The sequence below is a fragment of the Macrotis lagotis genome, chromosome X (assembly GCF_037893015.1).
Source record: "Macrotis lagotis isolate mMagLag1 chromosome X, bilby.v1.9.chrom.fasta, whole genome shotgun sequence".
Taxonomy (NCBI): Eukaryota; Metazoa; Chordata; class Mammalia; order Peramelemorphia; family Peramelidae; genus Macrotis; species Macrotis lagotis.
Window position 1 is genome coordinate 117,825,388 of NC_133666.1, and position 144,179 is coordinate 117,969,566.

Genomic DNA, 144,179 nt, shown 5'->3' on the forward strand with positions numbered 1-144,179 from the left:
CACCTCATCAATTCCCTCCTGGATGATTTTCTGGACCTCATGCTCTCTAGATGCTCATTATTCTGCAAGGTGAAATCCACTCTGCTTCCTCTCCTTGCATGACTTCCTAATCCCCTCACATAAAGTATCTTCTCCCCTTTTCAGCTTCTTTTTTTTAAGGTTTTTTTGATTTTTGTAAGGCAAACGGGGTTAAGTGGTTTGCCCAAACCCACATGACTAGGTAATTATTAAGTGTCTGAGACCGGATTTGAACCCAGGTACTCCTGACTCCAGGGCCGGTGCTTTATCCACTGTGCCACCTAGCCGCCCTTCAGCTTCTTTTTATGTGTTGTCTTCCCTCATTAGACTGTAGTCTCCTCAAGGACAGAGATTGTTTTTTGCCTCTGTTTATATTTCCAATGCTTATTCTAGCAAATTGGAGACGCTCAACAGATTTTTGTAGACTTCTATTTTTGGATTGCTAGATTAGGAGAAGTAATAGAGGAAGGAAGAAGAAAAAACAGGAGGAAGAAGAAAGAAGAGAAAAAGAAGAACAACAAGAAATTATGTAACTAAACATTGTAGGTGCAAAGTGGTTGCTACTGCCTTTGTTAGCAAGGAGAAAGGTTACTTTGTGGAGGGAACAGTTAGGGAGAAGACATCTAAATGAGTCAGCTCTTGCTATAGTTTACTTAAATTAGTAATGTAACCACTAGAATTGCTGTAAGAGGGAAAATAATATAAAATACTTGATCTGCCACAACTTCTGATGCTGTTTGGTACTAGCTAGAGAACTAGGATGAAAAGAGGGTTGATTCATTACTACCACAAGTTCCTCAAGGCCTGGGGTGGGAAAAAGAATCTGGGATAGGTAAAGTTGAGTCATTTTCAACTCTTCTTGATACCAAAGGCATTTTCATCATTTGGTCTCCTCTTTCTCTCCTCCATCATCCTGCCTTTGGAGTAGAAAAATTCAGACTTGATCGGTCAGTACTCAAGCAATAAATGTTTATTAAAGTATTTACTATGTGCTGGTAACTCTGCTAAACATTGGCAATACAAAAAAGAGGAAACAGATTCAAGAATTTAAGCCAGAGGGGCAGCTAGGTGGTACAGTGAATAGAGCACCTGCCCTGCATCAGGAGGACCTGAGTTCAAATGTTAATACTTAACTGTGTGACCTTGGACAAGTCACTTAACCCCATTGCCTTGTTAAAAAAAAGAATTTAAGCCAGTAAAAGTTAATGAGAAGGGTAGAGAGGGAAGAGGGATTGAAGGTTATGTACTACAGTGGGTCTGGAGTGAAGAAGACCTAATTTCAAATCTTTATTAGCTATGTGACTCTGGACAAGTCACTTAACCTCTCTCTGCCTCAATTCCTTCATCTATAAAATGAGAATAATAATAGCCAGTATCTCACTTTGTCGTAAGGATAAAATGAGACACTTACTAAATGCTTATGTCCTTCCTTCCTTCCTGCCTGCCTTCCTTCCTTCCTTCCTTCCTTCCTTCCTTCCTTCCTTCCTTCCTTCTTACAAGAGATTGGCATTAGCAGTCATTTATATAATGCTTCATGTTTTAAATAAACATAAAATCTTTACATATAATAGAACCTAGTTTAGGATAATGGAAAGAGTGATGGGTTTAGGATCAGAAAGATGAAAACTTTAGAGTCCAAGGGATGCTGAGTCTGAGTGCTGACACTGCTTCTTACTACATTTGGAACCCTGACAAGTCACTTGACCATTCTCTGAGTCATGTAGTATTCTCATTCTTATTATCTTTTTCCAGTGCCTAATCTGACTTTTTAGAGGCCAGAGCTCCTCAGCACTGAACCCAGTTCATTAAAAGTTAGGACTGAATATAGAATAGGGAGTGGAGCAGGATCACACTCTAGTCCTTGTACTTACAGCAATGATTCCTCTGTTGGAGTCCCTTTGTATATTCATTTTTTTGTAGCTACTTCAGGAAATTTATATTATAAACTCTTCTTTTAAAAATAAAAGGCAAACATATGATTAGTATCATATGTTTGCCTTTTCAATAGGTGGAGGAGAAAAGGAAGAAAGAATTTGGAATTCAAAATTATTTTCTAATATTAAAAATAAATAAATGTATATTTTTTACTGGGAGATGTTCACTTCTGTTCTTCTATGGATTCTGTGGATCCAAAATTTGTTAAGAGACTTGATTTATGTCAAGGAGAGAAAGTCAGGAGTGCTTAAAACTACCAGCTTCTCTCTACCATCTTGGAAGTAAATGTAAATTTTTTAAATTCCATTTTCTTTCTAATTGGATAAAACTACAAACCATATTAATACATCAATAGGAACTTGTCCACTCTCATTTTGAGTTAATTTTCTCAAATGATTCATTATAGTGGCCTGGAGGGTATAGCAGAAAGAGGTATAGTTAAATTTTACTGGCTTTTAATTATTTAGTCTAAATGTTTCATTAATTATGTACATATTAGTGAAGAGAGAAATCTTAATTCTTCCTGGTTGAAAAGTTACTAAATGTATTTTACCTTCCATTCTATTTTATAATTTTCATTTTCATTCTAGTTTCTTCTCTTCAGGAAAGTAGTAGAACTTCAGGAAATGGTAGAACTATCATTTTATAGCTTTTGCCAGAAGTGAAGCCCTCAACTCACAATTATTAATGTTATCAGCCTCCTCCTGTTTTATGTTGGTGTGGTATGTTAGGCAATCTTATGTTATTACTATGCCACATCATGGATGAAGGAAATAATAAGATAACCCCATGCCAGGGATTCTGTAGAGTAGACTCATGTTTTGGGTAAGTTTTGAACAAGATGATCCTTAAGAAGCCTTCTTACTTAAAGATTATACGATTTTTAAAAAAATACAATTTGCACACATTTTTGCAGGCAAAGTTCACTTTTTATCAACAATCAGCTTCCACTTGGATTATATCATGCTACAATAAATTCCCAATCTCATTAATGTGGGCATACTCTGCAAAGATGTAGATTATAATTCAGTTGAGTTTATCAATCCTTGGCTATCCTTCTTTATATTTTCCTGATTATTAAATTAGCATTTTTTCTTTCTCCATAAAAATTATCATTGAAAGCTTCTACATACACCAAAACACTTACAGTAGCTCTTTTTTTTTAGGTTTTTGCAAGGCAATGGGGTTAAGTGACTTGCCCAAGGCCACACAGCTAGGTAATTATTAAGTGTCTGAGGCCAGATTTGAACTCAAGTACTCCTGACTCCAGGGCCGGTGCTCCATCCATTGCACCAATTAGTCACCCCAGTAGCTCTTTTTAAGGTAGCAAAGAATTGAAAACAAGGCTAGTGCCCTTAGATGGGGCAATGGCTAAACAAATTATGGTACCTGGAGTTCAACAGACACTGCTGTTCTAAACTTATGTCCAGACACGTAAACCTGTGAGTGATTTCTTTGGAACATTGCAACAAGCATTTCATAAATATCTACTTTATGATGGGACTAAAAACACTGCCTACCTTAAAGTGGTTTCAGTTAAATTGAGGAAACAACACACATAGTGAGAACCAATTAAAAAGAAAGGCTTTGACTTGAGAACATTGAGCTGGAGTGGGAATTGATTGGGGAAGTTTGTTTTTTTTTTTTAAAAAAGGGGGGAGCAATAGTCACACCTCCTACAATTCACTTCCCTGTTTTAATGGGTCACTCTTTGCTGACTTATTAAATATGTATATTGGTATAATTTGGTTTCAAACTAGTTTTTTAAAGGCTAGGAGAAAAGAATAAGAAGAGAATAAGACCTTCCATAGCAAACAATTCCTCTCCTTAATAACATATATAGTAAGTAAAGAAGAGAAGGCTAGAATTTGATTTGAAAATGACAGTCACTAGAAAAAGAGCTTTAAAATTCTCAGATTCCTTCATGCAAAACTGAGGAAACCACTATGGTCAAGGGTCAATGTAGTTCTCACTTAATGTAAGTAGACTGCTCTGCAGATTTCTCCCTCTCCTTATGGTTCTGTGTGGTCCTGCCCTGGAGTTCAACAGACACTCCTGTCCTAAACTTATGTCCATACACTATACAAATAGTGTCCATAGTTCTTCAGCCCTTGAAACATCTTCATTGCCTGGGGCCCTGGAATAAAAGCAGCTTCTTATGGCTTCAGGGCCTGGAAAGGAGAAACCCTGACTGAGGGCTTCTAACAATCTTCCAGTATCTGGAAGGAATTTGAGCCTTCTTGGGGTTATGCTCCACCACCCCACCTCCCCTGGAGAACCAAATTTGTGGAATATTGGATTAACGTCAAATGAAAACAATCTGTACCTGATTCTAAGTTAAAAGACCAAGTGAATACTAGTCCCTTTGGAACTCATACTAAATACTATGTCCTCTCAAAGTAAGCTTTTTGGAGGAAGGGATTTGAGAATTTTAAAGCTCTTTTTCTAGTGGCTGTCATTTTCATATCAAATTCTTCACTTGTTATACATGCTATTGAGGGGAGGATATATTTGCTATGGAGGGCCAGAACTATCCTTCTCATTTAAAAATGTGTTCTACTGAGTACCTGCTCTTTTCCTGGTCTCCTTGTGTGGTGCCTTTATATAAAGATCTTTAGTGATGGGAAACTCATTCTATTGGACAATTAATTGTTGGAATGTGTTTTTAATATATTAGAATAAAATCTATCTCCTTTGCAACTATTTCCAATTGATCTGAGCTCTGCCCTTGGGGGATAACATATAGTATCAATATAATATTCTTTCCATGTGTATGAAAATCTCATTCTCCTTTTGTATGGATGTGATCATTTGTTTATTTTTATCCTGAATTTAAACACACAATGGTATTTATGAAACATGAATCTTCAATTAAAAAAACTTGCTTTCATAATATCATGTATATATCAGTATGTATGTATGTATGTATATACACATATGTTTATACTTGATAAATTCTTTGCTATCTTCAAAACAGACTGCCTTGTTTATGCCTCTTTTGAATTGCCTTTTATTCTCTCCTATGCATTTTTAAGAAAATGTTTCAATGATCCCTCTTTGGGAATGCATTGATATTACTAACTCTTCTTCCCCCAAACTTTCTCCCAATAAACTGAAGAAAGAAGGGAGAAGAGAATCCTTATAAAAAATAAAGTCAAACAAAATGAATTTATTCAATGACCATGTCCAAAAATATATATCTTTGTCTCTTGTATCTATCAATCACCTCTCAACTGGGAGAGGAAGGACTTTTGGAGAGATGTGTAAATTCTTATTGGGAAAGTGGGGGCAGTGAATAAGGGAACTCTTGAAGGGATGGGTGAAGAGGAAGTTAACATGGGGGAGAATAAAGGGGGTAAAAAGTGAGACTAAGAAAGAAAATAGTGAGTAAAAATAAGATGAGGAATATTCACAAAAAGTAATTAAAATTTTGAATGAGAATGGGATGTTTATAGCAACTCTCTTTGGGGAAAGAACTAGAAATTGCACAGCTTGCCATCAGCTATGGTGTATAGTGATGGAAAGCTACTATGCTATATATAAAAATGATGAACTCAAAGATCATAGAAATGCATGAAATGATGAAGAGTAAAATGAGCAGAACCAAGAGAATATTGCTCATTAACAGTAATATTATTTTAGAAATGGTTTTGAGCAACTAAGTAATTTTAACCACTATAAATACACAAATTAAAAAGAAAAAACTGATAAATAGAAGTATAAAGTTTGTATGTGAGGTTATGGTAAAAGTACAGAACAGGTAATAAGTAGTACTTAATTAAAAAGACTGAGCTTTCTGTGGTTGTAACTATTTTAAATATGAAAGAATGCTATGGTGAGAAATGAAATTTAAAAAAAAACCTGCATTTTAAAAAAATGATGATCCAACTGGAAAAACAGCTAAAATCAGTTTCCTTGTTGGATGATGTTATTTAACTTAGATAAGTTATATGTACATGATAAACATTTAATATTTGTTGAATGAATTAATGTATTTCATAATCCTAATGAGTCAAGTCTAGGGGTCAGTAATCCTTGAAAAGTGATATGCCAAAAATGATTCAGGTAGAGTTAGAGAAGAGGAAAATGAGGAAGGCATAGCTGAGTCACTGTCGAACAGGTGAAAGTTGGGTATGGGCAAAGTTGGTCTTCCTGACAGCAGAATGGGCAATTCACCTATTTGGTGAATTTATTTTACTTTTAATTTGAGGAATGCTTTTCCTCATACTGTCTTAAGTCCTTCATTTTTTCTTTGTCACATTATGTACATTTCACCAATTAGAGAGTCATTTCCATTAATAAATGACTTCTTTTAATATGGAAGAATTTCTGGGAAAACTATCACAGTAATTTAATTTTACTTTCTCAGCTATATATTAAAGAAAACTAATGTATACACTTTACACAAAGGGATTGAGAGTTTTGATTGGGGGGGAGGAATAAGTAATTATTATATTATATATGTGTTAGTTATCATTGCTACCATTATCACCATCTTTATCTTCACTGTCATGCAGTGAGAAGAAGAATGGTGGTATCCTTGACAAAGAGGAGTGGGCTTGGAAGGAAAGATGAGTTTAGTTTGTGACCAGTTAAATTGGAGATACCCACAGACTATGCAGGTTGAAAGAGAACAATTGGAGAGTTTGAACTGGAATAGAATATGAGGATTTAGAAATCATATGTTTAGAGATAATAAATTAAACCCATGATAAGGTAAAGAACACAGAACTTTGGAAAATATCCACATTCAGGAGACCTGATATAGATGGGGATGTAGTAAAGGAACAGTTGAAATACCATTTCACAATTTCACCACTATTCACTACTACATTTCACCAATCGCTATTTATTAGTGTATCCATTCTTCCAACATTGATCATCACCATTTTTTTGTCATTTTTGCCAAATTTCAGGGTGTGAAGTGAAACCCCAGGGTTGTTTGTGATTTGCACTTCTCTTTTTGCTGGTGAATAGAACATTCTTTCATATGGTTGTATTCATCAAAGTTGATCTATTTATCCTCTGTTACCTTCTTTTCTTGTCTGGATAAGAATGCATCTTCTATCTTTAGTTGTGAGAAGTATATGGGTTTTGTTTGTTTGTTTGTTTGTTTGTTTTTTAGTTTTTGCAAGGCAATGGCGTTAAGTGGCTTGCCCAAGGCCACACAGCTAGGTAATTATTAAGCGTCTGAGGCCAGATTTGAACTCGGACTCCTGACTCCTCCAGGGCCAATGCTCTATCTACTGCACCACCTAGCCACCCCTGAAGTATATGATTTTTGATATTAAAGTTCTGTATCCATTTAAAATATACTGAAGAATATGGGACAAAGTGATGATTTGTTCTATGCCACTTTCTTTTCTCTATATTTTCTCTATATTTTCCTTGCTGATTTCATCAGCAAGGTTTAATTTTCATTCTCTGTGAAGACTCCCTAATCTATATGTTGCATTCACACATCTCCAATTTATATTTCACACTTGGCTAGATGTTCTATTGGCTTCTCAAGTGCAAAACTCCAAAACTGAACTCTTTCTTTCTTCCCAAATCCAATCCTATTCCAAATTCTCCATTTCTATTAAGGATACTGACATTCTTTCATTTGATTACCACCTCAGTGTTATTCTAAATTCTTCACTCTCCTTCACCCCATATAACCTCAATTCCCAAATCTTATTTCTACCTCTATATTCTTTCACATCTGTCACCTCTCTTTTCACATTGCTACCATTTAATTCATCATGACTTCAGTATCTTCATCCTAGAGCTAGGTGTTGTAATTGGTCTCTGTTTTTCTCCCATCCTGTTGCAGGCCTACTTCAGGTCTACCTTGTGCTTTAGATTTGGGATTGGAACAAAATAGGACACTTGTAGGTCATCTAATTGCTACCATGTCCTAGCATGGAAAGCACATGCAGAGCTGCTTTTCTCATCTTATGTTGGGAGTTTGGTTTTTAGGTACTAGAGAGAGTGGACTTGTTTTGCTGCTAACACAGGACAAAGTGGAGGGAGAGGAAACCTGACTTCACTGATAGGGACAGAAACCACAGGTAACCCTTACTGCTGGGCCACCAAGGGAGGTAGTGGGGTCTGGAAGCAGTCAGTGGAGGAACCATTGCCACAACTGCAGTCATGAAAGGTGAGAGGTCCAAAACCTTTTATGTAGGCAAACTTTCCCAAAATGTGACAGAAGCTCTAATTCTTCAGATTTTCTGCCAGATTGGGCCTTGTAAAAACAGAAGGATATAGAATGGATACAGTTGAGAATGATCCTTATTATTTTATAAAATTTTTATAAGCACTAATCATACAGTTGCAGAACTAGCTGATGTGGATGGACAGGAGATAATGGGCAAGGAAGTCAAAGTGAATTGGGGGAAAAAAATGAATTGGGCAACAATCCCAAGCAATCATAAGAAAGATATAAACAGTAGTATTGTTGTCAGCATACTGTATTCACAAGTCTTAGTTCATTTCAACATGGATTCACATAAACTGAATGCTGTAATGATTAGACAATCAAAATTGCAAGGTGAGGTCTTTTCCATGTCTTTAATGGTGATTTCAGACTAGAAATTACAACTGAAAATATAAAAGTGGCTATCGCACCATTACAAAGAATAGTAGAATATTAAGTTGTTGAAAGACAAGGCAACAGGAAAGTCAAATGGGATATGGTTTTGTTTACTTCTTCAACAAATGGAATGCAGAAAATGTCTTATAGCAAATGGTTAGGGGCTTAGAGGAAGGCAAATCAAAACCACCTGGGTAACATGAAAATTTCTAGTTTCAAAGAGTATATACACACACACACACACACACACACACACACACACACATATATATATATATATATATACACATAAATATATGCAATTATCTTTTTGATGCTCTGAGAAAATCAATCCAGTTCAAGCAATTGCAATATATATGGAGGGTACTTCAGGACTAACAGAACAGGCACTTTGACAGATAATGGAAATTCAAGTCTTCCCTGTCAATTTAATCTCATTTGTATGGTTCAGTTTCCATGGGAGTGATGCATTGCATTGCTTCAGCCTTATGATTGCAGAACAAGTTGTGAAATGCTTTTGAGGCAATGAAACTCTTGATATGCTACATCTAGTTCAACACTTCCTGTGAGGGATTTCATGGATTGTAATGATGACATGGTGAATGTGACCTCTTCAGTGGAGCAGCTAGGTGGCACAGTGGATAGAGCATTGACCTTGGATTTAGGAGGACTGGTCTCACTTGCCACTTACTGTGTGACCTTGGGCAAGTCACTTAACCCAAATTGCCCTGAATTCAGGGCCATCTTCAATCATCCTGATTCATACCTGGTCACTGTACCCAGATGGCTCCAGAGGAGAAAGTGAGACTGGTGACTTAGAACAGCACCCTATCACTCAAATCTAATTCATGTGCTTGTCATGGCATCAACCCCCACCTCCAATGTTGTGGTCTTTGAAAATAAAGGACAAAACATTATTATAACCTCTTCAATTGACTCATGATCACACAGTGGATTTCAAAATGCTCTGGCAAACATAATCAGATACAAATTGAATATTCATAGATTTATGATCAGTGAAACCAGAGGTATGGAAAAACCCAACAAATTTGCTAGTATATACTTAGTGGTTGAGAAGTATCTTTATATAAAATGTATGGATAGCATGGAATCAATGGGGATTTAATCAGACTCCATTTCCTCCACTACCACCACAGACATCTGAATCAGGGATGAGTGCAACTTATACAGTTACCTCAAGGACAGAATGGAACACCTTTGTCCAAACAAACTGAATATCCAATAAAGATATCCAAGTGATCAGTGAAAATGAACTATGAAATCTGACACCTGTGTTTGAGGCAATAATGAATATAGTTTTGTTTACTTAAAGATTTGTCAAATCAGTTAGTGCAAATTGTCAGATAAAATATATTTAAAAGAAATTCATTTTTTAATCAAGAGATTATTTGTCACACATTGTTTTAATAAGAAATAAGATGGGGCAGCTAGGTGGCGCAGTGGATAGAGCAGCAGCCCTGGAGTCAGGAGTGCCTGAGTTCAAATCTGGCCTCAGACACTTAATAATTACCTAGCTGTGTGGTCTTGGGCAAGCCACTTAACCCCATTGCCTTGCAAAAAAATCTAAAAAAAAAAGAAATAAGATGATGAATGTTGGCCAATTTTTGCTTTTTTTCATTACTGTTTTTTATAAGGTTTCTCAGATATTTGAAATACAGTTCCTATCCAGCCATTGGGATAAATCCTCCCTCTTGGATAAAAACTGCTGGGATAATTGGAAGTTAGTATGGAAGAAACTTAGATTAGACCAACACCTAACACCCTTTACCAAGATAAGATCCAAATGGTTACAGGACTTAGACATAAAAAAACAATACTGTAAGCAAATTAGAAGATCAAGGACTAGTTTACCTGTCAGATCTATGGAAAGGGGAGCAGTTTATGGCTAAGGAAGAGTTGGAGAACATCACCAAAAACCAATTAGATGATTTCAATTACATTAAATTAAAAAGCTTTTGCACAGATAAAACCACTGTAACCAAGATCAAAAGAAAGGTAGTAAAATGGGAAACGATCTTTACAACTAATGATTCTGACAAAGGACTCATTTCTAAAATATATAGAGAATTGAGTCATATTTTTAAAAGAAAAATCCATTCCCCAATTGGCAAATGGTCAAAGGATATGCAAAGGAAATGTACAGATGAGGAGATCAAAGCAATCCATAGCCATATGAAAAAATGCTCTAAATCATGAATTATTAGAGAAATGCAAATTAAAGCTTCTCTGAGGTACCACCTCACACCTCTCAGATTGGCCAATATGACCAGGAAGGATAATGATCATTGTTGGAAGGGTTGTGGGAAATGTGGGACACTATTACATTGTTGGTGGAGCTGTGAACTCATCCAACCTTTCTGGAGAGCTATTTGGAACTATGCCCAAAGGGCAACAAAAATGTGCATACCCTTTGACCCAACAACACCACTACTGGGTCTATACCCTGAAGAGATGAGGGAAAAGGGTAAAAACATTACTTGTACAAAAATATTTATAGCAGCACTGTTTGTGGTGGCAAAGAATTGGAAATCCAGTAAATGTCCTTCAATTGGGGAATGGCTTAGCAACCTGTGGTATATGTATGTCATGGAACACTATTGTTCTATTAGAAACCAGGAGGGATGGGATTTCAGAGAAGCCTGGAGGGATTTGCATGAACTGATGCTGAGTGAGATGAGCAGAACCAGAAAAACACTGTATGCCCTAACAGCAACATAAGAGTGATGATCAACCTTGAAGGACTAGCTCATTCCATCAGTGCAACAATCGGTAACAATTTTGGGCTGTCTGCAAAGGAGAGTGCCATCTGTATCCAGATAAGGAGCTGTGGAGTTTGAACAAAGTTCAAGAGCTATTCCCTTTGATTTAGAAAAAATTAGATATCTTGTTGTCTGATCTTGTTACCTCTTAGACTTCTTGTCTTCTTTAAGGATGTGATTTCTCTCTCATCACATGCAATTTGGATCAAGGTACAACATGGAAACAAAGTAAAGACTGACAGATTGCTTTCTGTGGGGGGCGGAGGGAGGGAAGTAAGATTGGGGGGGAAATTGTAAATCTCAAATAACATCTTTAATAAAAATAAATTTAAAAAAAGAAATGCAATTCCTGCATTATTGCAACTTTTCAAAATTTAGAAGCAAAATTAAATACACATGTCAAATTTCTTTCCATTGAAGTAATGCACAGTTCTATCTTACATTCCTAATATGATTGAAAATGTGTAATAGAAAAAAAAAGTCAAAAAAGTCAAAATTACAGAATCTGAAAGTGCTTTTAAATCTTCAACTTGTGCACAATTCTTTTTTTTAGAAGAAAAGGCATTTTGTACTCATCTCCTTTTTTTATTATTTTTTATTAAAGATTTTATTTGAGTTTTACAATTTTCTCCCAACTTTACTTCCCTCCCCCCACCCCCCACAGAAAGCAATCTGTCAGTCTTTATTTTGTTTTTCATGTTGTACCTTGATCCAAATTGAGTGCGATGAGAGAGAAATCACATCCTTAAGGAAGAAACAAAAAGTATAAGAGATAACAAGATCCGACAATAAGGTATCTTTTTTCTAAATTAAAGGGAATATTCCTTGAACTTTGTTCAAACTCCACGGCTCTTTATCTGGATACAAATAGTATTCTCCATTGCAGACAGCCCCAAATTGTCCCTGGTTGTTGCACTGATGGAACGAGCAAGTCCGTCAAGGTTGAACATCACCCTCATGTTGCTGTTAGGGTGTACAGTGTTTTTCTGGTTCTGCTCATCTCACTCAGCATCAGTTCATGCAAATCCCTCCAGGCTTCTCTGAATTCCCATCCCTCCTGGTTTCTAATAGAGCAATAGTGTTCCACGACATACATATACCACAGTTTGCTAAGCTATTCCCCAACTGAAGGACATTTACTTGATTTCTAATTCTTTGCCACTACAAACAGGGCTGCTATGAATATTTTTGTACAAGTGATGTTTTTTTACCCTTTTTCATCATCTCTTCAGGGTATAGACCCAGTTCATCTCCTTTTTTTTGTCCTGTCAGTAAACTAATAATATAAATTATTAGTTTATGCCATCTTTTTAAAAAATGTTATTTTTAATATACAAAATAAAAAATATTGTCAAGTGTGCAACAAAACATATGAGAAGATTCATAATATAAAACAATAAATTCCCATTTCAAAAAATCTATATAATAAAAATACATATTGTGTTCAAAATTGTCCATCTTTGCTTCCTTGTAGGTTTTCTTCTGTGCACTGTTTATTTTTTTCCTCTCATCTCTGCCCAAAGCAGTTATAATTGAACATGGACATAGATATGTATATATGTATATACATACATATGTATATGTATGTATATAGAGATAAATATATGCATGTGTGTATAATATATATATATATATATACCCATTTACACACACTTGCATATACACATATTCATTTTTATATGTTTGGTTTGTATGTATCTCTCATTTTTATAACATTTCCTGAAACCCACACCTATCCTCATTTCTCAACAACTCTATTTCTACTTGTTACCTTGCTCTTGTATTCCTTAATCAACTGCCCTTCAAAGAAGCCCTCCTTTACACACTCTTCTGTGCCTTATCCCCAGTGAACTACACATCCTTCTATATACTCTTATCTTATTCCCTAACTCTCTAAGTCCCTCCTGAGTCTCTCATTTATTTCTGAATTAAGAAGGCTTTTATACATTGTATCCTCTTTAACCCATTCCCAATGAGACTAGGTTTCTAGAACTGCCATCTCTCCTTCGCCATCTAATTCCTCTATCAGTTCTTTTCATGCCTCATTTGTTTAAAATGGCAACTCTTTTTAAAAATATTTTCTAGATCATTTTAAAAATCCGATTTTACTCAGTTCTACCCCCATCTTTCCTTCTAACTACCCATTTATTAATAACAATCTTGGACATAGGGTTTACATTTCCACGTAAGGACAATTTATCCTTTTTGAATTCCATGAAATTAGTCTTTCATGTTTACCTTATATTTTGGGGGGTTCTTGTATGTCAAATTTTCCATTAAGTTCCAGTCTTTTTGCAACAGAATCCTATAAGTCTGGCAATTTTTTGAATATCCATTTTTTTCATTCATTCATTCATTCATTCATTCATTCACTTTGTTGGGTATCATATTTTTGGCCACAGTCCCAGTTCTTTTGTTCTTTAATAGGTTGTGTTCCAAGATCTGCAGTCTTTTAACATAGCTAATGCTAGGTTTTCTGTAACTCTAATTGTGGTTCTACCATATTTGAATTTTTTTCTTGTTGTTCTTCATATTTTCTCCTTATCTGGGGGTTTTGGAATTTAGTTGTGATATTCCTGTTAGTTTTCTTCCTAGGAAACCTTTTAAGTGGTGTTCAGTGAATTTTTTTCTATTTCCACTATATATACATACACACATGCATATATAAATGGCTATAGATACATATGGTGAACTAGTCAAGAGTAACTGAGTTCAAATCCAGCCTCAGATATTTACTATGTGACTCCTCACCTCCAGGACTATCTCCAGTCATCCTTCTTCATGTCAAATTCCTGGACCCAGATGGCTCTGGAGGAAAAAGTAAGATTTGTGACTTAGTACAATACCACCTCCTTCACTCAAATCCGTCACCTCCCTGATGTCACATTCATATATCTATATATGTGTCATATATATATGTATATAGATTTACATGACAGAAAAAAGGAAACTCAGAAAGTAGTATACATTATGGTTTAGAGAAACATCTCAGTTTAGAAGAGCTTATTGAGTTATAATGACCTCAATGGAAATGAAACATCTATCATGTTTGAAGAGCAAAGACTTCATGGGTTGGTCTTTTTGTTTTGAATGTCTAGGAAGTCATGTTAATAGCTTACACCTTCTGGGATAGTCAGTTGTATTAGTACAATATCTCTCCCTTTTGGAAGGGACATGAGAAGAGGGAATAACTCAACCTATACATAAGACACTTGGAGAAACTATCCAGGATATGTGGCAGAATTATAATAAATATTACTGCTATTTCATCTCAATTCATCCTCCATCAAGATGTCAGAGATTTTCCTAAAGTGTCAGTTTTATTCTTTAGTTCCAGTACCTGAAGACACCCTTTCCTTTGATATTCTACTCAAGAGGAAGATTTGATCTTCTTCTCCATATTTTATTTTATATGTAATTATATACATATATATGTTGCTTCCTAATAGAAGTGTGTTCCTTGAGGGTAGAAACTATTTTATTTTTTCTTTTTATTCCCACTGTCTAGCATTGCCAATTTTATAAAAGGCACTTTTAAGTGTAGATTGATCAATTAGCTAATGTCATTTACTAATAGAAGGCAGCCTAAGGAAGGCTTTAAGTTCTAGGCTAGGTTGACGTTTGACCTTCATTCTCAAAGAAGATCCTGACATCAGTGAAGTGATGTTATTACAAACATATGAATTGGATTTGAGTGAAGAGGGGGCTGCCAGGCTTTATAGTTTGCCTACAGAAACAAAAATAAGTCACTGAAGATTTTCAAGAAAGCCTGTGACAACTAGAAGAACACCTGTATCAGATAGAGGAATAACTCTGTTAACTAAAGGCTATAAAGAGGCTATAACTAGAAGTTATAAAGTGGATAGAGCATAGGACCTGGAATTGGGAAGACTTGAGTTCAAATCCTACTTTAGTCACAACTAACTCTGGGCAAGTCACAACCTCTATCTATCTCAGTTTCCTCAGTGGTAAAATGGTACTTTCTTTCCTTTCTGTGAATGAGACTACAGAGGTTAAAACTGAAAACAGGGAAAACACTCAGGGAGCAACAGTAAGCTGACTGGTGATTCATCCAAGGTCAAAATAGAGGGGGGAAATGAAGAGAGAGCTAAGGGAAGGAACACCACAGGGAAAAATAAATATAGGCTTTGAGGAGTAAAAAAGAAAGTTGGAAAAATATATCTGGAGGGTATAATGTGCTTAGAGGCCTATGTGAATAATTGGAAGATTGGTTGTTAGTTTATAAAAAGGAGGCTGGCAATATAAGAAAAAGAAAATGTAATGTTCTAGTGATAGAATTCTTAAATCATTTTAAAAATTATTCTATCAATTAACAAATCATCTCTCCTAACCCCAATCTCATCAATGAATAAAAATAAAAAAATTCTTGGAAAAATATTCATATAACTTTTCAATTATTATATATTATCTTTTAATTAAAAATTATATTTATTTTTGTTGTTGCATTTTAAGTTCTAAACTGTCTCTCTCTCTCTCTCTCTCTCTCTCTCTCTCTCTCTCTCTCTCTCCAACTCACACTAGAGAAGGCCACCATCTGATAAAGACTTATAAAAATTTGTAAAAATATATTATGTATACTTCTATTTATCGATTCTTTCCCTGAAGGAGGATAACATCTTCTTTCATAGATCCTTTATAGTTGATTTGATTATTTACAGTATTCAGAGTGGCTTGGCTGTTCACAATTTTTCTACAATGTTGCTGTAACTGTATATAACCATTTTCTTGGTTCTGCTCAGTCATTTTTCGTTATTTCATGCAAGTCTTTACATGTTTTTCTAAAATCAACTAACTCGTCATCTCTTATAACATTCCATCACAATCATCCACCACAATTTGTTTAGCCATTCCCCAATTGATGGACATTCATGAAATTTCCAGTCTTTGTCAACACAAAGAAAGATACTATAAATTTTAAAATATGAGTTCTTGGGAGGCTAGGTGATGCAGTGGATAGAGCACTGGCCCTGGAGTCAGGAGTACCTGAGTTCAAATCCAGCCTCATACACTTAATAATTACCTAACTGTGTGGCCTTGGGCAAGCCACTTAATCCCATTGCCTTGCAAAAACCTAAAATAAAAAATGAGTTCTTTTCTTTTTCCCTGATCACCTTGGGAAACAGACCTAATCTTGGTTTTGCTGAATGAATGGGTATAAACAGTTTAATAACACTAGATTTTATATTTAAGATATTTTTATATTTATATACTTTATATATATTGTCTTATAAAACAGTTTAAGATCTAAACATCCTTCCTTTACATTTGTTCATTAATTCCTTTGCCATTCTTGACCTTTTGTTCTTCCAAATGAATTTTATTATTTTTTCTAATTCAACAAAATGATTTTGGTAGTTTAATTGAGTTAAATGGATGAAATAAATAGATTAGGTAGAATTGTCATTTTTTTATTATATTGACTTTGCCCACCCACAAACAATTAAAATTTAAATTTCACTTCATTTGTATAAAAAGTATTTTGTAAGGATGTTCATGTAGTTCCCAGGTTTGTCTTAGCAGATATACTCCCAGATATTTTATACATCCTATAGTTATTTTAAATGGGGTATCTGGTGTATCTCTTACTATTTTATCTGGCACAGTTTTGTTGGTGATATATACATATATATATATATATATATATATATATATATATATATATATATATATATAAAGATTGCTGATTTGAGGGTTAACTTTATATTCTGTTATTATGCTACAATTATTGTTTCAGTTAACTTTTAACTGAACCTCTAGCATTCCATCTGTCTTCAAAGAGAAAGTTGTATTACCTCATTGCACATTCTAATTCTTTCAATTTCTTTCTCTTCTCTTTTTTGCTATTGCTAGCATTTTAAATAAAATATTGAACTAAAATTAATTATAATAGGCATTCTTGTTTCACTCCTGATCATGTTGAAAAGACTTCCAGGGGCACACTAGGTGGTGCAGTGGATAGAGCACTGGCCCTGGAGTCAAGAGGATCTGAATTGAAAACCAGACTCAGACACTTAATAATTGCCTAGCTGTGTGACCTTGGACAAGTCACTTAACCCCATTGCCCTAAAATAAAAAAAATACTTACAGATTATCCCCATTACAAATAAAGTTTGTTGATGGTTTTAGATAAATGTTTCTTATCATTCTAAAACAAAAACCAAAATATGTGCTTTTAAAAGGATTGAGTATTTTGCTTGGGTTTTCTTTTAGGTTTTTGCAAGGCAAATGGGGTTAAGTGGCTTGCCCAAGGCCACACAGCTAGATAATTATGAAGTGTTTGAGACCGGATTTGAACCCAGGTACTCCTGACTCCAGGGCCGGTGCTTTATCCACTGCGCCACCCAGCCGCCCCAGGATTGAGTATTTTGTCAAAAGCATTTATTGATAGAATCATATGACTGTTTCCATTTATATTGTTGATATAATCAGTTATGTTAATATTTTCCTTTCCTTAAATTCTTAATACAAATTCCACTTGTCACAATGGATTTTTGTGATATATTGTTGTAATCTTCTGGTTATTATTTTATTTAGAATTTTTGCATCTGTGTACAATAGTAAATTTGATATAAAATTTTCTGGTTTTGCTCTTCCTGATTTTTCAGTACCATATCTGTTTCATAAAAGAAGTTTAGTAGGATTCCTTCTCTATTTATTACTCCAAGTAATTTATTTAGGATTGTAATTAGTTGATATTTAAATGTTTGGTAGAATTCACTTATAAACTCATCTGACTCTGATATTTCTTTCTTATAAAGATCATTTATGGTCCATTCAATTTCTTTTTCTAAAATAGATCTATTTAGACATTCTATTTCTGCTTCCATCAGTCTGAGTAGCTTATATTTTGGTAAGTGCTCTTCCATTTCTTACAAATTGTTAAGATTATTAGCACATAATTGAGCAAATTAACTCCTGATAATTACTTTGATTTTATCTTCCTTAGTGATATTTTCACCCTTTTAATTTTTGAGACTAATAATTTGGTTTCCCTCTCCTCTTTATTTTATGAATGCAAACATTTATGTATGTATTTATGTATATATATATATATATATATATATATATATATAAATTTTACTCTGGTTACTGCTTTTGCTACAACCCATAGATTTTAATAAGTTGTTTCATTATCAACCTTCTTTTAAATAAATTTGTTTCTATGCCTTGTTATTTAACCTATTCATTCTTTAAGATTGTTACTTAGTTTCTGATTAATTTTTAATGTTTCCCATATTTTATTAAATATAATTTTATTATGTGAACTGAAAAGGATAAATTTAATATTTCTGCTTTTCCACATTTAACTATAAAGTTTTTATGCCCTAATATGTGGTTAATTTTTGTAAGAGTATCATGTATCAAGAAGAGAAAAGTTATATCTTTTTCATTCTCTTTTTTAATCCCCTTCCAGATATCTAACATATCTGACTTATCTAAGACTATTCATCTCCTTGACTTCATTCTTATTTATTTTTCATTTAGATTTGCCTAAATCTGAAAGATTGAAGTCCCCCATTATTATAGTATTGCTATCTATTTCTAACTGTAATTAATTTACTTTTTCATTAAAATTTTGGATGCTATATAGCATTTGGTATATATAGGCATAGTATTGATATTACTTCATTTTTCTATGGTACTTTTATCATAATGTAGCTTTCCTGTTTGTCCCTTTTAATTAAATCTATTTTAATTTTGGCTTAGCTCATGATTGCTCACCCTTTTTTTGTACCAACTAAAACATAATTATAGATTCTACTCTAGTTCTTATTTTTACTGTATGTGTATCTCTCATTTTAAATATGTTTCTTATAAACAAATAGTGTCAGATCTGTTTTTTAATATTATATGTATTTTTAAAAGGCAGACCAGCTTGATGTGGTCTTTTATTATTACATAATCATAAAAACTTGAAATTGGAAGGGATGCAAATGGTCATTTAGTCCAACTAGTATCTGATCAAGAATCTTTTCTAGGTTTCCAGGCTAGTTCACTTTTTTCTTTTTTTTTTTAGTTTTTTTTGCAAGGCAATGGGGTTAAGTGGCTTTCCCAAGGCCACACAACTAGGTAATTAAGTGACTGAGGCCGGATTTGAACTCAGGTACTCCTGACTCCAGGGCCGGTCTATCCACTGCACCACCTAGCCACCCCCTTAGTTCACTTTTAAACAACTTCTTTAAATTCTTTAATTTAATTTTGTTCTCCCATTTCCTCTTAGTTTCCAGGTTTTCTTAAAGACTTAGATTAAATTCTGCCTTTTATGGGTGACTGTTTCTAGTGTGGAGAAGGCTAGTTCTTTACCCTGTCAGATAACTCTTCATTTATTCTATGTATAGCTTGTGTTTAACTAACCATTTACATATTGACACCCCATTAAAAAGAAAGCTTTCTTAAGGACAGGGATAAATGTTTGATAAATACTTGTTTACCGTCTGACTAAACCACAATATTGACAGAGAACTCAGCCACTATTTTAAAAAAAATTTATTGGAGTTACATTTTTTCCACAAGTCATCATTAGGAAGTCACACCCTCCCCATATAGACACTGAGGCTTCCCTTTTCGCAAATAAAAACAACTAAGCAAAATTAACCAACACACTGGCTACTTCTGATAGCAAATTAAACATTTGGAAACCAGATTCCCTATTCTATTCTCTAATGTATGAAAGGTGATTTTCCTCCTCTCTTTCTGATAAGTCATTATAATTATACAACATTAAATTTCTTTTTAATATTTCTTTCATTTACATTATTTAATCATTGTATATACTTCTAATTACCATTTTAAAAATTGCTTTTCTGGAGAAATTCTATTTTTTAAGAATTTATTTTAAACAAATACAAAATAAGAAAGAAAAAAATGCCAGGTACACAGAATGAAAAAAAAATTCCCATGTTCACAGTAGAGCATAAGAGAGAATTTGATATTAATAAATATTCATCTTTAAAAAATCTATATAATACTATAGATTGTGTACAAAGCTTCATTTTTATCATAATGCAGTTTTCATCTTTTCTGTTTCTTGTATTTTCTTTTATTCTCTGCTGTGTACTTTTTACTTTATTTTTTCCTTCTTTATCCCTCCCCTCAGATATATGGTATGTAAATGTATATACACATATGTATATGTACATATCACATATATATGCATATACACATTCATACACCTGTAAGACTGTACTATGCTTATTTCCACTTGTCTTCTATTTCTCTAAAGGTGGATAGCATCTCTCTTCATAGGTTCAAGGCTTTTCATATTTTTCACAATCCACCAGCTCATTATTTCCCAAACCACACAATAATCCAACCTTATACTGTCTAGCTATTTTAAATTATCTAAAACAATTGTGATTAATATGACTAACATATAGTATAGTTTCCTGTTTTCTTTCTTTGATTAAATCTATTTTAGTTTTAACTTTATCTGAGATTTTTATATTTGTGTGTATCTCTCATATTTAATGCATTTCTTGAAAGAACATATTGCTAAATTCAAATTTTTAATCTTGTACTTGTTTCGATTTCATGGCTGAATTCATTCAATTTATCTTCTAAGCTATAATTACTTGTTTCTCTCTTCTTGTTTTGCTCGTTATTCTTCTTACCCTATTCCTATTCCCCCTCACTCTTCCACTTTACTTCTACCCACAACCTTGGCCTCCTGTTCTTGACCTACTCTTTCTCCAAGAATCCCTCCTTTATCTCCCTCCCATCTTCTTGCCCCTATTTTTTCTGTTCAAATTCAGAAACTTCAATATCCTTCCAAATGTGTAAACTTGTTCTTCCTTTATCCTGTTTATTAATATAAAGACCCCTTCTGTAGTCTCCCTTATCCTATTCCCTCATCCTCTCAGTACTCTCCCTATCCCTTTACCCTCTTATTTCTTTCTGAATTTAGAAGACTTTTATACCCTTCTAGAGATATATGCATTGATCCTTCCTTACCCCATTCCCAATGAGAGTAGAATTCCAGAACCACCAGCCCTCCTCCCCCATATAATTTCTCTGTATTAATTTTTCCTCTTGCATCTCAGTTATATGAAATTTTTTATCTCTTCCTACACAATTTTACTTTTTAAAACTCAAATTCAGATCAGTTAGTACAGAAGATAGAGTACCAGCCCTGGAGTCAGGAGGACCAGAGTTTAAATCTGACCTCAGATATTTGATGCTTAGTAGCTGTGTGACTTTGGGCAAAAAGAAAAAAAAATCATATTACATGAAGCTCTGTCCCACTCTTTCTTTTGAACTACCCAATCACTACTAACAATCTTAGACATATAGCTTACACTTCTATGTATAAAAGGTAAGCAATTTGTCATTATTGATTCCCTTGTAATTAATGTCTGATGTTTATCCTGTGTTTCTTTTGGATCTTGTATTCCCTAACATCCTGAAGGTATCAGCTTCTTGGCAAGGATACACCTTGATAAGGAAGGGTACCAGGGGCCCTTTATATGCATGCATAGGTCAAGACTCAAGTAGGAGAATGTATTTGAGAACAAGCAAAAAATATATGACTCCCATAAAATACATTACAGTACAACAGACACATATATAAGTTTATTTTTAGAAGGAGCTCTAAATGGAAAGAGGTATTTCAAATTTTTGACAATAAATGTTACTTAATTTTAAATTCCCATTGACTAGTTGTGGGGCCTTGGGTAATTCATTTCAGAGGAGATAAGATGAACTGATATTCCTAACACAAGCAATCAGATTTGATCTCATAGTTATTACAGAAACCTAGTGGGATAAAACTCTGACTGGAATATGACTTTGATTATCCCTTATTCATCCCTTCTTCAAAATAAGTAAAACATAGGATGTACTATTTGGAGGAAATCCAGAAAGCATAAGGAAGACTGGACAGAATTTGTGGAAGAACAATGTGGAAGAATAATGTAGTGGACATAATTTGGGTGGAGAGCAATGTAAAGAATGACAAAATTGATTCTGTTATCAGAGTAAGCGCCAAATCATCTAAAAGACAGACAAGGAGTTTAGAAAATAAATGACAAGCCTACTACACTTCAATCATCCAGATATTTTTTGTTAAAAGAAGAGATAATAATTTCTTTAGAGAATTTAATTTAAAAATTTCTTTAGAAGATAATTTCAATTTTTTAAGAAGATAATTTTAATCTCTAAAAGATGAAGGAACCAATAAATTGAAATTCTGGAGTGGATCTGATTCTCACTAACAGAGAATGATCCAAAAGAAACACAGGATAAACATCAGACAAGAGAGTGTCCATCATCTCCTAAGACTTTGTGATTAAAAAGAAAGGAAAGCTGTGCATAGTTTGACTTGCAACCTAGATTTTGGGAAAGGAAATTTCAATGGGTTCTATAGAAGGGTGTGCTGAATAGTTCATAGGCAAGAGATATCAAGCTCAGTGCTTGCAGGAAGCGTGCTGCAGGCAAAACTCTTGAACCAATATTATATAAATCATATTAAATGGAATTGGGAGGGCAGCTAGATGGTACAGTGGATAGAGCACCAGCCCTGCAGTGCCTGTTTGTGTGTGTGTGTGTGTGTGTGTGTGTGTGTGTGTGTGTGTGTGTGTGCTTGTGTGTGTGTGTGTAACTTGGCCAAGTCACTTAACCCATTTAAACTTTTGGTTTACAAAAACAAAAAAAAACAAAAAACAACTCCCAACTAATTGGGAAATGTTTAATCAAAGAAATAAAAATCCAATAGAATATATTGATTTGTGCTTTTCTAAGTCAACATGAAGCCAGGATTTATTACTATTTTGAGTTTCACACCATTGCCCTGAACTAAAAATTTTTGGTCCCGGTTCCCCAGGAGGGGTAGAAAAGTCTTAAGAAATGAAATTTCAAAGACACTAAGGAAAGCGATTTCAATGAAGTGGGGAAATGGGTATAATCTAAAGAGATCTATGTGTATACAGAATTAATTCACCAATTTATGGAAGGGTGGATGAAGGAACACAGAAATGATAGTCTATGGTTACGATTACATTGTAAAATGAAAAGTGTTCCCAATTAATCCCTGGTGATTAATTCTACTAGTGAATACCTGCAACTGTTTTGCAACCCTTAAAGTTACATGAAGCATTGAGTAGTGACCAACTCAGTATCATAGCCATTATTATCTGCCCTGTAGAGATGGGACTTGACCCCAGGTCTTCTAATTTTCTAGACTGGCTCTCTAGACATATCTCTCAAAATCTACCCCAACCTGCCACTTAGTAGTTGGAATTTAAATTAGTTCTTAGGGCTATTGCAACCATTGTTATTATAAGCCTAGGTTTAGCCCTTCAAGATTCTTGGTAACATTGATGGTTGTACTGATAAAAGGATTGTTCTGGGGGCAGATCTTATCTATATGGTCTGCAGCATGATTTTCACTAATTCCTGAATTTGGAAGGAGTTCTGTCTTATATCCCTAGCACAGAATTCATCTACAGCACTTCTCAAATCTTATATCCTTTGGACAGCACATGACATTTCCCTTGAATGATAAATTATTGGCTTAATGACAGTTCAATCATATCCAGTATCAAAACCCAGACAATATCAAATTATAGGTTTAAAGTTGTTTCAGGGTGGGGGTTGTTACCTCATATTGCAAATCTTACTAATCACAGTTTGTTAGATAGTTACTCCTTTTTTTTTCTCATGTTGCTATAATAACAAATAATTAACCAAAAGCTTACCAGGTTCTTTGAAAAACATTCATTCAACATTTTTTAGTAACTTTTCCTACACAGCATTATTCTTCTTTTTAAAATAAAATATACCTAATTAAAAACTTGATAGGTTTTTAACATTATGGCAACAGCCATTAAATAATTTAATAATTTCACAGCATCCTGATCAAAAGAGTACTTCATTCTCTAGTGAAATGATTTCATCACCTTTCTAGTCTCATTTCTTATACTAAAGTTTCTCAAAATTCACAATGTAAGAAAATTTAGGAATATAATATTAGACAAAATTATGAATTCAAAACATAAAATGTATTGCCAATATATGCAATATTCAATGACATCAATTCAGTTAACTGCATCTTCAAGTTACCTTTTTAAGAAAAAAAACCACTTCAACTCATGAGTTTAACAGCATTCAATATCAGTATAGAGCAATTTTGGTCCATTTATATTTTTAGCAAAACTTTTTATTTGTTTCTTACTTTTGACATTGATAATTTCTTTTGAAAAATTTTTATTGATAATTTCAAACTTCAGTTCTTCCTTTTAATTTTTTATTTTCTCAATTATCTGTAAAAACATTTTAAATATTCTTTTTTCAAATTTTGAGTTCCAAATTCTCTCCCTTCCTTTCTTCCCTCTCCCTTTCATTGAGAAGACAAGCAGGTTATGCATATGTAATTATGCAAAACATATTTCCATGTAAGTCATATTGGGAAAGAAAGACAAGAATCCAAGACAAGTAAGTAAAATAAAATTATCTTCGATTTGCATTCAGGCTCCACCACTTCTTTCCTCTAAAGGGGGATAATACTTTACAAGTCCTTCAGAATTATCTTAGATCATGCTGAGAATAGATCTTCCTGAGATGGTAGATCATACAATATTGCCATTACTGTGAACAATATTCTTCTGATTCTACTCTTTCAACTTTACATCAGTTTGAACAAGTCTTTCGAGGTTTTTCTGAGATCAACCTGCTCATCATTTCTTTATAGTACAATTGTATTCTATCACAATTATATACAAACTTGTTTAGCTATTCCTGAATTGATGGGCATCCTCTTAATTTCCACTTCTTTGCCACCACTAAAAGTTGCTATAATGTTTTGTGAACACATATGTGCTTTTTCTTTTGAAAAAAAATCTCCTTTGGATACAGACCTAGTAGTGGTATTGTTTTGACAAAAGGTATGCCTGTTTTTTTTACTTATTTATTTTTGAATTTTACAATTTTCCCCTTAATCCCACTTCCCTCTTCCCACCCCACACAGAAGTCCTTACATTGTTTCCATGCTATACACTGATCTAAATTTGTATGTGTTGAGAGAGAAATCATATCCTAAAGGGAAAAAAATATATATAAGAGATAGCAAAATTACATGCTAAGATAATGGTATTTTTTTTTTAATTAAAGGTAAATAGTCTCTGGTCTTTGTTCAAACTCCACAATTCTTTGTCTGGATAAAGATGGTATTCTCCACCGCAGATACCCCCAAATTGTCCCTGATTGTTGTACCAATGAAATGAGCAAGTCCATTAAGATAGATCTTCAACGCCATGTTGCTGTTCTTACAATGTTCTTCTGGTTCTGCTCATCTCACTCACCATCAGTTCATGCAAGTTCTTCTAGGTTTCTCTGAATTCCCATCCCTCCTGGTTTCTAATAGAACAGTAGTGTTTCATAATGTACAAATACCACAATTTTTCAGCCATTCCCCAATTGAAGGACATTCACTCAATTTCCATTTCTTTGCCACTACAAACAGAGCTGTTATGAATATTTTTGTACAAGTGATGTTTTTACCCTTTTTCATCATCACTTCAGGGTATAGACCCAGTAGTGGTATTGCTGGATCAAAGGGTATGCATATTTTTATTGCCCTTTGGGCATAATTCCAAATTGCTCTCCAGAAAGGTTGGATGAGTTCACATCTCCACCAACAATGTATTAGTGTCCCAGATTTCCCACACATCCCTTCCAACAATGACCATTGTCCTTTCTGGCCATTCTGAGAGGTGTGAGGTGGTACCTCAGAGATGCTTTAATTTGCATTTCTCTAATAAGTAACAACTTTGAGAAATTTTTCATATGACTAAGGATCGCTTGGATTTCCTCATCTGCAAATTACCTTCACATATCCTTTGACCATTTTGGGGGGGAATGGATTGGTGTTTTTTGTTTTTTTTATAAAATTGACTCAGTTCTCTATGTATTTTAGAAATGAGTCCTTTGTCAGAAATACTAGTTGTGAAAATTGTTTCCCAATTTACTACATTTCTGTATGTATGGTTTTATAGCTCTCTGAGCATAGTTCCATATTGCTTTTCAGAATGGCTGAACCTTTCACTGCCAGGGCATTAGTGTATTAATTGTCCATTTATGTCACATTAGACAATCTGCTAAGTGTGTGATGATAGCTCAAAGTTCTCTTAATTTCCATTTATCTAATCAATAATCATTTAGAGCATTTTTCATGACTATAAATAGCTTTACGACTTTAACTGAAAACCATCTCTTCCTCTCCTTTAACTATTTATCAAATAAAGAAGGGCTCTTAAATTTCTATAAATTCTGACTATTTTCTATGTATATATTTGAAAAATGAGGGCTTTATCAGTCATACTGTAATTTTTTCACAGTAATGAATATCCACAATATATTTCCCTCCAACCTCTTCCTCCCCCTTCACATTCTCAAGTATTTTGCTTCTGACTTTTATCTCCCCCCCCATTCTACCTTCCCTTCTATCAGCTATTGTAAGCATTTGAGGAGGGGGGGAATGTGAAGAACTTATCTTCTTCCCCTTTTCCTTTCCTGTATGGTAAAGTAAGATTTATATACCAGACTGATCATGTATGTTATTCTATCTTTGAGCCATTCTGGTTAGAGTAAGGTTCATGCTTTCCTCTTCTCTTTTCCTCCATCTTCCCCTCCGCTATAAATTTTTTTTCACTCTTCTTTTATGTCAGATAATTTAACCCCATTCTACCTCTCCCTTTCCCCTTCTCCCAGTGCATTTTTCTCTCATAACTTAATTTTCTTTAGATAACCATCCTATCATATTCAACTCACATCTTTGCTTTCTATCTAATATGTGTTTTTGCTCTAAGGTTGAGAAAGTTTTTATGAATTACAAGTATCTAGGAATAAAAATCAGTTTAAACTTATTAAGTCCCTTTTGATTTCCCTTAGGTGTTTCCACATTTTATACTGCTTTTGGTAATTTTTTATAAAGTTTTTGCAAGGCAATGGGGTTAAGTGGCTTGCCTATGGCCACACAACTAGGTAATTATTAAGTGTCTGAGGCCATATTTGAACTCAGGTACTCCTGACTCCAGGGCCAATGCTCTATCCACTGAGCTGCCTAGCAGCCCTTTTGATAATTTTTTGTTATTTTTTTGCAAGGCAATGGGGTTAAGTGACTTGCCCAAGGTCACACAGCTAGATAATTGTCTGAGGTCAAATTTGAACTCACCTTACACCAGGGCCGGTACTCTATCCACTGCACCACCAAACTGCCCTTATGCTTCTTTTGGGTCATATTTGAAAGTCAAATTTTCTTTTCAGTTATGGTCTTTTCATTAATAATGCTTGAGGAGTCCTATTTCTTTGAATAACCATTTTTCCCCCAGAAAAAATATTCTCAAGTTTTGTTGAGTAGGTGATTCTTGGTTGTAATGCTAGATCTATTACCCTCTGGAATATTATATCCATTTCAATTTTATCCTCTGGTTCTATAATTCCAGGGCATTTTTCCTGGACAGTTTCTTTTTTGAATTTATTTTTTTAAATTTATTTAAGGCAATGGGTCACTCAGGCAATTAAGTGTCTGAGGCTGGATTTGAACTCAGGACCTCCTGACTCCAGGGCCAGTGTCTATTCACTGTGCCACCTAGCTGTCTCCCCGGACAGTTTGTTGATGTGTAAGCTCTTTTTTTTTGGTCAAATCTTTCAGGTAATCCAATAATTCTTAATTTCTCCTGGATCTATTTTTCAGGTTACTTTTGGCCAATCCTACATTTTAAGGAATTCTTTTCCTCAGTGGCTTTTCCATTTGCTCTATTTTGTTTTTCAAAGTGTTGTCTTCAATATTTTTTGTGCCTTCTTTACCTAAACAGTTGACTTTTTTTAAAGATTTTCTTGTATTACTCTCTTCCAAATTTTTCCTTTACCTTTTACTTGATTTTAAAAATCCTTTTTTAGTTCTTACATAGCTTAGAGTCATGGTTTTGATATCAGAGTTTTCAAACTTTGTTGCCTTTTGATTTTTACTGCCCCCATAATAACATTCTAGGGTCAATATCTTTTTCTGTTGTTTATTTTTCCAGCCTATTTCTTGAATTTTAACTCATGCTAAAATGGGTAGACACTACCTCAAGATTCAGGATTATTTATGCTGCTGTTTTCAGAGGTAATTCAGAGGACCTTAAGTTTTTCATTTTTCCTAGGTGGTATGATTTAGGAAGAGGTGTGTCTACTACACTCCTGCATTTTTCTCAACCTGCAACTATCACTAAGACACTAGTGCTCATTTTTCCCCTGGGTCTGAGAGCCAGGACTACAACCAAAATCCAAGTTTGGTCAATGAATGCAAGCATTCCTATTTCTGGTGACACTGTGGAAGTCCTCTGACATAAGAGAGACTGTTCTGGCAGGACTGTGGTTATCCTCTTCACCCTTACTTTCTAGAACTGGGTAGAGTGCCCAAAGCCCCATCAGAAGTGGGGGCTATCAAAAGGGAAGTACCTTTCTGGGTACCCAATTCATATCTAAAAAAAGTCCTTGGGCCAAACATCTGGGTTTATTTTACCCCTTAGAGAGTTCTGATGCCATGAATGTCATGACAATGGGAGTCAGTTCAACACTCAAGTTTTATTAGCAAATGACACATAGAAAATTGGGGAGGATGAGAAAGGGACTCATACAAAGGGAATAAATCAGTCATTTCATATATATATATATCTCCATTCAAGTAGACTATTCAGGCTTGGTTCTGCAGAACTGGGGAAATGTACTCCAAAAAGACACTTCTGAGAATGGGATACTTATATCCTGATAATGTTGGCTGTCTGGAGCTGGTTGATTTGCATGTCAATATTCAAAGCTTCTCCCTCTGTCTCACCCCTATTATTTTTTTTCCTACTCAAGTACCCTCTGCCATGAGAATATATAGTAAAAGGGAACTTATGCTGCTAAAAAAATCATTGCATATTATTAGTTTGTAGTTAAGACTTGATGAATCACATTTTATATTATGCAGAGGATACATCTGCATACCAGTGAATATAGTGTTAAGGAGTTAATGAATAGGATGGAGAGAAACTTGTTATTGGACAATACTGGTTGTAGCTTTTCCATGACTACATAGGAACTGTTAGCAAGGTATTATTTTTGTACACACGGCTATATTAAACTTAAAAACATTATTATCAGTGTGTTTCCGTTGACTAATCTCATAGTAATGGTTTCCATGCATAGATTCTGTGAATTACAGCCTCTCTTAAGGGGAAACTCATCAGAAACACCACCAAGGCTTAGAATACAAGTGCCTAATGTACTTCAACAGGAAAAAATATGAACCTAATATATTTGGTCAAACTGCTTAGCCTTCAAAACTCTTAAACTTAAAAAAAAATTATCTGTACACTACAGAAACAAGAACTAAATAATGGAGGATTAAGTTTGGACTGTTAAAATGTCTTGGAACATTTAAACTCAAAAGGCTGGAGAAGGAAGCCAAAGTCTCCAAAAAAAAAAGGTTCTATTGCCTTCTCTGTTATTTCCTATTTATCCTATGTGTAGCTTAGTTTTGTTTACATATAGCCTAGTAGATTGTAGGCAAGGACTGTCTTTTGCCTCCTTTTGTATCTTCAGTGCCTAACACAGTGGCAACATGTTGTTCAGTTGTGTCCAACATGATCCCGAGGTCTTTTACCCCAGGTGTTTTCTTGGCAAAGATACAGTTGCGCTTTGCCATTTACATCTCCATTGTGTCCACATTTTAAAGATGAGGAACTGCCTGGTGTTCCACCCACCTAATAGGGGCCCAAGCTGGCACATAATGGTTGCTTAATGAATGTTTATCGATTAATTGAAAAAAGGTGTTTAAAAAAAGTCCCAAACTAGAGGCAAACTTTTTTGTATGGGTTGGAGTAGATTGCTTTAGAGGTTCCTTTCAGCTCTAGAATTCAGAATTTCTCCATTTCTTTCAATACTGTCACATGCTCTTATATAAGCTCAGGATTACTGCTATTTAGATATGGAACACTGACAATGTAGCTGTACAGAGCGCTCCTTTCTCAATCACTGCTCCAGCATTCTTACTTTGAAGAAAAACTCACAGTTCGACCATCACATCAGTGTGTAGACCTTTTAAAGGGTTGGTCCCCCTCCATATTTTCAGCAGGGTACTTAGGAATTTACCTTTAGTTTTGGTTTTAGATTTCTATTGGCTGTCTGAGTCTCCAACTTCACATATTAAATAGGCAGACAAGTATCATGAAACCTTCTTCTCTTCTACCTTCCAAAACTTTTTTCTAATAATGAGAATAAGGTAAGTGAGAACAGGAGTAAATGTGACTTATTTTTAGAGAAATATACTACTTCAAAGTAAGCCTACAGACACACACACACACACACACACACACACACACACACACACACACACACACACACAATCTGTATACAACATCACACAGAAACTGAAATATGATCAGAAATATTTCAAACAACAAAGGCTTGGAGCACTTTAAAGAATGTTTTATTGAAAACCACAGAGAAGCGAAAGCAAACATACCATTTCAAGATAAAGCTTTCCTGGAACATTCTTTGTATCTTTTGATACACATCAACCGTCAAGTCCAAATAGTCTTCCTCATAAATCCCATTCAATAGCAAACATAAGTTATTTTTTTTAAAAAAAGCTTAACTTTATGGTAGGCAAGAAAATGATTTTATTAAAAAAGCTTAAATTAATTAAACTATATATATATATATATATATATATATATATATATATATATAGGAATTCACAGGTCCACAAAAGTAGCAACAATTTTTAAAAAATAGATACAATATCAACAATAAAATGCCTACAATACTAAAATGCATATATAGATTTTCTTGAGTTGCATCTTCATTTCTAGATAAATATAATTCTTCTTGGAAAGATAGGCCATGAAAATGATTGCCAAGTACTTTTCTAACAGAAAAGACTCAACAAACTTCCTCCTTTTTAAATCTGCATTTAATGTTGGGAGAAATGATCTACTTTGGGATGGTATTTTCTTTCTTTAAACTTTAAACATCAGAGATAATGGGATGGCAGCCTGTTTCCAAGTCTCTTTAGAAGCATATTTACTGACTTCTGAAGCTACCAAGACCTAGCAGAAGTAAATACAATCTTTAACTACCACAACTATTTCACAAGTATTTCAGAGCATGTGATTCTCTATTATTTGTGGTAATTACACATCCTGGAGATTGTTGGAGAGGGAACCTCTTCTGCTCTTCTGAGTATCCATACCATTTCAGTGTCTTGGTAAAATAATGGAAAACTGGACTACATGCTGAAACAAAGATGTCAACAAATAAATGAATTCCAATAGGTCATCATAAACAAATAATAATAAGGATTGAAGGTATTTATTTGGTTTTCTTTACTAAAATAGCACAATTTCTGAGGGAAAGAATAAAATCACTGTATGACCCTTGAGAAAGTGGCTTCATCTTTCAAGGCCTGTTTCCTCCTCTCTAAAATAAAGGGAAGGGGGGAAGCTAGGTGGCAGTGGATAGAGCACCAGCCCTGGAGTCAGGAGGACCCGAGTTCAAATCTGACCTCAGACACTCAATAATTACCTAGCTGTGTGGCCTTGGGCAAGTCACTTAACCCCATTGCCTTGCAAAAAAACAAAAATAAAATAAAATAGAGGGAAGGACCCACATCAACAAGATTGTAACAGAAAAATTAAATACTGATGCACTGAAAATATATGATCTCCTTTACTCCTCACAATAACCCTTTGAGGTAGATACTATAGTTTATTATTAATATCTTTATTTTACAGATGAGGAAATAATCAGAGAGATTAAGTGATATCCCCAAGGTCCCACAATTATTAACAAGAACAGGACTTAAGGCTCTCTTAGATCCAAGCCTAGCATTCTTCCCATTATACATGCCATGAGGCCCAGATCAGCCATGTTTAGGAGCCAGTCATATTTTGACCCTATATCCAGTAATCTTTTTATTAATTATATCCTGATATCTCCTTGATGATCCTCAGGAAAGTATATTATAAACCCCAGTCAATTGTCTTTTTACAATTTTGCAAAATGCTATGTAGATGATTTAAACTCTGAAATTGAAATTCTAAGTTAATTTTTAAAAACCTGGCAACTAAAAGCAAGGCTTTCATTTGCACTTAAGCTGGTATTCTCCATTCTTGCAAATTATTTTCTAACTGTTAATGAGATAATTCCTTTGTTTAATATTTATGATGATTCATTTCATTTGGAGTTAAAAGCTTAAAAAACCTCTAGTTATATCAGAAACTAGTCCTAATTCCTTGTGGTGCTTCTCATCTCTAACCAGACTAAAATGTAATTGGGTATTATTTGATCAATAATAGAACATAAATATGGTTAATATATTGTCCACAGAGAGATTTAACTATGGGTTTAGGGGTCCACTGTCATTCGTCAGACTTAAGATGGTTTCCTGATACAAACAAATGAACATAAATAATAAACCCATAAGGCTATTGGATGCCTACTGTGAAGTCTGCAAGAGAGCATGCTCTGGGTTCCATTGTATTTGAAAAGAAACTTTCTAGCATAACATGTGTATGTTTCTGTGTATGTGTATGTGTGAACACAAAACAGTAGTACTCTTTTTAAACTGGGGTGGTGGGGGTATAAAAAAAGATAAGATAATTCAAAGAAATTTCATATGATCTTCTCATAATAGTTATCATCATCATCATCATCAGAATAATTCCCCAAAACAAAGAAACAGTATTCCCAATCAATTTTTTTGAGCAGGGAAGGAAACTTTTGCTTTAGCAGTGTTTTTTTTCTTTTTTTTTTCATTTTCCAGTGTACCAGACTAAATATAAATTCATTTAATACTTTCAGTTTCAAGCTTTATTTACATTAAATATCTCTCATAAGGAAGGTAGTCATCATGTTTAAAAAGTATCAGAGGTGTTCTAATATGAAACAGACTGCTCTGGAAGGTAATAAGTTTCCTATCTCTAAGCAGAGGCTGAATAATCTCTTGTTGGACATTTGGGAAATGGAGATTCTTAATCAGGGTCATGTTAGGCTAAGTGGCCTCTGAGATTCTTCCAACCCAGGTCTGTAAATTATATGAGGCACTACATTATGGCAAACTAGCAAGAATGAAAAATGTGGGGCAGGGGGGAGTGGGTTTGGTGTCTGAAGGGTGAGGACAGAAGTGAGGAAAGGAAAAACAAAGTTGAGGGAATAGAAAAAGCAGAATGTGATTAAGCAGCTTCTGCTGCAAGTTCATTTATAAAAGACTTACCTTCATGCTGCGCAGGGTTTCTGACCATTCCATAGACCCAATCTGTGGTATTGCAGTAAGAAGTAAACTGGTTGCTTTATTTGAATTTTCTTTCAGAGTCTTCATGACATTATCAACTGAAACCTAGATAAAACAGCAAGTGATATTAAAAGCCTTGAAGTTTTTCAATTCTCTTTTGCATTGTGACTACCAGAATGTTTAAACAAAAGACAACTTAGTTTAAGTAAAATAACTTAATGCTTTCACTACACATCTAATTTTTTAAAGCAGACAGTGGGCAATGGAAAGAATGCTGAATTGGAATTAGAGAACCTCTGGATTTAAATTTTTGATCTTCTATTTATTTCCTCTGTGACCAGAGTTGAAAAAAAAAGATACCCAGTAAAGTTCCTTCCAGCTCTAAATCTTTGACCTTTCATTTATCATAGACAGATCACTTCAATATACTTTTAAAATAATTTTCAATTTCAAAGAAAACTGTAGTGTCATAAGAATAAAAATTAGATGTTCTGAAAGAAGATTCACCTTTTACTCTGGATAGAAAGAAAAAAAAGGAAACGAAGAATCCCTGCCTTCCAACATGGCCTGAGAAATGACGTTTGAAATCATAGAAAATATAATTCAAAACAAAGCAAAACAAATTATTCTTGGGACATCTGTAATTCTGTTTGAGATTCTAGTTGAACTAATATTGGGATCCCTAAATGGTCAACTGGGAATTGGGACTTTTGAATTGTAAATCTCTTGCTGAGTTTTTACCCATGGGGTGAGTTGGAGCCACAAAAAAATTCTGGAAGATCTCACAGACCTGTATATTTTTCAACAGTACAAATTCCCTTTCAGTACTTTCTCTTCTTAAAAATAACAAGGTTTCAGTCGGGGCGGGGAGGCAGGAAAAAGGGTAGGATCTGCATTTTAAGGTGTTGTTTTTATCCTTCCCCTTCTCCTGGGTCCAAACATTTCTCTTCATTTGTATTCACCAGTACTCAAATAGACCTCTACCCTAGCATTACCTTCACCTTTCAGAAATGATTAATTTTAGGAAGCTGCATTCTCCAAGTTTAGTTCTGGCCCCTTTATATACTTGCTCAGAACTTCCATTGACAAGGAGAGAGGCAAAATGTGATGAAGAAAATGCTAGACATGAAATAAGAAGACCTGGAATTGAGTCCCATATTTAGTTGTTGCTGTTCAGTCATTTCAGTCATGTCTGACGCCCTGTCACCCCATTTGTGGTTTTCTTGGTAGATACTAGAGTTGTTTGCCATTTCCTTCTTCTTTTCATTTTGCAGATGAAGAACTGAGGCTGACAGGGTTAAATGACTTGTGAAGGATCAAACAGTGTCTAAGACCAGATGTGAACTCAGGAAGATGAGTCTTCCTGACTCCTGGCTCAGCACTCCAACCACTATGCTACATACTTATTAGTTATTTGACCATGAGCAAGTAACTTAACCTCTAACTTATAAAATGGGGGTAATAATACTATATACCCCATAGGGTTTTTGTGAATTGCAAAGTACTACACATGGCTGATTATTTCCCCAAAGCAAACATCTTTTTTTTAGTTTTTTTTTTTTTGCAAGGCAAATGGGGTTAAGTGGCTTGCCCAAGGCCACACAGCTAGGTAATTATTAAGTGTCTGAGGTCAGATTTGAACCCAGGTACTCCTGACTCCAAGGCCGGTGCTTTATCCACTACGCCACCTAGCCACCCCACAAAGCAAACATCAAATATCAGAAGCAGCAAAGAAAAGATTGGTTGTCCTATTCTACTATCACGTGACTTTAAAAAAATAAAAGGTACTTTAGAGATCATCTCAACCCCAGTATTTTACAGAGAAAGGTAAAATCAAATCAGCTCAGGGTCACAGAATGACAGAGCCAGTTCTAAAAACTAGGTTGTCTGATTTTTAGACCAGTATTCTTTCAGTTTCACCTTAATACTTTCCCACTTCTGAAATCAATGGTTTAATGGTTTATTAGTGAAGAACATTCAGATTTGAAATTTTCCATTAAAGGGTCAATGAAAACTATGAGGGAATTAAGCCAAGCACTGTGAATTATCTAGCCCACGAATGATATCTTCTTAAAAAGCAAATAGTATTTAAGCCCCCTCTTTGGAGTGGGGATTGAAAAGGAAAGAAGGAAAATGAATATAAAGCTAATTCAAGGAAATTTTACAATAAAATCAGAATTGTTCCCATTTCCAATAATAAAGTACATTGCCGAAATTGTTCTGAGATTCTGGAAATGTAAACAGCTTTGGGATATAACTGATCATTTAGAAATGCCAAATCTGCCAAAAGAAGTTTCCCCTAAAAGTTAAAAATAAATTTTTCCATAATATGTGCTTCTGCAAACACCAAAAAAACTAGCCTCATTTCATTTCCATTTTTCCAAATGATGACTTCAAGATATTGTGAGATACAAGGAACTGTGTAAACATAAAAACCAGTCCTAAGGAGCATACAAAAGTTTCTTTAAATGAATTTAGCTATATTGAAATTTTTCACCTAAGAAAGCACTTCTGTAAGGAAAGGGATTCTACTTACCGCCTCCTCATGTTCTTTCCAGCAGTCATAATCTGTTGCCATAGCAATGGCTGCATAGCAAATTCCAGCTTCTCTAGCTAGCACCACCTCTGGTACTGTGGTCATGTTGATAAGATCTCCTCCCCAAACACGGAACATCAAGCTTTCTGCCCGAGAACTAAAACGGGGTCCTTCCACAGTTACCATTGTTCCCTTTGAGTGACACTTGAGTCCAAGTTTCTTAGCAATCTCTATGAGAACCTATTAACAAACAACCCCCCCCAATAGATACTTTATATACATCAAAAATATCTCTAGGTTTCTTAAAGGTACAGCTAAAAGACAAAGTGTCAGTTTTCTAGGTCAGTGACTCTTAATCTTGTCTACTTTTGGTCAGTAGAGGTTGGAATTAATGGTCATAAGATCTTTCAAATCCACTTGTGCACCAAGTGTTATTGTTATTCTGTAATTTCTAGTGTTTGAAAATTTCATGTGTAGAAACTGAATTTTTTTTGATATTAAAAAAAGATTCTTATACTTAAAAACAGGAACTACAGATCTAGAAGAAAAAGAGAACGGGTGAAGGAGAGTAGGAGGGATAAGGGAGAGCTTGGCCACAGCATATTGAATTTCAGTATGACGAATTTGTAATTAAAGCATCATGTTGTAGCCAAAGGGGTAATGATTTGGAATCAAGAACAAATTCTGGTTTTGTCAGATCTTGAGCAATTTGCTTAACCTATGGATCAGACTTTCCTTTCCTTTAAAATGAAGCAACTGAGGGGTGACTAGTGGATACAGTACCAGCCCTGGAGTCAGGAGTACCTGAGTTCAAATCAGGGCTCAGACACTTAATAATTAGCTGTGTGGCCTTAGGCAAGCCACTTAACCTCACTGCCTTGCAAAAATCTTTAAAAAAAAATGAAGCAATTGAACCACTCCTAGATCTGTATCCCAAAGAAATCATAAGAATGGGGGGAGGGGGGAGAATCTACATATACAAGCATATAGTAGCTCTTTTTTTCATAGTGGCAAAGAATTAGAAATTGAAGAAATGCCCGTCAACTGCAGAATGACTAAACAAATTGTGATATAAGAATGTGATGGAGTGCTATTTTTCTGTCAGAAATCATGAATAGATGGACTACAGAAAATCCTGGAAAGACTTTCATGAACTGATGCTAAGTGAAGTGAGAAGAACCAGAAGAACATTGTACACATTAACAGCAGCACTGTGAGATGATCAACTATGATGGACTTGCTCTTCTCAACAGCACAATGATCAAAGATAATTCTTCAAGACTTGTGATGGAAAATAACATGCATATTCAGAAATGTCTCAATGTAAGCTAAAACATATTATTTTCCATTTCAAAAATTTGTTTTGTTTTATATTTTTCCCTCTTTCATGTTTTTTTTCCCTTTTGTTCTGATTCTTCTTTGACAAAATGATTACCCTGGAAATATGTTTAACAGTTATACATTATAACCTGTTAATTCGACTTGCTGTTGAGGGGAAAGGATAGGAAAGGAGAAAATGTGTAATTCAAAACCTTACAAAAAAATGAATGTTGAAAACTATCTTTGTAAGTAGTTGGAAAATTAAATAAGGATTGGACTAGATGACTTCTAAAGTCCCAGTTCTTTCTAGTTCAAGATCTATAATACTAAACTGTCAATGGATACATGACTGATTTACCCCAGTACATAATATCTGGATTAAATAGCCAGAATCAGAATTTGAAAACTACAACTATGTATCTGAATATTTGACGATTTCGCTTATGATTCTTACTTCACAAAAGGGCTTGTAAGTATTGAAACCAGCATTTATCAAGTGCCTATTATTATGTGCCAGGCACTGTCCTATCTCATTTGGTCTTCTCACGAATCTTGGAAGGTAGGTGCTCTTATTATTATCCCTATCATAGTTGAGAAAACAGAGTTTCCTCAAATACAAGCTTCAGACCCTTACTAGCTGATGAAAATTGCCAAGTGAAGTAGTATAGAGGAATAAAGAATAGAACCCAGGACAGAACCAATATGGACACTTATGGTTAGATAGTGTGATCTGGAAGAAAGAACAGCTGACTGATCAAAAGCTAAACCAAAGAGATTGAACAGTTGCCACTTTCATTTCTGTTCATAAAGCAGTACAATTGAATCTGTTTCCTCAGATTGCCCAGGGACACACTGCTAGTAAGTATCCTTTTCTATGTTAGCAAACTCAAATGGAAACATCCCTCTAGGCTACATACTTAGAAAACCACAAATTAACATTATGTACATTGAATTGTATGTTTATTTTGTTAAACATTTTCTAAATACATTTTAATCTACTTCCAGCTCCAATGGTGTGCCATTTGTAGTCAAAGTTTGACCACATTTTCATTTGGAAATAAAGGAGTGGAAAAGAAAGAGGAATCCTAAGGACTCAGTAAAGTATCTTTAAATCACATTAAAGAGTACCCTCTTTTAGAGGATACCTATTAATAAGAGGAGGGAAAGAAGGAAAAAACTATCATTACAGTAGTAGGAAAAATTTACACAACAGCCCTAGTAAGATGAGATCTTAAACAGCTCCTACCAAAATTCAAATGAAAAATCTGATCATGAAATACAAAAGATTCTTCAGTTCAAGAAAACTTAGGTCTGTGACAGTCATGAAGTCTAATATATTTTCAATTCTACTGTTTTGAAAATCTAAAATAAAAATCAATTATCACCAGTGGAGAAATGAAGTTTTATCCATTTCTCATACCTGCTGGTATAAAACCAAAAAGTAGAAGAGACACAGGTTATAAGTTTGAAGGATTAGGAAGAGTTAATTGGTCTCTATAGTAATAGGAAAGATGGGGGGGGGAGTGTTATGCATATTGTTTTATACATATTGAGTTTAAGTTATCCACCAGACATCCAGGTTGACATGTCTGAAAAGCAGTTGGAGATGCAAGATTAGAGGTCAACAGAAAGACTGGATAAAATAAGAAGATATGAGAATCATCAGTTGGGCATCCATAAACTCTAATACCTCACAATATACTAAAAGCTGATGTCCTTATACACCTGCCCTCCATATTCTTCCCTCTTCCTTCAGGATATTAGTTGTATTATACATGATATTAAGAAGGGTACCAATATCAATTGACTTCTAGGTGGTACAGGGAATCAAAGGGCTGGGTATGGAATTGGAAAGCTCAAGTTCAATTCCATCTTTAGACCCTTACTAGCTGATGAAAATTGACAAGTGAAGTAGGTTAGAGGGAGAAAGAACAGGACCCAAAACAGAACTATTATGGAAACTTATGGTTAGATAGTGTGATCTGAAAAAACAATAGCTGGACTGATCAAAAGCTAAACCAAAGAGATTGAACAGTTGCCATTTTCATTTCTGCTCATAAAGCAGTACAAATGACTCAGTCTACTGAGTTTCAAGCTTCATGTGCAGTCTTCTGTTGTCTCATGAGATCAGTCTGTAGACAAAGATAATCAAATTTTCATTCACACAGAAGCTTGCACATGTATGTATGTGAATATGTATACACATACCTGATATGTGCATAATACATGTGCACACATATGAATAAATGAATAAAACATTTATTAAAAATACTATGTGCAAGGAACTAGAGATACAAGTAAAAAAAGTCAGATAGACCCTGCTCTCAAGAAGCTTATATTCTAATGGAGGAAACAACAACACATAGAACATCTGATTTGGCTACAAATCAGATGGAAAGGTCCTGTTGTTCTTAAGATATAGCAGCAAAGAAGATGATAATAACCTATTTTAAATGTCATTTCCACCCAAAACTTTTTTTAAAATCAATTTGCAGTAGTTGGGTTTGGTAATTTTACTGACCATGGAGTTACTCTGGCTCTTTAAAAGCCAGTATTTAAGGCACCCTATGTATGCTCAGAATTGTACCCCACACTCTGACTTGTGCACCCTGCCCAGGCTGAATATTTTTCAGTTCCTATTCTACTCTTGCTTGGTAAAGCAAGATTCAATAAAGTCCTAAGATTAGAGCTGTGCTTGTGTGGACAAGACTGAAGGAAGCAATGAAGCCTCCAACTGATTCACAAAAAAACTGCAGTCAAGAAAACTCTATAACCTGAATCCTGGAAACTCAGCATCCTCCAAATCCATGATGCTGAAAGTCCTCCCAAATCTCTTCTTTTCACCTCACTCCATTTTCTGTGACACTGCTGTGGATCAAGTCTCAGTTTGACAGATTCCTTAGCCTCAATGAATCAAGAGAGTACTGCTTCCCCTTTATACCGGGCACAATAATCAGGCTGGGGTTATCTTAGACATTAGTTGGAACTAGGTCTGTGAGCCACATCTACTCATCCAAACTGGTTTAAGCCCTGGTAGAAAAGCAAGGGTCAAGGGATCAAAGTTGAACAATGTGAGTTCCGGACAGGGCTCTTGGGAAGGAATAGAACACAATTCTTGATGTTGAACCTTAATACTACTGACAATGCCAAGGTCTATGGTGGCAAAACTTTGTGTATACACACACACACACACACACACACACACACACACACACAGATATGTACATAGAAAGTAGGGCATATATTAATGTATGCATGCTACGATCACTAGTCCCCAATATGTTCCTTAAAGTAATTTAGAAACGTAGTGCTTTGTCTGTAACAGCTACACTAATACAGTAAAGACATAAATTTTGGAAAACCCTCTCCCCTTCTCCTAATTCTACTTTTCATACTCCAATTCTGAAAGGAAATTTATTATATTCAATATAGCCTAAGAAAACAAGGCAGGCAGACTGGAATTCCTGAATGTATGGATAGAACTGTGGGTGCAAGATCTTGAAATATTTATATACTTTAAAGCAGTGGTCTAAAAAACAATTCTAGAATGATCCCTTGAACTGCAGTGAAAAAATATCAGAAGTTCTTTTTTATATATGAATTAATAATAATAATAATACCTATTATTTGATTCTTCAGGAATTTTCCTAATGTTAAAGCCCCTCAATTGATTAGGAATGAATTAAAATAATAATGTTGAAAATGATAACAACAATAATGATAATATTAATAATAATGAGAACTAGCATTTATATAGCATCTACTAAATACCAGGATCTGTGCAAAATGTTTCATGACATTATTCCATTTGATACTTGCAAAAACTCTGGGAAGTAGGTGCTATTATTACTTTTATTTTATAATTGAGGAAACTAAAGCAAACAGAGAGTAAATGATTTGCCCAAGGTTATGTAGCTAGTAAGGGTCTGAAGCCAGATTTCAACTTCAGCTTTCCAATTCCATACCCAGCCCTTTGATTCCCTGTACCACCTAGAAGTCAATTGATATTGGTACCCTTCTTAATATCATGTATAATACAACTAGTATCCTGATGGAAGAGGAGTGCCAGAATGTGGAGGGGTATTGGCAGAGTACATAAGCACATCTGCATTCAACATATTGTGAGGTATTAGTTTGTAGATGCCCAGTGTAGTGGATTCACATATTTAGTTTTAATTAAACTAATCCTAGCAAAATGGACAAGAGGCTTTAAAGAGATTATAAACTGAATATATTATTAATGAGAGTAAATGAAACAATGTCAATTTAATCAGATCTGACAAGATGGTCAAAAATAAAAAATATATATCTGTATTATTTGAAATATAGATTTGTATTCATTGTCATTAACACTGACCATTATTCTAAGCCTCACCTTTGTCTTGAGATATTAACTAATGATAGTTTGAAGTTGGTATGATTAGTAAGGCATTTGCTTCCAAAGACCACTTTTAAAGATCACCTTTGAAACTCTCATATGTGTGCAAGCTTAAAAAAAAAATCAAAGGGACAGAATTTTTTTTAGGGACAGATTTTTTTAAGCCTGTTCAGAAATCTCCTAGTTTCCATAGGTTTTGAATCTATTTATTTAAAATATGAAAATGCAACACCCTCCAGTTAATATGAAGGAAAAAACTGTGTATCAATCAATCAATCAACAAATCACTTATCTGGCAATTGCAACTTGCCAGGCACTCTAATAAATATTGGAGATAAAAAGAAAAAAGCAAATAAAACCAATCTACTCCCATAAAGAACTTACATTCTATACAGAGTTCATGAAAATTAGCCTTAGAGGAAATGCAATAGCAGCTGCAAAAATAGAAGCAGAAAAGGCCTGCTGCAGGATGCGATTTTTATTGTTTAGGTTTTCAGTCATATCTGACTCTATGTGACCCTTTTTGACATTTTCTTGGCAAAGAGAATAGAATGGTTAGTTTTCTCCTTCTCTTGCTCATTTTACAGAGGAGAAAACTGAGGCAAACATGGTTAAATGCTTTTAAGTCACACAGCTAGTACCTAAGGTCAGATGTGGACTCAGGAAGATGAGTCTTCCTGTCTTCAGGCCTGGTGCTCAATCTATGCACTGAGCTCAATTTAACCAGGCTTTGTAAGAGTAGAAGTAAAAATAGGATATAATCAAGGCATAGAAGAGTAAATAGTCAGTGTAAAGGTATAGTGAGGATATGGACTTATTGGTCAGAGCCCACAATAGTACACTTGGACTATAGAGGATGAAGAAATGACTAAGAAAAATGAAAAGACAAGAAAAGAACATGTCTTGAACAGCACAAAGGATTTTGCATTTGATCCTAGCATTACCTAGTGGATCAATAGGGACACCTATTGACAGGAAAGGGGATGGGAAGGGACAGAACAATGTCAGGAAAATCACTTTGGCAAGTAAGAGGATGGACTGGAGAAGAGCCTTATCAAAGGAGACAAATCAGGAAGCAAATGATATAAAGTTCTATAATATGAAGAGAGGAAGCTCGTGAAAAATAGCAAAGGAGGGGACAGAGCTTCTTAAATTACTTTTAGGTTTGTTACTTTATTTTCTTCAGATCTAAGTCTGACTTCCTCTAGGATATGGAATTACATATGTAATGTCTTGGCTGCAAGCTCTTGGGTATTGCAGCTTTCCCTAAAGCAAGAATTTTTAAAGTTATCTTTAATCAAGTTATTTTTGTTAAGTGAGATTCAATTAAGGCAATTTTTCAAAGTTGTATGGCTACATTTACCTCCAACAATCCATGAAACCAGTAGAAAAAGTTGTCATTTTTTTTTGGCCTTATTAATTGCCCTTTTCAGTCCCTGGGAAGCTAGTAGAGGCAGAAGAGTTATTCTCAGAGTTAAGACAACCTATTATTTGATTCTTTAGGAATTTTCCCAATGTTAAAGTCCCTCACTATTAGGAATGAATTAAAATTAAATTTGTGAAGTCATTATCACAAAATCTTTAAAAACATGTCTACAGGGTCCTATTCTGCTAAAGAATATAAAGATGACACCATTACAGAAACATGTAGAAAAGATATAAATTTGGATGCATTCTGAGGTGTTAGTCAATCAGGGATCTGATGTCTTCACATGAAAAATACAGCTACTTTTATATCCATGATCAAAAAAAAATGTACTCCTTTGATATATCTTTGGGGAGATGCATTGTGGAAGAGTGAAGAGAACAAAAGCCTAGTCAACAGTTTCCAAATCAAATCTGAAAATCAGTGAAGTGACAGATATCTTCTTCCTCTATTACATCACTGAAGTCTGTACATCACAAATTTGAATTTGGTATTTTGGTACTCTACTAACCTCTCTGGTTTTAGAGCAAAATGGCTCAGCCATTGGAACGTGACACACTCCTCCAGAGCAAGCATGACTTCCATCATGGAAGGTTTGAGGTCTTTTGGTTGTCCTGTAAAAATAAATTGAAAAACAAAACATAGTCAAATCTCATTATTCAGTGACTGAGGTGTCAAAGTTTATAGATTACATAGGCCCTGTTTCTTCATTTCCTCTTACAGTCTGTCTTCCTGTTGGCCTTCTAAGACAGTTCATAAGATAGAACTGGTAGTTTTTTTTAAAAAAATGCAGTTTAATGCCAGTAGCTGTAAGATTTGTTTCATAATTTAAGTGGATTTCAGTTTGCTCTCCCCAAGCTCAATGGCACAGTGAATAAAGAGGAAGCTAAAACTATATTCTGATCTGGATCTAGAAGACTCGTTTTAGAGGAACATCTTTGATGTGTGATTTAACTGATTTTTTTGAATCACAAATCTCTTTCCTCTAGAGGTAATGAGAACTAAGTTCACTCATTATTTATGTTTTGGAGATCTAGGAATGTTTGTACTCATGACTGAGCCAGGACACTTCTACAACTATGTGATCTCTCCCTCGGGTTATGGAGAAATAGAGTTTAAAATAGTTCCTGCAAAGTAAAATATTTAATTTTCTGTACTGAAGGTGTGGGGCTCTAAAAGGAATAGTTTTTCCTGATCCAGAGTCAAAAGGAAGATTTGTCCACCAGAAATAATGCATTATTGCCATTTAGTCACATACCAAAGAGTGACAAGCTTAAACCAAGAGTGCAATTGAAATTTAAAAAATAAAAACTTTCTTTTGGCATGTCTATCCAAACCAGAAAATGTTCTAGGCCCTATGTTGTTTTAGGCTAATTTAAAAGGGAAAGTTACAACAATCTCAAAACAATCCCAGGTAGGGCTGAAAAATGAGGTCTGTACTTAATTTTAAGATATTAAAAAAATAATTTTTTTTCCCCTTTGTAAAACTTAATTTTGGGGGCAGCTAGGTGGCACAGTGGATAGAGCACCGGCCCTGAAGTCAGGAGGACCTGAGTTCAAAAACTGACCTCAGACACTTAATAATTACCTAGCTGTGTGACTTTGGGCAAGTCACTTAATCCCAATGCCTTGCAAAAAAAAAAAAAACAAACAAAAAATCCCATTAATTTTGCCTCTTGTTTCACAGATTCCACAGAACAAGTGTCTAAGGTTATATACTTACCTCTACCTGTAAAAATAAAAATATAGCTTTAAAAACCCTTTGTAAAAAAAAATTATTCCATGATAAATTTCTTTTATCTCTCTCTCTTCTTGTCTACATACCCTATTTAATTCACCTTTTCCTTTTTTGTTCCTACTTTTCTAACACTTTTTTCATCATAACATAAGGAGGAATACCAAACATGGAGTCAGAAGATAATGGTTGAAATTCTTTTTCATTATTTATTAACCATGTGAAAAGACTAAATCACTTTCTCTCTCTAAATCTTAATTACTTCATCTATCAAAGGAGTCCTATTACCTATGCAATGAACTTCAAGGTACTGTGATGAGGATTTAGTGAAGTAACTGATATAAAGCACTATATAAGCAATTAGTTCTCTACTAAAAGAAAATACTTCACACCTAAGCTCTTATTTGTTTTCCTTTTTTCTCTTGTGATGATTAAATTTTCTACCTTTTTCTTTAGATTAAACCCAGCCATTCTCTCCTAGGCTTAGTTACACTAGGATAAATGGATTATACTATTGAGAAAGTAACAGAATATATTCCTGTACAGGCACAGATTAGACTAGATAGTCTTCTATGATCCCTTCTAATTTTTAATTTCCTGTGGTTCTGTGAATCTCTTCAAATTTCCATTTTACCTTTTCTAAGTTGCCTTTAAGCACCAGTATTCCATTTTTTCAATGTTATATTGGAGCACAAAGTAATGATTAAAAGAGCTGGCCTCAGAGCTAGGGTTCAAATCCTAATACTGATTCCCCAGGTAACTATGGGTGAGTCACTTAATTTCTCAGTGCCCTGGGCAACTTGGGCTGGTCATATTGTTAGAATGTCAGAAGTACACTTACCAAAAAAAGACTGATCTATGGAGAACTCACACAGGGAAAGCACTCACAAGGACATCAGAAGAAGTGATATTGTAGCACTGTCTTTCTTAAAAACTTTGGAATTGATTGTGCAGTATGGGAGACACTGGCACAGGACAATGCAGAATGGGATGCCCTCATCAGTAAGGGTGCTACATTCTATGAGGAAGGTAGAATTGAAGCTGCTCAAAAAAAAAAAAAATTGGCATGCATAAGTCTAGAGTACCCACCCCAGGTGTACACATGGACTATTTGTGTTCGACAATGTGACAGAACATTCTGAGCTCTTATTGGATTGATTAGTCACAGTTGGAAACAATGAAATTTGTCTCAAACACCATGATATCATTTTGGTCTTTTTTCAATAACAAAGGACAAGAATCAACCAACCACCTTGATCAACTTAAGATTGTATGTTGGGCTATACTATTTTCCTGGAATTCCTTATTCCCAAGGAATCAAATAGGGATAGCCCATATCCCTATTTAATCATCACCACTAAAAGAGGACTACAGTGCTGAGACTAACTAATTTAACTTTATAACATGATGACTTTTGCAGCCAAGGAGCTCTGTGTGTGTGTGTGTGTGTGTGTGTGTGTGTGTGTGTGTGTGTGTGTGTGTGTGTATTACATTCTTATGCTAAATTTTATTAGAAATTTTAACTTTTTTAGAAATAAATACTGAAAAAGGAATAAAATAAGGTCAGGTACTTTTTGCAACTGTGGTTGAGGGAAAATTCTTAAAAAAACAGAGAAGAACATAAAATAAGGCAAAAGAGACAATTGGGAATATATAAAAAGATTTTGAAAGACTAAAATCACTATAGAACTAGCAAAGAAACAGTAGGATAAGGATAAACATGATATATAAAATTACATAAAGAACTAATGCAAATATATGAAATACCAAAAGCATGTCCTCTTAGTTATATGGTCAAAGTATTCAGTTTTCAGAAGAATTGCAGCTTTTTAGTGACTACATGAAAACATACTTCAAATCAATAATATTAAGAGAAGTATCATTTGCATTTCTACTCAATGTTTTATTTGCTTCAAGAAAGTTGCCTGGATTACTGGGTAAAATTACTCTTGAGGTTTTACTTCATATTATTCAAATAGGCAAAAATAATAAAATACTGTTAAGAGTCAGAAATGGAAGACAGTCATTAAGATACTATTTAATGTTTAGGAATTTTATGTTACAGTAGGCAAAGATAAATATAAAACAAAAAATCCACAAAGTTTGCACTATAAAATGCAAAATAAAATAAGCAGAAACAAGATAACAATTGTCTTCAATGACTAATTAAAATGAAATTAAAAGGAAATTGGATTCTTGAGTACTGAAAAACTAATGAAGGTTCCAGAGATTATGAACCTCACTGAGGAAAAGTGGAAGACAATTCATAACTGTTAGATACGATTATTTTATTGGAAATTTCTTAATGCCTTTCTCTTTACAAGGAAGAGTTAACTTTGGGAGTGGGAGGTTGAAATAAAAATTTATTTTAAAAAAATAGCATCAAGCATATAGACTATAAGTACATTAATTTTTTATGCATAATTTTTAGGCCTAATTCTTCAGCTTCTCCAAATATGCCAATTGGGATTTTCTGTCCATTTATTCTCCTTCATTTTCCCTCATGAAATCATTCATATTCAGCAATGTACCTTTTCTTCTGGTTCTGAGTTTCTTCTCATTTTTACATTTCATGAAGGTCTTTCCAAAATAGTTTTTATGAAGTTGTTTTGACTGAATTAATGATTTAATTAAAAAGAAACCTTCAAAATACAACTTGTTCATAATTTAGGAATTTAGAAGATGACAAAACCATAAGGAAAACCAAAATACCCTTAACAAATAATATGCCTCAAAACAGTAGACATGTCTAGAGTAAGATAAGACAAGAAAGAAAAATAATTCAAACTCACTGGCAAAGAAGGATAACTATCTATGTTAAGAAGATTAGTATGAAATAATTCTCAATCTCTACCATATATTTTTCCTTACACACACAAATTTAGCAAAACAAAAATTTATTTTAACAACCATATTTACCAGAAATATCAAGAAAACAGCAATATAAATGGAAAGAGCAGTGACCACTAAATAATCATAACTAAATGATGTGAAATTATAAATACCATGCATGTAGGGTCTCACAAGAGAAGGTTAAAAGATATTCTGGATGTGGAAAATGGCATATAATGTCAAACATTAGATAAACTGATTAGTTTTGCTGATCTCTCATACTGACATTCCTTTTTTTTTTTAATTTGGGATGGGATGATAGAAGAATATATTGTGAAATGTAGGCAATGTAAAAAAATATAAAAAAACTTTAAAAAGTTAACTAGAAATACTTCTTTACTAAAGAGAAAGAAATATTACTGCAAAAATATGTTCCTCATAAAACTATAAAATTATATATACACTATATATGATTTCAAATAAACCAGGAAATGTCAGAAATATTTTTATATGTGCCAACTCTTTAGTTTGAGTGCACTTTATGACGATACACAAACCAAACAAATTCAGATCTCAATCTACTAAAAGCTTAGCATCAGTCAACTGAAGAAAGGTATTTTCCAAAATTCTTGAGGGTCCATGCACTAAATTTCTTTGAGTAAATTTAATGGGCAAGTTCCAGTCAATGCTACTTTGGCCTTTTTATATGCCCCTTATTGTTTTCTCCTCTGTTCTGGTTTTCTTTCTTCTTTTTCCCATTTCCTAAAGATACTTCCTTAGATTAGGCTTTAGGTAGGGTAGGTTTTTAGGTGCTACTGTAAAGTCTATCCGTAAAATCAAAGGAGCAAAGTTAGGAAAAAATTACAACTGGGAAAAAGAGGAAAGAAAGGTTGAAGAGGGGAAGAAAGGTAGAATTGAGCTAGGGATCATTAAGGAAATGTTAGCAGAAAAATATGAAGAAATGTTTCAGAAAGGTTTTTCCACTCATTCTCCTACTTTCCTCTACAGCAATGCTCCCACTCATACTATACATGTTTCTCTCCTAATCTTTATCTAGAAAATCTCCTAAAGCCTCTTATGATTCAACTCTGGGGGGAGGGGAGAGTTGAGGGGGATAGGCAAGTCACTCAGAATCCATGTACAGCTCTGAAAAAGTAAGAATTAAGTTGCCAGAAGGAGAAAAAATAATCTCTCCATTACTTGGAAAGGAGACTGGGTCAGAGGAACTGAAAGTAAAAGAAATAATTCTTCTCATTCACGGTATTTCCCAGAAGCAAAATCCTCTTCTGTAACTAACTTAATCAAACTTTGAGAAAACACTACAGTACTGAACAAAGAATGCTGAAATGGAAAGGTACTGCTCCAAATAGGATCTTGGAAAAGCACTAACTGCAGAAGGTGCAACAAAAAGATCAGTCATAGGGCTTGGAGATATCTAAATGGAAGCAGAGAAGACTTAGGAAGAGGCCTTCAAGTGACTGTTCTGCCTGGCTCCAAAGGGATGGAAAATGTAGAGTGATAAATGCACAATTAATAAAGGGAAAACCTTGCTAAACAAATTTATCCCTTTGAAAACACTTTCAATTTACCCTATCTATATATATCTTATATAGCCATAGTTCTTTGTGTGTTGTTTAGACAATGAACTGTGATGATAGGCCCTTCTTTATATCCCTAATGTTTAATATATGCTTACTGGTTTCTGTCTGATAAAAATGGAATAGGCTGCCATAGAATGCAGCAGCTTTTCCCTCCTTCTGGATAAAAACAAATTTGATTTGATATTTCATTAAATGTCAACCTAAGGCATTTTGCAACATCTGGGAGAAGCTGAAGCTCTTTGGTGGAGAGTCTGAGACCTGACAGAATTTAAAGCAAGAATGAATTGCTGGGGGCAGCTAAGTGGTGCAGTGGATAGAGCACTGGCCCTGGAGTCAGGAGTACCTGAGTTCAAATCCAGCCTCAGACACTTAATAATTAGCTAACTGTGTGGCCTTCGGCAAGCCACTTAACCCCATCTGCCTTGCAACCCCCCCACAAAAAGAATGAATTGCTGTAGAGGAGATATCTGGCCAGGTATGAGTAGACTAAATGGTCTCAGAATCTCTATGTTGGAAGAGATCTTGGGGGCCATTCAGTTCACCTGCTACTTAATCTCTCCATATTGCTAAAAGTCTGTCAAATTAATAAGATAATAGATTCAGATTCACTTCCATGGGAAACAAAACAGAAAGTAAAAACAAGAGGCACAGCTTCATTCCAGGGGAGAATTATTCAGAGGAATAATTAATAAAATGAAAAACACATGCTAGTGTTCCAAACAATTGTACTGGATTTTGTTCTTGATTATTTGGTAATCCCCGACTGAAAATTAGCTTAGCTGCTGTTAAAACAAAAAAAGACTCAGAATTTTAAAAGTAGAATTTCAATTTTAAAATGATCTATCATTAATAATACCAGGACAAGAAAGACAACAAAATGTTCAACATCGATAATGAAAATAACAATAACAATAAGGTTAAACTGAATACTAAATAACCATAATGCCAAAAATGAAAAAAATGTGAAAATAATTATTACTTGTTCATTAGTACATAGTTTCCTGTTTATTGGTACATAGTTGTTTACATGAATGTTGTTTTCCTCAATTAGACTGGGAGCACCTTGAAAGCAGGTTGAATATTTTACTTTTCTCTATATTCCCCAGTGCTGAGAATAGTGCCTGGTATATAGGTGATTAATAATTGTTCGCTGACTATCTTGAATCTGAGATTCCCAATTCTTCATCTGTAAGGCTATCTTCTTCAGAAAGAACTTGAGGGTGAAGTGAGATTAGTGTGCTTTTGAAGTGAGATCAAAATACCTCTCCATTATTTTGCTGAGATGGGTAGGTATGGGTGCAGTCTATTGCATATATTATTGGATATCAAAAAATGAGTTGATTTTTGTTGAACAGCTCTTTTTAAAAAATTCTGTTATAGGGGCGGCTAGGTGGCTTAATGGATAAAGCACTGGCCTCGGAGTCAGGAGTACCTGGGTTCAAATCCAGTCTCAGACACTTAATAATTACCTAGCTATGTGGCCTGGGGCAAGTCACTTAACCCCATTTGCCTTGCAAAATCCTAAAAAACCAAAAATAAATAAATAAATAAAAATAAAAATTCTGTTATAAAGGATGGCTCCCTGGGTAGGAGAAGGGGGAAAAATAAAGACTGGAACTTGATTTCAATAGTACTGAGAGTTTCAAGTGCAAAAAAAAAAAAACTGCACAAATTGGCACCTTTTCTGCAACTTATAGTTTTATAAAATTGCCTAGACCACTGAAAATTTAAGTGACTTGTCAATCATCACACAATCAAAATCTGTCTGACACAGAATTTGAACCCAGGTTTTCCACGAAGACAATGGTGAAAACCAATGATCATATAATTTCCTGTAAATTAACTGCAAACACACACACACACACACACACACACACACACACACACACACACACACACACACACACACAGAAATACAGTGTCATATTCATGTTAGAATTTACAAGAAGCCTTCTTATAAATCTGTTCAGACTGTAAAGTTTAAGGTTACCCACTACACTCGCCCCTTAAAAATTTTTTAGCGACAAGGCATGGGAAAGTACAGTGGATAGAAAACTGGACCAAGAGTAGGCAAAGATTTTAAAATATGACAATATCCCCCTCTAGTGGTTACAACTAAAATTTAGAAATAAAAAAGGTAATAAATTGAATTCCTAGAGATTCAGAATCATTGTTGTTTTTGTGAGAATTTGATTTTAGATTTGCAAATAAGTCCAGAAGTACCCAAACCATATTCCCCCACTGCCACTAAGAATGGCTTATAATAATCTAGTCCAACACAGTTTTCCAAAATAGCACATATCCTCTCTTTTGCTATGTGTAGCCAACATCATTGCTAGCCCAAGGTCACAGCCAAGTACTAGAGTGAAGAACCCAAATCAAATATCATTTCCACTGTACCATCCTATTCTCTATTGAATTCTCTCCAATCGCTCTTTGTACCTTCTCCTGGCTTTCCAATGATTTTTACTATCTCAATATATTCAATCCCAGCTCTCTCATCAAAAAGTCGGCTTTTTCCTTCTCTTAATTTTTGAGTAAATTCCCAGTTTTTTACATCTAACTGGGGCCCTTCAGACAACTCCCCCTTTTGTGTCTTTTTCATTATTTCTGTCAAGAATTTTATTCTTTTCTGACAAAGGACTCATTTCTAAAATATACAGAGAACAGTCATATTTTTAAAACAAAAAGCCATTCCCCAATTGACAAATGGTCAAATGATACGCAAAGGAAATTTACAGATGAGGAGATCAAAGCAATCCATAGATAGCCATATGAAAAAGTGTTCTAAATCATTAATTATTAGAGAAATGCAAATTAAAGCTTCTCTGAGGTACCACCTCACACCTCTTAGACTGGCCAATATGACCAGGAAGGATAATAATCATTGTTGGAAGGGTTGTGGGAAATGTGGGACACTATTACACTGTTGGTGGAGCTGTGAACTCATCCAACCCTTCTGGAGAGCTATTTGGAACTATGCCCAAAGGGCAACAAAAATGTGCATACACTTTGACCCAGCAATACCACTACTGGGTCTATACCCTGCAGAGATGAGGAAAAAGGGTAAAAACATTACTTGTACAAAAATATTTATAGCAGCCCTGTTTGTGGTGGCAAAGAATTGGAAATCAAGTAAATGTCCTTCAATTGGGAAATGGCTTAGCAAACTGTGGCATATGCATGTCATGGAACACTATTGTTCTATTAGAAACCAGGAGGGACGGGATTTCAGGGAAGCCTGGAGGGATTTGCACGAACTGATGCTGAGTGAGATGAGCAGAACCAGAAAAACACTGTACACCCTAACAGAAACATGGGAGTGATGTTCAATCTTGAAGGACTTGCTCATTCCATCAGTGCAACAATCAGGAACAATTTAGGGCTGTCTGCAAAAGAGAGTACCACATGTATCCAGATAAGGAGCTGTGGAGTTTGAACAAAGTGCAAGGACTATTCCCTTTAATTTAGAAAAAAAAATATCTTATTATCTTATCTTGTTACCTCTTAGACTTCTCTTCTTTAAGGATATGATTTCTCTATCATCACACCCAATTTGGATCAAGGTACAACATGGAAACAAAGTAAAGACTGACAGAGTGCTTTCCCCGGGGGGGGGGGGGGGAGCAAGATTGGGAGTAAAATGGTAAAACTCAAATAATATCTTTAATAAAAATAAATTAAAAAAAAAAAGAATTTTATTCTTGAGAGCTTCCCATCCCTCATGGGAACACTTCCCTTTGGAAGGGCCCTATTTCCTCTCTCTGAACCCCTTGAGGTCTGTTCTCTTGTATCACCACCACCACCACCACCACCATCACCATCACCTTCACCACCGTCATCATCATTATCATCATCAATCACAGTTTTAAGGTTTGTAAGACATTTTATTCAATCATGAATCCTAAGAAGTAGATACTATTGTTCCCATTTTGCAGATGAAGAAACAGGCAAAGGTTGAATAACTTCCCTAGAATCACAAAACTAAGAAACATCAGAGATTAGATTTGAACCCAGGTCTTTCTGACTCTGGGTCCAGTTTTCTTTCCACTGCACTATCCAGATGCCTCTAGGCCTCTACCTTAGCTTTGCCTTACTTTATAAATTCTAAAATACAATTGTCATTTCACCCCATTTTCTTCATCATGCAGTTCCTCCTAGAATCGATTAGGGGCATAGTGGATAGAGTAGAAAGAGCCAAGTTCAGATTCTTACTACCTTTGTAAGCATGGGCAAGTCATTGAACTTCTATCTTCTTCGATTTTCTCAGCTGTAAAATGGGGATAATAAAAGCATCTCACTCTTAAGAGTTATGAGGATTAAATTAAATGAGATAATATTTATAATAGTACAAGTTCCTAATAGGCACTTTAATAAATGATTGTTTTCTTCCTTTCTTATTAATAAGAGTAGTTCCCCCTAACCTTTTCTTCCACAACTTTGAAGGCTGAAATTATCTTTACCATAATCCAACAATCTATTTAATATTCTACTTTTTTGTTTAAGCAAGTTCTAGCAGATAATACTATACTCCTGAATCATTCTATGGTCCTAGGTTTCCACTTACCTGTTTCTTCATTACCTTCAGTATACTATTGATAGTATAATCCCCATAATATCATTCCTGGTTTTTATCCTTTCTTTGGCCCTAGGCCATTCTGTCTTCCCCTGACTTCTTCTTCCCATTATATAATAGTAGTCCAACTACCACTATGCCCTCTACTTTTACTTTCCTGTATAATAAGGTATACAGTTCCAATCATATTTCACTCACAGATTCTACCTCACTGGGTCTCAGTGATTCCTGTGAGATCAAATTGGGCTTCCTCTATTAGGATCCCTATATTCTTTGTTATTAGATTTCAGGAAAAAGGAAGGTGAGGGATAGGTACCAAGATCCAGTAAAAGTTTTTAAGGCAGAGGGAGGAGGGGGAAGTACCTACTCTCAAACAATTCAATCTACTGGCAAAAAAGGACCAAGTTTCATTTTAACTCCTTCCATTAAAAGGCGGAACAGCGGCAGCTAGGTGGCGCAGTGGATAGAGCACCGGCCCTGGAATCAGAAGTACCTGGGTTCAAATCCAGTCTCAGACACTTAATAATTACCTAGCTGTGTGGCCTTGGAGCAAGCCACTTAACCCCATTTGCCTTGCAAAAACCTAAAAAAAAAGATAAAAAAATAAAAGGAGGAACAACTTACTCTACCTACCTTGATTAGACCAATCTTAAGTACCAAGTTCAAGTTTGGCTACTACATTTTATTTTTTTAGGTTTTTGCAAGGGCAAAGAGCTACAATTACAACCAAAAATCATCCATATGGCAAAAAAATATAATTCTACTGGAGGAAAATTTGACATTGAATGAAATAGAGGATTTTCAAGAATTCTTGATGAAAAGACCAGAGCTAAATAGAAAACGACTTTCCAATAAATGACTCAAGAGAAGCATTAAAAAGGTAAATAGGGGACTTCCGGCCAAGATGGCGGAGAGAAGGCTGGCACAGTTCTAAAGTCTCCTGATCTCTTCCCCATCTATCATCATGTGACAAACTCCTTAAAAGAAATCCGACCCACAAAACCCAGAAAGAAAAGCCAGGAGAAAGAACATCTACCTCAGGATTTTTCTCCTGCAGCACCTTTGGCTGAGTAAGGGCAGGTGAGTCTGGGCTCAGGGGCAGGATCAGCCCTGGATCAGCCAGATTGGCAGCTGAATTGGAGCCGTGAGTCTGAGGGCCGGAGAGCAGGATCTGCTGGATCAGTGGTGGGGCTGGACGAGGGGGGCTTGGGTCCGCGAGGAGGCAGGGGTGCTGGTGTTGGTGCTGTCCCCCTGGAGCTTGGTGAAGGGACTGCGGGGAGAGGTCTGGTGCAGGAGAGCTGCAGACACCATCCCTAGGCTCCTCTGGGCTGAGAAACCCTGAGTCCACGCCTCCATTGCACATAGGCCTCTTCCCAAACAAAAAAATGCAAACTACTTCTGCCTCAGGCCCAGGTGTGTGAACAGAAGAACCAGCCCAGATGAGGAACAACCTCAATCCAGGGTAAAGCCCACCATTGATTGAAGGCAAAAGAATTCAATAGCTCCAAAGGGAGCTATTGGCAAAGGGAGAAGGCCTCTCAAGCAAGGTCACAGACACTCCTGAGAGGGCAACCAGCACCTCCTACTGGCCAGTCAGAGAAACTGCACACAGTAAAGCCTTTAGCGATCCCAAGCCCAGGTGAACCAGCGCCCCCCCCCCCAACTCAAGGTCTTAGCATAATGAAGAAGGGTCAGCCAAAAGGTGGATCCATAGAAAAATTCCTGGAAAGGAAAGACCCCAACTCAGAGATACCTGGAACCTCTGAGGAGAATACAATCTGGTCTCCAGCACAGAAAGACTTCCTTGAAAAAATAAGGAAGGAGCTTAAAAATTTGGGAGAGACAATTAATTAATACCTTGCAACAAGAAAACAAAACCTTAGAAAGTACAATTGGACATACACAAAATGAGAATAATTCTCTCAGATCCTCAAATGAGCAAATGCAAAAAGAAATTAAATCTCTCAAAACCTCAATTGGTCAAATGGAAAGCTATTTCAAAAGTAGAATTGACCAATTGGAAAAGAAGTTGCAAAAGGTTAATGAAGAAAATTCCTCCCCCCCAAAAAAATGGAGTCTACAGAAACTAATGACTCCATGAGACAGCAAGAGTCAGTTAAACAAAATCAAAAAGTAGAAAAAATATGAGCAAATGTAAAATACCCTCATCAACAAAACCACTGACCTTGAGAATAGATCGAGGAGGGGCAACCTGAAAATTATAGGACTTCCTGAAAACATTGAAGAGAAAAAAAGCCTGGACTTAATATTACAGGATCTAGTGATGGAAAACTGCCCTGATATCATGGAATCAGAGGGCAAAGTAGTTATTGAAAGAGTACATCGATCCCCACCAGAAAAAGATCCTAAAATGAAAACACCAGGGAATGTTGTGGCCAAACTCCAGAACTATCAGATAAAAGAGAAAATCCTGCAAGCAGCCAGAAAGAAACAATTTAAATATCAAGGAGCCACAGTAAGGATCACCCAGGACCTGGCTGCATCAACTTTAAGGGATCGAAGGGCCTGGAACAAGATATTTCGAAGAGCACGGGAGCTTGGAATGCAGCCAAGAATCTACTTTCCTGCAAAGCTGAGCCTTCTCTTCCAGGGAAAAAGATGGACATTTATCGAAATGGAAGAATTCCAAAAGTTTCTGATGAAAAGACCAGAGCTAAACAGAAAAAATTTGGACATCAAACAGGAGGTTCAAGAGACACATGAAAAGGTTAAAAAGGGGGGGGGGCGATAAAAGGAAAAAAAATGCAATCCAGCAAGTCGAAACTGGCTATATCCCAGCATGGGGGGGGAAAAAAAGATTCTCATAAACCTTGAGAAATGTAACTCTTAACAGAGAGAATACACCTAGCCAGAAATGATGGACATTCATGACCTATCCATGAGATTACTATCTAATGGGATGTAACTAGCTTTAACCCCACTTGGGAGAAAGACTCTAATAACTCTCAGGAATTTTGACTCTATCCAATAAAATATACTGAACTAGAAGGGACAGACACTCAGAATTTTCTATGACTTAGATAGAATGATCTAAAAAAAATACACTACCTCCCTAAAAAGGGGGACAGGAAAGAGACGGGAGGAGGGAGGGGTAAATCACATTACACTAAGAGGTACAAAACACCTATGGTAATAGAGGGGAAGAAGGGAGCAGAGGAGAAACACCTGAATCTTCTTCTCATCAGACCTGGCTTAAAGTCAACCTACACATACTCAGTTAACTTATAAAACATCTATCTAACCTTTCAAGTATTAAAAGTGGAAAAGGGGAGGGGGGGATGGAGAAAGGGAAGGGGAGCGGGGGAAATAAGGGGAAATAACAAAAGGAAGGGAAGGGAAAAAGGAAAAAGGGAAAGGGCAAAGAAAGGTGAGGGTGTGATATAGGAGGGCAAACACACTGAAGGGGGTGGTTTTCAGAAACAAAAGACTGGGGAACACAGATAAAAGGGGGGAAAGGGGGAAAATACAAACAGAGGGAAGATAGCACGGAGGGCAATAAAGAATTAGTAATCATAACTTTCAATGTGAATGGGACGAACTCTCCCTTAAAATGTAAGCAAATAGCAGAGTGGATTAAAAACTAGAATCCTACAATATGCTGCTTACAAGAAACTCATTTGAAGCAGAGAGATACATATAGAGTAAAGGAAAAAGGTTGGAGCAAAATATATTTTGCTTCAGCTGAAGTAAAAAAAGCAGGGGTAGCAATCCTTATCTCAGACAAAGTAGCAGCAAAAATAGATAGCATTAAAAGAGATAAGGAAGGAAACTTTATCCTCCTAAAAGGTACCACAGATAATAAAGTCATTTCAATATTGAAAATATATATATGCACCCAGTGGAACAGCACCCAAATTCTTAGAGGAGAAGCTGAAAGAACTACAGGAAGACACAGACAGCAAAACTCTACTAGTGGGAGACCTCGACATCCCTTTATCAGATGCAGATAAATCGAATCATAAAACAAACAAGAAAGAAATTAGGGAGGTAAATAGATTGTTAAAAAAAATTAGATATGGTAGACTTATGGAGGAAACTGAATGGGGAGAGAAAGGAATATACCTTTTTCTCTGCAGTACATGGAACTCATACAAAAACTGACCATGTACTAGGACATAAAAACCTAATGATCAACTGCTGAAAGGCAGAAATAGTGAATACATCTTTCTCAGATCACAATGCAATAAAAGTCATGTGCAATATTGGGCCAAGGAGATATAGACCCAGAAGAAACTGGAAACTGAATAACCTCATTTTAAAAAAAGAGTGGACCAAAAAACAAATTATAGAAAGAATTAACCATTTTATCCTAGATAATGATAATAATGAAACAATATACCAAAACCTATGGGATTCATTCAAAGCAACTCTCAGGGGATATACTATAGTGCTAAATACTTACATGAATAAATTGGAGAAACAGGAAAACAATGAACTAAACATGAAAATAAAAAAATTAGAGAAAGAACAAATCAAAAATCCCCAATTAAATACCAAATTAGAAATTCTAAAAATTAAAGGAGAAATTAATAAAATTGAAAGCAAAAAAACTATTGAAATAATAAATAAAACCAAAAGTTGGTATTATGAAAAAAACAATAAAATTGATAAACCTCTGGTCAATTTGATTAAAAAAAAGAAGAAAACCAAATTGCTAGTATCATAAATGAAAAAGGTGAACTCACCACCAATGAGGAGGAAATTAAAGTAATAATTCAAAATTATTTTGCCCAACTCTATGCCAATAAATTTGATAATCTAAGTGAAATGGATGAATATTTACAAAAATATAAGTTGCCCAGGTTAAATGAAGAAGAGATTAAATACCTAAACAACCCTATCTCAGAAAAAGAAATTCAACAAGCCATTACTGAACTCCCTAAAATAAAATCACAAGTGAATTCACAAGTGAATTCTACCAAACATTTAAGGAACAATTGGTTCCAATCCCATATAAACTCTTTGGAAAAATAGGGAAAGATGGAACTCTGCCTAACTCTTTCTATGAAACCAATATGGTACTGTTACCTAAACCAGGAAGAGTTAAAACAGGGAAAGAAAATTATAGAACTATCTCCCTGATGAATATAGATGCAAAAATCCTAAATAAAATCTTAGCAAAACAATTACAACAAGTCATCACTAGGATAATACATTATGATTAAGTAGGATTTATTCCAGGAATGCAGGGTTGGTTCAATATTAGGAAAACTGTTAGTATACTCAATTATATCAACAACAAACCTATCAGAAATCATATGATCATATCAATAGATGCTGAAAAAGCTTTTGACAAAATACAGCATCCATTCCTATTAAAAACACTAGAGAGTGTAGGAATAAATGGACTGTTCCTTAAAATAATTAGCAGTATCTATGTGAAACCATCAACAAGCATTACATTCAATGGGGAGAGGCTAGAGGCATTCCCAATAAGATCAGGGGTGAAACAAGGGTGCCCATTATCACCACTACTATTCAATATTTTATTAGAAATGTTAGCATCAGCAATTAGAGAAGAAAAAGAAATTAAAGAAATTAGAACTGGGAAGAAAGAGACAAAACTCTCACTCTTTGCAGATGACATGATGGTCTACCTAGAGAATCCCAAGAAATCATCTAAAAAACTACTGGAAACAATTAGCAATTTTAGCAAAGTTGCAGGTTATAAAATAAACCCTCATAAATCCTCAACTTTTCTATATATGTCTAGCAAGAAACAGCAGGAAGAGCTAGAAAGAGAAATCCCATTCAAAGTAACCTCAGACAATGTAAAATATTTGGGAGTCTATTTGCCAAGACAGACTCAGAATCTTTTTGAAAACAATTATAAAACACTTCTCACACAAATTAAATTAGATTTAAATAACTGGGCAAATATCAACTGCTCATGGATAGGTAGAGCTAATATAATAAAAATGACAATTCCACCAAAACTAAACTATCTATTTAGTACCTTACCAATCAAAATTCCAAAAAATTACTTTAACTAGTTAGAAAAAATTGTAAGTAAATTCATATGGAGAAATAAAAAGTCAAGAATTGCCAGGGGCTTAATGAAAAAAAGTGCAAAAGAAGGTGGCTTAGCCCTACCCGATCTAAAAGTATATTATAAAGCATCAGTCATCAAAACTGTTTGGTATTGGCTAAGAAATAGAGTGGTGGACCAGTGGAATAGACTAGGTGTAAAAGCAGGAGATGATTATAGTAATCAGCTGTTTGATAAACCCAAAAAGTCCGGCTATTGGGATAAAAACTCCCTCTTTGATAAAAATTGCTGGGAAAATTGGAAGTTAGTATGGAAGAAACTTAGATTAGACCAACACCTCACACCCTTTACCAAGATAAGATCCAAATGGTTACAGGACATAGACATAAAAAACAATACCATAAGCAAATCAGAAGATCAAGGACTAGTCTACCTGTCAGATCTATGGAAAGGGGAACAGTTTATGACTAAGGAAGAGTTGGAGAACATCACCAAAAACCAATTAGATGGTTTTGATTACATTAAATTAAAAAGCTTTTGCACAGATAAAACCAATGTAAACAAGATCAAAAGAAAGGTAGTAAACTGGGAAACAATCTTTACAAGTAATGATTCTGACAAAGGACTCATTTCTAAAATATACAGAGGACTGAGTCATATATTTAAAAGAAAAAGCCATTCCCCAAGTGAAAAATGGTCAAAGGATATGCAAAGGCAATTTACAGCTGAGGAGATCAAAGCAATCCATATCTATATGAAAAAATGCTCTAAATCATATTAGAGAAATGCAAATTAAAGCTTCTCTGAGGTGTCACCTCACACCTCTCAGATTGGCCAGTATGACCAGGAAGGATAATGATCATTGTTGGAAGGGATGTGGGAAATCTGGGACATTATTACACTGTTGGTGGGGCTGTGAACTCATCCAACCCTTCTGGAGAGCTATTTGGAACTATGCCCAAAGGGCAACAAAAATGTGCGTACCCTTTGACCCAGCAATACCACTACTGGGTCTATACCCTGAAGAGATGATGAAAAAGGGTAAAAACATCACTTGTACAAAAATATTTATAGCAGCCCTGTTTGTGGTGGCAAAGAATTGGAAATGAAGTAAATGTCCTTCAATTGGGAAATGGCTTAGCAAACTGTGGCATATGCATGTCATGGAACACTATTGTTCTATTAGAAACCAGGAGGGATGGGATTTCAGGGAAGCCTGGAGGGATTTGCATGAACTGATGCTGAGTGAGATGAGCAGAACCAGAAAAACACTGTACACCCTAACAGAAACATGGGAGTGATGTTCAATCTTGAAGGACTTGCTCATTCCATCAGTGCAACAATCAGGAACAATTTAGGGCTGTCTGCAAAAGAGAGTACCACGTGTATCCAGATAAGGAGCTGTGGAGTTTGAACAAAGTGCAAGGACTATTCCCTTTAATTTAGAAAAACCAGATAGCTTATTGTCTGATCTTGTTACCTCTTAGATTTCTCTTCGCTTTAAGGATGTGATTTCTCTCTCATCACACCCAATTTGGATCAAGGTGTAACATGGAAACAAAGGAAAGACTGACAAAGTGCTTTCTGTGGGGGGGAAGCAAGATTGGGGGGAAATTGCAAAACTCAAATAATATCTTTAATAAAAATAAATTTAAAACCTTAAAAAAAAGGTAACTAGGAAAGGGGAATCATAAGGGACTTAAGGTTAAATTGTTTACATTCCCTGACTCATAGATTTTTCTCACTGTTAGGACAGCTGTAGACAGAGGGCACAGTTTTGAGTTGAATTTGAAGGGATGCTATTAGAAAAATAAAATAAAGGGGTGAGAAAGAGGAATGCACTGCAAGAAAGGAAAAGGGAAGGATAGAATGGTATAAATTATCTCACAAAAAAGAGACAAACAAGAAAAGCTTTTATAGTGAAGAGATAGAGGGAGAAGGGGGAAGGGGAATTTCAAGGAGGAAACTACATACATATAAATAATATATACCATAATTTTTATATGGTACATGCAAAGACTCTCTCTCTCTCTCTCTCTCTCTCTCTCTCTCTCTCCCCCTCCCTAAAGGAAACTAGTAGGGGAAGGGGATAAAAGAAAAGGATGGAGGTGATAGAAGGGCAGATTGGGAGGGGGGGGAATCAGAAGTAAAACACTTTGAGGAAGGACAGGGTAAAAGGAGAGAGAGAACAGAATAAACAGGGGGACAAATAGGAAGAAGAAAAATAGCAATAGTTACAGTGAAAAAAATTTTTGAAGCAAGTTTTTCTAATAAAGGTCTTATTTTTCAAATATATAGGGAACTTAGTCAGATTTAGAGGAATAAGAGTCATTCCCTAAATGATACATGATCAAAAGATTTGAGCAGTTTTCAAATGAATTAAAGCTATCTAAAAAAATATTCTGATGCACTACTGATTGGAGAAAAGCAAATTAAAACAACTGACTAGCCCATACCTATTAGCCTGGCTAACAGAATGGAAAAGAAAATGAAAAATGCTGGAGGGAATATGGGAAAATGAGAAAATGCACTAATGGCAGAGTTGTGAACTAATTCAAACATTCTGTAGATCAATTTGGAGCTATGCCTAAAGAGCTTATTATAAGCCATACGAACCCTTTGAATTACCAATATCACTACCAGGTCTGTATCTCAAAAGAAATAACAAAAACAAAAGGAAAAGGACTTCATACACACACACACACACACACACACACACACACATATATAAAAACAAAAAAATATTCATAGATGTTCTTCTCTGGTAGCAAAGGAACTGGAAATTGAAGTAATACCCATCAATTGGGGAATGGTTGAACAAACTACACAATGTGTTTGTGATGGAATACCATTAGCAGGATGTACCATAAAAACCTGGAAAAATTTACATGAACTGAAGCCAAGTATAGCTTGGCTAAGTATAGTAATATTGTTAGGTAATCAGCTGTGAATGACTGCTAATTCTTGGTAATGTAGTGATAGCAAAACAACTCCGAAGGAATTATGATGAAAAATGCTATCCCACCCCAGAGAAAGAAATGATGTCCGTCTTGAGGGTTTTTTTGGGGGTGGACCTTGGGTTTTTTTCACAACATGACTGGTATGGAAATATGTTTTTCATGACTTCAATATATTGAATTGCTTGCCTTTTCAATGGGAGGGGTACATAGAAAGGAAGAGAATTTAGAAAAAAATTTTTAAATGAATGTTAAAAATATTTTTAAACATAATTGGGGAAAAATAAAATACTAATATATTTTTAAATGGAATGCTGCAAAATTAAAAAGAACAAGCTTACTTCCACAGAAGTGATGTGAGAAGTCCCAATTTCTTTTTGGGGGTGAGATGTACCTCCAAACTACATAGATGTAGTTGCACATATTTTCAGATTTTTTAAAAAAATAGATTTTGCTGATTTTTTTCCTTAAAATATTATGTATTTTATAGTACAGGTATTCTGGAAGGGAGAGGAGGAAGAACATTGGAGAATTTTGGTGATGCAAAAAAAAAAGCAATAAAAAATTGAGAATAAAATCTACTTTGTGTATTGGGTTGATCATGAGAATTAGGCAATAAAAATATGAAAGAACTTGATAAATCTATGGAACTAAATGGAAGCTAAGGAATCTTCTAAGAATTACTCATTCTAAAGACTGATTTTACTCTTCATTCCCTGTCTCACTAATTCATAAAAGAACTAAAAGTGGAAAAATTTTAAACTTTTATCAGTTCTAAGAGATATTAAAAAGTATTTTTTTGAGAGGAAAAGATGGTAGAACAAGTAGTAAGTTGCTGTGATTCTCCCAAATTCACCTCCAAATAACCTTAAGGTAACAAATCCTGGAAGGGAAGAAGCAGCAAAAAAGATAGGGTGAAACAATCTTTTTGCTCAAGAAACTCACAAGAAACCCAAAGAAAGGTCTTTCTCACTCGAGTACAGAGGAAGCAAAGGAGGGCTTTCAGGATAGGAAACATCCCAGCAAGACAGAAACAAGGCCATCCTCAGTAAACCAGCAGAAGAATCTAAGTGCCACTGTGGTAGAGCAGGCAAATGCCAACTCTAGGATTCCCCATGTGCTGTAGCATAGCCAGGGGAACAAGCAGACTAACTCCCAATAACCATCATTTGCTTCAGTGTAAGCTCCAGGTAAAAAGGCATCCTCTAAGCAACCAGACCTTCTCATGCTTCATACAGAATTAACTACCCCACTGGCCTCAACACACTCTATACACCACCACTAGGACCCCAGTTCAGCACCAGGTAAACTACTAGATCCTTTTGGGTTCCAGAAGCACCAGACACTCTCTACCCCATGCCCTCAAGGCAAAACCAGACCCGAAGATCCCCCATTTCCCCCCCTAAATGGGTCTCAGGGCAACATCAGTGCAACAAAAGGTAAGCAACCAGGATCTGCAGCCACTAGCACAAGAAGCCTGAGACTTTGCCCCTTCCGCCCTGGAGGCAAAACCTAGATTTAAAAGACAGGAAAAGGGGCAGCTAGGTAGCGCAGTGGATAAAGCACTGGTCCTGGAGTCAGGAGTACCTGGGTTCAAATCCTGTCTCAGACACTAAAATAATTACCTAGCTGTGTGGCCTTGGGCAAGCCACTTAACCCCGTTTGCCTTGCAAAAACCTAAAAAAATAAAATAAAATAAAAAGACAGGAAAAAGACAACACCCCCCCCCAAAGAACATAAACATAGAAAGTTATTGTACTAACAGGGAAGACCAAGAACCAAACTCAAACTCAGTAGAGGACAAACTCAGAGGATGATATCAAAATACTTATAGACAAAAACCCCAAAGAAAAATGGGAAGTGGTCTCAAGCTCAGAAAGAGTTCATGGAAGAGCTCCAAAAAGGAACTTAAAAATCATTTAAGAGAAGTAGATGAAAAGTTGGAAAAAGAAATGAGAGTGATGCAAGAGAATGAAGTGATGCAAAAAAAAATAATTTTGAAAACGGCTTAAAAAGTAGAATTGATCAAATGAACAGATACAAACACCTACTGAGGAAAACTCCTTAAAGAATACAATTGGTCAAATGAAAAAGAAAAAACAAAAGATATTTGAGGAAAATAATACCTTAAAAGTTAGAATTGAGCAAGTGAAAGCTAATGACTCTATGAGATATCAAGAATCAAATCTTGAAAAAATGAAAGAAAATAAAAATTTCTCATGAGAAAAACACTTGACCTGGAAAACATAACCAGGAGAGGCAATATCTGGAAATCATAATCAAAAGATGGATTGCATTTTTCAAGAAATTATCAGGGAAAACTGTTTTGATGTCCTGGTACCAGAGGACAAAATAGGTTTTGAAAGAATCTATCACCTCAGGAAAGAGATTACCAAATAAAAACTTCAAGTCACAGAATTATCAGATCAAGGAAAAAATATTCCAAGGAGCCAGAAAGAAGCAATTCAAATATTAGGAAATCACAAATAAAATAGCATAGAACTTAGTTGCAACATTAAAAGACTGGGAGACAGGGAACATGATATTCTGGAAGACAAAGGAGCTAGGAGTCCAAGAAGTATATACCCAATAAATGATAAGTGTAATGTATCACGGGAAAAAACTGTCATTTAATGAAATAGAAGAATTTCAAGCTTTCATAAGGAGAAGGCGAGAACCAAACCAAAAATCCGACCTCCAATATCAAGACCTCAAGAGAAGTATAAACAGGTAAAAAGGGAAAAAAAACAAGGGATTAAATTAAAATGTTTCCAACTTTACACAGGAAGATATTTGTAATTCTTAAACTTTGTATCACTAATAATGAAAAGGGAATAAATATAGAAAGAGGGTGAGGGGCAAAGGACAATTTGAGGGAATAACAAAAAAATTAAGATATAAGAAAGAGGAGTACAATGGGTGCAAAAGGAAGAGGTAGAATGAGGTAAATAATTCATATGAATTAGATGGGTCCATATTCACAAAGTAAAAGTAAGGAACTAGAGCAGAATCTATAATGTTTCAGCAGAATAAAAAACAAACAGGGGTAACAATGCTGATCTCAGAAAAAGTAAAAGCAAAAACAGACCTAATTAAAAGAGATAAGGAACACTTAATACTTTATTTTTCTTCCTTAAGGATATGATTTTTCTCTCAATACATTCAACTGACATCAATGTATACCATGGAAACAATGTAAAGACTAAAAGACTGCCTTCTGTGGGGGGTGGCAAAGGGAAGCAAGAATAGAGGGAATATAGTAAAATTCAAAACAAATAAAATCTTTTTTTAAAAAAATAAATAAAATCTTTTTTAAAAAATAAAATTTAAAAATTAAAAAAGAAATAAGGAAAAAATACATCTTGCTAATAAAAGATGCTACAGATAATGAAGCAAAATCAATATTAAACATATATGTACCAAGTAGAATAGTATCCAAAATCTTGGGTTACAGGAAGAAATAGAAAAACTACTCTATCAGGGGAGATCAACTATCCCCTCTCAGAACTCAATAAATCCAACCAAAAAACAAACATGAAAGAAATTAAAGAGGAAAAAAAAAGTCAGAAAAGACCTCTGGAGAAAACAATTTCAAAAAGGAATATACATTTTTCTCATGTCACCTGCACAGCACATGACACCTTTACAAAAATCAACCTTGTATTAGGGTACTTAAAGCTCTCAAAATCAAATATTAAAAGGAAGACACGTTAAATGTATTCTTTTGGTTTTGGTTTTTTGCAAGCCAATGGGATTAAGTGACTCGCCCAAGGTCACATAGTTATATAATTATTAAGTGTCTGAGTCCAGATTTGAACTCATATCCTCCTAATTCCAGGGCTAGTATTCTAGGCACTGCACCACTTAGCTGCCCCTATATTAAATGTATTCTTTTCAAATCATAATGTAATAAAAGTCTCATTCAACAAAGGGCAGTGGAAAGAAAATAATTAATTGGAAACTAAATAATCTAATCCTAAAAAAATGCTTAGAACAAATCATAGAGGCAATTAATAATTTCTTTAAACAGAATGACAACAATAAGAAAACATGCTAAAACTTATGGGATGCAGTCAAAGAGTACTTAGGGAAAATTTATTTTTCCATAATTCATGGGTCTCTGATCAAGTCCTTATTTCTCAAATACATAGAGAACAGTCAAATTTATAAGAATATAAGCCATTCCCTAATTGAAAAATGGTCAAAGGAAATGAACATGCAATTTTCAGATGAAGAAATCAGAGTAATTTATAGGTATATAAAGAAGTGTTATAAATCACTTTTTATAAGAGAAATGCAAATTAAAACAACTTTGAGATACCACCTCATCAGATTGGTTAATCTGACAAAAAAGGAAAATGATAAATGTTAGAAAGGATGTGAGAAAATTTTGACACTAGTGTACTGCTAGCGAAGTTGTGAACTGATCCAAGCAATTTTGAACTCTGTCCAAAGGGTATAAAACTGCAAAACCCTTTGATCCAGAAAATGTCATTACTAGGTCTGTATGCCAAAAAGATCTTAAAAAGGGGCCTACTTGTGCAAAAATATTGATAGCAGCCCTTTTCATGGTGGCAAAATACTGAAAATTGGGGAAATTTCCCATCAATAGGGGACTGGCTGAACAGGCTGTGACATATGAATATAATGGAATACTATTGTGCAATAAGAAATGAACAGGTAAATCTCAGAAAAATCTGGAAAGGAACAGAATCAAGAGAACATTGTACACAGTATCAGCAACATTGTAGGATGTAGGATGATCAATGATCTAAAACAAGTACAAAAACTTAGGAAGGAAAATGTTACTTTATTACTCAAAAACTTTCAGTTCTTCCAATTTCCTCCATGACAAAATACAAATTCTGCAGCTTGGCATTTAAAATCTAGACTGAGTTCCGTACTCCAGTTCATCTACATGAAGGCAAGAACTGTCTCTTTTTAGTCTCTGTATCCCCAATACTGAGCACAGTGTTTTTCACATAGTAGCAATTTAATAAACGTTTGCTGATTATTTACTTGGAAAATCATAAATGGACAACTTATACCCCAAAAGGATATATATCACTCATTCAACTAACAAATACTTGACTGAATAAGGCAAATAGAGATACAAAGATAGATAGACACAAACATACATATAAGAAACACATGCGGGGTGGCTAGGTGGCACATTGGATAAAGCACTGGCCATGGAGTCAGGAGTTACCTGGCTTCAAATCCAGTCTCAGACACTTAATAATTACCTAGCTGTGTGGCCTTGGGCAAGCCACTTAACCCCATCTGCCTTGCAAAAACCTAAAAAAAAAAATGCACATAACAAATACATATCCATATACACAGAGAAAGATTATAAAACATAAGATATTATAGGTGAAAGAAATTCTTAGAAGAGGGAAGTTGCTTCTCCCTAGGATGACCAAGGAATGCTTCCTAGGGGATGAGTAGCTTTTTAGCTTGGCCTTAAGTGATTGTTTGCATTTAAAGAAAGAGGAATGGTGGGGAGGTAGTCTAAGCATAAAGTAGTGATACATTATTTTGGCAGCAGTGATGATTAAATGGGGGGTTGGAGGAAGGGAAAAGTGAGAAGGGAAGCTGTAACAATAATCCAGGTATTAGATAATAAGAGAGGAGTAAACCAAGGTGGTGTCTTTTCCATTCCCATTTGAGAATTATTATATAGGGAAAAATAACACGCTATGGGGAAAGAGAAGTAGGAATCAAAGATAATAATTATCTAGTTTTTTTTTTCAGGTTTTTTTTTTGCAAGGCAATGGAGTTAAGTGGCTTGCCCAAGGCCAGATAGCTAGGTAATTAAGTGTCTGAGGCTGGATTTGAACTCAGGTACTCCTGATTCCAGGGCCGGTGCTCTATCCACTGCGCCACCTAGCCGCTCCCATAATTATCTAGTCTTAAAACCTAAATTTGGGATTTTGATAATATAGCAGATAGAAAAGCAGTTTGGGGGTGTTGAAAAGAGTAGATATCTAGATACCAATATTCAGCAAGCATTTGGAAATTTGGAACTAAAACTCTGGAGAAAGCTGTTTTACTGGGGTGGGAGGAAGAAGAGTTCCAAAAACGTCAGAGAAAGGGAAGAATTTGGAATTAAAAGTACCAAAATAATAAGGGAACCGAGTGGCTGACGTGGCAATACTACAGAGATCAAGAAGAACAAGGTCTGCAGATTTAATGAATATGAGATTCCTCAGTAAAGGAAAGCTGTAACAAGTAAGTACAAGCATATGCACTATTACTAATGTTATCTCTCATACTCTATTCTATCTGTTCATAGACATCTGAGGTCTATTTTTTTTTGGTGGCAACTTCCCTAGGTTTTGAATTTCTATTGATATTCTTCCTCTAGTATACCTACTCTCTATAGGATCTACCTTAAAGGAGAAGGAAAGGGAGAGATGGTAATGACAATAATAGTATCTGACATTTATATAATGCTTTAAAATTTGCAAAACATTTTACACACACCATCTCATTTGACCTTCATAACTATGAGGCATTTATAACAGTTATTGTCAGGATTTTACAGATGAGGAAACTGAGGTTACAAGATGTGAGATGTTAAGTTATTTGCCAACAGTGACACAAGTGGTAAATACTGAAGGTCTTGCTGATACTAAGTTCAGTATATTACAATTGGATGAGATGACACTAGGTCTAAGATGATACAAAGATCTAAGCTTAGTACTTTAGTCTTTTCACTAAATGACAGCATCTGAATTTTAACTAAAGCTCAGCTTTTTGGCTAGTAATTACCTCATTTGTTCTTTCTTTAAATCACATCTGACTGTAGGAGAATAAATTCTGGATTAACTTTAACTACACTGATATAGGAGTTGACTCCTTTGGATTCCCTACATCATTGAAATTAAGAAAATCTAATATGACATTTTAGAAAAATTTCCAGTTGCAAGGTCAACACAAGAGATTTGTCCTGCAATTAAGATAACTCAGATGACTAAAAATCAATGACTCTCCCTCTCTTACATCCACAGCCCAGCTCCCACAAACATACAGAAGTTGCATCCCAAGAAACATGTGGCTAAATCAAGAAAAACTGAACTATGAATTAACAAAACAATTGTGTAGGGTGGGAGAAGGTATAGATAAGAGAACTGAAAATGAAAATAATACTGAGAAGGTGTTTTGATGCCCTTCTTTGCCCCCAGTTAAGGTCCAGATTATATGTAGCATATTTTTGTTTGTGACATTATTCAGAGGGTGTTAGTGGGAAATGTTTTACAAAGTTTATGACACAGTTGGGGAAAAGACAATGACATAATCCTCTGGTATTAAACATTCACAAAGAGGGACTTTAAAAAAAAAAACAATTTAAACAAAAAGAGATCATCCAAATCATTTCTTTAATAATTAATGCTTCTAAAAATACATTCTTTGAAGAGAAGATAAATTCAAAACAGCCAAATCTGTATGTATGAACAATCTTGCCCAAAACCCTTATTTCAAAGCCAAGGACACTAACTCCTGCAGATTAGGTGTACTTACCTGGATTACAGAGTCGATTATGGAAGAACTGGGTTTAAAAAAATAACCTAGTCCTTCTGAGTGTTTTTCCTCACTATTCCAAACCATCTTTTTCAACATTTGTCCTAAATTCTGTGGGGAAATTGGTACAATATGCACAGTAGGTAGAACTATGAGTTGGTCCAGACATTCTGAAAAGCAATTTGGAACTACGCCTCAAAAGTTAAAAACCTGTGCCAATGCTTCAACATAAGGATCTATGAACCAAAGAGAGCAAAGAGAAAAAAATGATACATATGTACAAAATATGTACAACAGTCCTTTTTCAGTGGCCAAGAAATGAAGGGAATAGTTGAATAAGCAACAGTATATAAAAGTGATAGAATATTATTGTGCCCTAAGAAATGATGATGAAGTTGGGGCTTGTTTTTGTTACAAAACAAGTTAAGTGACTTGTCCAAGGTCACACAACTAGGTAATTATCAAGTGTCTGAGGTCACATTTGAACTCAGGTCCTCCTGACTCCAGGACCAATGTTCTACTCACTGTGCCACCAAGATGCCCCTTGAAGAAGGTTTTATATAGGGTAAGCTAATTAATATTTAAAAACTGATTCTCATGGAAAAAATATATGCATGACACACTTTTAATTTTAATCTACATTCCAACATTTTTTCCCCACTGCTTTCTTAAGTTTAGACAATCAACAAAACAATAAATAAGACCTCAAGTTGTATCACTGGTTAATTTTCTGAGGTGCAAATATTCATAATAGAAATTTTACAATTAGCTTTTGAGTAAGTTTGAACCTGTTCTACCACATCTCTAACTTATATGAACTGATGTAGAAAGAACTAAGCAGAACCAGAACAATTTATACAATAACAACAATACTTGAAGACAAACAACTCTGAAAGACTTAAGAAATGAAATAAGTAACCACAATTCCAGAGGATGCATGAAAATGTGCCATCCACCTCCTATGGGAGACTCACATTGTAGATTCAGACAGACACACACACACACACACACACACACACAAACACAGAGCCACAGGACCGCCCACACACACACACACACATACACACTTTACTTCTCTGAAGGCTTGTTACAGGGGGATACAAGTGAGAAAAAGAAAATTCTCATTAACTGAAAAAAAAAATCCATGTCCAATTTTAAACAGGCTATATTTTGAATCTCAGCTTATTCATCTGTAAAATTAAAAGGTTGAGTAAGATGATCTCTAGGTTGCTGTTCAATTCAAAACCTATTATTCTAAGATTTTTTTAAGTATTAGGATGTATTCAACTAGTCTGTGGAAACAACGAAGAAATCGTAACTTATTAACTCTGATAATACAAATACAAGCAAATAAAGGAATTAGAATAGGCAAAGAGGAAAGAAAACTATTATTCTTTGCAGATGATATGATGGTTTACTTAGAGCATCCAAGAGAATCAATGAAAGCATTCTTTGAAACAATTAACAACTGTAAGCAAAGTTGCAGTATATAAAACCACATAAATCAACATTTCTGTTATTAACAAAGTCCAGCAACAAGAGATAGAAAGAGAAATGCCATTTAAAATAACTGTAGGACTTCCAGGGTGGAGCCAAGATAGCAGCATGAAGCTATAGATGCCCCCCCCCCCAAAAAAGTCTGAAACAATTTTTCAACTGTAGACATCATGAAGGCCAGTGCAGCCACAGTGCAGCCCAGGTCCCAGAAGCTAGATAGCAGGCTAGCAGTCAAAAAGAAACAATCTATATACAAAGGAAGCAATATCAGAATTACACAGAATTTATAAGCTTCAACATTAAAGGATTGGAGAATCTGGAATATAATATTTTGAAGGGCAAAGGACCTTGGATTACAACCAAGAAATTACTACCCTGCAAAAATTCAGCATATTCTGTCAGGGGGAAAGATGAATGTTCAATGAAACAAGAGGATTTCCAAAATTTCCTGATAAAAAGATGAGAAGAAGAACTGAACAGAGTATTCGATCTTCAAGTACAAGATTCAAGAAATACATAAAAAGGCAAATAGAAGGGGGGGGTAGGATAGTTAAAGGGTTTAATATAGTTGAAGGGATTGTACTTAGAGGATATGTGTATGTTTGGTTCTTGTCCTTCATTTATTGAAATGACATCACTATGTCTGAGAAATTACTGTGTGGCAAATCAGACCAATATGAGCTCAGAATGCCCTACCACAGGTGTAGTGAATACCTGGGGTATTTACTCTAAACTAAAGTATTTCATGTTTCCTTTAAGGTACTTTAATTCTTCCTTGCTCATAGAGCTCAGCACAGTCTCTGATGTTGGGTGGTCCTGTGCTAATGCCTCCCACGCCTTATAATCAATTCTAAAGTTCTTAAGAGAAATCTTGGGGTGGCTAGGTGGTGCAGCAGATAAGAGCACCTGCCCTGGAGTCAGGAGTACCTGAGTTCAAATCCAGCCCCAGACACTTAATAATTACATAGCTGTGTGACCTCAGACAAGCCATTTAACCCCATTGCCTTGCAAAAACCTAAAAAAAGAGAGAGAGAGAGAGATCTTCAGGGTGCCCCAATACTTAGAGACTCATAAATAATTAAATCAGAGATGACTTTACTAGCTTCCTAGAGGTTAGACATAAAGAGATTAAGAAATGATCTTCCCTTAAATCACATTTTAATTAAAGAGTTAAGTGGAGTACTAAAAGGGACAATGGGAGAGAGTGTTTCTAATAAGATCAGGGGTGCAACAAGGATGGCCATTATCATCATTACTATTAAATACAGAATTAGAAATGTTAACTTTAGCAACATGAGAAGAAAAAGAAATTCAAAGAATCAGAAACAGCGATGAGGAATCAAAACTTTACTCTTTGCAGATGATATGATATTCTTAGAGAACCCTAGAAAATCATTTAAAGAACTACTTAAAACAATAACTTCAAGCAGAGTAACAGGATATAAAATAGACCCACAAATCACAACATTTCTATGTATGAATAACAAAACTCAAGAATATGAGATAGAAAGAGAAATTCCATTTAAAGTAACTTCAGACAACATAAATTATTTGGGAATCTACCTCCCAAGAAAAACCCAGAAAATGTATAAACACAATTACAAAATACTTTTTAGTCAAAGTCAGATCTTAAAAATTGGAAAAACATCAATCTCTCATAGTTAGTTTGCATTAATATAATTTAAATGACTACCCAAATTAAATTACTTTATTTAATGGCTATCCAATCATATTACCAAATAACTGTATTCCCAAGTTAGAAAAAATAGTAAAATTCATCTGGAGCAACAAAAGGCCAAGAATGGCAAGGAAACTGATGAAGAAAAATTTAAAGGAAAATGGTCTAGCTCTACCAGTTCTAAAACTATATAATAAAGAGACAGTCATCAAAACTGCCTAGTACTGATTAAGATAAAGAATAATAGGTCTTTGGATTAGGATAGGTACAAAAGAAACAGCTGCAAATGCCTACAGTGATCTGTTGTTTAACAAACCCAAAGTTCTGGGATAAGAACTAACTAATTCGACAAAAATTATTGAGAACACTGGAAAATACTATGACAAAAACTAAGCACAGACCCACATCTCACACTCTATACAAAATAAGGTCAAAATGGGTACAGGATTTAGACTTAAAGGGTGATACCATAGATCAATGAATAGATCAAGAAATATTCTATCTTTTGGATCTATAGAAGGGAGACATTTATGAACAAGCAAGAAATAGAGTACATTATGAACTGCAAAATGGATGATTTTAACTACACTAAATTAAAAAAAGATTTTGCACTAATAAAGCCAATGCTGCTAAGATTAGAAGGAAAACAGAAATCTGGCAATTTTCATAACTAAGGGTTCTGATATAAAATAGAGAGAGAACTGACTTAAATGTATCAGTCATTCCCCAACTGATAAGTGGTCATTATGAACAGGGAGTTTTCAAACAAGGAAATTAGAACTATATATAATCATATGAAAAAATGCTCCAAATCATTACTGATTATAGAAATGCAAATTAAAACAACTATAAGGCACTTCCTCATACCTATCAGATTGGCTAAGATGACGAAAAGGGAAAATGATCAATGTTGGAGAGGTTGTGGGAGGATTGGGAAAATTAATGCACTGATCAATGTTGGAGAGGTTGTGGGAGGATTGGGAAAATTAATGCACTGTTAGTAGAGTTGTGAACTAATCCAATCATTCTGGAGAGCAATATGGAACTATGCCCCTCATACCTATCAGATTGGCTAAGGTGACGAAAAGGGAAAATGATCAATGTTGGAGAGGTTGTGGGAGGACTGGGAAATTAATGCACTGTTAGTGGAGTTGTGAACTAATCCAATCATTCTGGAGAGCAATATGGAACTATGCCCAAAGAGGAATAAAACTGATCATACTCTCTGATCTAGCATTATCAAACTAGGCCTATATCCAAAAGAAATTATAAAAAATGGGAAAAGTCCCACAGGTTCCAAAATATTTGTAGCAGCTCTTTTTGTACTGGCAAAGAATTGGAAATTGAGGAGATACCCATCAATTGGAGAATGGTTTAACAAGTTATGGTAGATGAATGTTATGAAATACTATTGTTCTATAAGAAACCATAAATGGTTGAACTCTAGAGAATCAGGGCAAGAATTACATGAACTGATGCTGAGTGAAGGAAGGAGAACCGAGAGACCATTGAACATATTAACAAATACAAAATAAGTTGATCAACTTTGATGGATGCAGTTCAGAGAGCTAGAACAATCCTTGGAGACCTGTTATAGACAAATGTCATCCACATTCAGGAAATTAAAAAAAACTATGGACCCTGAATGAACACTATGTTTATTTTTTTTAATTTAACTAATTTTTTCTTCTTATTCCATAGTTTTCTTTCTTTTTGCTTAAGCCTAATTTCTAATATAAATAATGACTAATGTGTAAATGTCAAACACAAATGTTTACTAGATTATTTGCCACTATGGGGAGAAGTAGGAAGGGAGGGTGGAGGAAAATTAAATTGTGTAACTTATAGATGTGCATGTGCTGAAAAATTTTCATGACATGTAACTGAAAAATAAAATAATATATCAAAAATAAAATAAAATAATTGTAAACAATATAAAATATTTGGGAGTCTACCTATCAAAAAAATCCCCAAAACTATACAAAATACTTTTTACATGAATGTCAGATCTAACCAACTGGAAAATTATCAATTGCTTATAGTAGGATGAGCTAATATAATAAAAAATGACAACTCTACTTAATCTACTTATTAAATGCCAATCTAATAAAACTACCAAAAATTATTTAATACAGATAGACAAGATAAGATCAAAATGAGTGCATGATTTAGACATAAAGGATAATATCATAAGCAAATTAAGAGAATATGGAATAGTTTACCTTTCAGATCTATGGAGAAGGGAACAATTTATAACTAAATAAGACACTGAGAACATTATGAAATGCAAAATGGATAATTTTCATTGCATTAAATCAAAAAAGGTTTCCACAAACAAAAACCAATGCAACCAAAACTAAAAGGAAAGCATAAAGTTGGGAAGCAATTTTTATAGCAAGTGTTTCTGATAAATGCCTAATTTCTCAAATATAAAGAAAACTTAGTCAAATTTATAATATAAGTGATACCCCAACTGATCAGCGGTCAAAGGACATGAACAGACAATTTTCAGATAGAGAAAAGGCTATCTAGTCATATTAAAAAATGCTCTAAATGCTGAGATACCACCTTAAATCAGTTTGGTTAAAATAATAAAAAGGAAAATGATCAGTCTTGGAGGGGATACGGAAAAACTGGAAACTAATGCACTATTGGTGGTTTAGCGCCATACCTAATGGGCAATAAAACTGATTACATCCTTTGACCTAGCAAAACCAATACTAGGCCTATATGTAAAAGAAATTATTAAAAATGGGAAAAGTCCCACAGGTTCCAAAATATTCATAGCAGCTCTTTTTGTATTGGCAAAGAATTAGAAATTGAGGGGAAAGTTAGGGAATGGCTGAACATAGTGTATGAATGTGATTAAGTACTATTGTTCTGTAAGAAATCTTGAATGAACTGACTTCAAAAAAGCCTTGAAAGACTTGTATGAACTGATGCTTAGTGAAATGAGCTTAACTAGGAAAACATTGCATGTTTTAAGAACATTAATCAACTATGTCAGTTGATTAGCTACTTTCAGCAATCCTGTGATCAAAGACAAATCTAAAAACTTATGATGGAAAGTGACATTCACATTGAGAGAAAAAATATGGAGTCTGAAAGAAGATTAAAACATACTATTTTCATTTTTTAAAAAGTTTTTGTGTTTTTTTTCTTTCCTTGGTTCATCTCTTCAGGTCTATTCTTTCACAACATGTCGAACCTGTATCAGATTGCTTGCTGTCTTGGGAAAGAAAATAATTTGAACCTCAAAATCTTACAAAAATGAATGTTGTAAACTATCTTTACAAGTAATTGAGGAAAAAAAATAAAATCTATTAAGTGAAAAAAAAAGAGAAAGAAAGAAGGGAGGAAGTAGGTAAGAAAGGAAATGGGAAGAGAAAGACTAAAGAAGAAAAAAAAGAAGGGCCATAGCTTTTGTGCTTGGGTCTCAAGAAATTCTTTCAGGTTCTTGTTCTTTTCTTCCAGGCACCTCAAGTCACTCTAACAATGGCCTATTCTAATCTCTATCTCCAGGAAAAGTCCTACCAAAACTACTTTTATTTCAGAAGACAAAAGGATTTGAAATTTGGATGGTATTTAACTGTAGCTAAAAGAAATCAACACCTACAATTGAGCTTAATTCAATATTCATTCCTTATCTAATTTACCTCTTTGTTGTTACATTTTCCCAATGACTTTAGGACCTAAAGATATCATCATTATTATCTACATTTTTCCCTCCAATTCCTTCCCACCCTTTTTGGGAATACAGCACAGATGCAAGGCTTTGCCTCCGGGCCAGACCTTGAGGTAGAATTGATTTTTAGAGAAATGACATCATCTGAATTCTTGAATTTTTTTTTACAACCTAAAATGTTCCTGTCCCACTGCAGTTTAAACATGACTACTCAAGTCTGATTACACTCATCCAAGAGAAGAAAGACATTCTGGTTTTTTTTTTTTCATTTTTGTAAGACAATGGGGTTAAAGTGATAAGCCAAGGATCACACAGCTAAGTATTAAGTGTCTGAGGCTGGATTTGAACTCAGGTCCTCCTAACTCCAGAACTGGTACTCCATCTACTTAGCCACTTAGCTGCCCCAAAAGAAAGGCATTTTGACACATACCACTTAAGGACACATGACTTTATAGGAGTTTGAAAATTCTTTTAAAAAACAAAACAACAACAACAAAATGCCCTCTTACCTGTCAATAAACTGGTCAATTATGACAATGTCTCCAGGTTGAATTTCTTCCCTTAAAGAACCACAAGCAGTAGTCACTATTATGTGAGTGCAGCCCTCCTCCTTTAAGGCCCAAATGTTTGCTTGGAAGTTGATATTTGAAGGCATGATAGTATGTTGCCTTCCATGTCTATAGGAAACAGATAAAAAAGGAAGAAAACACAGGATCTTTTTTTTTAGGGAAGTTGGGGGGGGGGTTAATCAATTAGGGTTAAGTGACTTATCCGGAATCACACACCCAATCAATATCTGAGATCAGATTTGATTTTACTGTATTACCTAACAGTTCCTGGGATCTTTTTAAAATTATAAAAGCAAAATTCCCATTATATTATTATATGCTTTTAAGAAATTCATTCATTTTTAAATTAAAAATTATTTTTCCATTCACTGGTAACAAAAAGCAGTATAACTGACATTTACATAACACACCAAAGTTTGTAAATTATTTGATAATTCTGCTTTCTTAAAGTTATTCTTCTAGATTGTACAGATGTAGACCTCAGGAGGACCTGAGATGCTTATAAGCAAGTACCCTGGGCAAGTCACTTAATTAACCCTTATTGCCTCAAACACAGGACTGTCTCCAGATACATATCTGGCCACTGGACCCAGATGGATACAGAGTAGAAAGTGAGGCTGGTGACTTAGCACACCACCCCATCACTCCAGTCCAATTTATGTGCATGTCACATCATCATCATATGACAGGGTCTTAATATTATCGAGTTGTTTAACCTTTAAATTGTTAGCATTTTACTTAGATGCTATCATCTATGGTGGTAGTCACAGCCAGAAAAGAAAAAAAGCCTCTGAGTTGAAGGTTTTTGTTTTGTTTTTAGAAGCAAATGGGATTAAATGACATGCCCAGCTAATATCTTGAAGCTGGCTTTGAATTCAGATCCTTCTGTCAATTATCAAGGCCAGTACTCTATCCATTGTACTATTTAGCTTAATTTTACCTAGAGGTAAAGTTTTAAAAACATACAGAAATCTTAAATTTTATAATACCAGTTATCCATTCCACATGTTGGGGATTAGGGATAAAACATTGTGGACCTAGAAAATCCATGTAAAATTTTTTGCCCCCCCCCATACCAGAGAAGAAGTTTGAATTTTTTTTTTATAGGGTATTGACAGAACCTTATTGTAAAATTCGGGTTAAGTATTTGGTAATATAAGCTATGTGATCTCTGGCAAAAGGATTATAGGTTCACTCAGATAAAACCACGGGCCTACTGATAATTTTAAAATTTAACATTGTAATTTAGTAAATTAATAAATTTTATTAATAAAAATAAAAAATTAACTTAATAAATTAAAATTAGAGGTTCCTTTACAAAAAATGCAATTTGACTCATTTTTGGCATTGTGATATCACTCTTTTCTTGCTTTGAGGAGACAGTAATTTTATATTATTTAATTTAGACACATTTTAAACTAAAAGGGAAAAAAAATTCCCAATAAAAGGAAACCAGTCTAATGAAAACATACAGCAGATGAGGACAATAAAGAACATGGGCACAACAAATGAGCCTAGAGCTGAATATAAATGCCACAGCTGTGATATTCATATTATATAAACAAGAACAGTTCTAGTCTAATTTTGAAGGCAAAATATTAATAAAGCTTCAGAGAAGTCAACAACCTATTCAACCCAAATTAGGGAAATCATTATAAAATGGAAGGGCAAATAAAATCCTCAACAATTCATGAGTTTAATTTCAACAACCACCAATAGGCTATGCCAACATCACAAAATAGGGCACTGATTAAATTATCAAAAAATGTTTTCTTTCAAAACTGACCATTCTGTGGCATGAAATCAAAAGAAACAAGGTTATAAGATATTAGCTCTTTTAAATCTGAGAAACCATCCAATTCTGAATCTATTCAGTGACCTTTTTGTGAAGTAAGGCAGTTGTCACCAGCTTTTCAGTCTAAATAAAGCTTATTTTTATCATCTTAGAAGTAAGACTTTCATTTTGAAAATCTTTAATTTTAAGGAGGTGAGCAAATAGGACTATGGCTTTACCAGTTTTGTCATATTTTTGTCATTTTGCAAAAGATTATGGGCTAGGGGTGGCTAGGTGGCACAGTGGATAAAGCACCAGCCCTGGAGTCAGGAGTACCTGGGTTCAAATCCAGTCTCAGACGCTTACTAATTACCTAGCTGTGTGGCCTTGGGCAAGCCACTTAACCCCGTTTGCCTTGCAAAAAAAACCAAAAACCTAAAAAATAAAAAATTTTAAAAAAGATTATGGGCTACATCGAGAGATTGCCCAACAGAAAATTTTAATTTGAAATTTAGCAGGAGCTAAATGAGAGATAATGAATGAAAAGGATTTGACCAGATTTGGAATCACAGAACCTGGGTTCAAATTCAATCTCTGCAGTCTATTGTGTTGCTGCAACTTTATTATTATTGCCTTGGAGAAATCACATAATTTCTCTGTATCAGTTTTATCACCTCTAAAAGAAGATAGTTGGATACTACGGTCTCTAAGATCCTTTCTAACTCTAAATTCCTTACCTTGCAAGCAAGACACAGTCAACATTTTTTATCTTTCCCAAAATCAAAGCATCTGATGGCTGCACGTGATGTAGAAAGAAAAGGACATAAGACACTGGTAAGAAATTAAAGGATCAACATTTTAGAGAAAATAATTCACCCCAAAAAGACAAACCCTGTGAAAATAAACATTCCTTCTCTCACACATGAAAATGCTAACTAGTTAACAGGCAATCTGAGTTTTCTATCCTCTCTGCAGTGAAGTGTTAAAATTCTCTTGCCTATTGGCTAGAGTTAGAAGTACATTGTCTTCTAATATATTACATATATGTGTTGGGGATAAATAAAACTTTGAATCTGAGCTAAGCCTGACAAGAAGCCTTTGGACATAGACATGTAGCCATGAGAAAAATCCCTCCCTAGTCCTTCGGCCTTGCTTGGCTGGAATCAGGCATGAAAAGATGTTCCTATTTTCAGAGGCGTATGAACAGCCCTTTCTCCTGGAAATAGTTTCCTCCTTTGGTCTACAGAGACTCCCATAGATCATCTTGGACCATTAGATCATCCCCTCATCTCTTTCCCTTGAGAATTTAGCAGATTAAAGACCCCAACATCTGGGACTGGAAGAGGAGGGATGATTGGGAATCTGAATCTCTTATTTAAACTCACCCTGCTCTCCCGTAAAGCAAGCAATTAGTGACCTAGATGTCTTTACTGCTCCTGAGTAAATTCATAAAAATCTTAGTTTAAAAGGAATCCTTTGTTCTTGTGTGTTCTCTCACCAATCCAACAATGAACCAGGGTACCAAAAACCTCTGACTGAGGGGCTTTAGCCCCTTTTAGAGGGTTTCTCAGATAAATGTCTATAACTATGATTCTGAGACCCCCTGACTGGGGGGGTTGCCCTTTTGGGGGGGGGGTCCTCCTCTGGTAAACCGCAACCCAAGTAGTAAGTGAGACAACCTCTATGGAGACTAACATAATAATCTCAGCCTCTTCTAGTCTCAGGGTCTGAGTCAACCAACCTAGACACTGAATAATCCACCCAAGTAAGAATTATCTACTACCGGGGCAGCTAGGTGGTGCAGTGCACCCACCAGCCCTGGAGTCGTGAGTTCCTGGGTTCAAATCTGGTCTCAGACACTTAATAATTACCTAGCTGTGTGGCCTTGGGTAAGCCACTTAACTACTACCTTTGGTAGGAAAAAAAATAATTATTGAATATTACTTGATATGATTTTTAAAAATTGTCAAAATAAGTTCAGATATCCCACAAAGGTTCGTCTTTATGTTGAGAATGAGATATAAGACTCAGAAAAAGGCATGGAGTAATAACAACAAATAATCTAGAAAAAAATGAAAGTTGCAAGTATTTTGCTACATGGTGCTGAGGAAACTATTTTAGCTTTGGCTCTAATTCTATCCACTATTTTAACCACACAAAATGAGTCAACACAATTAGCTTCCTATCTTCTCTCTCTCTGCATGTTCTGGACCAAAAAAAAAGGTATGCACTTATAATGGCATCATGTCCTTATCTTACTTTGCCAATAGTAACAGTTGAAGTTACTAATTCAAAATAATGATTTTCAAAAAGTTAAAAGAAAAAAATTATTGAAAACCAATCTGAAATTGTATTTAAACATAAGAAAACAAATTATTTTTTTATCTAAGGTGTACTACATAAAATATTATAGATGAAAGAAATTTGAGAAGTTACTAATATTGAGGCTTAATGTGTTTTGCAGAGTTCAAAGGAGTTGACATAATTCTATGAACCAAAGAACTGGGAAGTTCTGAATCTTAACACTGATATCTATTTTCCTATTTCTGGAGAATTCCACCAGAAGTTGAGACATGCTATTATGAGCTCCTTTCCTTTTCATTCAATGATAATTCTAACTTTATATCTCTGGAAAGGTAGGAGTTTCTTTCACATTTCTGTTAAGAATTTTGCTTGTTTGTCTCATTACTTGCTGTCACTGCATATGATTAAGCTATCCATAATTTAATGATATTTGTTATATCGGTATATATACTTTGGTATATCTATATTCACAGTTTGGAATACAAGTCATACATTCTCAAATCTTGTTTTTATAAAATCTGAATATGACATAGTTGTTATTTTTAGTAGGTATATACATTTATATACATATACACTTATATACATATACATTTTTTCCAATTTCAAAAAATCTCTAGTGGCAGGATAAATATTTAGGAACAGATCAATATGGTAAATAATTATGATTATTTTGTAATGAAACATAATCATCATTCTAAAAAATCAAAACATCCAAGAGAAGAAAATAAGCCACATTTGATTTAGGATATCAACCTTGCCATATGGGGTGTCAACATATTTTTCAGTTCTTCCTTCCAAAATTTCAGGATCATCCAGACCAGTTCCACCAATAATTCCAATCTAAGGGGAAAAAAAGAATGTTTTGCCCTAATAAAAATGTTATAAGAAATAATTATTCAGTGATTCCCTTATCTATCTGCAAAGTCTGTCCTCTTCTTCCACAGTTGAGCATTTATTCTCCATCAGTCCTTCTTTCCTTGATTTCCAGACTTCAAAACCATGCCTCTGCTATTTCATCCTAGCACTTCCCTCACAACTTGAGGTCTCCTCAAGCCCCCCCCTTCTCTTCTTGCTGTATTCATCCCTGCGTTGACATTTTGTGGAGAGGTCCAAGCCAGTCTTCATTCCCTTTCCAGCCTGTTCCTATTCTTGAGCTCAACACCATGCCTTCTTTCTTCATCCCTCCTTTTTACCCCTTTCACTCCTGGTTTTTCAGCTCCCCTTTTTCTGTTCTCTCTTGTTAAAGGAAAGCTCCCTGAGGGCAGAAGCTATCTTTCTTTTTGCTTCTATGTCTATCCCCAGTACTTAGCACAGATCCTGGTACAAAGTAATTAATAATACTTATTTCCTTCCTTCCTTTAAACTTGTAAGTATGTTGCTATTTTCTCTCTATAATCACTGCTAAAGTTTAGAAAGATATTATAATGTTCAGGTACACTTTGACACCTGTAGCGGGGGGTGGGGGGTGGGGGGGGTGGGGGGGGGGTGAGTGGTGTTAATTGAAGAAAAAAATGTCCTAACCACCAAAATCTGTTGCTAATGTTAAATGATTTAATGATTGAAATCTAAATATCTAAATGCTAAAAGAAGTATGAAAGTCTATAACACAAATGACCAGGAAAAAAGGTACCTCTTTACCCCCCCCAAGAAAGCAAATCTTTTCAGAATAGTTTTATTCTCTTCTTTTTCCACCTACTTAAAAGCTTAATGTTTCTAATACTTTAAAATCAATTATTTCTTTATTGTGGATGTAGATAGAGCATAACCTCTGTCTTAGCTGAGCATCTTCCTGAGTTGCCTCCCTCTAACTCTCAAAAAACCAAAAAAATAAAATCCACTGATGATGAACCCCTTCAAATTTTGCTATATTGGCCCCAGCATAGCCTACACTCACAGAGACTTTCCAGTTTTGTAGAATCTTTCAGAGAACTAAGTTCAAGAACCCAGGTCCTCTCCATGGGATGATAAGGTATTAAAGTAGTCTTTTTTTTTATTATGAACTTTGTAAAAACCAAGCAACATGAATGTTTCCTCCTCACAACTACCTACAACTTGTATCTTTCTTTTTTAAAAAATAATGAAATTAGGGGCAGCTAAGTGCCACAGTGGATAGAGTACCAACCCTGGAGTCCGGAGTACCTGAGTTCCAACTTGGCCTCAGACACTTAATAATTGCCTAGCTGTGTGACTTTGGGCAAGTCATTTAACCCCATTGCCTTAAATAAATAAAATTTTTTTAAAAATTTTTAAATAAAATAATTATAACATGGTAGTGCCAGCATTTCCCAGATTGCCTATGTCCTCCCTCTTCAAAATTTCCTTCTTTCTTCTGTTTTTTTAAAAATGTTTTACTGGCATTCTTTCTTTTTTTAGTTTCACTGCTCATCCTCAACAATCTTCCCCCTTTAAAAAAAAGGGAACCCCTCCCCTCCAGTAACAAATAAGTGAAAAACAAATCCATGTATTGAATAGATTTAAAGAGGTGTCTACAATGTCTAGTGTACTTTAATCACTTCAACTGTGTCTGACTCTTTGTGATCCCAATTGGGGTTTTCTTGGAAAAAAAACAGAAGTGGTATGCAATTTCCTTCTCCTGCTCATTTTACAAATGAGGAAATGAGACAAACAGGGCTAAGGTGACTTACTCAGGGTCACACAGCCAGTAAGTGTCTGAGGCCACATACTCAAGTCTTCCTGACTCCAGGCCTGGTATTCTTGCAACTGAACCATTCTGTTACCCTAACCTTAAGCAAAAAAAGATGGAAAGAATGATCCAAAAGTCTTTTGGAGTTGTTAACTGACCGTTACACTGATCATAGTGCTAAATCTTTCACTGCTGTTTTTCTCTATAATGATCTAGTCATATAAACTCTTTTCCTGTTGATGCTCACATCACTGCTTCAGTTCATAAAGTCCTTTCAGGTCCTCTGAAACCATCCCTTTTCATCATTTGTTATGGCAAAATAAGCCTCCTAGGCACCTTTCCAAAAGTTGTCTCTTATGTCTAGAATACTATCTCCTCTCATCTCTGACTCTACTAGATTCCTTATCTTTCTAAAATGAGAGCTTTATAGATGATTCCCCCCCTTCTCTACAACTGCTAATTACTCTTATTCCTGAAGTTAACTTGTATTTAAGTTCATATATGTACATGTTGCTTTTCTCAAAAGAAAATTCTGAAGAAACAATTATGTTTGATCTTCGTATTTCTAATGCCTAAAATAGCACTCAACATACAGTAGATACTGATTATATCTTTATTTATTTCCCATCCTGAAAGATTCTTTTCCTTTATTTCCTCATAAATCTTCTATAGAGTCATACAAAATGTAGGAAGCCTTCACTTTATTATCTTGGAATGATGAAATTACTATTCAAAGTGGTACAAGAGTATTACTCATTCATCGTCAAACTGAGGTATGAAATCACAACATACATTTTATTTCATAATTACACCTGGGCTACTTCCTTTTCTGAACAAACACTTGGTATCTTATCATTTCCTCTTCTCATTTTGTGAACACAGAAACAGTCACAGATAAAATGCTATAACCTAGTCATGTTCCATCCACTTGAACATTTATTTAACTTACTTTCCTTCCATTGTGTTTGGATTATTTGCTATTTTAATTCTTTTGGAACCATGGTGTTCAATGACTCACAGCCATTAAACACTGTCAAAAGAATATTTATTGGTCTTTGAAATGTTTTTTTGCAGCAGGTAGCAATTTGAAAACACTGCATGATTTCCCAAATGCAATCAGACTGATTGCCTCCTGCAGTTCTAGTACTGGACTAGTTCATTATTCCACTTCTAAACTTTTGTTTCAAATACACACTGCTTATCTTACTTGTACTCAACCAAAAAGCATTTTCATACTTTATTTTTCTCCAAAACATCTTTGTAGAGTTCCAAGACTCAATGAAATCAACATCATACCATCTGTGGATAGAGCACTGGCCCTGGAGTCAGGAGTACCTGGGTTCAAATCTGACCTCAGACACAATAATAATTACCTAGCTGTGTGGCCTTGGGCAAGCCACTTAACCCCATTGCCTTGCAAAAAAAAAAATTACTACCCTGCAAAAATTCAGCATATTCTGACAAAGGAAAAGTTGCTTGGTTTTTACAAAGTTCATAATTTTTAAAAAAAGACTTTTAATACCTTATCATCCCATGGAGAGGACCTGGGTTCTTGAACTGAGTTCTCTGAAAGATTCTATGAAACTGGAAGGTCTCTGTGAGTGTAGGCTATGCTGGGACCAATATAGCAAAATCTGAAGGGGTTCATCATCAGTGGAAAAAACTTAATGGGGATAGAAAAGAATAGACCTTTTTTCTGTAGTACAAGACATATACCCAAACTGACCATGTACTGGGGCATAAAATCCTTATACTCAAATGCAGAAAAGGCAGAAACAATAAATGGATACTTTTCAGCTCATGATTCAATAAAAATTACATGTAATAAAAAAATTACATGTCATGGAAAGATAAATCAAAAATTAACTGGAAACTAAACAGCAAATATCTATCTAAAACAATCAACAAATGTTATATGTAATGGGGATAAACTAGAAGATTTCCAATAAGATCAGGGTTGGAACAAGGATGCTCATTATCACCATTACTATTCAATATAGTATTAGAAATGTTATCTTTAGCAATAAGAGAAGAAAAAGAAATTGAAGGAATCGAATTGGCAATGAGGAAGCAAAGTTTTCACTCTTTACAGATGATATGATGTTATACTTACAGAACCCGAGAAAATCACCTAAAAAAATTACTTGAAACAACAAATTCAGTAACACAGCAGAATATCAAATAAACCCATATGAATCATCACCATTTCTATATATGAACAACAACTCCCAAGCACAAGAGACAGAAAGAGAAATTTAATTTAAAGTAACTGCAGACAACATTAAATACTTCAGAATCTACCTCCCAAGGCAAACCCAGAAACTTTATTATGAACACAATTACAAAGCACTTCTCTGATGATGATGATGATATTTGTCCTTCATTCTCAAAGAAGACCATGACATTAGGGAGGCATGACAAGCACATGAATTGGATCTGAGTGAGGGGGTACTGTGCTAGGTCACCAGTCTCACTTTCTCTGCCAGACCCATTTGGGTCCAGTGGCCAGATGTGAATCAGGATGACTGGAGATGGCCCTGGGTATGAGGCAATTAGGGTTAAGTGACTTGCTAAAGGTGACACAGTAAGTGTCAAATATTTGAGGTTGGATCCGAACTCCTGTTCTGATTCCAAGGCCAGTTCTCTATCTAGTGTGCCACCTAACTCCCCCTTATAAAGCACTTCATACAAATAAAGTCAGATCTAAACAACTGGAAAAATGTTGAGTGCTCAAGATTAGGTCAAATGAATATAATAAAAGTGACAATTATACCTAAATAAAATTACTTACTCGGTGTCATACTAATCAAACTACCAAACAATTATTTTACCAAGCTAGAAAAAATAGTGACAAAATTTAAAGGTCAAGAAAATATGGGAACTGATAAAAAATGTAAATGAGGGTGACCTAGCTCTACCAGATCTAAAACTATACAATAAAGTGACAATCATCAAAACTGCCTGGTTCTAGTTAAGAAATAAGAGTAATGGATCAATGGATTAGGACAGGTTCAAAAGAAACAGTAGTAAATGACTACAGCAATCTACTCTTTGACAAACCCAAAGACATTAGTTTCTGGGATAACTACTGACTATTTAAGAAAAATTATTGGGAAAATTGTAAAATAGTGTGACAAAAACTAAACATAGACCCACATCTCATCTTCTATACTGAAATAAGGTCAAAATGGGTATGGGATTTAAATTTATTTTTGTTTATGTAAGGCAATGAGGTTAAGTGACTTGTCCAAGGTCACACAGCTGGGCAATTATTAAGTGTCCGAGGCCAGATTTGAACTCAGGTCCTCCTGACTCCAGGGCCAGTACTCTATCCACTGCACCACTTAGCTGCCCCTACATTCACTTTTTAAAAATTTCTTTTAATCATTTCTTTCCTTTCTCATGGTTTTCTTTCTTTCCCCTTAATCCTAATTTCTTCACACTGAAAATGACTAATTTGTAAATGTGTTTATACAAATGTGTTTGAACAATATTCACCTGACTGTTCACCACTGAGGGGATGGGGATGGAAGGGAGGATGAAAGGAAATTATGCAACTTTAAAATATGCATATGCATGTGGATAAATGTTGAAAAACTTTCATAACATGCAACTGGAAAATAAAATATCAATTGAGAAAAACATGATTTTGATATAGAAGGCAAAAAAATAAACATTTATTAAATTGACATGTTTGCAGCCCCTTGCAAACTTCATTGCTTTTTATTGCATTTATATTTTATTAATATTATCATTTCTTTCTGATGTTTATTACTACATATTAAATTTATATCCTCCAAATAAACTCTTCAATCTTATAACAAGTAAGGAACATGAAGGCAACTCAACATTATAGTTTTGATAACTGACTTTAAAAGTCATTAACTCTATCTTTACATTCAAATTTCCTCAAAGCACTTTATAATCTTTCAGAGTTTCTTAGCACAGTGTCTGGCCCATAAAGTAGGCACTTAATAAATATTGATGGATTGGTTGATAAAATATACTAAAGTATTGATCACTTGTTATAGAGTCAATACTGTCATAGAAATAACATGTAAAAAGAAAATTATTCTCATGAATTAATAGAGTATAATTAAAAATCATCCCCAAGATACTACAGTAGTTAAGTACTGCTACAATCCATGAGGACTAAATGCAATGCACAGTGCAAAGAAAACATTATTAGAAGAAGCAGAAATAATATGAGGAAAACTTGTCATGATGGGCTTTGTGTGTGTGTGTGTGTGTTTTTTTGCAAGACAAATGGGGTTAAGTGGCTTGCCCAAGGCCACACAGCTAGGTAATTATTAAGTGTTTGAGACGGGATTTGAACTCAGGTACTCCTGACTCCAAGGCCGGTGCTTTATCCACTATGCCACCTAGCTGCCCCCATGATGAGTTTTAAGAAAAACCTTAAAAGGCAAAAAAAAAAATTGGATAAGCATAAAAGAAAAGGACGAACAAAAAGAGAACCATCAAGACTAATTCTGAACATGAGAAGTGTCTGAAAATCTTTTGTATTTCATTTTTAGCACCCATAACATGGCTTAGAATAATCCAAAAAGGAGTCCTGGAATCTTTCCTGTGTCAAAAACATTTTGAAAGCAAATGTTAGGTCAGGGAGAGGGTCACGAGAATTTTGTGGAATTACTTTTAATTCCAGAAGTGAATATTTCTATGACAGAAAAAAAAAGAACTCTCAATATTAATCTTGCACAACAAAAGTAATGATGGAAGGAATAAAGAATTTCTAAAGTGAAGCAACTAAAACTTTTTCTTTAGGACAAACTTATAGTGGCTGTCTGCTTGGTCTTTCTTAACTTTTTAACTTCTTTGGACTTAATTATTATTAGAAAAATGATGAGGTTAGAATAAATCTGAAGTTCTGAAACTTTTTGGTGTCAAAGTTCCCTCTAGCAGTCTGGTGAAGCTAATTGGTTTCTCAGAATGTTGTTTTTAAATGTATAAAATAAAATAACTATGATTAAAAAGGAAACCAATTTAGTGAAATCCAGGTCTCTCTCTTATGTATCTCCCTGTTTCTCCTTTCCCAGGCTTAAAGTTAAGAACTTCTGAACTAGATCGTTTTTCAGGGTTCCCTTCCACAACCTGAAATTTTATTATCTGTGATGAAACCATAAATTCTAATAGTTCTAATTTAACTCAATGATTTACTGCATTATGAAAAATAAAAACTAATCAGACCCATCTCTTTTTAAAACAGGCTAAATGTGATTTTGGGGGATGTCCAGATTATAGTTGTGGTGAATGACTTTCACAAAGCTAGTGACCTTCAGCCCTGACACAACTATTTCTTGCACATTGGTGCCACCTTGTGGCACAATTTGGAAGCTTAAGTAAAATGTATTTCAGTGTACAATTAAACCAGGTGAAGAAGCTCAAGTTATTAAAACATTTTCAAAAGTCAGGCAACTATTAACTGAGTAGAAAACCCATTACATATAGAGCTATAGATTGTTCCCTTCACCTATTGCTCGTTTTGCTCTGCCATTTCTTTGTTTTTTTATTTTACTTGTAATTTTCCCTGCCCATCTACACGCAAAAGCAAATTTCATTATTTACCTTCAAAACCTTGAATTCCAAATCATCTTCCTTCCTCCCACCCTACTGCAATTGAGAAAGCAAGCTACTTGGTACAGTTTAAAAATGCGTGGCCATGAAATACATTACAATAGTCATATTGTGAAAGTACATATAACTCCCCCTGCCCCCCAACAAAATAAAGAGAAATCTCAAAAAAAAAAAATAAATCAAGAAAAGAAAGTATGTTTCAGTCTATATTCTGATACCATCAGTTCTGCCTCTGGGGTGGACAGCATTCTTTAGCATAAGTCTATTTTTTTTCCACAGTTGCTATTGCTAGCTGTATTTCCCTCAATCCTATTCCCACCCAACCCCATTTATTCTGTTCTCTCTCCTTTTACCCTGTCCCTCAAGGGTATTGCATCTGACTACCCTCTCCCATAATCTTCCCTCTCTTCTATCACCTACACCCCCACCCCAACTCCCCATCTCCTTTCTCCCATCCCTTTCCTCTCCTATTTTCCTCAAGGGTAAGATAGATTTCTATACCCAATTAAGTATGTATGTTATTCCCTCTCTGAGCCAGTTTCAATGAGAGTAAGATTCAATCACACTCTCTCACCCTACCCCCTCTTCCATTCCATTGCAAAAACTTTTTCTTTCCTCGAATGTTATGTGAAATAATTTACCCATTCTACCTTTCCTTCCCCTTTCTCCTAGTACATTCCTTCCCCCCCCATGAACTCCATCTTTTAAATATATTATACATTCAAATTCAATTCCCTCCAGGCCTTGTCTCTCTATATGCTCCTTCTAACTGCCCTAATAAATGAAAAGGTTCATGAGTTATCAGTATCATTGTCCCATGCAGGAAAACAAACATTTTAATATCATTAAATCCCTCATGATTTGCCTTTCCTGTACACCATCATGTTTCATCAGAGTCCTGTATTTGACCATCAACTTTCTGTTCAGTTCTGCTTGTTTAATCAGGAAAGTTAGAAACTCCCCTATTTCACTGAATATCCATCTTTTCTCCTGAAAGAGTATGTTCAGTTTTGCTTGGTAGCTCATTCTTGGTTGTAATCCAGGTTCTTTAACCTTCTGGAATATTCCAGTTCATTCAAGTCCTTAAAGTAGAAGTTTCTAAATCTTGTTATCCTGACAATATTTGAATTGTTTCTTTCTGGCTGCTTGCAACATTTTCTCCTTGACTTGGGAGTTCTGAAATTTGGGTATAATATTCCTGGCAGTTTTCATTTTGGCATTTCTTTCAGGAAGTGGTTGGTGCATTCTTTCAATTTTTATTTTATCCTCTGTCTCTAGAATATCAGGGTTGTTTTTCATTGAAAAATGAAGTCTAGGCTCTTTTTTGTACATGGCTTTCAGGCAGTCCAATAATTTTTTTTAGGGTTTTTTTTTTTTTGCAAGGCAAATGGGGTTAAGTGGCTTGCCCAAGGCCACACAGCCAGGTAATTTATTAAGTATCTGAGGCCATATTTGAACTCAGGAACTCCTGACTCCAGGGCCGGTGCTCTATCCACTATGATACCTGGCTGCCCCCAGTCCAATAATTTTCAAATGATCTCTCCTGGAACTGTTTTCCAGGCCAGTTATTTTAATTTTCTTCTAGATATTATTTTGGTTTTATTTTATTGTTTCTTGATTTCTCACAAAGTCCTCAGCTTCCCTTAGCTCCATTCTAAATTTTAAGGAATTATTTTCTTCCGAGAGCTTTTATTTCTCCTTTTTTATCTGGCCAATGCTGTTTTTTTAAAGGCATTCTTCTTTTGGATTGCTTTTTAAGATGTTATTTTCTGTGGATTTTTTTTCTTTCACCAAGCTCCCGATTTGGTTTTTATGATCTTTCCATTGTTCTTCCACATTGTTCTCATTTCTTTTTCCAATTTTTCCTCTACCTCCCTTACTTGATTTTCAAAATCATTTTTGAGTTCTTCCATGGCCTGAGATGTGAGAATTCACATTTTTCTTGGAGGCTTTGGAATCAAAAACTTTGACTTTGTTATTCTGAATGTGCATTTTGATCCTCCACAAAACCAAAGTAATTGTCTATGGTTGGATTTTTTTCCCTTTATTGTTTCCACATTTCTTCACACTTTGACTTAATTTTAACTTTTTTGTTAAGGTGGGGCTCCGCTTGGGTTTTTACAGCTATTTTCAGGGACATTCCATACCCCACCCCCAGGGACCTTCAAGTTCTCATTTCCTCCAAGGTCTTATGAGAAGCTGTGACTGTGCTCTTGGCCTCTGCTCTGGTTTGTGGGTGACCACAAGCACTCCTTTCTGCCCTGGAACCATGAGGAGGGGTCCCTGCTTTGATGCAGGCAGTAAGCTCTCTTGTATTTCTGCTCCTTTTCCTCAGGGCGTGTCCTGGATCTCAGTATGAATAAAACAACAGAGTCTGGCCTTCGAGATAGCAAAAGAGACTTCTGCAATCTCCTTCCACCCCCACCCCAACCATGGGCTGAGCTCTCCTGAATTGGCTGCCAGTGGCTCTGAAGGCCTGCTCCTGGTTCCCCAGGGTTGGATCTGTGCTGAGGCCTGCGCTGAACAGGGCTACTCTTTCACTCTGGTGTGGCAGTTTTCCTGCTGACTTTCCAAGCTGTCCTTGACAATCCCTATCAAAATGACTTTCTGGAGATTTTTTAGCTACAAAGTACTATAAGATTACAGCCCTCTACTCAGCTGTCAAATTATTCATCTTATAAACCCAGATCTGGCCATGTCATCCTTCTCTCTCCATTTTTTCCACCCCAACTCAATAAACTCAAGTGGTTTTTTGGATGACCACTATAATTATATATAACTATAAAATCCTCAGTTTGGCAACTAAAGCTCTTTGGAACCTACTCTCAATTCTTTCTAATCTTCTTACATTTAAATAAATATATACCTTTACATGATGTAAATTATAGAAAATACTTATAGAAAATACTCCCAACACCAGGTTCCAAACATTTTTAATAGCTGTCCCTCATGACTAATGTGCTCGAACCCTCTTTATTGCTACTGGTTTCCTCCAAGTCTAAACTAAAATCTCATCTTCAATGGGAAATCATTGATTTTTGACAGAGGAAAATGACAAGAAAATAAGCAAAACTAAGCAACTTCCAGGTTTTAATAACATTAAGGGGTCAATCTATCTCCAATTCAACCTCCTACAAAATTATATAATACCAAATAAGTAATTTCCAGTCCAAATTATCTACCTATAAGAATGTACAGAAACAATTAAAAAAGGAAAATCAGAACCAGAAGGGGCTTGTGGTTAACTTAGAGTCAACCAGAAAACTCACTTAACTAGTTTAGGTTAGTGGAAGGCCTCCGGGGATAACTGGGTGGCGCAGTGGATAGAGCACTGACCCTGGAGTCAAGAGGACTTGAGTTCAAATAAAGTCCCAGGCACTTAATAATTACTCAGCCCTGTGACCTGAGCAAGTCACTTAACCCCACTGCCTTGCAAAAAATAAAAAATAAATAATTGAAAAGGAGGCTAGAAATGTAGTCAATGACTACATGACAAAGTGAATGATTAAAGATAATTTCAAAGGTTGTCAATAACAACTGAAACAAAAATGTTATTGTAACTGAAATAACTTCATACAGGTCAAGTATATAAGGTAAAAGTCCCACCTTATACCTATATCAGGCTCTTATCAGAAGCAACTGCAGTTTTTAATTCAGATGTTTTACCTCTTTTTTTATAGGAATAAAAATAAAATTCCTGGGGCAGCTAGGTGATGCAGTGGATAGAGCACCAGCCCTGGAGTCAGGAGTGCCTGAGTTCAAATTCAGCCTAGACACTAATTACCTAGCTGTGTGGCCTTGGGCAAGCCACTTAACCCCAATGTCTTGCAAAAAAAAAAATTCCTCCCGGAAATATGAGCACAAAGAAATATAAAATACATGTCCCTCACTGCAATGATTTTAAGAGAGAATGCAACATTGTATACAAATAATAATATGGTTTATTTATTAATCTTCATAAAAAATAATGAAGGATAAAAGTAAATTAAATTGAAGTATTAAAGATACTATCTTTAAAAAGGTGCAAGGTACTGAAGTAATTTTGAGATCCTAAGTCAATATGAAAAAAATTTATGCCAACTTCTTTTATTTTCATTGACCCTTAATATTCAAAGGGCAGAATGGGGGTAGAGCAAAAATCTGATTCATTCAGGATTCTGATGAGTTGAAGTTTTTATTGTATCAACAAATAAATTCCCATTCTTTTGGGGAAAGAAGGAAATTAAATAAGGCACTGTAAGATACATACATTGTAAAATATTCACCCATATGTTACCTGATCTCTTCTCAATCAAATTTTCAACATTTTAGCAAAGACTGAAGACTCAACTTCTAGGTCTTTTCTAAGCCCCAACACAAGCAGCACCATGCTGATCCATGGAATTAGTGTAGACCAGGGCAAAGTCACACAGAAATACTTCATAAATACTTGTTAACTGAATAAACTTAAAATCACATCAAATTTATAATACTACAACAACAAAAATGTAATAAATGTCTTCCCCAGATTCATTCTGATCATAGCTCAAGGGTTTTTTAAAATTAAATTATGTTAAACTCAACCAAGTAATGTCAATAGCCTCATACTACTAAAAAGAAGGACCATTTTTATTTGCTGAGGTCAAATAAAGATAGGAATAGGGACTAGGCCTACAATTTCACTGATATGGGGAATATTCCAACAAACAAACTTTCACTATTAAGGTAAGCTAAGTTAGCACTTTATCTGAGACTTAATTTTAGAGAGGTCGTTGGACAACTGAAAGATTAAGTGACTTGCTTGAGGTCACACAACAAGGATGTATCAGAGATGGGAAATGAAGTTGTTCTGTATCTATTATCTAGTTCAGTCAAATGAAAGCTATGAAAATTATTCCTTTTTGAAGTTGTTACATAGTCTCATTAAAATTTATTCTAACATTTCCAAATGCTGGAGTCTCAGAAGAAACTAAATAGATTTCATATTCCTGATGGTAGTGATTATTAATAAGGTTGAAGTTTGTGGTAGCAAAGATTTGGAAACTGAAGAGATGACCATCAATTGGGAATTAGCTGAACAAGGTGTGATAAAAGAAATAACAAGAAAAACCTGGAAAGGCTGACATGAACTGATATAAAGTAAAGTGAGCAGAACCATAACACTGTCATAGTATCAGCAAAACTATATGATGATCAGCTATGAACAACTTAGTTCTTCTCAGCAATAAAATGATCCAAAACAATTCCAAAGGACTCATGATGGAAAACACTATCCACATCCAGAGAAAGAACTGATATAATCTGAATGGAGATCAAAGCATACTATTTTCCTTTTTATTTTTTGTGGTTCTTTTCTTTTGGTCTGTCTCTTTCACAACATGATTAATTGGAACTCAAAAAATTTTTTAAATGAATGTTAAAAATTTTCTTTACATGTAATTGAAAAAAGATTAAATAAGATTAAATTTAATGTGCCCAAGAATCTGGACAGCATGAATTATGAGACTGGAAAAAAACAGTAATTAACTATTCATGGCTAATCACATACAAAAGTTGCTTGGCTCATCCTGGAAACTGAGTAGGCTAGATGGACAGATAGAAGCCAGTTTCCATAATTTAAACAGATTTTCTAATATATTTTGCTTTGCATCTCAACTTTATTTGGCTGTAGGAAGAAGGAAATAAGTACTTAACTATGTGCCAGGCAATGTGTTGAGTACTTTACAAATATTATTATTACACAGATTACTTCATTTGATACTCATAGGTACTATTATCCTCATTTTTCCATTGAGGGTTTCCTCAATCAAAAGGCAATCAAAAGTTAAATGGCTTATCTAGGGGTCCCAGAGTAAGTATTTGAGCAGGTAATTGAACTGGGATCTTCCTGACATCAGGTCCATGATATATCTGTTCTATCACCTAGCTGTCTAACTGTAAGAAGAGAAATATGATCAGTAAGAAGAGTGGTTAGTGTTATGTACAAAATATGCTAACTAGCTGTGAGACCCTGTGTAAGTCACTTAACCCTGTTTGTCTGCAATTCCTCATCTATAAAATGAAATGGCGAAGTAAATAGCAAACTATTCCAGTTTATTTGCCAAGAAAACCTCAAATGAAATCACAAAGAGTCAAACACACCTGAAAAGATTGAACAACTTACAAAGTCGCTGATGAGGGCTCAGTTAGTAAAGTACAAGGGACTTAGTATATCCTGGATATACTGAGCCAAAAATGAAAAACATTCCCTGCCCTCAAACAGCTTACAATCTATTGGGGGTGGTAAGTGTAACATGTAAACACATAGCCACAAGGAGAATGAGAACACTTGTTTTTAAGTAAAGGAATCAGAAAAGCTTTCCAGAAGAGGTAATCTCTGCATAAAGTTTTGAAGAAAGCTAAGGATCCAGGAGACACAGGGGTGAAAATGTAATAACCAGGTACAGTGGGAGGAGGCAGACAGGCAGTTTGGCTAATACATGGAGTGCATAAATAGGAGTTAAATATGAATGATAAGGTATTTGGGGAGCCAGAGAATGAATTTATATTTCATCCTAGGTACAAGGAGCCAGTGAGATTTCTTAAATAGGGAGAAATAAGACAATTATTTTGGCAGTTACAAGGCAGATAGAATACAGAGAGTACCTAGAAAAATGATAGTGCCCTCATAAGAAATAAGGGAATTTTGAAGAAGAGGCAGCTAGAAGAAGAAATTTTGGTTCATGAAGGAAAAGGAAGTTCAATTTTGCATATTTTAAGTCATCCAGGCAGAAATGTCTAGCAAGTAGCTGTTGTTCTTGACTACAATAGTTCCTTTCTGGATGTCATGAGGGCAACTGGAGGCTAGAGATTTAGATCTGGGAGTCATCATCATAAGGATAATCATTCAGTTGATAAGCATTAATTAAATATCTACTGAATGCTAGACACTATGCAATAGTTGACACATAACAGGCACTTCATGAATGCTTACTGGGGATACAAAAAGAAGGCAAAAGACAATCCCTGCCTTCAAGGAGTTCACAATCTGTAAGACAATATGTAAAATAGGAAAGCCCTAGGATTAAGGAGAGTTCAGAAGGCTTCCTGCAGAAGCTGCAGAAGATGAACTTTTAGCTGGGACTTAAAGGAAGTCCAGCAAGCCAGATGTAGACAAGAAGGAGAGACAATGGAGAGCAGTGGAGAGAACTGTCTTGGGAAAGGAATAGCTAGGAGATCAGTGTCACCACAAAGAATGGTACATTGTTGGGAATGGAATAATATATGAAGGGCTTTGGATGGCAAATAGTATATTTTATATTTGATCCTGGAAGTTACAGGGAGCCATTAGAGTTTATTGAATGGTGGGGAGAGAGGTGACATGTTTAGACAGCTTTAGGAAAACCATTTTGGCAGTGGAATGGAGTTTGAACTGGAGTAGGAAAGAAATTGGGACAGGCATACCCACCAGCAAACTATTATAATAGCCCAGAAATTAGAAAACAGAGTGTCTTTGCTGGGATGATAGTAGTAGCAGAGGAGAGAAGGGGGAATATCTGACATGTTGCAAAGGGAAAATCAACAGGCCTTAGCAACAAATTAAATATGGAATATCGTTGGGAGCCAGGGTCTCTAAACTGTTTGACACAGTCACAGCAAGAAGACTCAAGGCAGTCACACTGCCTGATGGAACAACATTTCCTTCTTCAATATAGATAGATAGATAGATAGATAGATAGATAGATAGATATAGATATAGATAGATATATAGATATATAAATATAGAGAGATATAGATATAGATTTCATGCATACCAATATTTATAGGTTTATTACTGATTACAATATTTACTCACCCTAATACTGGAATGACTATAAAGGAAGGATTTCAGAAAATTCCTTGAATAAAACAGATTGTAAACTCTGCCCAAATTTAACAGGACTGCCTCTCCCTGAGGCATACAAAAGGCTTCAACATTATGAAATCTCTGGAAAACCCAGCACTGGGAATTCCAAGGAGATGCCAGAATATATACAGGGAAAACAGATACAAGATGGGTCAGATAGAATTCCAGGGAAATTAATAGTTTTGCCCCTCCTTACCATACACAGGAATATATGAAAAAGATGGTGAGAAAATAGTTAGTACAGGTGACCAATATGTGAACTTCAGCAGCCTTAGTTTCATGGGAAAAAATTAAAAAGTCACAGAAACTGTGGCTTCTACCACCTAGGCCAGAAAGAAAAATTGGTTATTGTAAGAGTTAACAGATGGGTGGACAAGCATGAAGACCTTCACTACACACAGGAAGTGTATCTAAAAACATTACTTAAACAAAAATATATAAAAAACTTTCCATTAAAAGAATTGCTTAATTAATAACTTTAAATGAATTAACAATTATACACTGTAGTAATAAATATGGTAACAGACAGGTTAAGGTCATCATGGTCTGAGTAGGGATAAGAAATTAATTAACTATATGATTATTACTTAAACTTGTATCACATGATTAAAACTTGTAACCATATGAACTATATGATTGATGATGAAAATTGTGCACTCTTGTAACCAAGGAAATGATCTCAGCTTTCTTGCTTGCTTGAAACATACATGATTCTGAAACTATATAAATAAATCCAAGCAGCTGACAGTCAGTCAACCTGCTCCTGCCTATACCCACTTGTTGACTCAACTCATTTCGCCGACTCTATCCCTCCTGTCAGGTTCCAAGAACCCACGGAGGCTGGACCCCTGCAGAATATAAAAGTTATGAGAAGTCAAGGATGGCCTGTAGGTTTTAGGCTTAGGAGGCTGGGAGTATGGTTTAGGAGGAAAGAAAATGAGTTTGGTTAAAAATATGTTGAGCTAAAGGTATCTACTGGACATCCAGTATGAAGTATCTAACATTGAGTTAGAGCTGTTGAACCTGGAACTCAGCAGAGAGGTTTGAGTCTGATAAGATTTGAAAATTTTCAGCATAGAAATAAAAACTGAATCCATGAGAGCTGACAAGAACATAAGTCGATAGTAAATGAATTCATGAAAAATGAGAAAACTGTAAGAGAGATAGAAAAAAGAGCCTAGAATCCAGTCTTCAGGGTCACCTATGCTTAGGGGGTAGGACATAGACAATGGAACATGGACAGATTCAGAAAGAAAAAGGAAGAAACCAGTATATAAGAAAAATAGAAAAATTTACTGCTAGGTAAAACAAGGGAGAGGAGTATCCAGGAGAAGGAAATTAGTTAAAAACATCAAAAACTTCAGAGAAGTCAATGAAGATGAGAACTGGGAAAAGGTCATACAATCCAATAATTAAGTGATCCTTAGTATTCTAAGGAGAAAATATTAGTTAAATGGCAGAGATCAGAAGCCAGATTTTATGTAGTTGAGAAATGAATAGCTGAATGATAAAGTACAGGCAGATGACTTTTGAGAGAAGTTGGACAGTAAAAAGGAAAACTATACAGGAAATACCATGGCTTCAGAAGTCAAGGAAGAACTGGCTATGCCTGGACATAGCAGGGAAGAACCTATAGATAAGAGAAAATGAAGACTGATCATTTACAAGCATCTACTGCCTAGGTGCTGAGACTGCAAAGATATAAAATTGAAGTAAAGACAAACGTAAAGCAAAGCTTGCTCCCTAGATGATCAGAGAGGTGAGGTGAACTGCATGTGTGGTGGGGGGGGAGTTAAGAAAGAGGGCTATCTCCTCTAATAACTGAAGAGAAAGGTTAAATTTAAAATAAGTATTTTATGACTGATGACCTTTATTCTTCAATAAAGTAGGAGTGGAGGTATGGGATGGGAAACATTTACACAGTGCTTTCAAGGAAGCACGGTGATTTACACATATTCTCTTATTTTAACCTCACAATTTTGTAAAATAGGTCCTTTGTCACTCCCACTCTCTCTCAATTTAAATATAAGGACATTGAGGATCAGAAATATAAATCGACTTACTCATTGTTAAACTGCTGGTAAGAGACAGAAGTATGATTTGAATTCGGGTCTTCCTACCTTCAAATTTAGCAATATATATAATAATTTTCAAGTCTATCCACTATACCAAGCTGAGTAAATAAGGTTGGAATGGCTATGGATGATAGCCTAGTTAAGATTAAATAACATAATTAGCAATGTACTCAATGGGTATAGTTTTGTCTTTCTACGGTGTGAATTCTGCAGCATTCAAGTAAAAATGGATACAGTAAGTAGCTGTTTGGGGAAACAATCCTAATACTGAGAAGGAAATCTAGAGAGTAAAATAGAAGGGAAGGAATATCACTACATGATTTTCTTGAAATGAAAAAGTATTTTAAGAAATTAAGTTCTTGTGAAAAATTGAACATTTTCCAATAATTGAGTTGACAAGTCATTTTCAGTTGGAGGATAATTATCTATACTTTTGGCAAATAAACAAAATCCCACATATTTTTAATTTAAAAAAATACTCAGCGTAATTCTCCATTCTCTAATGATACCAACAGAGAAATAAATGTCTAAAAGCCCCAGTACGCCAGTGATCAATGTGCAAACCAAAAAACAAACAAAAAAAAAAGAATCTCAGTTGCCAAACAAATCCTCTTCTAAGCCAGTCGATATCACGGCTGAATCTGGTCTGAAGAAAGAGACTTTAATAATAAAAAAAATCTTCATTACTGAGAGCATTAAAAACTGCCCCGAGCTCTCCGAATCTCAAAGTTTGGGTGGGAAGCTACACCACCAATCGATCCTCTCATTTTCAGCCCACCGCAAAGTAAATCTGAACACAACTACCCACGTGCGCACACACAAGGGGCGGAAAAGAGGAGTTGCAAAAAGGAGGAAGGAAGCAACTGTAACTTGGAAGAATCCGGCATGGCCGGGGCTGTGTCAGATCCTCTTCAGTGATGCTTTCTTTGATCCCCTGTATGAGCCCTTGGTGCTATTTGGTTATTGGAAACTATAATCCTTCTACCTCCAAACCACGCTGCACCACCACCACCCCCAACCCCAGGCCTCACTCTATGCAAACGGTAGCAAAATAGAAAGGGCCCATTTCTGCCCTTGCTTTGTGGTCCCGAGTCCAGGCCCTGGTGTGGCTGCAGCAGAAGGGTCCCTGAGGGGCTTCTGCGGGCGCGGTCCATCTCTGCAGAAGGTGAAATAGGGGGGCTAGTCACCCCTCTGCCCAGATGGGCTCCCGGCGGTCCCGGCGGTTCCCGGGCAAGCCGGGGAGGAGGGTCCCAATCCCAGCTCCCCCGCTGGATTCCCCCCCTCTCCAGGGGCTTCTACCTTACCTTCACGGGCGGGGCGGCGGCTGCAGAGGCCATGTTGATAGCAGAGCAGAGCCGGGGGGATCACAATCGTCTCGGAACACGCGAACGCAGGAAAACCGCAGGCCCAGCTCCGACGCCACGAGCAGCCAAGGGGGAGCGGGAGAGACCGCGGGAGAGGAGTCTGGCTCCTCCTCCCCTGGCTTGCCCGCAGCTGAATTGGTTGGTTGAGTGGGATCCCACCTCTCGGTCAAAGTCGCCGCCCCCCCCAGCCATTGTTCTAACCTCCTTCCCCCCACTCTCCCGAGTTTCTTTAATTTAAACTTAAATTTTTTTTTATCAGACCCTGCTCCTTATGCTCTTCCGCTATATTTCTCCTGTCCCAAATCATTAAAGCAGAAATGTCTCTCCCAGGAACGGTTTCCCTGTCTCTGTTCGCTTCCATGCTCTGCAGAAGAATCAGTCAATTAATTGTAATCTCATTGTATTTAATTTAATGTGCCTAACATTATTATGTTGTTGAATCCATAGGCTTCACTAGATGCCAATGAAATCCATGATAAATTAAAAAAATTAAGAATTACTGGTCTAAGAATGCAACTCAAGGATCTCTCAAACCCAGAACAAGTTGATAACTGTTACATTACTTCAGAATAAAATGTTTTTACTGAAGTTCTTGTGAGATCCATATTGTGGTATGTTTCTTGGAATAATAAAAAAATAAAAATAGCTAACAGTTGCAGAGCACTTTAAGGTTTACAGCTATTATTTCATTTGATCCTTTCAACTATTCTGGGGGGATTGGTGCTATCATATCCATTATATAGATGAGAAAATTGAGATAGAAAATTTTAATGACTTGCCCAAGCTTTATTTAAGGCAGTACACTAGTAATGAACTGAACACTATATTATACAGTGAGTTACCCAGCTGCTTCAACAGTGGTTCCTTAATGTTCTTAAATCATTCACTTCGGGCTTTAGGACTTTTGACAGTACTTGTTCCAGATGTTTTATCCTATTTCAAATCAGAGCTTCTAGAGCCACTACAAATTCACACTATCTAATTCAGCTTGACCATCTTCTGGCAGAGCAATTCTTTTTTTTTTTCACTTTTGTTTATCACACTTTCACATTCCCCAGAGAAGCCATACTAACTCCTATTTCTTCAGATTCCCTACTAACCTTCAGCTCAGTATTTTCCAGGGAAAAAAGTCTTTATTACTCTACTGAGAAGACTCAGGCTTTTAATCTCCCTTTTACACTCTATCTCCTCTTATTCAGATTTCAGAAATTATGTCTTTTCCTCTCCCCTATTTCAGTTTCAGAATGAAGTTTACCAAAGTTAACTCCTGCCCTTCACTCTTAAAGCTACCTCCTCAAGTTTCTCCTTTGAAATTGCTTCACTGAACATTTCCGTATCTGACACTTACACACACACACACACACACACACACACACACACACACACACACACATCCTTAAAAAAAATTTCTGGGGCAGCTAGGTGGCACAGTGGATAGAGCACCTGACCCTGGAGTCAGGAGTACCTGAGTTCAAATCCAGCCTCAGGCACTTAATAATTACCTATCTGTGTAGCCTTGGGCAAGCCACTCAACTCCATTTGCCTTGCAAAAACCTAAAAAAAATTCTTCCATTCTCTCAATTTAGCCTGTATCTTTCCCCAGTCATTATTCAGTTTCTAGAAAGAGTGGGCTACTACTTGTGTATTCGGTCTTTCTAATCTTAGGCATTTATGTGCTGGATACACTACAACATGAAGTCCGAAGGAGTAAAAAAGGATACTGTATGTGTTACCTTCATTACTGAAACTACAATGTGGTTAAAAAGTTGAACTCATTACAGTTAAAGATTAAATTCAGTACAAGAAAAATTTTGGCAGTTTTTTGAATAAGCTCATGAATTTGTACAAGAGAGAATTTCTCAGAAGCCCAACCCAAAGCTAGGCCACTGGCTATTAGTCAATTTATTCAACAAGTATTTAAATACCTACTATGTGTCAGTCACTCAAGGTGTGGAAATATAAATAGAAAGAATGGGGCAAACCCTCCTCTAAAAGAGTTACATTCTATCAGGGAGGAAAACATGTACTTATATAAAACAGAATAAATACAAGGTAGTTAAGGGCACTTGCTTTTAGAGGGAATGGGGAAAAGGATTGTTTTGAAAGACAAGAGGGGTTCTGTGCGTCAGAAGTGAGAAGGAAATGTGTTCCAGAAAAGAACAGTCAGTAGAAAAGGCCAGATACAAAAATATAATACTGTGTGTGAGTGTGTGAAGAATACAAAGAAAACCAGCTGGACTGGAATGTAAAGTGAAGAAAGGGCAGAATCTATAATGAGATTGGAAAGATAAAGGTCAAGTTATTTTAACTTCTAGGCAACAAGTAGTCAATGAAGTTGAAATGAGTAGCTAGAAGTGATGTGATCTGATCTTCCCTTAAGGAATATCACTTTGGCAGCTGTATGGAGTATGAATTGGAGTGGGGAGAGACTCCAGGCTCAGAGACCAATTAGAAAGGTTTTTCAATAACCTGGTCACAAATAAAGTTGTGGCTTTGTGAGCAAAGCATGATATGCTGAAGCAAGAAATATGGAGGTTAATGGGCAGCTAGGTGGCAAAGTGGATAGAGCACTGGCCCTGGAGTCAAGAGTATTTGAGTTCAAATCCAGCCTCAGACACTTAATAATTACGTACTGTGTGGCCTTGGGCAAGCCACTTAACCCCACTGCCTTGCAAAAACTTAAACAAAAACTGCAAAGGTTAAAACAAAATTTAACTGCAAAATCTGCCAACTGATTGGGCAATATTGGATTGAGTTGGAGATAAGACTGAGCCTAGAAGAATAGAAAAATAGTGCTTTTTCAGAAATAGACACATTATAATAAAAAGATAATTTCTGCCTTGGGCATACTGTGTTTGATATGTCTTCTAGGGATATTTAGTTAAAACATATAATAGGCAATACTTGATGAGAACTGAAGTTCAGGAATGAGAAAGGCTGAGACATCTGTGAGACATCTGTGAGACATCTACACAGAAATGATAATTAAATCCATGGGAGCTGAAGAAATCATTAAAAAAAAACAGGAGTGAAGAGATCAAAGAAAAGAATCCCAAAATTGGAACCTATAATTTGAAAATGTGAGCTAGCAAAGGAAACTGAGAAGGAAGAATTAGAGGTAGAAGAAGAACCAGGGAAGATATTAGTATTCCAGAAACCCTTACAGAAAAGAAAATAATAACCAACAACATAAGAGCTAATGTTCTTATAACACTTTAAGATCTGCAAAGTACTTTACAAATATTTTATTTTCACAACAACCTTAGGAGATAGGTACTATTATTATCTGACAGCCCCCCCCCCAACAGATAAGGAAACTGGGCCAAACAAATTAATTGACTTGCCCAGAGTCGTATAGCACTGCTAAGTATCTGAAACAGGATTTCAACTCAGTTCTTCTTGACAATAGAACTAGCACTGTATTACAGTCTGATCTATCTAGTTGTCAAGAAGAAAGGTTTCTCCAGGAGGGATGGGAATTCAGGGAAGCCTGGAGGATTTGCAAGAACTGATCCTGATGAGCAGAACCAGAAAAACATTGTGATGATCAACCTCGATGGACTCGATCATTCCATCAGTGCAACAATCAGGGAAAACTTGGGGCTGTCTATGATGGACAATACCATCTGTATCCAGAGAAAGAACTATGTATTTTGAACAAAGACCAAGGACTATTACCTTTAATTTAGAAAAAAAAACCTGATATTTTATTGTCTGATTTTGCTATCTCTTTTACTTTAATGCTTCTTCCTTAAGGATATGATTTCTCTCTAATCACATTCAATTTGGATCAATGTACACCATGGAAACAATGTAAATACTGGCAAATTGCCTTCTGTGGGGGGGTGAGGGAAATAAGATTGGGGGAAGGAAATTGTAAAACTCAAAATAAAACCTTTTTTAAAAAAAGAAGGAAAGGTTTCTTGGTGGTGTCAAATGCAGAAAATAAGGTCAAAAGGGATTTAAGTATTAATAGGTTGTTGGTAGCTGGATATGTGTAGAGTCTGGAGACAGGAAGATTCATTTTTCCAAGTTCAAATCTGGCCTCAGATACTTGCTATGTGAACCTCCGCAAGTCATTTAACCAGGTTTATTTCTATTTCCTCATTTATAAAATAAGCTGGAGAGGGAAATGATGGAATCACTTCAGAATCTTTGTCAAGAAAACCCTAAATGGGGTTCACAAAGAGTCAGACAAGCCTAAAAAACAATACAACAACAAAAAATTGTTGGTATTTTTAGAGAGAGTATTAAGTTTGAATAATGAAATTGAAAACCAGACTGCGAAAGACTGAAAAGAGAGGGAAATTAGGGGAACTGGAAGGAAGGAATAGAGTTATCTTTTTTTTATCAATAAACATTACAACCACCCTAGCTCAGGCCCCAATAACATTGTTGTACCTGCCTGTATTTATAATAATATATATGCATATATATATAAATATATACACCTTATCTTTCTCAGTACATTATCAATTTTTAAAGGTAGACGCTATTTTTTCTATTTTTAAATCTCCAATGCCTGTTACAATGTCTTTCATCCTTTTGAAAAGCTTAATAATTAAAAAAAAACCAACTTAACTGATCACTTAACCCCGTTGCCTTGAAAAAAACAAAACACAAAATAGCTTAACTGAATTGTTAGTCTGAGTATTGATGAAATGATGTTCCAAGGGGAGCAGTATATTTTTAGAAACAGAGGATCACTGTAAGATGGGAAAGGGCTGTATTTAATGTCTTTTGAAACAATTCTGTTACTTAATTACCTTCTTAGACAAGTTATAGCCTCTCTGAGCCTCAGGTTAACTCTTCTAGATAATCAGGGATTGGGACTAGATAACTCTTGGATTCTCTTTCCCTACAATATTAGGAAAATTGGTACAATTTGGAACATGTTTTAATTTCTGTCATAACATTCTGGAGGTAGCCTTCTGTATAACTGGAGATTGTCTGAAATTTAGGAGAAAGGCAAAAATTAAAGACAGAATTGGGATTCATCTATAACAACATAGTTGGAGAAGCCAAAGGAAAATATGAAATTATTAAAGGAAGAAGTGTAGATAATTACAATACTTCCTCTGGGATATTTCCCAAATCATTCTCAAAGTTGGGTTTCTATGGAGTTGGGGTGCAGGGAAGTAGTAACCTTAGGTTAAAGAGGATAACCAGTATATTTCACAAAATGCTAATGGTGTGAATCTCATTAATGCTCTTCTAGTAGATAGCTCAAAGCAAAGACATTTACTTAAAAAGTATAGTGAGAGCAATAACTATAAAACATTTACTCTATAAACCTAGAACTATACATTCTTATAGAACTAAACAAATTATCATGAAAATAATGATGCCAAATTTAGAGTACAAAGAGTAAAATACAGACAACGGGAACACATGTAGCCGAGGTAATTAAAAATGCTGGTATGACAGGAGATCCTAAAATCCTTTCTCTCCTCCTGGAACTCTGATCAAGTCCACAAGAGGTCTTCTCCTTCTCTCTGTAGTGAAGCTTGACTTTTGATTAACAGGTTTGATTATCAAGCTGTTTTGAGAGCATGAGCTGGTTCTATTTTCTGCTACTTCAAGGTCCCATCTCTGGAACTTTCTTCCTTTTCCATCTGGGGATTGAGTTTCTTTGTTCCCTCAGTTGCACCTCAAGCACTTTACAAATGCTAGAAAGAGTATCTCGTAATGAGTGAATAGATCCGCCCCCCATATATCACATGATCTTTGGTGGGGCTAAGGGATAAAAAAGTGGAATCTCCTCCTCCCCGAAGGGTCCTTTCCAGGACTTGTTTCGACCCCATTGTTTTCTTCTACTAAAAGTGCTCCATGTTCTTGAAGCATAACCAGTCGTTGTTTGGTCAATAACATTACCTCCTCTGATGGTAGAGGGGATGAAAGCAAAACCTTAGGGAAGAATCACATTTAGTTCATCCTCATAGTTGATCATCACACAGTGTTGTATGAATGATATTCTTCTGACTCTGCTTACTTCACTCAGCATCAATTCTTGTAAGTCTTTCCAGGTTTTTCTGAAATCTATCTGTTCATCATTCCTTATAGAACAATAATATTCCATTACATTCATATAGTACAACTTGTTTAGCCATTCCTCAGTTGATAGGTATCCCCTCAATTTCTGATTCTTTGCCACCACAAAAAAGAGCTGCTAAAATCCTTTTCCTTTTTTTATGATCTCTTTAGGATACACACTTAGTAGTAGTATTGCTGGATAAAAGGGTTCGCACAGTTTTATAGCCCTTTGGAAAGAATTCCAAATTGCTCTCCAAAATGGACCTATCAGTTCATAACATTAAGAATGCATTAGTGCTGTGACATCTAGAATGAATGAATATATGAGTTTAAACGCATCTCTAAGTTACTTAATATGTTAAGTGCTTACACTGTTATTACACTGTGGTAAGCTCTGGGAATACAAATGGAAAAATTAACAAAGTCAAAGGGATTGCTTAAGGTCTATTAGGGTCTGAAGGGAATATAGTGGCAGTGTTTTGATTTACCTGACTTGTCTCTGATCTCTTCCTGAAGGTCCCTGGCTGCATCTAAGCTGGTTGACCTACACTAGTAGTGCCACTTGGTTTGGTAGATGATATGCACCTTCTCCACAGATTGAAGTATATGGGGTGTTGAAGGAGGATTAGCATCTTTGCTTATCCACCTGGCACTCAACTCTCTACTGTGACTCCAAGAACCTATAGCACGCACAGCAGCTACACTCTGGTTAGCCATCTTGGCAGAAGGGCTAAACTCTATTGAGAGCAACTGCTAGGTTCCTTTACAAATTAGTTAGTTAACATACAACTAAAAAAAATTAGAGAAAGTACAAATTAAAAATCCTCAATTAAATGCCAAATTAGAAATTCTAAAAATTAAAGGAGAAATTAATAAAATTGAAAGCAAAAAAAACTATTGAAATAATAAATAAAGCCAAAAGTTGGTATTATAAAAAAAAATAAAATTGATAAACCCCTGGTTAATTTGATTTAAAAAAAAGAAAGAAGAAAACCAAATTGCTAGTATCATAAATGAAAAAGGTGAACTCACCACCAATGAGGAGGAAATTAAATTAATAATCCAAAATAATTTTTCCCAACTCTATGCCAATAAATTTGATAATCTAAGTGAAATGGATGAATATTTACAAAAATATAAGTTGCCCAGGTTAAATGAAGAGGAGATTAAATACCTAAACAAACCTATCTCAGAAAAAGAAATTCAACAAGCCATCATTGCACTCCCCAAGAAAAAATCTCCAGGGCCTGATGAATTCACTCTATCAAACATTTAAGGAACAATTGGTTCCAATTATATATAAACTCTTTGGAAAAAATAGGGAAAGATGGAACTCTGCCTAACTCTTTCTATGAAACCAATATGGTGTTGTTACCTAAACCAGGAAGAGTTAAAACAGAGAAAGAAAATTATAGACCTATCTCCCTGATGAATATAGATACAAAAATATTAAATAAAATCTTAGCAAAATGATTACAACAAGTTATCACCAGGATAATACATTATGATCAAGTAGGATTTATCCCAGGAATGCAGGGTTGGCTCAATATTAGGAAAACTGTTAGCATACACAATTATATCAACAACAAACCTATCAGAAATTATATGATCATATCAATAGATGCTGAAAAAGCTTTTTGACAAAATACAGCATCCATTCCTACTAAAAACACTAGAGAGTGTAGGAATAAATGGACTGTTCCTTAGAATAATTAGCAGTATCTATCTGAAACCATTAACAAGCATTATAATCAATGGGGAGAGGCTAGAGGCATTCCCAATAAGATCAGGGGTGAAACAAGGGTGCCCATTATCACCACTACTATTCAATATTGTATTAGAAATGTCAGCTTCAGCAATTAGAAAAGAAAAAGAAATTGAAGGAATTAGAATTGGGAAGGAAGAGACAAAACTCTCACTCTTTGCAGATGGCATGATGGTCTACCTAGAGAATCAATCCCAAGAAATCATCCAAAAAACTACTGGAAACAATTAGCAATTTTAGCAAAGTTGCAGTTTATAAAATAAACCCTCATAAATCCTCAACTTTTCTATATATGTCTAGCAAGATACAGCAGGAAGAGCTAGAAAGAGAAATCCCATTCAAAGTAACCTCAGACAATATAAAATACCTGGGAGACTCAGAAACTTTTTGAAAACAATTATAAAACACTTCTCACACAAATTAAATCAGATTTAAATAACTGGGCAAATATCAACTGCTCATGGATAGGTAGAGCTAATATAATAAAAATGACAATTCTACCAAAACTAAACTACCTGTTTAGTGCCCTACCAATCAAAATTCCAAAAGATTACTTTGATGAGTTAGAAAAAATTGTAAGTAAATTCATATGGAGAAATAAAAAGTCAAGAATTTCCAGGAGCTTAATGAAAAAAAGTAAAAAAGAAGAAGGTGGCTTATCTCTACCTGATCTAAAATTATATTATAACATTATATCAGTCATCAAAACCGTTTGGTACTAGCTAAGAAATAGAGTGGTGGACCAGTGGAATAGACTAGGTGCAAAAGCAGGAGATGATTATAGTAATCTGCTGTTTGATAAAGCCAAAGAGTCCAGCTATTGGGATAAAAACTCCTTCTTTGATTAAAAACTGCTGGGAAAATTGGAAGTTAGTATGGAAGAAACTTAGATTAGACCAACACCTCACACCCTTTATCAAGATCCAAATGGTTACAGGACTTAGACATAAAAAACAACACTATAAGCAAATTGGAAGATCAAGGACTAATTTACCTGTCAGATCTATGGAAAGGGGAGCAGTTTATGACTAAGGAAGAGTTGAAGAACATCACCAAAAACCAACTAAATGATTTCGATTACATTAAATGAAAAAGCTTTTGCATAGATAAAACCACTGTAACCAAGATCAAAAGAAATGTGGTAAATTGGGAAACAATCTTTACAACTAATGATTCTGACAAAGGACTCATTTCTAAAATATACAGAGAACTGAGTCATATTTTTAAAACAAAAAGCCATTACCCAATTGACAAATAGTCAAAGGATGTGCAAAGGCAATTTACAGATGAGGAGATCAAAGCAATCCATAGCCATAGGAAAAATTTCTCTAAATCATTAATTATTAGAGAAATGTAAATTAAAGCTTCTCTGAGGTACCACCTCACACCTTTCAGATGGGCCAATATGACCAGAAAGGATAATGATCATTGTTGGAAGGGTTGTGGGAAATCTGGGACACTATTACACTGTTGGCGGAGCTGTGAACTCATCCAACCTTTCTGGAGAGCTATTTGGAACTATGCTCAAAGGGCAACAAAAATGTGCATACCCTTTGATCCAGCAATACCACTACTGGGTCTATACCCTGAAGAGATGATGAAAAAGGGTAAAAACATCACTGGTACAAAAATATTCATAGCAGCCTTGTTTGTGGTGGCAAAGAATTGGAAATCAAGTAAATGTCCTTCAATTGGGGAATGGCTAAGCAAACTGTGGTATATGTATGTCATGAAACACTATTGTTCTATTAGAAACCAGAAGGGATGGGAATTCAGGGAAGCCTGGAGGGATTTGCATGAACTGATGCTGAGTGAGATGAGCAGAATCAGTAAAACACTGTACACCCTCAACAGCAACATGGGGGGTGATGTTCAACCCTGAAGGATTTGCTCATTCCATCAGTGCAACAATCGGAAACAGTTTTGGGCTGTATGCAAAGGAGAGTGCCATCTGTATCCAGATAAAGAGCCATGGAGTTTGAACAAAGTTCAAGGACTATTCCCTTTAATTTAGGAAAAAACAGATTATTTTATTGTCTGATCTTGTTGCCTCTTAGACTTCTTGTCTCTTCCTTAAGGCTATGATTTCTCTCTTATCACACTCAATTTGAATCAATGTACAACTTGGAAACAAAGTAAAGACTGACAGATTGCTTTCCGTGGGGGGAGGGGGAAGATTGGGGGGTGGAAATTGTAAAACTCAAATAATATCTTTAATTTAAAAAAATAAAAGAGAAAACAAAACAAAACAAAAAACAAATTATTTAGTTAGCAGGGCTGTCTACCCCAAACATAAGTCTTCCCTACGCAGAATAGGACTAGAAAATTTTGCTTCAGTGGGTAGGAAGGCTGTTGGAGGAGACTGTGGAGAGCTTAGAGCTTGATCAGATATTTGAACACACCCACATCATTCACTGCATCCTGGGTCATCACTTGTCACTAGACTTTGATGACCCTGTAGGAGTGAGACTAGAATTTTGTCCAACTGTCTTTTTAAAATCCAATTCATGCAAGAACTAAGAAATCACCTGAAATGTCACTGATCTTTGATATGAAGAACAAGCAACATTGCCTCTGTATCTATCATCTCATTACCATAAACTTTTGATACAAATGCAACAATAGAATCAGAATGAACCAAAACAAATCTTTTCTACCAGAAAGGGGAAAGGGAGGAATAAGGAAAGATGCCATTATCACAATGAAGGCAAAAGTATTTCTCTGCCCTGGGTCAAGCCAAGACAGTGCCAAGCAGAATTTTGCACATAATAGGAATTTAATATTTACCATATTTAAATGAATTACTAGTAAATGTTAAGTTTACATTAGGAGGCTTTGTGAGTAGTAAAAGAAGATGATGCTAGGGGGCAGTTAGGTGGCAGCTAGGTGTGGCAGTGGATAGAGCACTGGCCCCTGGAGTCAGGAGGCCCTGAGTTCAAATCCAGTCTCAGACACGTAATAATCACCCAGCTGTGTGACCTTGGGCAAGTCACTTAACCCCACTGCCTTGTAAAACTTAAAAAAAAAAGATGATGCTAGAAAAACTTTTGATAGAACCCAGTAGCAGTCCACCTCTATCTACAATGCCAATATATTAAATTAAGAGACCAAACACAGTAATTTGTTTAGCATAAAATTATTCAATATCCCCCTTTTTTCTAGCACTCTAGGAATCAGATAGAGTGAGTCAGTGATAGATTTCACCTTTCTCAAAGATTTGCAAAGGCAAAGTAGAAGACTAGGAAAACTTTCTTGTAATGAATAGCAAATAGTTAAAAACAAATAAACAAACAAACACCAAACTGATCCCAGAGCACTTAAAGCTTGACTAAGGTTTTATCATTATCAGTTTTTGTTTACTTGGTTATTTTGCATGAAGGGTCTGGACTGTAAGAGACTTGTGATTTTTTTTTTCTTTCTGTGATTTTCCATTTCTGCTATTTTAATGAATGCTCCCTCATTACCATAGCTCCTAGTTTTTCTAGACTGTGAAAAGAGGTTTATTTGTTTCTATTTGGCATAGACCAATTATACATAAAAATAATGTACTTCAATGGCAGATAGATGATTAAATGTATTTATCAATAGTAAAATAAAAGTTCTGTGCAAAGATTATTAACCAAAGTTTGAAAGTTTCTTCTTTGGAGTCTTCATGTATGCAGTTAAACTACTTTCGCAATCTGTAGTACCCTGAAATTTTTTTCATCACAACAGTGATTGCCTGAGAATCACATTCTTTTAGGAAGAAGTGAGGGCACAGCCTTGACATCAAGCATCTCCCTGTGCCGTGGGTGTAGAATCAGATACTAAAAGAATATAAAGACAGATAAGGTAGAAATCCAAAGAAAAAGGATAAAAATAATTGCACTGAATCAAACATTTTCTTGCAAGTTTGGAGATGAGCTCTTTCCACTCTGCTCTCTTCCTCTTGATATACAGAGGCATGAGATGCTGGAGCCATGGCATTGATTGTCCCTTAAAGAAGTTCTGAAATAAGATTATGTACAATACACAATCATAGCTGTTTTTTTTTTTAACAGGGACTTTATCTTCCAAAAATGCTGCATTGTCCCCTCTTTTTTTCCAAAAAGGCCTCCAGTTTTCTAGCTATCTGGCTTGCATGCACAGAGTTGCTACTGGTTATGTGATTCGAAATGGGGAAATCTATTTTTGTTTTGAAGATAAACCAACAAACTCCAATGAGTTTCCCCAACTTCTTGATTGAAGTTATTATTGAAGGGTAAGAATATAATTTTTTTTTTTGTGGGCTAAGTCAAGAGGCTAAAGGAACATGGTGATCTCCTCTGGGCTGAGCAGTCATGGAACTGGCTAAGTACTCAAAAGTAAATATGGTCATTAAGTCAGCTGGGAGAATCCAACAGTAAGATATCTGATTCCCATAATAAACTGTCCACCTAATTAGAAACAACAGGGTCTATTCTACACAAAGACCAACTGGAAACAAATGCTGTCTTGGGCTTCACCCTCTGGACATGCCTCATTTTGGCTCATTCTAAGCCTTCTTCTACTACCCCCTTCCCCTAGCAGTTGAGGTAGCTCCCCATGACTGGACTTTTTTTTGCTAGCCTCAGGGTTTTAAAGTCCTCCACCCTATATGCTATCATGCCTTGTTGTTGGAGAGTTCAGGATATTCCCCTGATGAATTTACAAATCTACCTAGAAGTGCAGGTATAAAAAGCAAACAGATTTATTAAAAAGTAATTACACTGTGTGGCCTTGGGCAAGCCACTTAACCTCATTTGCCTTGCAAAAAAAAAAAAAAGTAATTACAACACAGAGAGATAGTTAGGAGGTCTTTAAAGGCCACATGGGTTTTAGGCACCACAGTTTAACCAGACAGGTCAGTTGCTGATTTACCTGCTCCTTCGAGGTCAGAGAGAAAGAGACCACAATAGAGCCAGATTGTCCTTAATTGCCTCTTCAGAGTCCATGGGGGGGAAGTGTTTTGGAAGTAGTCCAGGTACTATATGGAGGGAGTGGTCAGGGGTCTTGTATTGGAGAGATTGCTTCTGAAGGTGTAATTGTAAAATGAGCTCCCTACCTGATTTACTATAGAGAGTGTATAATCTGACCCACAGTGAAAACACGGCCAGGGTCAAAGTAAAAGATCAAGAGGTAACATTTTAACAGTACAGAAAACATTACAAGGATCAGTTTCATATATACATATATAAGCATATTTATGTATATGTTTATATATGTATGTTTTATGTTTATGTATGTACACATATATAGATCAATACATACACATATACATGTATATACATATAAATAAAATTTTTCAGGATTTAAACATTTTAACAGTGCAGCAAAAAAGATTACAAAATTAGTTTCCAATTATAGTATTTCTCTCTGCCCATAATTCCCTGCATCATTTATCATGATCTAGAGGGAACTCTCTGTTCTTGAAGGAAATGTCAGTGGATGATAAACTCTAGGAGGTTTGAGTTCACCTTAATCTCTGAATGAGTATAGCCTCAGTTAAACTGAAACCTGGGAAAGACTTTGGCTTAAATAAGTCAAGATGACTTTCTCCATCCTGAGCCATCTCCAGTCATCCTGAATTATGTCTTGCTGTTGGACCTTGCCGCTGAACTATCTCTAGTTCTGGAAAAGAGAGTGAGGCTAGTGATTACACAGCCCTCTCTTAAATTCAATTCACTTGCAAGTCAAAACATCAACAATCTTTGTAGCTGCCCCACTGGGGATACAACTGGAACTAGTTGCTTTTTCCTTCTTCCTATTCCTTTCTCTCTACTTCCCTCCTTCCCTTCCTCTGTCCACATGAAGAATCACGTGGGAAGGAAAAATGAATTTCTAAAAATAGAGCTTTAGAAAAATCAGATTTTGAGAAGGCCCACTGGGATTTAAATGGAGCTACTTGAGTATGCTTTATATCCAAATCATTCTGGCTCTCACAGATTGGCCAATAAATCCCAGTCAAAATCTCCCTTCATCTTTGTTTGGGTTTTGATGACTCAAAGGTAGTGTAAATAGAAATTGTTCCCTTTCTGACCAGAAACCCTGAGGGTCTCTTCCCCTCTCGGATTGATTTTTTTTTTGAGTAGGTAAAAGAGGTCTTTCTTTTTACTTTCTTACCTAACCTTAACCTCTGAATGGGTACAACCTCAGACAGACTGAAATCTGTAAAAAGCTTTAAGCTAAAAAAAGCAATGTCTTCCCCTTGCATCAGGGGAGACATTTTGAACTATATATCTTGCCACTGGAACTAGCTATCTCTGGAGGATTGAGAGGGGAACGGGAGGAGGGAGGAGAGGAAGAGAATGGTCACTTTGTACAACCCTGATTCACTTAAATCCAATTTACTTGCACCATGACCTCTTTGTCTTCTTCAAGAATGAAGGACAGGGGTAGCTAGGTGGTATAGTGAGTAGAGCATCAGCCCTGGAGTCAGAAGGACCTGAGTTCAAATGCAGCCTCAGATACTTAATACTTGCCTAACTCTGTGACCTTGGGCAAGTCACTGAACCCTAACAGCAATGGAACTACTGTAGTAGTATGAGGATCAGAGTGCAGTGACAAGGTTGACTAGTAATTGAGAAATTCTTTGGCCAAAATGAACCATAAACCAGATAAAATATTGATGCAAATACTACTGCAAAAATATTTTTTCTTACCTGCTTCCTTAAGAAGTTTAGAGACTTTTATTCATTTTATATCACCTCTGCAAAAGAAATGTTCATTGATATCAAGGGATTCTACCCTTCTGTTTTTTCTATTTCCTCTCCAGGATTCATCTCCAGTTGTCCTGACCTATGTTTTGCCACTGGATTCTGATGCCTCTGATTGAGAGAGTGAGACTTAGCCCTGCCTCACTTAAATCCAATTTACTTGAACATCAAGGTATCACCCTCCAGATGTCCTCTCCCAGAGTGAAGGACGTTTCACCCCCAGAGATAACAGGAACTTTGCTCCGGTCTACTAAAGCTTAGAAAATGGTAACTGCACTTAAGTGCCTTAAGTAAGTATAATGGATAGGTTAAATAGGTATCTAATGTAAAGAGTACCCCTAAAATAAAGAGGGGTCCTTACCAATAATTTTGGCTTTTGGAATAAAAGGTTTTGACCTGAAGGAAGAACTAAAACAGAATTAGGTACATAGTACATTTATTGATATTTTGTGTTGGAATCAGACCTGGGTTTCTCTCTTGCCCAGTTGATTTCAGTTGAGTATCATTTAAATGAAAAACTAAGAAAATGAAACATAACCCCCATGGAAACCCCAAATGAATCTTTTTTTTTTGTTTTTTGCAAGATAATGGGGTTAAGTGACTTGCCCAAGATCACAGTTAGGTAATTATTGAGTGTCTGGGGCTGGATTTGAACTCAGGTCCTCCTGACTCCAGGGCTGGTGCTCTATCCACTGCACCACCTAGCTGCACCCCCCCCCCCCATGACTCTAAACCCCCATGAAAACCATAATATCCTGCTTTCCTATAGTTTTTACCCTATAAAAGGCATGTACATAAAGCTATCATTGTTGGAGACTGTTCTGGACAGTCATCCATTAATAAGCCACTTTATACATCACTTGCATTTTATTTATATTCTCCTTATACTGAGGACTTGCCAACCTTACATTTGGGCCTGAAACCTAGGAGATGAACAGCAACAGTACCCTGAAGACTTGCAACCAGGGGAGCAATGGGGATTCATCTGGGGCTTCATCTAGACTAATATTTCCTGGACTGATTCTCTAATCTTGCAGCCCTCCCAATCCCTACCAAGTCCCAGATATGTAAGGATGACTGCTCCACTCTAGCCACTTTGGAACACTAATTTGAGAGGTAAGACTCCTTTCTGGGTACTACCCCTTCCTCCTTATCAGGACACCCAACTGAGTGGGGAATTGTCTCAAAGCAGAAAAAGAAACTGCCTATCAGGAGTAAGAGACCTTGCTGGTAGGATGCTCCTTGTGAATCTTAGTCTTAGCCATCAGGCTATTTATTCTGTGTCCTGTAATTCATCTCTTGTAATACTCTTCTTCCTGGGGACCTTGAATTACAAAAATTTCCCAAATACCCCACAGGGATGTGTTTAAAAAAAATCTGAAACAGATATATATCCCCAACTCAAGTGTAAATGGTGTTTCTTTCTACTGTACAGCGGCTTCACAGGTACAATTAGGTGATGCAGTGGATAGAGTACTGGCCTTGGAATCAAGAGGACTGGAGTTCAAATCCCAGCCTTAGACACTTAAAACTTACTGTGTGATCTTGGGCAAGTCACTTAACCTTGACTGCTTTATATCCAGGGTCATCCTAAGTCATCCTGACTCATATTTGGCCACTAGACTCAGGTGGCTGCAGGGAGAAATAGCAAAGCACTTCCTCACTCAAAACTAATTAATGTGCTTGTCATGGCATCACCTCTCTTGAGGTTATGGTCTTCTTCCAGAATGAAGGACAATCATCATTATCATCACAATGGTCTCAGTATAAATTGGATAATGGGAAGGCATGACCACTCAAGGGAAATTTTGATACTCTAATTGATCTGTATAATTTGTGTTAAGAGGCAAGAAAAATGAAGCAAAGTTCCATATGTTCAGCTGTTTTTTAAACTAAGAAAGCACCCTTCCTTTCGACTCCTGTTCTGCTTCTCAATTTCGCCTCCTCCATAAGCTCTACTCAACCAAAATGGGTCTAAATCCTCGAACTACATCAGATCCCTCCCTTCAGATCCCTCCACAATCCCTCCAGATGATCCTCCTGCTAGTCGTCCTTTCAGCTCCACCCTGATCTCCCCTTCTTTACACTTCCCTCTCCCTATCCAACTCCACCTCAGACTTTCTGTAGAGTGCACCAGCTCCTGCAACAGCTTCCTTTTCCCCTCTTTCCCTTTCCTCTGATGCCTCAGCCTCGGATACTTTACCCTCTTCAACTACCTTCTCCTTTTCTTCCCTCCCCTTCAGGCTTGCCTTCTCCCCTGTCATGACCCCCTTCATGTCCTCGCCCTTCGCCACATTGTGGTTGGATGGTGAACCTATCAGGGTCCATGTCCCTTTCTCTTTTTCCCATCTCTGGCTATAACTACATCTCTTAACCCTGTCAATTTTCTCCCACTATCTTCCCATTCTTCCCCTTCACACTCCTGCTCCAGGTTCTCTCTGACCTTCTTATATTCTTCCCTCATTTTTCCAATATCCCCTCTCTAGACTACCTCTGGAACCTGGTGATTGGGATCTGCTGAGGCTCCTTCCTGACAAACCAAGTACTTTGGTCCCAAGTGGACCCTACCTCATTATCCTACTCCTATTGCTGCCAAATTTAAGAGCTTCCAGCATTGGTTTCATTGTGCCTCCTGATTCTGGTGGTACTCCAGTTGTTGCACTTTGTGGCTTAATCGATCCCATCCTGTTTTCTGTTGTCTACAAATCAAAGGTAGTCTTACAATGAACCTTTGACTCTATAGGAGATCTATTGTTCTTGCTCTTTTTCCTGAACTTCCTGAAAATTGTTGCTCCCCATGTCTCCTTTTAAAGAAATCCAATGGGGCGGCTAGGTGGCACAGTGGATAGAGCACCAGCCCTGGAGTCAGGAATACCTGAGTTCAAATCTGACCTTAGACACTTAGTAATTATCTAGCTGTGTGACCTTGGGCAAGCCACAACCCCATTTCCTAGCAAAAACCTGAAAAATAAATCCAATCTTTTCTTTGTCTTCAGGGCTGCCTAACCCATTTTCTTCCCTAAAACTCCATTTTTGTACCTCCCTTCTTTTACAATGACTCACCTTCTCTTGTTCTCTATTGTCCACTTCTTTCAGATCTCCCCTGTCATCTCTGTCCCAGCATCTGGATTATACTCTTTTTTAATTTAATTTTTATTTATTAAAGGCAATGGGGCTTAAGGTCACACAACTAGGCAATTATTAAGTATCTGAGGCTAGATTTGAACTCAAGTCCTCCTGATTTCCAGGTTGGTGCTCTATCTACTGCACCACCTAGCTGCCCCTTGGATTATACTCTTGCTCTGATTAATTCTTTGCTGAACTGTACCAATCCTGAACTTGCAAAAAATCACAGTCTCTGTCCGCCTTTCTGCCACTGCATATCAAAATCACCCTGCTCCACTGTCTGAGTGACTCTCTCCCTGCCTCTCTCTTTCACTTTTCAAGGAAATGGGTAACACCATCCTGGATCATCCTAATACTCTTTTGAGCACATACCTTACTCTTACCTCTTTTGCCAATGTGACTTCCAACTTTACAATAAATATTATTCTTCTTTCTCTTGCCTCTCTCTGGTCAACATACCCCATTACTGACCCCATTGCCATTGTTCCTCTGCTTAAGGTCAAGTCCTGCTTTGTGTCTCCCAACACACTCCATCTCTAAAATTTTGGTAGTCTCCTTGAAAAAACCATCTTGCAACTACACATTGCCAATTTCCACATCTGCTAATCATCAAAATGCCCCCTCCCACCCCAGTCCCTACATCTCCTGGCTACTATCTTGTTACTCAATGCTGCAGTGGCCAATTATTGTGTGTCTCCAGGACTGGTCTCTACTCATAGCTCCCATCTACCAAAGGGACTGGGTCTGGCTGCTCTAGGCTACTCAACAACTGCAACATGCTAATGGACATTGAAACTAAACTTTTTTTGACTGAGCCAGAGGTAGAACATCTCATTGCAGGCTTTCACTCTGGCACAGGGAAAGAGATGAGTTAGCTCCTCTTTTTTCTCTTCATCTTGGCATGTGCTACAGAGAAATGATGGGGTCTTCTTCTGTGGAAATATTGCATTTTTATGTCTCCCCACTAACTGGATTGATATTTGTTCCTTGGTCAACCTCTTGCCCCACATTGAGGTGGTTCCTAACAAGACCCTTCCTTTTACCCAAAAGGCACATGTGAGATATAGAAAGGCCCCTACTTTGATTTCTTTCTAAGAGGCTATAGGGTTTCCTTTCTGGGATAGCCAGCCCCCAACTCCACTACCTCAGAGGAACCCTAGATCATTAGCCTTGTTTGTCCATTCTCTACCCATTGCCTGGAGTTTCAAGATCAGTCAAAAATGAGGCACCTTCTTCTAGGTAAATCAGTTAACAAGCACTTATTAAGTTCCTCTGTGTCAGACACTCTGCTGGGCTCTGGAAATACAATGACAAAAATGAATGCAATGCCAACTTTCTTCCTTTTTAATTATATAAATATTTTATTTGCTTTCCAATTACATAAAATGGAAGTTTCTACCTATCATTTTATGGCTAAGGTTTTGAATTTTACACTTTCCCCTCCCATCTCCCTTCCCTCCCCTCCCCCCACAGAAAGCAATCTGATAATCTTTACATTGTTTCCATGCCATGCACTGAACGTGTTGAGAGAAAAAAACATATCCTTGAGGAAAAGATAAAATATTAGAGATAGCAAAACTATGTAGTATACAAGCCAACCTTTTTTTTTTTAAATTGAAGGTAATAATCTTTGGTTTTTGTTTAAACTTCATAGTTCTTTCTTTGGATGCAGACGATATTCTCAATCACAGATACTCTAAAATTGTCCCAGATTATTGCACTGAAGGAATGAGCAGGTCCATTAAGATTGATTATCACCCCCATGTTGCTGTTAGGTATATAATGTTCTTCTGGTTCTGTTCATCTCGCTCAGCATCAGTTCATGCAAGTCTTTCCAGGCTTCTCTGAAATCCTATCCCTTCTGATTTCCATAATTTATTCAACCATTTCCCATCAATTTCCAATTCTTTGCTATCACAAATAGATCTGCTAGGAATATTTTTGTTCAAGTGATGCATTTACCCTTTTTTCATGATCGCTTCAGGGTACCAGTAGAGGTATTGCTGGACTGAAGGGTATGCACATTTTTATTGCCCTTTGGGCATAATTCTAAAGGTTGGATCAGTTTACAGCTCTACCAACAATGCATTTAGTATCCCAGATTTCCCATATCCCTTCCAACGTTGGTTATTGTCCTTTTTTGTCATATTGGCCAATCTGAGAACTGTGAGGTGATACTTCAGAGATGCTTTAATTTGCATTTCTCAAATCAATAAAGATTTAAAGCAATTTTTTCATTTGATTATGAAATCCTAACTTTCAAAAAGCTTGTAATCCCATTTTGAAGCAGGGGAGGACCATCTACATGTATAAGTAGATTATAAAATATATGCAAAGTTAATACAAGATAGTATTATATTTAGTAATTACAATGTACTAAATACAAGGGGGAAGGAATAACATTGGGGAGAATAATAAAAGCTTCATGTAGGAAATGACTCAGACTAAGCTTTGAATTATGTTAGAGATTATAAAAGGTAGAGGTGGGGAAGAAGTACATTTCAGTACTGTCTATACTGGTCAGTCTGTATAAAGACAGATGGATGAAATGTCATGTGTGAGTGAAAATATGTAGGATCAATTTGCATGAAAAGCAATGTGTTTAAGGCTGGAAAGTCATACTAGAGTCACAGACTTCTGTGAAGGGTCTTTAAATATGAAACAGAGGAATTTGTATTTGACTTTAGAGACCTCTAGAACCTGTCAAATGGATGATCTTGTACCTGTGTTTTAGGAAGATCACTGTATAGAGCATACATAAGAGAAGGAGAAATTTGAGTTGGGGAGACTAATTTGTGGCATCTTGCAGTAATCCAGATGAGAAGTGAAGCCTGAATTAGAGTTTTAAGAATGATGAGAAGGAAAAGAAAAGATGCAAAAGATGTTGTGGAGGGCAGAATTATCAAGCTTTGGCAGCTTTAAGTGGAAAAGTAAGGAATCAAAAATGCATTGAGGTTGTGAATTTGGAAAGAGAGTGATCCCATTTACAGAAATAGGAAATGTAATAAATAGGAATGTTACATTCTGAGATCTATCTGCAAATCAGTCTAACTAATTAAGTTCACTTAAACTGATCACTAGAAAATTGGTAATTTTTTTTATGATTTTTTAAAAAAAATGTTGACCACAACAGCTCAGGATTATTCTTTACCAAGGTATAGAAGGACTATATTCTATGTCAGCAAAAGCATTTAAATCACAGACTTTTTCAAGTATTATTATTATTATTAGTTCATTTTAGGAAAAAAAATTAATTCCAAAGTGTTAAATATCTGACTAGAAGGGGGCAAAAAATAATAGTAGAATTTGAGTTATTTAAACACTAATTATTCAAAAACCTAGACAATTACAGGATACCTTGAACCATATTTTCTCCCTAGAAGAAATAGAGAAGAGCAAACCCATGTGACAAAAATATTTTATGTTGCTTCTAGAATATTGAGAAACTGAATTGTGTACAGAAAAGTCTTAGAGACCTACAATCTCATGCTAGGTCCAATATCAATTAACTGTGTAACATTATACAAATCACTTTATCTTTTCAGGCCTCCATATGTGAATTCTGATTAGATGATCTCTGAAGACTATTTCCCCTCAATAACTTTTTGAATTGTTTTATCCATTTGACCTAAGCTGGTTTTCAGCATGCTATTTTCTTCAGCATTTTTTTGGATTTCCTTGACTAGGCTGCTGACTTCATTTTCATGTTTTTCCCACATCTCTCTCATTTCTTTCCCCATTTTTTCTTCTATCTCCCTCATTTGATTTTCAAAGTCTTTTTTGAACTCTGTCATAGCTTGAGCCCAATTTCTGGTTTTCTTGAAGTCTTTAGATGTAGGAGCTTGTGCTTCCTCATCTTCAGGCTGAGTGTTTTGATCCTTCTTGGGCTCACAGGCAAAATATTTCTCAATGGTGTTCCTCTTGTTTCTCTGCTTGCTCATTTTCCCAGCCTGAGCCTTGGTTTTGGTGTGCTTCCTGAGCTTTTGGGACCCTCCCACAAGGGTCTCAGTGTGTGAGGCTCTGTCCTCCCTCCTGGTCTGTGAATGACCATATGTACCCGCCTCTGCCACAGGCCTGAGGTGGAGGGGGCCCTGCTATTCTGTGGGGGGGCCTAGACTGTGATCAGGATCTGAATGTGGTCATAGCCCCAGAGTCCTGTTCCAGGGGTAGAGGACAGAGCTCGGCAGTCTCTCTCTCTCTCTCTTCACTCCCCTCCCTAGGTTCAATGGACTCATACCCTGGGGGATCCTGCTTACCAGCTCAGCCTGCTTCTGTTCCTGGAACCTGACTGCTCTGGCCACACTGCTGTGTGCCCTGAGGGCTGGGCTTCATGTGCTTGCTGTGGCTGAGGTTCCCCTCCCCCCCTTCCCCCAAGTGCTCCCCGGGGCACTTAGGTCAGGCCCCACCCCCCCCCACCCCCGGGAGCCGAGGCTCCCAGGGCCCTGGGGCTGCCTCCAGGAGGCTGAAGTTCTTTCGCTCTGGCAGGCCACCCCTCTGGCAGGCCGCCCCTCCAACCCCAGGGAGCAGAGCCTTTCTGCTCTTTTCCAGGTTACCTTGAGTAGAACTGCCTCACTGGGTCCCTCTGTGGGTTCTCTCTCTCAAAAATTTAGTTATAGTCCTTAGTTTATAAGTTTTATGAGAGAGCGCCTAAGACATGAACCGTTCTTGTCACCATCTTGGCTCCACCCCTGAAGACTATTTCAATTTTAAAATCCCATGATTCAAATGAACCAAATCATAAATTGCTCACATGTACTGATATCTCCTGCAGATGGCAGTATATCTGTATGTTACTTTGTAGTGATTACACACTCATTCATGACTTGAGAAAAATAAAATTTTATAGCTATAATGAGTAAAATGTTAGAAGGGACCAAAGCTATATTTCCAACAGTCAAAACAGATAGAAAAACAATCATAGGATTGTAGTCATAGATTTAGATCTGGAAAAGTCTTATGGTCAGTGAGGCAGCTAGGTATCTCAATGAATAGAAGACCTGGAATTAGGAAGACCTGTGTTCAAGTGTCTTCTCACACACTTAAATAGTTGTGTGACCCTGGGCAAGGCACTTAACCCTCATCTGCCTCAGTTTCTCCATCTTTAAAATGGAGATAATGATAATATCTACCTCTTAGTATTGTTGTGAGTATAAAATGAGATATTTGTAAAATGTTTTAAGCATTTTATATGCACTAGCTATTATTACTGAGACTAACTCATTTTACATAGAAGTTATAAAACTGTACTCAACAGAGTGTCTGCCATATAGTAAATACTTCAACATTCCTTGATTGATTGACTCAGGTCTCTGAGTCATACAGTCATACATTCATACAGAAAGAGAGAGAGAGAGAGAGAGAGAGAGAGAGAGAGAGAGAGAGAGAGAGAGAGAGAGTGTAAAACCTTGGAAAGAAAACTGAATTTACCCATATTTCCTTGAACAGATCAGTTTATCAGTTTAGCTGAGTGTTCTCATCTTATGAAGGGGTTGGATTGGATGATCTCTAAGTCTGCCTATTCTAAAAGTCCTGTTAACTCTGGGTGCACTGGTCCATTTAAAGGCTATAAAGGATATAAAAACATTGTCTCATTCCCTATAAGTGATCATTATTTATTGAACATTGTTCAAGCCTCACTCAGTACAGGTGCTCCTTTATTATATTCAATTTTCTGACATTCTAATAATTAATTGAATAACCAAGAGATTCTTAGTTTTTTTTTTGCATCAAGGAGCTCTTTGGCTATTTGATGAAACCTATGGATGCTTTCTCAGAATGATTTAAAATTTTTAAATCAAAAATAAATTAAATAGGATAAAAAAACTATATTAAAAGAGCAGTGTGTGTGTGTGTGTGTGTGTGTGTTTGTTGTTCATATCCAACTCTACAGGATCCTATAGACAAAGTATATGGTTTTCTTGACAAGGATAATGAAGTGATTTGTCATTTTTTTCTCCAGTGTGTCCCCATTATAGATGAAGAACTGAGGTAAATAGGGGTTAAATGACTTGTCCAGGGCCACACAACTTTTGTTGGAGACTAGATTTGAATTCAGATCTTATTGATTGCAGACTTGGTGCTCTATCTATTGGTAAACCCCTTTCATTCTCTCTCCATCCATTTTTAAAATATATATATATATGTATATATATATGTGTGTGTGTGCATATGTGTGTATACTTATGCACATATATATGTATATATACATATATATATACATATATATATATATATATATATATATATATATATATATATATATATATATATACATACAGTTTAATATTCCATTATCAATCCCTGGATAGGAAGGGAATGGAAAAATTCAAACTTCAGAAATGAACTTTTTGTTTCAGTTGCTAAGGTCTCTAGTAACTATGAAAATGCTCAGGAAGTGTTGTCTTAGTAGTTTGAACAAAGAGATTCAATAGACTGAGAGGTCTTCCTAGATTTAGATAGCTGCCAGATTGGGACCATATGTCCAATGGAAGTGCTTTCTGTGCTAATATATTTAATTGACATCTCTGAGTTCCAGTTTAATGTAAGAGTTGAGTATACTTAGGTGGCATAAATTGTGTCAACAGTTACCCTAAATAATACCTGTGTTTCCTTCAATAACAGATTTTTGGGGACAGTATTTGCTTAAGAGAGGGAAAGAGAACTGAATTATTCGGATTGTCACTGTCCACCTCACCTTGACTGGGAACACAAGAAAAAAATACTGATCCACAGTGTTTAACCCTTATACCTGTCCTTCCTCTACAAGTGATGATGAATTGCTTTAAATCATTCACATGCTCAGTTTCTTTGTATTTTTTTAATTTTTTAATTTTAATTTTTAATTTTTTTAAATAATTTTTATTAAAGATAATATTTGAGTTTTACAATTCCCCCCATCTTGCTTCCCCCCCCCACGGAAAGCACTCTGTCAGTCTTTACTTTGTTTCCATGTTGTCCCTTGATCCAAATTGGGTGTGATGAGAGAGAAATCATATCCTTAAAGAAGAGAAGTCTAACAGGTAACAAGATCAGACAATAAGATATCTGTTTTTTTCTAAATTAAAGGGAATAGTCCTTGCACTTTGTTCAAACTCCACAGCTCCTTATCTGGATACACGTGGTACTCTCCTTTGCAGACAGCCCAAAATTGTTCCCGATTGTTGCACTGACAGAATGAGCAAGTCCTTCAAGGTTGAACATCACTCCCATGTTGCTGTTGGGGTGTACAGTGTTTTTCTGGTTCTGCTCATCTCACTCAGCATCAGTTCATACAAATCCCTCCAGGTTTCCCTAAATCCTGTCCCTCCTGGTTTCTAATAGAACAATAGTGTTCCATGACATACATATACCACAGTTTGCTAAGCCATTCCCCAATTGAAGGACATTTACTGGATTTCCAATTCTTTGCCACCACAAACAGGGCTGCTATAAATATTTTTGTACAAGTAACGTTTTTATCCTTTTTCTTCATCTCTTCAGGGTATAGACCCAGTATTGGTATTGCTGGATCAAAGGGTATGCACATTTTTGTTGCCCTTTGGGCATAGTTCCAAATTTCTCTCCAGAAAGGTTGGATGAGTTCATAGCTCCACCAACAGTGTAATAGTGTCCCAGATTTCCCACAACCCTTCTAACAATGATCATTATCCTTCCTGGTCACATTGGCCAATCTGAGAGGTGTGAGGTGGTACCTCAGAGAAGCTTTAATTTGCATTTCTCTAATAATTAATGATTTAGAGCATTTTTTCATATGGCTATGAATTGCTTTGCTCTCCTCATCTATAAATTGCCTTTGCATATCCTTTGACCATTTGTCAATTGGGGAATGGCTTTTTGTTTTAAAAATATGACTCAGTTCTCTGTATATTTTAGAAATGAGTCCTTTGTCAGAATCATTAGTTGTAGAGATTGTTTCCCAATTTACTACATTTCTTTTGATCTTGGTTATATTGGTTTTATCTGTGCAAAAGCTTAGTTTCTTTGTATTAACTTATAAATTCTAAGAGGGTCAGATCCATATCTTACTTGCCCTTGTATCTCCCCCAGTGATTAACATAGTGAATTAGCAAAAAAAAATAAAGTTTTATAAATGGCTGTTGAATGAATGATTAAATCATTTCTTATCAACCCTTACTGATAGGGGTTAATGATGTAACAATGGAGCTATAACATCTTAAGAAGCAGGGGTTTAAAATGATTCTTCTGACTGAAGCTCTCTACTCAGAAAAATGAATATAATAGAAGTGATACTTCTAGGTTATTGATTTTTGTCTTTGGTCACATTATCTAAATGACAACAGAGGATACTTTCCTACCCCAATTTCTGTTCTATACCCAATACAAATATTTAACTAAGTGGATTTTTTTTTAACTAAGTGGATTTTTATGGTGATTTTTTTAAAAAATTCAGAGTTGAAATAGTTGTTGAGAAAAGCATGAGGATTCACTGGTTTGGAGCAAGATGACACTTGACCTGAAAGGTTAAACATTCCTGACAAAATGCCAAACTAGCTAAAAAAAGAACAGAGGTCAGTCAGATATGAAGTTTCAATTTTTGCTCTTCTATTTCTAAACTCCTTAGTTAAATAAAAAAAATGTCTGAATGAAAATAAAAAAAGAATTCTGACATAATGAAAGTTTCTTTTGTCTCTTCTATTTATCTTTAAACTTAATTTTAGACCTTAGTTATGGTTACAAAAAGAAACAGAAGATTTATCTCCTTGCATTCCTGATAGCAAGAAAGAGATGCCACTAAAGGGATTATTATTTACTTAGACTGGTATAGATCCTTTCCTTTTCATTTTCAATGGCAAAATGCAGAAGCTTGGATTTAGGATTGTATAAAACACATAATTTGGAAAACCCCATTTTGCAATGGAAATTCAATAAGGAAGGAGAATTTTTCATTTCACTTAATAATGATTTTACTAGATGGGGTAAACAAAGATGAGTTGTTATCATTAATATTATATACACATTACCATATAATTCATTACAAGTCTTGAATTAGCAGTACTCATAGGTGAGCAACATGTTTGCTCATGTTTTTTAAATGAACTCATTAAAGTGAACTCATACTTAATTTCACCTTAGGTGAAATTTCACCTTAGGTATTAAGTACCTCTCAAAAAAAAAGTGTTTGGCTGATGGCCAACATGTTCATCACTACATGATGAAACTATAAAATCATAAAATTTAGAAGTGGAAAGGTTCTTAGAGGTAATCAGGTCCAATTCCCTCATTGTATTCTGAAGTCTTCTCTACTTTAATATACATACACACATGTGTGTGTATACACACACATTTGTGTACATGTGTATGTATATGTATATATGTGTGTGTGTATACAGAAAAGAGAAGTATAGACCTTTCAAATAACTATCCATTGTGAAATGACTATAATATTCTTTTTTTTTTTTTAAAGAATTACACTAAGGAATTCCTATATCTGCTATCTCATGATTGGGAGAGAGCACCTACAAATAAGAGCAGCACGACATGATTTATTTGTAAGGAATTAGATATCATCCAGTTTTATCTTTTAATAATTTTTTTTGCATTTTAAAAATGGAACAAATGCAAATAAATTTCCATGGTTTGTTGTATTATTTGAATTCAATAAGGAAAATAAAATCAACCTTTGCAAATGTAACACTTGTACTAGAAAGTGAACACCAACTTGTCAATCTGGTAAAGGGCTAAGAAAAATATCTTTTAACAGGGTAACTTGATAAACACACATCATGATTAATAAGTTAAGCCAAATCATTATCAAGCATTAATTAACCTGTGCCAGGCACACAGTGCTGGTGATACAAAAAAAGTCAAAACAATCCCTATTATTAAGACGCTCTATAAAAAGGGGAAATATAAACAATTACATGCAAACAATATACAAACACAAAGAAATATGTGCATAAATACACACATACACACATCCATAGCCACAAAGGGAAAATAAATTTCCATCTCAGAGGTCAGCTATAAGCACTCACGGGGATCAGCAAAGACATCTTCCAAGCAGAAGGTTGCACATGGCCAAGGCAGTTCACCTCTCTGGTACTCTAGGACCCTACCTCTTCATTTTTATGGTGTCCTCATGGTTTTCCTCCCCTAGGACAATATTTCTGCTGAGGTTGCTCAGCTGGATTGCATGTTCCTTCTTCTCTCTGTAGTTCACCTTGACTCTGCAGCTGGACTCTCAGAGGTTTGCTCTCTGCTAAAGGCAGCAGATCTTACTGAGCAACTGGCTCTGCTTCAAGATGCCATTGTAAATGGAGGGGGTGGTAGTAGTGGTACAGAAATCACTTCTCCCCATTTCAGGAAAAGATACAAAAGGTTGAAGTTAAAGTGATTCTCTCTAAAAAAAAGTTACTCCATTGTTCACCAATTTATGAACTTCTAAGAATGAAACATTTAGGGAGATTATATAGAGTTTATAGAACTGGTTGACTGGCTGGTTGGGGTATGACTGGTTCTCACACCATCCAGTGCCTAGCCAACATCAAATGGATGGAGGAGCATCGTGTATGTCCTAAACCAACAAAGAACTATAAACATTTCTTTACACTTTACACATCTTTACACTTTAGTGACTTAACCTTTTCTTGTAATTTCACCATATATATGGTGGGGGGAAGTATTGCAGAGAATGAATGATTCCTTACTTTTGGAATCATTCCTCAAGTTTTATCATGCTCTATAAAAATAAAAGTAGCAGATCTCTATTTTTAAAGCCAGACTAGAGTATACTTTTAATTGACAAAGAGTGCTGGACCTAGAGTTAGAAGAGGTCTAATTCAAATCCTTGCTTTGACATTAGTTGTGTGACTTTGGGCAAGATATGTTTCATTATCTGCAAAGTAACAAACAATAGCATTTATTATCACAACTCAATGAGTCATTTTGAGAACTGAATGAGATAATACATTGGCAAAGGATTCATGATATAAAAAAGTTTGAGAATTCTATATTCTTTCTTGGAAAGGTGTTCTGCAGCTGTCTCTTAAGCTTGAATTTTCTGAAATGGTGATTTGAAATGGTGAAACTTCCAGTTTTTTAAAACTTTGAGTCACAATTGGCTTTTTTACTAGTTAATTTTAATGACCACTTTTTGATCAAAATATGTTTACGGAGAGATTATTGTATGTAGGATGTATTAAGGAAAGATTAGTCTCTGGTGTGAGAGCTGACCAATCCTTTTCAGGACTGCTCTCTATCTTTGGTGATCCACCTAACTCTCACCTGTGGCTCCAAGAAGCAATAGCATGCACAATAGCCACACCTTGGTAAACAAGGCTAAACCAGGTTGAGGGTAACCAAGAAGTCTCAAATCAGGTTGAAGGTAACCAAGAAGTCTCAAACCAGGTTGAAGGTAACTGAGAAGTCTCAAACCTGTTGATGAACTAAGGGAGTGTGTATGTGAAGACTTCCCCTAGTGGAATGGGTCAATTTCCCCTAGTGGAATGAGACGATAAGAACAATTTGTTTCAAAGGTCATGAAGGCAATTAAAACAGGTACTCTGAAGCACTTAAGAGTTTGATTAGACATTGAAGAAACCAAGGTCATCCACTGAATCTTGAACTTCTTGATTCTGTCTTCTCTGATGGTTTATGTGATGGACCGTGAAGTTCTGGAGGAGAGAGGTCAACAACCTCATGCAACTCTGCCTCACTTAAATCTAATTTATGGTCAAAAGACTTCATCCATACCATTTTACTATTTTTACCTACTTGTGATGACAAGCACAGCAGTGGCAGTGGATGTAGTCACAACCTTGCACACAGTTGTCCCAGGCCATAGAGTAATCTTCTCATTGGAAGCAGCAGTGGGATTCAGTAGCCCCCTTGGAAGTCTGAACAGCCTTTAAGGATTGTACTACTTACCTCCTGGTGTGAGGAAGGATCCAAAAAAAGATGCCTTGATCTGATCATCATGCTGTAGTCAAAACACACCAAAAAATGTACAAAAGTTTTGGTTAAGATGATTCCACTCTCTATTGATTTATGGAATGTTCACATGCTTATAGACAACAGAAAATCCAGTAGATCTGAAAAATGAACAGGTCTTGTTGCAAGAGAACTCAGCAAGTATCTTGTTCTAAAAGTAGTCCTGAGTGAAACAAGACTTGTAAATAAAGAAGTAATTGTCACCAAGAAAACACAGGCACTCCATTAACCAACAGAAAACCATTCACATATGGAACCATTATTTTATGGAGAACCCACACAGAGCAAGGACCAAAAAATGAAAGAAGGACACTCTCAAAGTCTCAAGAACTTTGGAACTGATTGTGTGGCATGAGAGACACTGGCCCAGGACTGCCTAACATGATGTGCCCTCATCAGAGAAGGTGTTGTTAGTCTATGAGCAAAGGAGAATTGAAATAACCTAAAAGAAGTGAGAGATGTTCAAATCCAGAGAACCCATTCCTAATTATCACCTGGACTATTTGTGCCCAATCTATGACAGAGCATTCTGAGCTATTATTGATATAATCAGCCACAGTCAAATACACTGTAACTTGACTCTAACATAGTAAGGTCTTTTTGGTCCTCTTTGAGAACAAAAGACAACACCAACCACCCAATAGGGTTTACACACTAAGTTTACACATTAAGTATAAATTTAATAAGTGTGACTACATTGTTGTGGGGTTGTAGGGAAATTCCTTCACACCTACTTCATATTTTGTGATTATAATCTAGGATGTCTGGGATTAAATTAATTTGGCAGAGTATTTTGTGGGGTGGTGGGGCAGCTGGATGATAGGAGAGAAAAAAAGGGTAAATTCCTTTTTTAAAAAAATTTATTTAAGGCAGTGGGGTTAAGAGTGACTTGCCCAAGGTCACACAGCTAAGCAATTATTAAATCAAACTTGAACTCAGGTCCTCTTGGTGCTCTATCCATTGTACCACTTACCTGCCCCTGTAAATTCCTTTTACACTTACAATCCTGTGGGTCAAAAGAGGTATCATTTTTGACTCAATGGCATGAAATAGGAGCAGCTTGTGGATTTGACCCTCTTCAAACTCAGACTACCTCTCACCCTTATACAGATTCACCCTTATACATTCACTGAATGTGAAAAACTTAAGCACAAGGATACTGAGCTTTCTATTACCTAAAGAGAGCACCAGTTTAAGGAGGGCCCAAATGCTCTCTTCTTGAACTCAACTCAACTCCTATTACTAATAAATTTACCCTACCTATTCTTTCTTTTCCAAGTCTTGTGATATTGAATATGACTCCCTAACTTACATTCACTTCAATTTCACCACTTCCATGTCCCACTCTAATCCTGCTTACCTTTCTCACTGAACCTCCTGGAACACTTTTTTTTATTTTTATTTTTTTAGGTTTTTTGCAAGGCAATGGGGTTAAGTGGCTTGCCCAAGGCCACATAGCTAGGTAATTATTAAGTGTCTGAGGCTGGATTTGAACTCAGGTACTCCTGACTCCAGGGCCAGTGCTCTATCCACTGTGCCACCTAGCTGCCCCCCGGAACACTTTTTCCACTTGAGTTCCTTCCACATATTCAAACTCACAGAGACCTCCCTGAAGATCTGCAAACTTATCCCTGGTCACTTTCTACAGAACTAATTTCACTTTCTATTTTATGCCCTTAAAAAAACTAGTCCTGGGAAAGAAGTTAGAATTGTCCATGCTTTTTTTCACTGTCCAATTCCTACTTTCAGTTTTTCCTTTTGTTTCTATTTCTTGGCAATCTCTCCACCTTTAAGATTCACATCATTCAAATTTATTACCCAATCAGAATCCTTGTAGCAATTATCTATCTGACTTCCAAGTAATTCTCACCTCTTTCTTAAGTAGTTCGATATTGGCTTCACTGTCTTCTCTGCCCCAACTTTTAACCAGGGGACTTCAACATATGATATTGATGAAACGTTCTGATTTCTTAAATTTCCTGACCTCCTCAATTCCTATTCTTACATTTTGGATACACTCAGGAATGGCCTCACCCTATATCACTACTTTAATCACAAATATTCACTTCCATGATCAAAACTTCAAATTATCAGACATCAGCCCCCTGTCATTCTTTCTCTCCTTATGCCCTACCATCTAAATCCATTCCATGTCCTGATTGGGAGCACTTCTAGTCCCTGTGAACTTCTATACTTTTCCGAAATTTTTTTTTATGTTTTTGCAGTGCAAATGGGGTTAAATGGCTTGCCCAAGGCCACATAGCTAGGTAATTATTACGTGTCTGAGGCTGGATTTGAACTCAGGTACTCCTGACTCCAGGGCCGGTGAACTATCCACTGCACGGCCTAGTTGTCCAAAACTTTGCTCCTGCACTTGCTATTCTTTTCTCTCTCAATCTGGACCAGTTCAAATGTGTTACCATCCATTGCTCTTGAATTTCTTGTAGCTTTTTCCTATTGCTGCTTACAATTTGTCAAATCAGAAACTTAGATTGCTCCTACTTATGTACTACTAAACAGATATGAAGGAAATTATGCAATTTATCAAATCATCTCCACTATAAATTGACATTATCTAATCCCAAACAGTTCTTTTACTCTTCCACAATAAATTCTTTATCTCTAATTCTGTTTGGAACAAAACCTATTTCAAATCTTTCTCTTTTTTTTTTTAAATTTATTTTTATTAAAGATATTATTTGAGTTTTACAATTTCCCCCCTCAATCTTACTTCCCTCCCCCCACCCCCACCCCCACGGAAAGCAATCTGTCAGTCTTTACTTTGTTTCCATGTTGTACCTTGAACCAAATGTGATGAGAGAGAAATCATATCCTTAGAGAAGAGACAAGAATTGTAAGAGGTAACAAGATCAGACAATAAGATATCTGGTTTTTTTCTAAATTAAAGGGAATAGGCCTTGAAATTTGTTCAAACTCCACAGCTCCTTAACTGGATACAGATGGCACTCTCCTTTGCAGACAGCCCAAAATTGCTCCCGATTGTTGCACTGATGGAATGAGCAAGTCCTTCAAGGTTGATCATCACTCCCATGTTGCTATTAGGGTGTCCAGTGTTTTTCTGGTTCTGCTCATCTCACTCAGCATCAGTTCATGCAAATCCCTCCAGGCTTCCCTAAAATCCCATCCCTCCTGATTTCTAATAGAACAATAGTATTCCATGACATACATATACTACAGTTTGCTAAGCCATTCCCCAATTGAAGGACATTTACTGGATTTCCAATTCTTTGCCACCACAAACAGGGCTGCTATAAATATTTTTGTACAAGTAATGTTTTTACCCTTTTTCTGCATTTCTTCAGGATACAGACCCAGTAGTGGTATTGCTGGGTCAAAGGATATGCATATTTTTGTTGCCCTTTGGGCATAGTTCAAACCTTTCTTTTTTTCCTCATATACCATAACCTCTCCATTTCTCTCAGTTAAAGATCTTCCTGAGAAAATGAGAGTTGTATGACAGGTGAACACCAAAGGTAGATGAGCTACACTCATTATATCAATTTCTTACCTGTGGCTCCAAAACACTGTAGCATGTGGTCTAAACCAAAATGAGGATAACCAACATGTATCAAACCTGCCAGTGAGTTAGCAGGATATTTTCCTGAAGTTTATAAAGACTCTGCACCCCATCCCAGCAGAATGAGTAAAATTTGTTCCAATGGCCATGAAAGCAACACTGAGGTTATCCATTGCATCTCAGACCATATATAGTCATCCTCTGACTTTTGTTTTGTCATTGGACTTTTATAATTCTGGAAGAAAGAATGAGGCTTATCACTTTATGCCACATTACCTCACTTAAATACAATTCACATGCAAGTCAAGACAACTCCCCATAATATCACTGGTCCTCTTCAAAAATGAAGGATGAAGAACAAGTGAGAAAATATAAGATCATTTAGTGTGACCTTGTGTTACTGAATTACAAAGCCATTTCATGTCATTCCTCATTCCTTCCTCTACTATAGTACTCGATGAAGTACCTTTCTTTTCACTATACTAATACCTTGTGATCATAGGATTTAGAGAAGAAAGAGATGTTAGAAATGAATCCACTTATTGAAAGAAGAGGAAACTGAGACTCAGAGAAGTGAAGTGACTTCCAATGTCACTAAAGACAGTCACTAATGACACAGTCAGGATTAGGATGTAGATCATAGAATCTTAAAACTAAACACCCCAGAAGTGACACAGTATAACCTCTTTATTTTATAGATAAGAAAATTGAGGTCTTTAGAGGTTGAGTCAAATGATTTCCCTAAGATCATATGGGTAAATATTATGAAAAGTCAAAATTCAAACCTAAATATTCTAATTATGAACCAGTTCTTTGTATACTGTACCATATATCCAAGATTCCAAATGTAGAATATTTCTATTTTGACAGGAATGGGCCATGCCAGACTGATCTAATTTCCCTTTTGGCTTGGTATTAGGGAAATTAGGATATAATACAACTATTGATATAATAGATTTTGCTTGTAGTAAAATAATTGACAGAATCCCTCATGCTCTAAGAAGACAGATTAAGTAAAAATAAAGTTAGGTTGATTTGAAATTAGTTTAATTGGATCCAAGTGTAGCCATTAATGAGATGATTATAACTTGGAAATATCATAGTGGAGTACTCCAAAGATCTGTCCTTGGTTTTCTGCTTTCAAATATTTTCATCACAAAGTCATAACTGGGAAAATTGTCACATTTTCAGATGATATGAGATTTGTAGTGATAGCTAACAAGTTTGGATGATAGAGTCTGGAAGCAAAACCAAAAAAACCACCAACAACTAGATTAATAATAGGTGAAACAGTTAAAGCTTGAATATGATGAAATTTAATAGGGATGAATATAAAGTTCTGTGTTTGAGTTTTTAAACATCAACTTCACAAATACAGAATGATGGTGGCATGGTTTGACAACAATTTGTGTGAAACAGATCTAGGGGTTTAGTGAACTAAACCTTTAGTATGAAAATGATTCTACAGTGTAATAGGGCATCCAAAAAAAGATTATACTACCCTAGATTATATTAAGAAAAACATAATGCTTAGAAGAAGGAAGAAAATAGTTCTATTACACTGTCTGCCACAGTCAGGCAAAATGTTTTCTCTGCAGGGTACCTGTATTTTAGTAAAGAAAGACAAGCTGCAAAATGTGCAAAAGAGGGTAATCATTAGGGTGAGAGGATTCAAGTTCAAGGAAATAGGAATGTTTAGCCAGGAAAAGTTAAAGGGGTCATGATACTTTATTCTGAGTCATTTTGAATATTAAATAGCCAGATTAACTACAAAGGATCTATGAAGGAAGGTACTATCTGCCTGCAAAGAAAAGAATTGATAAAAAGACATATGTAAATATAGCTTTACATATATATATATATATATATATATATATATATATATATATATATATGAGATTATTTGTGTATATTAGCCATCTCTAGGGTGGGGGAGGGAAGGAGGGAAAATATAAAAGGTGTACAGAAGATAATAAAAGAAAATGTAAAAGGAAGACTAGAAAGAAAGCAAAGTAACTTTAAAAACAACTGATAACAATTTTTCAACAAAAAAGAAAGTGTGAAATGTAAACTCAGGGTTTTATGGTGAATTCACCTTTTAGGTTGTGCTATGTATGTGGAAATATTCCTTTTTTGTCTTTATATATTAAGTTCAAAATTAATAAAAATAAATAATTTTAGGACCTCAATTTTCAAAGACACCAAATCTGTAGTAATATGAAGTAATATTCTATAGTAATGTGAAAAATGTTCTAAATCACTAGTGATTAGAGAAATGCAAATTAAAACTATGATAAATGTTAGAAGTTGTTATAGGAAAATTGGGACACTATTACACTATTGATGGAATTGTGAATTGATCCAATGATTCTGGAGAATAATATGGGAATATACCCAAAGGGCTATAAAACTGTGCATAAAACAAGCTCCACAGAGTTGGTTGGAAGCATCACAACTTTCATTTGGCAAATGAGAGAAAGAAAAAAACAAACAACTCCTCCCCACCAAAAACCATAATGACTCAATAAGGTTAAGAATTAAAGGATTAAATAATACTGTAACAGAGTCTTGTCCTGAGTTCAGGTAGGTGTTCAGGTGAGTTCAGGTGAGAAAGATATTTGTTTAAAAAGTACTTAGAACGTTAGACACTTCATAAATACTTATTTCTTTCCCAATTCATTATTTCTCATTGGAAGTTTTCAAGCAGAGACTGAGCAATTTTGAAAATTTATTCTAGAATAAATTCTCACATTAGTTATGAATTTGACTGGCTAGCTAGTCCCTTCTAGACTTTCAATTATGGGCTGCTATAAGGGACACAGACATAAACTCAATAGAAAGGTGGAGGTGTAATAACTGAGCTTCATCTTAAATTCTACTTTAGTTTAGAAAAGCCCAATGAATTAAATTAATAGAATTTTTTATACTACTTATAATGGATTATTTATTCTGTTGACACTTTACCCCTCATATAACTTCTTTATTGAAAGCTAAATTATGGCCATCTAAAAAAAATTAAGAGATGTATCTCCTAAAGAATAATTTCTCTAAAGATAGAATTTTGCACTTTATAGTATTAAATTTTTTTTAATTTAAATTAATTAACAAGTACAAATAATCTTGAAATAAGCTCCAGGCAGTAGGTTGGAAGCATCACAACTTTTATTGGCAAATGAGACAAAGGAAAGGAAAAAACAACACCCCCCCCCCCCACAGACCACCAAAAACCAAAATGACTTAATAAGGTTAAGGATTAAATAATGCAGTAACAGAGTTTGGTCCTGAGTTCAGGTTGCTGACTCACTCTCTCCCTGAAACCATATAGTCTAATGAATGATTTCACATTCATTTCTTCTATTGCTATTAAGTCCTGTGAGATCCTGATTGCAGCTCCACAGTATTTGAATTGTGTCCTTCTGGTTGCTTGTAATATTTTCTCTTTGACTTGGGAGTTCTGGAACTTGGCTATAATATTCCTGGGGGTTGGTTTTTTGGGGATCTCTTTCTCAGGGGGGATTGGTAGATTTTCTTCATTTCTATTTTGCCCTCTGCTTCTAGGATATCAGGGCAATTTTCCTGTAGTAATTCTTTGAAAATGATGTCAAGGCTCTTTTCCTGATCATGACTTTCTGGTATTCCAATAATTTTTAAATTATCTTTCCTAAATCCATTTTCCATATCAGTTGTTTTTTCAATGAGATGTTTCACATTTTCTTCTAATTTTTCACTCTTTGGTTTTGAAGTATTGAGTCCTGATTTCTTGTAAATTCATCAATCTCCCTGAGTTCTATTCTTTATCTGAAGGATTTGTTTTCCTCAGAGAGCTTTCTTATCTCCTTTTCCATCTGGCCAATTCTGCCTTTTAAAGCATTCTTCTCCTCAATAACTTTTTGAACTGTTTTCATCCATTTGACCTAAGCTGGTTTTTAGCATGCTATTTTCTTCAGTATTTTTTTGGATTTCCTTGACTAAGCTAGTGACTTCGTTTTCATGTTTTTCCTGAATCTCTCATTTCTTTTCCCAGTTTTTCTTCTATCTTCCTCATTTGATTTTCAAAGTCTTTTTTGAGCTCTGTCATAGCCTGAGCCCAATTTCTGTTTTTCTTGGGAGTCTTTAGATGCAGGTGCTTGTGCTTCCTCATCTTCGGACTGAGTGTTTTGATCCTTCTTGGGCTCACAGGAAAAATATTTCTCAATGGTGTTCCTCTCGTTTCTCTGCTTGCTCATTTTCCCAGCCTAAGCCTGTTTTGGGGGTGCTTCCTTTGCTTTTGGGACACTTCCACAAGGATCTCAGTGTGTGAGGCTTTGTCCTCCCTCCTGGTCTGTGAATGACCATAAGGTGGGGTGCCCTGGTGTTCTATGGGGGGCCTAGACTGTGATCAGGATCTGAATGCGGTCAGAACCCCAGAGTCCTGTTCCAGGGGCAGAGCTCTGCAGTCTCTCTCTACTGCCCTCCCTAGGTTCAACGGGCTCATGCCCTGAGGGCTCATGCTTACTGGCTCTGCCTGCTTCTGTTTCCTGGATCTGGGCTGCTGACAGCTGTTCTCTGTGTGCCCTGAGGGCTGGGCTTCATGTGCTTGCTCTGGCAGAGGTCCCCCTGCTCCGTTCCCCCAAGTTGTACCCAGTGCTCCCCAGGGTGTGTTGTTCAGGAAACTCCTCTGCTGCTGTGAGCCGTGGCTCCCAGTGCCCTGAGGCTGCCTCCAGGACGCTGAAGTTCTTTCACTCTGGCGGGCCACCCCTCTGGTGGGCTGTCCCTCCAACCCTGGGGAGCAGAGCCCTTCTCTTCTTTTCCAGGTTACCTTGGGTTGGAGAACTGCCTCACTGGGTCTCTTTGTGGGTTCTGTCTCTTGAAAATTTAGTTAGAGTCCTTAGTTTAGAAGTTTTATGAGAGAGCACCTAAGACAGGATCCACTCTTGTCGCCATCTTGGCTCTGCCCCCATTTCTTCTTTTGAGCTTGAGTTTAAAAAATAAATCTCACAACAAATTTGCTACCTAAAGCAAATGGAATGAATAAGTAACATTCTCCTACCTGTTTACAGCACTTTTTTAGTGGGAATCCTGTACAGGAGAATCAGTTCATAATATGAAAAAAAAAATCAGCATAAGCTGGAAGTAGCAAGTATCCCAAATGAATTAGTCTCTGTCAGTGTCTGTGTTAGTCTGTCTCTCTCCTTGAATTTATTAAGGGTTCAATGTAGCTTATCCTAATTTTAAAAAATTCATTTTACATATTTGTAGGACTTTTTCCTCTGTCACCCAAGGGAAAAAATCTCTCTGTCTTATTGTGTATAGAAATGCTTCCAACATAAGTTATATATGGAGTCCAGATCATTTGAAATGAATTAAAGAGAGAAAAAATAGTTTGGTATGCTAAATCAATTTTAGTACATGAAACCAATGAATTATTTCTATTAGGGAAAAAAATCAGAGCTTAGTATTCATGTAGGATAATGCTCAAGTTCTCTTTTGTTTATGAATGAGAAAAGTACGAATTGCTATGTTATCAGGCAGACGAGCTAGAATTTTCTTCAGGCTTTTATTTTGATTAAAAGAGAGGGAAAAATATGAAATTGTCAGCAGACCAGGTTGTTCCTATACATTTATCTCTATAAAAGAAACATGATTTAATTGTAGTTCTCTTTCTAGTACGGGAAAGATCACCTGCAGCATAGGACAGGGCTATGAGAATGGAAGTGCCCGATCATGATCTTCTACTCAGAATACATTATCATAGGTTATTGTTTCTGATCAAATAATCTTAACCCTTTCTTCACCCATTTGGAATAAAGGAAACATTGAAAATAACATTAAAAGCTTAATTTCTAGTAAGAATATTACACATATGTATTTATATACACATATACATGTATATTTTATAATTCTAAAAGAATTGAACACATTTTCTTTTTCTTGGGTTTTTTTTTTTTTGCAAGGCAAATGGGGTTAAGTGGCTTGCCCAAGGCCACACAGCTAGGTAATTATTAAGTGTCTGAGACCAGATTTGAACCCAGGTACTCCTGACTCCAAGGCTGGTGCTTTATCCACTGCGCCACCTAGCTGCCCCATTGAACACATTTTCAAATGGTTCAAAGCAGCATGAAAATTTTATACTTTGTCCTTTGTATCTATGTAAAGAAAGGCAACAAATAATTTCTTTTCTGTCATTGAAGTTTATTGTTTTTTGGATATAACCATTGCTTTCCTCTCAGTACCACACTCCCCTCGTTATAAAATCTTTCATAACAAAGAAAGCAGTTAAGAGAAACAGACCAACACACAAATTCTAAATAGATTTTATAAGGGGTAATGATTACTAGTAACTAGGAATATAAACTCATTTAGTGATATCTATTTTCAGCTATTCTGAGTCTTGAATCCATGTATAAGTGTCTTGACCCTGCAGAAGATAGTTGATTCATCATTCAAGGAAATGCTAATTGCCCCTGAAGTCTGAAACCTGCCACAGGTAGACAGATGTCTGTCCTTGGGAGAATGAATGCAGTTTTTCTTGAACTATCTTTATCTTGATAAGTAAAACATTTTCCCACCTGGTTAATTCTGAGGCTATCACAAAATCAAACAGAACTAATATGTTTTTACCTTTCTTCTCACACTGAAAATTCCATTGAAAAATGCAAGTATTAAAAAAAAAGAATGTTAGACTTTCTAGTGTTACCAAATTGAAAAAGACAATTTTATTTGGGTTTACTATTACCTCCTGAATATTGAACATGTCTTGATAGGCAAACATGTTTTATTATAAACAACTTATTCAATCTGCCCTGTCTCTAAAGTTGACCACTCAATGTATTTATACATCTCACCCCAAAACATTTTGACAATTGCACTTATTTTGGCAACTTTTAAATGAATTCAGTTATATATGAGGGATCATCATAATATTAAAAAAAGTTCTATTAATTGTTTCTTTAACAAAATCTCAACCTCCTAGGGGAGGGATGAATAGCTAAAAGAAAATAGCAAGAGATGAAAATAGCCAGAAAGGGGTGAGGACTGTCCCAAGCTTCTTGGACTAGAGGTCAGAGGCCTGCTCACTGTAGTCATTTAGATATGTTTGTGTTGTCTGCAGGAATAGTGTTGCCTCTCTTCATCATAATAGGGTGGCTAATTGTCAAAATTGTTTGATTTATTTTCATAAATTCAAGACATATTGTGAACCTGTGTGAAGGTCAGATCATGTTTGAACAAATCTCTATGAGCCCCCCAATTTCTGTATCTTGTAGGGCTAGAATGTATGTGCTCATCATGGTACTTGGTCAATGAGAGTTACCTCAGAAATTTATTGATTTAATATTTAAGCAAATGAAACATAATCAGTATGTGTCTACTTCTCTCTTTACTATTGTCATCTTTGTTCCTCATTGAGAGGTCTGCCCCCTATGTCAGACATGAAGGTCTGCCCTACATTCATTTAGGATAGATTATAATGATCCAAAGAAAGACTGGAGGATCTTTTTGTGGATCAGAGTGGGGAAAGACAAAGACTTAATGAGTGAAGACCTTTATTTTATTCCAATCAATATTAATCAATCTGATATAATTCCCTAGAGGTAGTAATTAAAATAGATCTGTATATTAAGGTTTTAGAGATATGAACTGCAGATTATAAAATCACTTGCATAATCATAGCTAAAGGATCTCCAACCTTGTTTTTCCTTGGCTTGGTGACCAAATCCCATGTGGCAGAGGTGATTACATGAAAAGTTCCTCAATTTATTTTTTTACCTCTGGACCATTCTTTCTTGTCCAATATGAGCAAGTGACCCTGATCATCTAGTCAGTGGAGATGTCCCGTGCTTCACCAAACTCATCACCTTGCAGGTATATCATTTTTGCCTATTTTAACCTATAGGTCAACCAGTGGAATTATTCTGTATTTAATATAACCATTCTTGAATGTTAAAAGACCAGTCAGTGCTTGTAAAAATAGGATCTTGGATCATGAGGAAGATCTGAGATCTACTTCATAAGTAGACCCTTTAATAAAGTGCCATTGCCAAAAATGTGCATACCGTTTGAATACCACTACTGGGTCTATATCCTGAAGAGATGATGAAAAAGAGTAAAAACATTACTTGTACAAAAATATTTATAGAAGCCCTGTTTGTGGTGGCAAAGAATTGGAAATCAAGTAAATGTCCTTCAATTGGGGAATGGCTTAGCAAACTGTGGTATATGTATGTCATGGAACACTACTATTCTATTAGAAACCAGGAAGGATGGGATTTCAGGGAAGCCTGGAGCGATTTGCATGAACTGATGCTGAGTGAGATGAGCAGAACCAGAAAAACACTGTACACCCTAACAGCAACATGGGAGTGATGTTCAACCTTGAAGGACTTGCTCATTCCATCAGTGCAACAATTGGGAACAATATTGGGCTGTCTGCAAAGGAGAGTGCCATCTGTATCCAGATAAGGAGCTGTGGAGTTTGAACAAAGTGCAAGGACTATTCCCTTTAGTTTAGAAAAAAACAGTATCTTATTGTCTGATCTTGTTACCTCTTAGACTTCTCTTCTCTTCTTTAAGGATATGATTTCTCTTTCATCACACCCAATTTGGATCAAGGTACAACATGGAAACAAAGTAAAGACTGACAGAGTGCTTTCCATGGGGGGTGGGGGGGAGGGAAGCAAGATTGGGGGGAAAATTGTAAAACTCAAATAATATCTTTAATAAAAATAAATTTAAAAAAAGTAAAAAAGAAAAAACAACAACAACAACAAAAGCTTTTGCACAGATAAATCCACTGTAACCAAGATCAAAAGAAATGTAGTAAATTGGGAAACAATCTTTACAACTAATGATTCTGACAAAGGACTCATTTCTAAAATATACAGAGAACTGTCATTTTTTTAAAAAAGCCATTCCCCAATTGACAAATGGTCAAAGGATATGAAAAGGAGTTTACAGATGAGGAGATCAAAGCAATCCATAGCCATATGAAAAATTGCTCTAAATCATTAATTATCAGAAAAATGCAAATCAAAGCTTCTCTAAGGTACCACCTCACACCTCTCAGACTGGCCAATATGACCAGAAAGGATAATGATCATTGTTGGAAGGGTTGTGGGAAATCTGGGACACTATTACACTATTTGTGGAGCTGTGAACTCATCCAACCTTTCTGAAGAGAAATTTGGAACTATGCCCAAAGGGCAACAAAAATGAGCATACCCTTTGATCCAGCAATACCACTACTGGGCCTATACCCTGAAGAGATGATGAAAAATATTCATAGCAGCCCTGTTTGTGGTGGCAAAAAATTGGAAATTCAGTAAATGTCCTTCAATTGGGGAATGGCTTAGCAAACTGTGGTATGTGTATGTCATGGGACACTATTGTTCTATTAGAAACCAGAAGGGATGGGAATTCAGGGAAGCCTGGAATAATTTGCATGAACTGATGCTGAGTGAGATGAGCAGAATCAGTAAAACACTGTACACCCTCAACAGCAACATGGGGGTGATGATCAACCTTGATGGACTTGTTCATTCCATCAGT

General features: G+C 35.8%; 1 protein-coding gene and 2 pseudogenes across 1 annotated transcript; 1 reads left to right on the top strand and 2 right to left on the bottom strand.

Annotated features, from left to right (window-relative positions):
• Nucleotides 1-8,088: 8,088 nt before the first annotated feature.
• Nucleotides 8,089-8,550, top strand: LOC141496841 (cytotoxic granule associated RNA binding protein TIA1 pseudogene; annotated as a pseudogene).
• Nucleotides 8,551-31,249: 22,699 nt separating this feature from the next.
• MTAP (methylthioadenosine phosphorylase) lies at nucleotides 31,250-101,624 on the bottom strand. The gene is made up of 8 exons (XM_074207437.1): nucleotides 101,471-101,624; nucleotides 82,742-82,828; nucleotides 80,422-80,480; nucleotides 77,851-78,018; nucleotides 43,758-43,860; nucleotides 36,123-36,362; nucleotides 33,569-33,691; nucleotides 31,250-31,589 (listed from the first exon to the last, which is right to left on the bottom strand). The coding sequence occupies exons 1-8, from the start codon at nucleotides 101,501-101,503 to the stop codon at nucleotides 31,551-31,553; spliced, it is 852 nt and encodes a 283-aa protein (XP_074063538.1). The 5' UTR covers nucleotides 101,504-101,624; the 3' UTR covers nucleotides 31,250-31,550.
• Nucleotides 101,625-113,096: 11,472 nt separating this feature from the next.
• On the bottom strand, nucleotides 113,097-113,830 carry LOC141498820 (sentrin-specific protease 8-like; annotated as a pseudogene).
• Between the last annotated feature and the right edge of the window lie 30,349 nt (nucleotides 113,831-144,179).

Bases quoted from the DNA above. Each gene is read 5' to 3' on its own strand.
- MTAP (XM_074207437.1), bottom strand. From the start codon at position 101,503: ATGGCCTCTGCAGCCGCCGCCCCGCCCGTGAAG. The intron at 80,481-82,741 runs GTTGATATCCTA...CATCACGTGCAG, and splicing joins TTGACACCCCATATGGCAAG to CCATCAGATGCTTTGATTTT. The intron at 78,019-80,421 runs GTAAGGAATTTA...TGTTTCCTATAG, and splicing joins GACTGTGTCTTGCTTGCAAG to ACATGGAAGGCAACATACTA.